Source organism: Coffea arabica, chromosome 2c (assembly GCF_036785885.1).
Source record: "Coffea arabica cultivar ET-39 chromosome 2c, Coffea Arabica ET-39 HiFi, whole genome shotgun sequence".
Lineage (NCBI taxonomy): Eukaryota > Viridiplantae > Streptophyta > Magnoliopsida > Gentianales > Rubiaceae > Coffea > Coffea arabica.
In genome coordinates, this window is record NC_092312.1 from 14574148 (window position 1) to 14718326 (window position 144179).

Consider the following 144179-nt stretch of genomic DNA (forward strand, 5'->3'; position numbering starts at 1 on the left):
TTATATGTGTTAACATTGCTTTCACTGTGCATCTGTTTTTTTGTGCCAACAAGGATTTTCAATGATCAAATTAAATTTAATAAAACAAGAAATCCTCGAATAAATCGTTCGTTTCTCTCTTAAGGCTAAGAATTGCATTAAGTGGTCAATCAACCCATCCTTTCCCACATATTATGCGTCTCACGATTCGACTCTTGCTTCGTCTATTGGATCCTTATCACAATAGTGACATTGTCTACTTTAGAAAAGAATAACAGAGAAGGAACAAATTAAGTTCTTCATAATTGCCTGATGGATAAATTATTTTTCTATCGAATAAATATTTCTCACTAGATTCCCAGTTTCACACAAAGGGCATAAAGGGCATTTAGGTGTAAAAATTTGCGTATAAATACAAGGAATACGGTTTTTCTTTCATGTGCTAAACCTAGCTTCTACAATCACAACCAGTTACAGCAATCTATTAGCATCCTCACTAGCTATCAGGTAGCTCCCTAAGGAAAAAATGACTGAAGTCACAGTCAACTACAACTTCAACATAACTGAAGTCGCAGCCAACAGTAATCTTCTATTCTCTAAACATTCTTGCATCAGTTTTATGTTTTGCATGCATGTGTACATATTTGTATTACAGCTTTTTCTTTTTCAAGGTCGCAAGTGGTGAGTATTTTATTTTCTTACAATTGAAATGGGTTCTTGCACCTTGGCGGAAATTAGTGGCCGTGGAGGGATTCCAGTCGGCTGAAGTGGAAGCTATAATGAAGACTGCTGGAGACGACATGATATGGAATGCAATTGAAGATACCAAGGACATGGACATGTGCGATGAGGACTTCTTTGTCACTGGTGGTGGAAAGGTGAATAATCATCATCTTCCCGTCAGACCCCTTTTTCCTTTCTTTCACTGGTCTCTGAGTTGTGACTCGGTTCTGTAATAACACTGCTAAATTGCACCAAATTAAAGCCCTTCAAAATATTTACAGATTCTTTTAATGCGCAAGTACTTGTCAGTGTTTAACTTGGATGAGACAAATTAAAGCTCTTCAATAGATTTACAGGTCTTTAAGTGTTTGTTTAAGAGCGGACAATTCAGTTCATAAAGTTAATTCCACAAATTAAAGGTATTTCATGCTTGCGAGTACCAAAAAGAACCACGTAAACTTTTTGAGTTTGGTAGGATTGGTTTTAGTAAACTAAATATAAGGTAAAAAGTACATTTACTAAAGGACTAACTCCACTTTGCATCTCTAAGCCAATATCTGGGGGCGGTCATGGACTGGATGATCAGTTCATTTGCAATTTCATTTATCCTAACTGCAAGTAGCAATTTAGCAAAAATTGTATTTCATACCCGAACTTTATTCATTCTGTTAACAATTGATTAGTTAATTTGTAGAATAGGATCGGGTATATAAGGCAACCTAACTCTCTTGTGCTTGTAGGAGAAAAAGAATAACCAAATTAGATTAACAAAAAAAATAATACAATAATTATTCAAATTAATAAGAGTGTTTAATCCCATAACCATTTATCTTGTTAATAATATAAGTTGAAAACAGTCAAAAACAGCCAATTAGAATACATCAACATATTGTTATCAATTTGTACCACCATTTATCTTGTTAATTTTGATGACATTGCTATTAATTGGACTTAAATGGAATAAATTTGAAAATTTAGGGTGTAAAATATCCAAAATTGAGAGTTTAAAATGCAAAGTGTTCTAAATTAAAGTTTAGGATACAAAATAAAAAAGTAGTATAAGTTCGTGGGTGCAAGGTGGAATTAGTCCACGACCAAAAATAAGATAAACGGTACGCTGCAGATTTCACAAAAGCCAGAATAATAAACTTTTATTGAAAACAGAATAAAAATAATAGAAAAATAAACTAGTAGAAATTCGAAGTCGTAATAGGTTTTTTATATAACTTAACAACTTGCGTAGAAACTTTTGAAAAAGAATAAGGAGTCGCAAATGAAAGTAACGTGCACAAACTTAAATTGTTTTAACTAACTAAACATTTTTTTGTCCTTCTCTACATTCTTGAATATTTTGATTATCCATCCCCTGAGTAATTTAGTTTCTTGTTAATAGCTTGGGTTGATTGAGTTTTTTTTTTTTTTCTTTTTTAAGGATTCTGATTAATTTTGAGAACTAAATTATTTGGGGCTTACAGGATACCAAATTAGTAGGCATAGCTGGTGTTCCTCTTCCAAAACCGGTGGACAAGACAAGCCCTCATGTGATAAAGATCGCACAATTTGCAGTGAAAAAGCACAACGAGAAGGCCGGGACCAAGCTGGTATTCATCAAAGTGGTTGGCGGCGTGAAGTGGAGCGCCATTGCTGGCACTTTCTATGCACTTCAGATTGAAACTCAGGACTCGAAGGGCACACACCGCGATAAAACGCTGGTTGTGGAAGCCATAACTGGTCACAAGAAACTCATCTGGTACAAGCATTAATCAAGTGCTGCTCTCCAACCGAGGATGATCAATGTATTGTACTAAGTACTTTAATTATCTGGTCTCTGTATGTGGTTAAGTACGTACTTGGTATGCTGAGATACTTCTCCGCCCTAGTACTGTATTGGATATTGAAGGTGCACTTGTATCAAGACTGCGCCATTATTAAATAAAATCTGCTGTCTATTTTTAAGTTCATATATCTATGTGTGTATTTTGATTCTGCATTTAATTAATTGCATGCAGGAATCAATCGGCTTTGTGTTTTGCATGTCAATTACTCTACTGATAATTGATTATCAAGTTATAATGTAGAATCTAAATTTAGGGTTCTAATAATGATAATAAGGATCAAAGGGATAAAATAATTGCTCAAAATATATGTGGACGAGAGGAAATAAATAACTCGCGATATTATATATTGATATTTCAAATAATAGAAAAGACGTCAGAACGAAATGCATGTTATAGACTCTTTTTGAATCTCTTGGATGAATACCTAGTAATTAATTAGTCTGCTTATAACTCAAAAAGACTTACAGAAGAAGAAATGGCCATATAAAAAATAAATAAATGAAAACTTCTAAGCTCGATTTGTTCGGCCAACACATGATAATCAGGGTCTTGCTGTGAAACCAGTCCCCGAAAAGCAAGGAAAGGTATATAAATTATACACTCCAAGAATGGCATCTAGCTAGAAAACCAAACTTCGAGGATGACAGCTTCTGCTCTTTGGGTCCATCTCAAAATAACGTGTATCTTACTACATGCTAATTAAGTTTAATTAGAAAGCGTATATATGAACCGCGATTGGTCCGTTATCATGAAAATGTGCTATGTAGAGTTGGAGTACAATATTTATGCCCTACATTTTATTCGTGATTCAATGGAGCTGAGATCATGACATTCAACACAAAAACTTTTTTTTTTTTTTTTTTGATAATTCAACACAGAAACATTTACGTTTCAAGCAGCCAAGAAGAAAACAGCATCGTACGGTCAACTATAGGAAAAGCATTTGTTGGATTTCGTTTGCCTTTTAATTTCCCAACCATCAATAGTTATCGAGAAGTCTTGAATTATTACATGTTGTATTCCTATGACTATCTTTTTCCGGTGTCAACTTGTTGAGGTTTCTGAAATCCAACGTATTTAGGCATGTACGATTATTAGTTCTCCACCACATGCAAGAGTATTAACCCCAAAGTGCCTGCCCCAATCCTGTTACGTACATGAGATTAGTTCTCGCCTGATCACCGGAATGGTCCGTTCTTGTTTTTCGTTGTTAATGATAAGAATTAAGGATAGAAGGTAATAAGAGGATGCAAAATGGATTGAGGTTAATGGTTTCATAATTACTTATGACTAACCATTGGAATTTGGAACCAAGAAGCTCCTCATAGCCGTTGGTTTTTTTTTTTTTTCCGGGTTACAAGATTTCTCAAACTCTAAGCTTGTAATTGGTGAAAATTTCACTATCAAAGATGAAATATACATCGTAACTAGTCAAGACGTGAAAAGGCATTTATTCATTGCAAACTCATTTTGTAAATGAACCATGCAAGTCAATCAAGAAGGCATTTGGAAATTGACAAGGAAACTTAGAATAAGTGGCAAACAAGAAAGAGTGGCCTGATGTTAAGTTCCACACACTTTGGGTTGTCAAGTGTGGGCAATAAATTTGCGTATTGAAGCATACTTCACACGTGTAAAAATGTTTGGGAGGAGATGATGACAAATACATAAAGCACGTCCAACTCTCGTATTGAAATCGATATAAATTTTATGTAGAATTACCTTTACAACAACCATAACTCTCTATAAATTTTTTCCTCGCTATTCTCAACTAAATACAATACTAAAATACCTTATATATAATATTGATAATTAGTAAACTACCAAGACGCAAAACTACCCAATAATTAATTTCTCTATATCTTAAACAAGTAAACTACTAAAACTGGACTATACTTGAACTTTTAATTTAGTTTAGAAATAGGAAACAGCGACTAATAGAAAGTGTGATTTAATTATGCCAACATATGGAAAATGTGAGACCAAATGAAAAACCCATTTAAGGTTCAAAAGAGTGCGCATGGGAAAATATACGGTGGAGGTATGTGTCCTCAGGTTCAAAAGAATATTCCTGAATGAAGCGGCTCTGCTGCAATCAATTCTGAAGACCTACCGTTTTCATATTAGGGATATGCATGGGAAGTATTCTGTGATTGGCTTAGAGAGGAAAACTTGCACGTGTAGAAGGATGGTGTTGACTAGAGTAACCTGTATTCATGCACCAACACGGAGTGGAATGTGAGTTGTATGCTCATCACATTAAAGTACATCCTATTGAGCCAAACTAGAAACAGACTCCTGCAAGTTGTGGTGGAACTTCCGAACAGGATCATCGTTGTGGTCGACATTCATGAAAGCAAAATATTGCAAAGGTCTTCACCCTTGTCAGGTTGAACTTAGGAAAACGGATTCGTCAATTTGGCGAAGGATGGTAAACGTGAGCCGACAAGTGGAGCTGTCGATGTTATGGGTGGCCAAACATGGGGCGTGTCATTTTTGGTACGATAACTGGTTGGGAAGTGGTGCTTTATTTTTACAAGTTCCGGTTATCCCACATTTATCATTCAGAAATTTCACACTCAATGGTCACTGGGATTTGAATCTTTTATACCAGACATTGCCAAGGGAGAATGTTTTTTCCATTTTAGAGCAAATGGTCCCGGAAGAAGGAAATGAAGTTGAAGTCATTTGGATGTCCACAACATCCGGAAAATTCTCCCTAAAGTCCGCTTTCGGGGATATTAGGCAGGCTCGCCCCACGTCTATGGTATTTGCCTCTATTTGGCATTCCCGCATTCCTGTAAAAGTTTCATTTTTCATGTTGAGATTACTTCTGGGAAGGATTCCGATACCAGATCAGTTATGCAAACTCCAAATGCTTTTGTTGTTCTGCGGCATCTGAGGAGTCTATTGAGCATTTATTTTCCAATGGCCACATAGCGACGGTAATATGGAATTATTTTGGAGGTCTATGTGGATTGAATTTTTCAGGATCTTACTTACGAGCTCGCATAGTAGGTTGGTGGTTGCGATCACATGACTATGAGCTACGACGGTTTATTGACCGCATTCTTCCAAGTGTAGTTTGCCGGCAGATTTGGAAGGCGAGGAATAAAGCAATGTTTGAGGGTATCCAGATGCGATCGTCGGCCATTTGCCAAGCCATCTTCGCAGAAATCCATACGATGGTGGGAATACAGTTCAAAAAAGTTATTCGACTGCAATCATTCAGTCAGTTGTATGATTGGAAGATTCCTTCTGGTGGCAGGGTTGCATATAAAGTTATCCGCTGGGAGACAAAGGAGACAGGAAGGTATATACTTAATACGGATGGCTGTGCTAAAGGTAATCCAGGAGTGGGTGGAGGTGGTGGGGTTCTTCGGGATTCAACTGGCTTACCACTGATTGCCTTCTCGGCCTACTTGGGAGAAACTACAAGTCTCCACGCAGAGGCTCGAGCTCTTCTAATTGACCTTCAAACGTGTATACAAAAGGGCTTCGAAGACATATGTGTACAATCAGATTCATTGGTTTTGATTGGGATCATTCAGCGTCGTACTCAGTATCCGTGGCAAATTCGAAGAGAAGTTAACCAGATTTGGAAGCTAGTAGAAGATCCTGCTAGATTCTCACATTGCTATCGGGAAGCTAATACAGTTGCTGATGCTTTGTCTAATGTGGGAATATCTCATCCACAGCAACAAATCAAGGTTTACGATACCTTTAGTATGTTCCCAAGACTGGCTCGTGGAGCAATCTGTTTGGACAGATTAGGAATGCCTTCACTTCGAAAAATCACAAATATGTAAGAGGAATATTTTTTTTTTGTATTCAATCCCATGAATAAATAAAAACATATTTCTAAAAAAAAAAAAAAAACTAGAAACAGAGAGTTAGGCACATTACAAAATTTTACCACTTCGGCATCTTCTATTGTCACAAATGAATGCCAGAAAGATGGAAAATATTCAACAGTCAACAGTTCTTCACGTGTTGGGCGCTTTCAATTTAATACTCTATGTTGATCTGCAGACATTATAATAATCTACGCACCAATTGGATTAATATCAAAAAAATCACGAATTAAAAAAAAAACCCTCTTCCCCTTTCCTCTAATTGAATATATATATATATATACATATATATATATATATATATATATATATATATATATATATATATTATTTCTTGACTGTGAGTTGAAGTTGTACAATTTTGATGATGGTTGAAGTTTTGGAATTCAAATGGTGGCGTCCAGAAGGTATACCATACACTTTTGTATATGAAAGATTTCGCACGCCATTGAAGAAGTTTGAAATTGCATATAGGACCCCAGGAGGAATGGGAAAAAATAAAGGAGATGAAGAGGAGTTCGAGGAACTAATAATGGTAAGGTACCAAAGATTAATTAGGCATATGACTCCCCACTGATTAAGAGAAATTAGATATACTTGTTAAAATAGATGCAGCGGAACGGAAGAACAAACAAAAACAAATTTGGGAGAAATCAGATTTTTATTAGGATTCGGAATGTATCATATATTTGTATACAGAATGGATATAAAGTACGAACAACTCAGCAGAGGTCGAAAATCTGATTCAATGCATTTCAACAATCCCTACCTATGTCACACAACATGCACATTTATAAGGGTATATGAACTTTTTCTTTTTCTTTTTTAATAGAGAAATGAGATTTAAGAAATAAAAATAAATAAGAAGGACTAAATTCTAGAACCTCTAAATCGTGAGATTTCAACACCAACCACTAAACACGTAAACTTGTTATATGCCCAATTAGTATACCTACTGCTTGGGAGAAGTATACATTGCTTCTTGTTCATCCAGCCATAAAAATTAAAAAAAAATTTAAAAATTAAGAGAGGGTGAGACTTGCTACGAGGCCTGCCTAACTAAGAAAGCTAGATGAAGAGCCTTGGTCAGGTGCATATCTTAATCTTAATCTTCACAATAATAAGCATGGGAATTTTAAACATGAACACTAAAATTTTGTCCCCATTAACACCTGTACTCGGTGGACAATTTGGTTCCGGTTGTTTTGGCGGCGAGCTCATGACAGTGTGTCCAGCTGCTTGTTGTTGACTAAACTTTCGTTGGAATTGTTGCACTAGCTGGAATCTGTAAGTTGCAATTGCTTTGTATTGTAACACTAACACATACATGAAGGAGTTCATTTGCATGGATGGCTGTTTATTAGTACAATTGTGGTCGTATTTCTTTTCTTCCTTTTTTGGAAAGAGGCTAGTACAATTGCATTTGGGATCCTCGGTGACATATTTTCTATATCAATTCAATGCCACCTATAATATTGTGTCAAATGTCATGTTATTATTTACACTTGTGTTAAACCAAATCAAGTTGAATTATTAGAAAATTAAAGTGTAAATAATAACAAGACACTTGACGCAATATTATAGGTGACATTGAATTGGCATAGAAAACATGTCATCGAGGATCCCAAGTGGTACAATTGTACGGTCTTTAATGGAAAATGTAATAAAAGATGCTGTCTAGAGAAAACTGGTAATATGTGACTGTGATATGACTATGCCATCGGATAATTCAGATGTTTTTTTCCTCAGTTGTCTATATCAATTTCATTTGGTGTATTCAATTAGAATGGCAAATTCATTCATCGCACCGTCACCAAAGCAATAAATTAATCAAAATCTGGGCAATAAAAAAAAATCGAAATCTGGGCACCCTCGTGAAGGATTCAGTTAATCCTTTTACGTGTAAATTGACCTGTCTCATTCCCTTGCACAATTAACTGGCTATGCGTTGCATGATTTAAACTAACATGGACTCAACTCATAAATCAAGACCGAGTTCCACAGATGGAGAAGAATATAATAGTAAAATACATACAATTCTTAAATACGACAAGGAAGAATTGGACTTATTCATGTTTGAAGGTTGTTGAGTAATAAATTGAAAAGCATAAGTAGATATTGTTAATTGACCACTAAGGGTAATTTTTTTTGATAAAACATAAGTCAATATTATTAATTATCTCGTTGGAAATCGTTCAGCACGATTTACTTAACAAAGTAATCTGCACTAATGGCAGAAAATATATTGAACATGTCACAGATATATTTGATCTAAGAAATTATAAGATTGAAACAATAAAATATAAAGGTAATTAAACAATCAAAAAGCAATACAAAACCTTCATTGAAAAATAAACAATTGAAACTGAATTTTATCGAAAAGCCAAATTTGTTGATTGCCATATATCTAACAACCAACACTCTTTGCTCTCTCTCAATTAAAATTTAACTAGCAAAACTTTTATCCACTTCACTTACATTAATACTTAATATCCTGAACGTTCAACAAACTGATATCATTCCTGTTGTTAGTTATCTCTCAAGTAGCATTGCAACAATGCACATTCAGTCAAGAATTGACGATCTTCAATTTTTACCTATAATTTTGTCCAATTTCGGATCACCCAATTTTAAAGAAAACAACGCATATTCAAATTTTAATTGGGTTTTTTTTTTGCCCTCAACATCATGAAATCTCTGCTTCAGTCTCTTTTCTTTTTGTTTCTTGTTGAAATTATTTTCCTTTGCTATTTCTTTTATGTCTTGATTATCTGAAAGTTCAATGGGTGTAATATCGCAACAGATCTTCTGTCCCACACCCTGTGTCATTCTCTGTCCCACTTTTTATTATATTGCTATTTTTCCTACATAAATATCATGTTTTAGTTCTTTTTTGTTTCCTTAAGATCCAATAACTATTAATTAAGTAAAAAATAAATACAGTAGCTTCAAAAAAAGTAATATATAATAAAAAATTAAAAAATACAGCAGAAAATTCATAAAAAATCTCATTTTTTATGCATTTTGATTTTTTGAGTATGTTAAATTTTGTGAATAACTTAATTAATAGTTATTGGATCTTAAGGAAACAAAAAAGAACTAAAACATGATATTTATGTAGGAGAAATAGCAATATAATAAAAAGTGGGACAGAGAATGGCACAGGGTGTGGGACAGAAGATCCGTTGCGGTGTAATATGCGCTCAGTTGATAAACCTTATAATATTTTGTGTGGCATAATCATAATGGATTATTTTTTTCCTTTTGATACATTTGGCTACGACTGGGGCTCAGACTCGAGGGGTCACAACCATGGAGATGACTTTAGTGCTATTCCTTTCCTTGTTTTGAGAAACCAAAAAATATATTAAAAAATGTAGAGTTTAATCCACCACATTAAATTGCATGTTTTTATCTCTAATAACTTATGGTGAATGTCCCATGCAGGAATGTGTTCTTAAACTCAACTTACTTAATAGGAATATTAGCCAAGTAACCATGTACGTTATTACTTTCGAAACCTTACAAATGGTATTAACTTTTATCTCTAATGTGAGCTTTTACATCAAGAAACTTTTTTATACAAGTTTTTGCTCCCCTTTTATGCATAAGAGGAGATCCCAAAGCACTAATTTGAACAGATTCTCTTTCACTTTCCTTATTTGTATTTTTTGACTCATTACAAAATTATTTTTTTAAGCCATTGTTAATCTTGCAAGAAATTTGAGCAGCACGCATGAACTTTAGAACAAAAAAATTAAAAAAAAAAAGGGCAGTGAAAGGGATGGCGTTTGCATTCATGGAATAATGAAGGTTTTTTTTAGAGTGATTTTTTTTTTGTTTTGTACCATAAGAGTTCTAAATTTTTGTTTACTCATTAATGACCATCCTTTACACCCTTGACAATTCCCTAGTTGAAGGAGATGATAAATCTCCACTTTCCAAGTATTGTTTTCTTATGTGAGACAAAAAACCAAAAAATAGTTATGGAAAAAGTTAAGAGACAGATAAAATTTGATCATTGCTATGCTGTAGACTCGGTTGGAAGGGCAAGAGGCTTGGCTTTTTTCTAGAAAGAAGAGGTGCAGGTGGATATTATCAGACATGGAAATTTCTTCATAGAGGCAAAAATAAAGGATCTGGAGACGAAGAGTGAATGTTGGTTGGTAGAGGTGTATGCTAGTACTGAGGAGAACACCAGGAAAGAGCAATGGAAGAAAATAGAACAAAAAAAACAGGAATGGGGGGATCACTGGATTTTAGTGGGTGACTTTAATGACATCAGATCAGGAATAGAAAAATGGGGGGGAGGGAAAGAACTGAGGGGAGTTTCAGAGAGTTTAACAAGTTTATCAAAGAAAATGAGTTAGTTGACATAGATTTTGAAGGGAAACCATGGACGTGGTGTAATCAATGGGAAGGGGATGGTGAGGTGAGAGAGAGAGGCTTGATAGATGTTTAGGATCAGTGGACTGGTACCAATTTTTTGTTAAAGTAATCTGTCATCATCAAGAAACTGAAGCCTCAGACCATAGCATTCTTATTCTCGATAATAACTCCAATCAAAGGAAGCTAAAAAAGAGATTCTATTTTGATCAAAGGCAGGCAAGAAATGAGGACAGTAAAGGAATCATAAAGACAGCATGGGGAATAGAACAGAAAGGATCTAGGATGTTCATAGTGATGAGGAAGATAAGGGAATGTAGAATGGCTCTGCTGGCATGGAACAGAAAGTTGAGGATGAACTCTGGGAAGAAGATTACACAGATAAAGGAGAAGCTGCTGGAAATAAAAGAGTCAAGTGGAGAAGGGATACGAGGCCAGATAGCAGAATTAAAGCTGAAGCTTAGCAAGGCATATAAGGAGGAGGAACTCTACTGGAGTTAGAAAGCTAGATGCAGGTGGCTGAAGGTGGGGGACAAGAACACAGCTTACTTCCATGCAAGTGTGATGGCTACGAGGAAGAGAAACAAAATCACAATACTGCAGCGAGATAATGGGAACTGGTGTAGTACAGATCAAGAAATGAAGGAGAAGATATGTAGCTATTACCAACAAATGCTCACAACCAAAAACACTGAGGAGATGGAAGTGCCACAAGATGTTCCTAATATTATCTCAAGACAGATGAATGAGCGACTGATACAACCAGTGGAGGAAGCTAAAATCAAAAAGCTCTCTTTTCTATGCATCCAAATAAATCTCCGGGCACTGATGGTATGTCTCCTTTGTTTTTTCAAAAGTATTGGAATATAATCAGGCTTGATGTGGTGAATGCTGTTACCAGTTTCTTCCATACTGATAATATACTGAGAGCTTTTAATGATACTCTTATTACTTTGATCCCTAAGATAGATAACCCTCTAAACTTGACTCAGTATAGGCCTATCAGTCTGTGCAACACTATGTATAAAATTATCTCTAAGGTTCTGGCTAACAGACTGAAAAGGGTTCTTAATAGGTGCATCAGTGAATGTCAATCTACTTTTGTCCCTGGCAGGCAGATTATAGATAATGTGCTTATTGCTCATGAAGTCATGCATTACCTTAAAAATAAGAGGAAAGGAAAATTAGGTTTTATGGCCCTGAAATTAGATATGTCGAAAGCTTATGATAGGGTTGAATGGCAGTTTGTAGGGAGGATGATGATGCGCATGGGTTTCTGTCCTATTTTTGTTCGTTGGATCATGTCCTGTGTTTCATCTGTATCTTATTCTTTTAACCTGAACAAAGAAAGGGTGGGATACATCAAAACCAGTAGAGGGCTAAGACAAGGAGACCCCCTTTCTCCTTACCTTTTTTTGATTTGTGCAGAGGGATTATCTCATATGATCAACAGGGAGATTAGCCAGGAGAATGTCACAGGAATCAAAACCAGCAAAGTCAGCCCCCAAATCTCGCATTTATTCTTTGCAGATGACTCATTAATATGCAGTAAAGCAATAGTCTAGGAGGCCAAGCAGGTGAAAGATATTCTACTGGAGTACGCCAAGATGTCTGGTCAAATGGTAAATTTTGAAAAATCAGCCGTGTATTTTAGTAGGAATACTCCATCACATGTCAGAGAAAAAGTGTGTCAAGAGCTAGGCAACATGAGGGAAGCAGGGAGTGGTAGATACTTAGGTCTACCAATAGCTATAGGAAGATAAAAAAATCAAGTATTTGGGTATATCAAGAGCTCAGTCATGAACAAAATGAGAGGCTTGAAGAACAAAATGAAAGGATGGGAAAACAAAATGTTGAGCTCAGCTGGAACGGAAGTGTTGATTAAGTCAGTGATCCAAGCGATGCCCAATTATGCTATGGCTTGCTTTAAATTGCCTAAGGGACTGTGTAGGGATATATGCAAGGGTATTGCGAACTTTTGGTGGGGAAACTCACAACAAGAGAGGAATATGCATTGGATAAGTTGGGAGAAATTATCAGAAGTAAAAGGAAAGGGGGGACTGGGGTTTAGAGATTTGGAAGCATTTAATGAAGCCTTACTTGCCAAGCAGCTTTGGAGAATTATTACCTCCCCAAATCTACTGATGAGTAAGGTGCTCAGAACTAAGTATTTATAGGCTCCAAATGCTCTAGATAGTAATCCCCTCCAATCTGCATCATGGACGTGGAAAAGCATTCATAGTGCATGGAAATTGGTACAAAGAGGTCTGTGGAAAAGAGTAGGAGATGGTTGTCAGATAAACATATGGAAGGATAGGTGGATTATGGGTTCAAGTACAGGCAAGGTATCCACAAGCTGTCCCCTAAATTGCCAGATTCAAACTGTAAATCAGTTAATTAAAGATGGAAGATGGAATGCAGAAATTCTACAACAAACTTTCAATCCAGAGGATATAGTTCAGATACTCAGCAAGCCACTTAGCTGCTTCAAAAGAAAGGACAGGCTATTCTAGAGCTTCTCAAAATCCGGGGTGTACACGGTGAAGACAGCCTATGCAAATGTACTGAAAGATAAGAAAGGAGATAAGAGGAGGAAAAGTGCAGGAGAAGAAACAAGTTGGGAAATCAGGAAGCATAGCATATGGAAGCATCTCTGGAAGCTGAACTTAAAGCACAAGCTAAAACTCTTCATTTGAAGGAGTCTACAGAATAGTTTAGCTACAAAAGAAACTGTCTTTAATAGAACAGGGAAGGGGGATAGAATTTGCAGTGTCTGTGAGGAGGGAGTTGAAACAATGGAGCACATGTTTTTCTACTGCCCAATAGCTCAATCTGTATGAAAAATAGCACCAGTGAGGTGGGAAGGACTGCATGATCTTCAAAATAATATGTGGAGATGGTGGGAAGCAGTGAATTAGGCAGAGGCAATGGCATATGGAAAAGAAAGAATCAACCTAACTGCCAACATATTTTGGCAGATATGGAAAGCAAGGAATAGGACCCATTTTGAACAAAAAAAAGGAGAGGCAAGAGAGATTATTGGGAAGGCGCAACAAGAATGGGCGGAATATGAAGAGGTTGCAGGACAACAAAGCAAGGAACATGTGATAGAAGAACGGGCTGTCCAGCAAGGAAGAATGAGAGATCCACCAAAGGAAGGAGTCATCAGAATCAATACAGATGTGGCAATAAATTCAACTTTGATTAGAACGGGAAAGGGGATAATAGCAAGGAAATGGACAGGGGAGATTTTGAGAGCTAAAGGAGTAAGGGAGTCAAAGCAGGGACAGGCATTAATGGAAGAAACACTAGCTATTAGAATGGCTCTTTAAATAGCAAGACAAGCGAAATGGGAAAAGATAGAAGTGTTGTCAAATTGTAAAGCAGCAGTTGACATGATTTTCAGCAACAATGTCCAGGACGATCATTTAGCAACCGTTCGGGAAGACATTGAGGACCTAATGAAAGGTTTTGAACAGTGTATAGTTTCATTTGTGTCTAGATCAGCTAATGTAGGAAGTCATAGGCTAGCAAAATTTGCAACACAACTAGTTAATGACATTCATTGGGAAAACAACTTCTCAACTTGGTTAGTAGAGGCAGCCAACAATGACCGGAAGGCTGAGACTTCTTTTTGTAATTTTGTAATTAAGTCCTTGTACTATCAAGTGAATATATATAATATGACATCTAACGTTTGAGGAAAAAAAAATTAATGACCATCCTTTACATTGCGTACGGACGGCCTAAATTTTTGTTTACTCACTGTTGACCGTCCTTTACATTTCGTACGGTCAGAATTGATTACTTTATATTTGCCCCACAAAATCTCAGTCCTGGCTCCGCCCCTGATATCTATGTTTTCAGAACCGGACCGGATAGTGACTCGGCCGAGATCAGGGATCAATAGGTTCGACCGGAGGTTGATAGGGGTCGAATCGAATGACGTCATAAATAAAAATTATTTAAAAATTAAAATATTATATATATAATATCTAATAATATATTGATATTAATAAAGGTATATTCATATATATTTGATGTTTCAAATATATTTAACAAGAAAATACAAAGAAATTAGAACAATCAAGTAGCAATTTATATTATTTAATAAATATTAACAAGTTTAGAATTAAAATTATGAATTTAATTGAAAAATAACATCAAATTTTAGGGCAATATTTATAAAGTATCAAATATTTGAGGTATATCAATAAGTTTTAACAATTTAGGGGGTCAAAACATAATATTAAAAAATTTGAATTTTTAAAAAAAAATTACTGTTGAACCGGAAAAATCGATTTTTTTCTGATCAAACCCGTTTTTTGATCGGATTTTAAATTTTCAGTTTTTTAATATGACTCGGACCGACTATCTAGCCGGTTTTCGGTTCGACCGGCCGGTCCGATCCGAGTTTTAAAACAAAGCCTGATATGCATGACCAGACTTGAATATGTCCTTCCTGCCCATTATTCTGTACCAAGTGACCTCATCATCAGAGTCACCTCTTCAAGAAAATGGGTCAAAAGTATTGAACTTTCTTCATCATCATCCTGGAGATTAAAATTGTTGTTTTTCCCTCAGTGCGGCAGCAAAGTATCAATAATAATGTTTTGAATACTTTAAACGAAAGGAATGTGCATTGTTAGCGGTTGTCATTGGAGAGAGAAGCTCAGGCTACAGTCTGTATTGGGAAAATAGGTGTGTAAAGCTTCGATGCTGCCTTTGCCAAAGATTAAATAACACCGACTTTGCTTTCAATGCCTTTCAAGTGAAAAGCATTGTCCTCAAATCTTCTGATGGCTACAAATTAATCCAAGTTTCAAAATCTGGCAGAGAAAGGCAAACTGGACTGTTGTAGTCAGCGCCATTCTCAGAATCTAGCTGTCTCTAGGCAGCCATCAATTTGCAGCCTTGAACATTATAGCAATAGTTTTTTACTTACATCGAGAAGCACTTGGCCCAAGGATTCTGACAGGTCACTCCCTGTTTTTCACTGACGAAATTACCTAAATACAGACATTGAATTTGTTTGGATAAGAGTTTATTTGAATGATTTATTTGAGATATTTACTATAATACTTTTTATGATCTGATGATGTATGTGAGATAAAAAAATGATTGGGAAAATAAAAAGATGATTGGGATTTGTGAGAATAAATTTTGCAAATCAAATTATCTTTGTCCAAACAAACTCATTATTTTTTATGTTACAAACTTCCCCTCGCATATTTTTGTCTTCCTATACAGTTTATTAAATGTGAAGAGTTTTTTTTTCTTGTTCATACATTAAAATCACACGCGACCTAACATGTGAATGTATATGTTAATAAGTATTATTCTTTCTTATAGTTATGCACATTCTCTAAGTAATTTTACTTTTCTAAAAATTTAATACCTAAATTACTAAGCATTTGTTAGATATACCTTTAAGTCTATTATTTTTTCTGGTCAAGGTACTAAGTTTAATTTTTTAAAGCAATATAAAAAAACAAAAAAATACTTTTGGGCAAAACAATAATCTTTTTATTTTGATTTAGGCAAAAAATTCGTTATAGTCTATGCATTTCAATGACTTTCAATTTTAAGGTATTTGATTTTTTCCCCTAATTTTATCACCTTTTTGTTCAAGATTATGTATGTGTTAAGGTGTGGTGTTCCTAGTTTTCGTGGGAGTAGATATTAAAGGTATCTTTGTTTAATCGGTCGGGTAGTCTGGAGGTAAGGTGTCGTTCCTTTCTATGTATTTTTTATTTTTTATAATAAAAGCTGGGTTGGCATCCCACCCCTGTGTATGGGGTTTGCCAAATATATATATATGTGTGTGTATGCGCGCGCGCGTGTGTTCTTAGCAAATATCCATGAAGTTTGTCATCTATAACTTTGGTTAGTTTTAAAACTCAAATTATTTAAGCATGGATGTTTCGGTAATTTCAATTGATGAAAATTCTGAATTGGTTACTCTACCCGCCTATAAGCCCCTCACCTTCCCTTAATTGGAGTCCAGGTCAGAAGAAGAGATATAAAGTGAGAGGCTATACTGGCCTAAACAAATTGCAGAGAGTGAAAATCATTGCCTGTGTGTTTCTGGGTACATTCGTTTACCATTTGAAGGACGCGGAAATGTGGCATTTTAATGGTAAAGATGAGTAGATGATGACGATGGAACTTTATAAATTTTTGTGAAGGAAGTATGACTTTGCATCTTACTGTACCCGAGTACACGTGAGAATATACTTGAAAAGACCATATAAATAGCAGACTTCCACTTCCAACATTTATGTCCGTCAAAAATTCACATAGTTAGAGTGAGACATTCCAATTTTGTATAGAGAAGTCCGCAATGGCAGACACATTAGAGACTAATCAAGACCATGATATTGTTGTGGAGGTAAAAGATGAGTATTTAGCTTCCAACAAATCTAACAACTCTTCAGGCAGTATGGTACCTACTCAATTTCTGCAACAGGTAATCCTTTACAGATTCTTGTGTTCTTCAACCAACATTAATTCAATCCAAGGAGATATTCAATTAGACTATTGCATTTAATATCTCAGTCTTGTTTACTGATGAAACATGCCTAAATCCAATATTGCAGTTAATGGCTGAGCTAATAGGTACTTACTTGCTGATGTTCACTGGATTTACTTCAATTGTGGTGAATTTGGGCATGGACAATATTGTCACTTTCCCAGGAGTAGCAATCCTGTGGGGATTGGATGTAATGGTGATGGTTTACGCAGTTGGACATGTCTCTGGAGCTCATTTTAATCCTGCTGTCACCATTGCTTTTGCCACATGCAAGAAGTTTGCATGGAAACGGGTAAAATAATTAATGTCAAGCATGCGTTTATTTATTTATTTTAGGTAAGCATCAAGCATGCATTTATGCAAAAACTTTTTCAGAGTTAAATTAATTATCATGCCGAATCTAAGTCTCTTTTTTGAGCGCCGAATCTAAGTCTAGAGTTTCAAATGAAATTTGTACATGTTTACTACAAAAGTTTATTTCTGTTTAGATAGTTCTTCTAGTTAAAAACATTTCAAGCACATATATAACATCATAGAGTCGGATAATTCTGCAGACTAGATTAATCTTTCTTTATCCTGATAGTATATATATTAATGGTTTGGATGCATGTTGTCCTGCTTGTATATATATATTTCTAGTGCATAAAAAATTAATCCGAATTCTATTATCTTTTATAGGTTCTATTGTTCTATATTCCCAATATAATATACTCTCTGTATAACCTAAATGAGTAGAAAATATGAAATTCTCAGATGTTAAGATCCATGTTTAGCTGGAAACTACTGAGATTTGTAAATCTAAGATCAACACGTTAGAATAGTGTTTTGCATATTGAACATAAACAGCCAACAACATTTGGATTTGACAACCCAAAACTTCATGAAAATTATGAATTTAGAAAAAAATATTTTTTTTTTTTGCCACCCAAATGTGTTTTCTTGCACCTCTTGCCCTTAAATCTCTTATTCCTGCCACTGAATCCACCTTTCACCATTGCAGGTACCTGCTTATATTTGTGCTCAACTCTTCGCATCAACTCTAGCAAGTGGAACCGTCTGGCTTGCTTTTGGCGAAGAACATTATCAATCTGTAGGCACCCTTCCGGTGGGGTCGAACATCCAATCTTTACTCTTGGAGTTTCTGATAACATTCTATCTCATGTTCGCTGTGTCCGGTGTTTCCACTGACGAACGAGCGGTCAGTGCAAGACCTCATCTCTTTTTTCTCTTTATATAGTTTCATCAAACGATGATTTCTTACTTATAAACTAGTCACCATAAGTGCCATAAAACTAGAATAAGAATAGTTACGTGAAAAATGAACGTTGGAAAAAGGTATTTAGGGTAACCGTTGATGCTCAGAATCGAGTGAGATGAGATTGGCTCGATCTGGGGTGTGAATAATGGATGCCTGCTATCGAGACAACCTTAATTTCCTCGATTCCAGGCGTCAATTATTTAGTACAGTTGCTCTATCTATTGAACCAAATCCCAACCATTTAATTAACTTTCTAGATCGAGCCAAGTTTACTTTTTTTTAATCCAGAGTGTCACTTGTTCAGTGCAGTTACTCTTAACTGTTACACCAAACTCCAACCCTTTTAGTTCATGCTCTAGATCAATCAAGTCAACCTTATTTTGCTTGATGCAAGATATCACCTTTTTACCCTTGAAAAAGTATTACTTTTTGACGCATCATTCTCTCTGTTTTTCAAGAGCTGTTCTATAGCTTATTTGTTGATTCTTGATTTTTCATCATATGCAGACACCAGAACTCGCTGGAATAGCTGTTGGAGCCACCGTCACAGTTAATTCTTTGCTTGCCGGGTACTAAATGGTCCCTTCAATAGCTGATTAGTACCTAAGATCGATCAACACCCGAATCACCCAACGAAGCAGGATAATATATATGTTGATGGTTTCATTGAGTTGAATTAATAAGTGGACGTGCTGTTGGATGATTAAAACGTTGCTTCCTTGTGCCTAATGAGAAAGAACTTGGCAGACAATTTTTTTTTTTTTTTTTTTTTTTTATGTTTCATACTTGTGTGATTGATAAATTACTTTTAAATGACAGGCCAATTTCAGGGGCATCAATGAATCCAGCAAGGAGTTTGGGGCCAGCAATCGTATCAAATTGCTATACTGGAATATGGGTGTACATTGTTGGTCCTATAGCCGGGGCGTTAGCTGGTTGCTGGGTTTACAACATTGTCAGGTTAAAAGACAAGCCGCCCAGTACTGAAACTGTCAATAGGAATTCACCATTCAGAATGCGAGCAAGAATGATCAGCAGCCTCTAACTGTATTTCACATTTTTTTTTGATTCATCGCTCAGAATGCGAGCAAGAACGATCAGCAACCTCTGATTGTTTTTCATTCTATTTTTTTTTTTTGTGTGTCTGCAATGGTGAAAATAAAGGACGTCTGATGGACTTTCGTACCCTTTTTGTTTGGCATGCAGACCACCAAAGACTTCAGAGTTGAATTATTCCGTATTCAAACTGACTTGCCTTTTAACCTTTACTTTTAATTGTTTCCATTCTTAATTTCAAAGGAACACAAAGTAGTATCGCCCACTAAGAAGTTCAGCTGAAATAAGAAAATCAAAGTAGCCATCATCTTATTAATGGAAACTTTAAACTAAGAGGTGATGAAATAGAAAGGACAATCTAACATACTTTGCTAATCGAATGGAGCCTTTTTGTTGTTGCTCTGTATGCCAGAAATACAAGCATAAAGGTGAAACTGCGATAATAGAATTGAAAACAGAGAATATTGGACTTCATGGTGCCTTTGTTTAGGATAATAAAACAAGGACATAGGCAAAAGGGTGCAACTAAAGTCCCATTTGTGCTGTAAGTTGTTCAAGACAATCATCTAACCACACATTCATATGCATATGCTGTTCGACATCAATGCTTCGCGTCTTCTTCCAAGCTCTTATTTACTCCCTCCGTCCCAACCAATTTATTTGACTGCACTTTAGGAGTCTTAACTTATTACGTATAGTGAAAGAATCGCACGTTGGTGGATCTTGTGTTTCATGTTTTGCCCATAATGATGGTGGTGCAAAAAAAAACAAGAATTAATCTTTCCTAACAGTGTATACACTATCAACATTGAATGAATGATAACTATGTAAAATTGGATGAAATTCAATTTTTACACACATGTTATGAATCCAACGATGATATTAATGAGTGTGTTTGGACAGCCAATTATTTGGCCAAATATATTTGCTGACATCACCATTACAATTTCCAATACACCTTTTTATCTTCCCAATTACCTTTTTATCTCACATACATCACATCACAAAAAGTGCTACAGTAAAAATATTTCAAATAACTTACAATCCAAACACACTAATTGTATACACCGTCAGTGTAGGAAAGATTTACTCAAAAAAAAAAATGCAAGAATTTGCTTGCTCAAGGACATCTGGGGTCTATGAGGTTGATGTTTTCCCAATACACAAAAATAAAAATTGAACAGGAGATATGTGGAGGCGCGCATGCTATCTCGCGACCGTGAATTAGGTTTTTTTAATAAGGCTGATGGGTCCACAAAGAAAGCGTACATAACCTTACAAACTAGGGTAAAAGGCAGAAAGTTGTGTATGAAAGTTAGAAAGTTGTGTGGTAAGATTGATTCATAATTGACACTTTTGGAAGTGACAAAACACTTTTGACAATCCAAATGGAAAGCGCACGACAAAGATGGATGGAGTAAAAGTTTCTTCTAAATGCCAAACAATGACCAGTGAACACTCGAGTTATACACACAATAGATGCCACCGTCAGCCAAAGACAGGAAAGAACAGACAGAAGATCATCTAAGAAATTACAGCTGGCTCCAAAGTCACCAACGCGCAAATTCCATGGACATAACTACACGAATAGCCATAAGTAGACTCCCCTCTTAACTTGAGTATTCCATAGCCCAAATCAGTATCATAACAAGAAGCTAACAGAAGAAAATCCCTAATCTAAACCAACATAATGCAATTTCATTCACGTTTCAGCCCATTTAACTTTCTCTGTTTCATCATCCAGTAAGAACAAGGACAAAGTTGAAGAGATCAACCAGGATAAAGAAGTGGTATTGGTTTGTTTGGATAGTAAACTTATCTCAAATAACATTTCGCTTGCATCATAAACACATTTTCCAACCCACCTTTTTATATTTCCAATCACATTTTTATCTCAAATACATCACATCACAAAAAGTGTTACAGTAATTATTCCAAATAATATTTCAAATAATACCCTATCCAACCAAACCCACATCTGGTTTTAAAGCAATTGACGCCCCTGAACAAAAATGCAAATTATGTTCAGACAATTTTTCCTTTTTCCCTCATTTTTCCTCTTCACACTCTTTCCAGGATTCTGCATCTATTGCAACACAAGTGGCAACTAGCCACTACTTACATAACTTCAGGCAGAAGAAAATAAAAATGCCAGGCCATGCAGATTTAGATCAAGCCAACACAGACATTGCGTTTTCATAGCAGTGACTGCAAGATGCATAATAATTCTAGCATTTGCATTGTTGCTTTCAACACTATAAAATATTTATCTCAGATTTAAAGGTTAGTCCTATAAACTGTCCAGAACAAGTTTTGAGAAGGGAAGTGGTTGTAATTTATTAAAGCTACCTTTTACTTGCCCGTTATCATATACAAACAGATTCGAACCTGTCAATCACAACAGTTAAAAAAAAAATTCTATCTTTAACAACATCGCCAAATTAGCCAAAATCATGCACCCAGCGAACTTTGAATTGAATCACTGTTTTGTGGTGGACCATTTCTAGTACGACCCAGATTTACTCTTGGGATGATTATAGAGTTGCAGCAGAGAAGAGTAAAGAGCAGCTCAACTGTAAATATTGTCATGCTAACCCAGATAAACAATGTTCTTCTCCAGTACCATACAATTCTTTTCAGTAGAGGTTGTTCTGATTCCAGTGTTAGAGATGCAGCATATATTTCAGGAACGCCTGCACCATGCGCAAATTGAGCCCGTTGTTCAATAGTCACCCTTAAGCAGGAAGTTGGTCTACCACCTTCAGTAAAACCTTTAAACCTTATGATCAAATCTTGGGACTCAGATGTATAGCCAGTAAGGAGCGGAGCAACTTTGAGAAAAGTTAATAAGAGGCGAATAGGCCTGCTTTTAAACGGCAGCATGCAGGGGTGCCTAGAGCTTGCAAGAGCTTTACCATCAGGATCAAGAAAATCCACTCTGACCTTCAGAGAAAGAGAAATAACTCAATCACTGGATCCCAAGTAAGCAATCACATAAAAACAACACGACACTCAAAAAAAAACAAGCTTTCAGGGTTTAATATCCTCCATACTTCAAGCAAAAAGAAATCCCAAAAAAAAAATTCTCAATGAGCTTCATGTTCTTGACTTGGTATCAGTTATCTGGTAAGCCAGAAGCACACTCCGTGGAACCAGAAATGGACGAGAAGAAGATTCAGATGAAAGAAAAATAAAGGAGTTATAACACCATCGTATGCATAAAAGTTAACTTCGCTGACAGTGGAGATAGAATAAGGACACTAAGTCTGTAATGCGGTGGTCTTGAAAATGTTACTCAAACATCAGAAGAGTGCTTTCAGTTCACATCCATAATGGGAAGAATCCACACAAGTTAATGTAACCAGACCAGTTGGTGTATCTGGCGAATGGACAAGTGAAATAAAAATGACATAAAACCAGACCAGTTGAAGCAAGTCAGCTGGAACAGGTTCTTCCTAAATAAGAACCAATAAAAACGCATTCTGAACCAGATTTGAGAATGACATTGATCTATTTATGCTGTGACAGATTCTTTGAAGCAGCAATTATCTTAACTCAAGAAAACATTACTACTCTGAACTTCAGCAAGAAAGGGATTCCCAATAATGAAGCTTCATAATATCTAATCTACATACCTGAAAGATCCCAAGATTCCGATTGTAGTCAGACTCGGGCAATGTCAGTGAAACAGTAACCTGCAACTTATGATCAAGAGGTATAACCCGCATTCCGTCAAACTTCAAAACATCAAAGTTTTCACTAGACTCTATCCCACAATCTGGACCAGGACACCCTATTATCGGCACATATGCTATTGGACTCTTCTGTGTATAATCAAAATTCAAACTTTCTTTTATTCTAACGGGTTCCTCCACCGCAGCATTCATCAATATACCTCCCACAACAAACGCGGATACCAACAATACGACCAAAACAACACATACATAAACCGACCACAACAGTCCCCATACAAACTTCAAACCCAACTCCAACAACGATTTATGCTGTCTAAACCATTCACTGACAAATGATGAAACATTCCCAAAGAAATTACCGAAAATTCTCAGTGCTTTTCGAATCAAATACTGTCTCCCTCGCTTCATATAACCAAAAGGATCCATTACGAACATGTATGAGGTATAAATAGCCCATACTGGAAAAGTAAAGAAACTAAACAACAAACTGAATTGAAACCCAATTGCTTTTATTACTAAACCAACTAGAACCATCAAAAAACTCGAATCCCCTCCGTGTGTTCTGCTTAACCCCGAATTTTCTTCAAAATACTCTTCATCTCTTTCATTATTCGTGTATGACATCATCGAATTAGCCTTACTTTCCCCGTCAAAACCCTCACTTTCACCATTTTCAACTTTTCCCGATCTCAAACTATGCTTAATTTCATCTATTTTCTCCAAATTTAAAGAAAAAATTCCATCTTTCTCCCCATTCTCCTTCAACTTCTCAGAAAATCTAAGCATAGCATCTCCAGAAGTAACATTATTCTTCTCAAAACTTACCGAGTCCTTCCGGGAAGTGAATCTCCTGCGGCGGAGACTCGCCGGAGACGATTTCTCCGGCGAGGGCTTGGTGTCAAGAGTAACACCTGAAACAGATGATGATGACACCTTAGCATCGGACTCAATCCGTCCGGGAAGAGATTCTACGCAATCGTAGAATGGGAATTCATCACAAGCATCAAGAAATTCTTCTTCTTTTCCGTTCTCTACGTAGCCGTTTTCATTGCAGGATTTCCCCTCCTCCATTGCAATAGGCATTCGTACAAGAAAAGAAATGTATCTATCAACCTACGTATTTATCTCGGCGAATATACCAATTTTGAGATTTTCCTTTCCTTTTCTTTTCTTTTCCCCCAGTGGAATTATTAGGGTTTGGCACAGGAATGGGGAAGGAGAAGATGAAATGTCCAGAAAAAATAACAAAAGAAAGGAAGGGGAAATTTTTTTTTTTTTTCTTGGAAAAGGGGGAAGTTTCTGTTTGTACGTTTTGTTTTGTAAGTTGTACTCCAGAATTCTTAGCGGAGTAGCTAAAAAACGTGGAGTTGTATACGTTTTCGGTTGCCAGCAAGTTCATCCTTATCACTTGCGCACGTATGGCTCTACGGAAGCGCAATTATTTATCTGGCTTAATTTCACTTAACTCCCTGTAATCAGCGTAAAGTTGTACTCTGCTCCCTCAAAATTATTTTATCAACGGTTTACCCCTTAAAGCTAATTATTAACTCAAGCAAACCACCCTTTCTTTATTGCAACGTAGAGGCAGAAGGAAGAAGGCAGTGAAGGTGGCCTTCTTGTCCACATCTCCGGTTGGATGAATGGAGCGTTGTGAAAATGGTGTAAGTGTAACCCGTAAACATATTTTTTTAATTATTTTTTATTTTATATATATTAAATCGCTATCTTACATTTTTTTTTTTGCAAAAATTTTTAAAAATAGCGATCCATACAAAAGCTTTTCAAAAAGCTAAACCAAATTGAGGACAGTAAGGATGAAGGGAACAACCTAGGTTACGAAGAAAAAACATATAACCTGAACATGGGTATGTCCAATGCCTTTAAAAGGAATTTTTTTTTTAGAAGGCTAGTAGCTCGCCACAATAGCGCAATCATCGAGCTCGCCTCTCTGCATTCACATTTACGTTCACATATGGGGATGTGCATCGAATTCGAATTTGTTAATTCAAAAATTTGAATTCGGAATTTTTTGAAATTTTCGTATAAGAATTATTGATCAATTTTGATTTTGAATTCACCAGTTCCGATTTCGATTTTGATTTTGAATTCAATTCAAAATTCGTAAATTCCGAGTTCGGAAACTTTTTTCCTTTTTTTTTCATTTTGGTTATATGTATTGTTATATAATATAAATTTTATATTACATATATTTTAAAAAATATCATTATATACATATATATATCAGTATACATATTATAAAATGAAATTGAAATAAAAAATATTATTATATATATAAATAAATAAATATTAATATATATATATATATATATATATATATATATATATATATATTATGAAACGAAATTGAAATTGAAAATTCTGATTTCAAAAACTCTATTATCGAATTCGAACCAAATTTGCCTAATTCGAAATCGAAAATTTCGATTTCAGTGTCGAATTCCGAATTATCGATTGTGAAAATTTTAAATTCAATTCAAATTCAATCGATAAATCGAAATTTTTCGATTTTGCACACCACGTTCACAGAGGTTCTTTGCTTTTAGCGTATCATCTTTTCAATCCAAATTCAAAGAGTATAGCTAACCTATGATTGCCTAATATCATATTTGGTACTCTCCCATCTGAAATATTAAACTTCTGGACTTCTATCTAAATCAAGCATTCCAGGACATGAAATGCGATGAATATGTACGTCTCTCCCATAATACATGATACATGGGACCTCTTTTTTTGTTTCAAATGGTACCCAATAAAAAATGTTTGTAACCACTAATGACACTTAATGAAAAAGACCGATCGAATAAAAATTGAAAATTCTCAAAATAAGACCAATACAGGCCATCTATCATTGGCCGATGACAAATCATAAGATAAACCGTCCATGTTACCAACCAACCATTTCAAAGAATGCCTTTGGCTTGCCCACGTAGAAAGCCTGAACTCTCGGACAAAACTGCCATAGTTTATTTTGGATTGTTATTTTAAGAAGGTTTTGTAAAAATATATATATATATATACTGTAGTGATTTGATATATGTAAGATAAAAAAAATAATTAAAAAATATATTCATGAAAATCGTAAAAAAAAAAATTTGTGTTAGTAATCACAATCTAAGTCCAGACTACATAAGTCCATGCATCGGAAAAGCTATCTTCTTTATATTCAAGTTCACCGTAGAACCAATTGGGGAAAAGGAGAAAAGAAATAGAAGAAATGAAAAATTTTAGAGAACAGAGACAAGACAAGAAAGGATTTAGCAAACGGAGATGTCAACTCTTTCGAGAACCAGTGCTCTTCAGAGATGGGTGGCTCCACGCATAAATCAATGTTCAAATAGAGCTGACAAATAAACTCAAAATCCAACAATTCATCCGGTCCGTCTATTAATTTTAAAGGATGAATTGGATCAGTTGGGTAATGGATTTTGTTGAGTTGAATAAGAACAATCCAACTTATTTATTGGATGGATTAAATTTTTTATTTGGACACCCAATATCTAACCTATTTAAAAATAATTCAAAATAATAAATATAAGATTCAATACACATATGTCCAACCACTTGCATTTCGACATGTGTTAACAATTTATTGGCCAATTTGTACTCACAATTCTCATATATATGTTTTCAATCAATTTTTTTAATTTTTATTTGGGAATTTCGCCAATTCGGTCCCTAAACATTTTCACTTAAATCAATTTCGTCCTTAATGAAATATTTTAACCAATTTAGTCCTTGAACTAGTTTTTTACTTCCAATGTAGGACTTTTCACTGCATTTTACTCAATTCTCGTGGACCAGCAGGGTATAATTGTCACATTGATTTAATCTTCTGCAATTAGCTGACAAAACAGATTAGAGATCATTACGAGGAAGAGATCACTAGCTGACAAAACAAAGAAAAGAGCCTGATGTCAACTAGCGCCTGCACCCTTACTCTTTTCCGGTTCCTTGGTCTTGTGAGGAAGAGATGGCACAAGCCGTCGGAGCAAATGGGATCAGTGGGTTCAAAAGAACAGTTTGAACAAGTAGGTGAATTGAGGTAGTTGCAAAGAGGAGAAGTGCAGGGAAGTGGGTGGCAGCGGTATGTGCAGGAAGAGGGGTTGCTGCAGGTGCATTCCTCCTAATTGAAAAAGGCAGTGAGGTCAACGAGTAGTTTTGTGGGCTGCTGGTAAGGGGTTCTCAAGTAAAGTGACAAAAAGTGAAGTCGAGTGGAAGGATCCTGGAGAATGGGAGCTAAAACAGCTGAAGAAGAAAGGTGAATGCATAGAAATGGAACATAAAGGTCTGTACTCTATACATTGATAAATCCAGTACCTCAACTTTTGAGACTTGAGAGTGTACAATAAAAACATGCATAAAAAGTCTTTGAAAGTCAACCAGCTACGCTAGGCGACAAAGTTTGTTGAGAGGCTCTTCCACCTCCTCCTTTAAAACGCAGGCCCCGTTTGAAAACTCATTTTTCTACAAAAAAAATTTCAGAAAAGAGCAATTAGAACGGCAGCTGAGCATCTCTAATCTGATCTGAAACCTGAAGAATAATGGGAAGAGCCCCTTGCTGTGAGAAAGTGGGGATAAAGAGAGGGAGGTGGACGGCTGAAGAGATGAAATCTTGACCAAGTACATTCAAGCCAACGGAGAAGGTTCCTGGAGGTCACTACCAAAGAACGCAGGTACCCCTGTGTACATGATACTGCTATCTTCGTTCACAAACAATTTCACCAAGTTATAGTTATTTGAGTTCTCCATTATTATCATATCAGCAACAAGGCCTGCCCTTGAGTATGGAATTAATACCTTTTTTGTGTCCATTTTGATCGCTTGAAGGACTACTTAAATGTGGGAAGAGTTGCAGATTGAGATGGATCAACTACTTGAGGTCTGACTTGAAGCCACACCCTTGGATCAACTAATTTATTTATAATCTGTATAATCTCAATATAGTAGTTTATATGCAAGAGAGCATGAAAAGAAATTATACTGATTACCCGATGTGGCTCGTTTGTGTTTAGATTTGGACTTCTTGTCTTTAACATCTCCAACTAGCAAATTAGCAATTGGATTGCCCATTCCTGGATGATATATGAAGCTGCCATGAGGTCCTTGGCCGTTGTAGTCTTTGTATATTCATTGTTGCTTTGAATTGGCTGGGAGTGGGGTCTGGAATATGTTCTTTGCTTCCGTTCATCTTTTGGCGATGCCGTTGTGTGTGGTGGCTGACTATTCCCCCTTGTATGATGAGAAAAAGACAGAGACAGACAGGATTATGTGATGTCCTCTTCGGAGTTGGGAAGGAGGAATAAATGAAAAAAGAAAAGGGTGTGGCTCCGGTGATAAATATACCTTTATGTGATGATCTCTAATCTGTTTTGTCAGCTAATTGCAGAAGATTAAATCAATATGACAATTATACCCTGTTGATCCACGGAAATTGAGTAAAATGCAGTGAAAAGTTCTACATTGGAAGTAAAAAACTAGTTCAAGGACTAAATTGGTTAAAATATTTTATTAGGGACGAAATTGATTTAAGTGAAAATGTTTAAGGATCGAATTGGCGAAATTCCCTTTTTATTTAAAAGAAAAAAAATTGAAATAAAGACTCATGCATATTTTACTTTTATAGCAGTAATTAAACTTGCCCAACTTATATAATGATTTATTATGTCTTTTAAGAGTATGCTTTTTTCCTCCTTTTTTCATTTTTTATTTTTTGTCGTTGCTCTCAAGTTGCTACTTGATTCTGTTTGTTAATATTTCGTGTATGTAGAATAGAGTTTTAAATTTGTTCTAATTGCATTTTTTTTTATTTTTCTCTAACTTGTTTTATTTCATTGTTAATAATTCCTCATCAATATTATAATACAACAAATTATACGTCTTAGTTACATTTTTTTTTTATACAAAGGAGAGACAAAGGCCTCTTAACACAATACTAAGCGCGGGATTGTTACCCAATTACATTAGCTCCTAATAGTTCACTGAGTCCTGTCAGTGGTTCTTCTATCAGTCTATTTCGTTGTTATAACAGGATTGCTTCCTTTGCTAGCCAATCTGCACATCTATTCCCTCCCCTCTAGGTGTGTTGCAGTTTGCATGACCATTCTCTATTCTTCACGTCTTATCTGCTTGACCAAGTTATGATAAGGCGATGTGGCCGTTGCTTCTACTATCAGCTCCAATCCCACTTTCGAATCCGACTCTATGATTACATCCTTGTACTAGTGTTTTGACCCGTGCTATGCACGGGTTATATTTCAAATCAAAATAATATTTTATATATTTATATATTGTGTTACAAAATAATAAATATATATAATAAAATTTTTAAAGAAATGCATGCTTAATATCTTGAAAAAAATTGTAATTTATAATGATTTACATGATAAAAGAATTGTTAACGCATTTAAGGAGAGAGTTAGGTTGGGTGGTAAGGTGAGAAGAGTTTTCTAAAAAAAAGTCAATTTATCAATATCCAACAAAACATATTACTATGTTATACCCATATATCAAAACTTGTAATACAAAAAAATAAATTATAACCAATTTATTTTCTTCCATTTTTAGAAAAAAAAAAAAGATCTTTCTCCTATCTTGTGCCCCTAAATTTGTTGAATGTATTTCGATTAACATTTTTCATAAACTTTAACGTATATTTTAAAGAAAATTCTCCGTACTATGTGTTTTTAGTGTTCTTAAAATTATTAAAAATCACTATCATTTCTCTCTTTTCTTATACGCCAGTTAGTCATCAGATGCCTCCTACGACTTTTATACCTTCTACCATGGTACCACCCTTTCTATTATTATTATTTTTTTGTCATCTCTGTCATATCCCTGCAATCCCTGTAATCCATATTTCTTCTTCAACCTTTCCTGCTACTTTTTAACACCTCACCATTTTCTTCCCTCTCGCTCCTCCCCCTATACCTAACATATAAATTCATATTCCTACGATTCAATATATTTAACTTTACCTATCATAATAAAAATATAAAATTAAAAATTAATTACAATGGTTGCAATTATTAGTATCTAAAAATGGAAACGAAAAACTGACAATATCTATAATATCCTCAAGTACTACAATCAATTCATATATATATATATATATATATATATATATATATATATATATATATATATATATATATATATATATATATTTTAACATAGCAAATACATATTTATATATGAAGACAGTAATAAGAATACATAAAATAACTAATGATATCATTAGTGTTTGGGTTTTACACTCTTATTCAAATCTAATGTTAAATTACAAATTAAGTAGTATTTTAAGGTTGAATGTTCTACATCTTTCTCTTAAACTATAATATTACTTTTTTAAAATTTTTTGGTAGAACTGGTGTTGTTATTATCATTATTTTTTATCAAAAATGAATATTTCAAAAGGCCAGTGGTACTTTGTTTTTTATTTAGTGATTTCATGAATGGTACCATTCTTGATTTTTTAAATCCACGACATTATTTCCTTTTTGTTTTCTATTTAATTTTGCCCTTTTACTTAGGAATGCTAAGTTTAAAGAAAAAATATTATCATTTACTTTTTTACTTTTACTAAGTTTGGCAATATTTTATTTTTATTTACCCTCCCACTAATAAACTTCAAACCAAATTCCTATATAAGCGGAGCTACTACTTTTTTAAATTAGAAAGGCATGGGAGCCACTTCTTACTTAAGAAAATGTTATTTGCACTCAATTTTTTATTATTTGCAATTCCATCATTTATTTTATCATATAGTCTAATTATTGAAACTTATATGATCAAAATGATTATTGGAGTGTGAATAACAAAAATTGAGTGTAAATAATCTTACTTATTTAAATTAATAAGAAAGCATGAATGGATGTTATATTTGTTATCTTTTCTTATGGTCTTATGGAAGTTTTAATTGTTGTAAAATTATAAATAACACAAGGCAATCGAAAACGTGATGGGTTGAAGTTCAACACCCCCTTAACTTTATATTTAGCTGCACTTTACCCTTCAACTTTACATTTAGTTGTACATTTGTGATTTTTTTGAAACGTGATTGTAATTTGCAAAACTCATTTGTAGGGGTGGTTATAGGGTTAGTTTGGGGATAAATATTTTTTAATTATAAAAATGTAATATTGTATTAAAATAGCATACGAATAAGCATTTGTCTTTAATTATGGAGTAAAAAGGATTTAAAGTATAAATAACAAAGTATAAACAGTTTATGAAGTAGATAGTGGAAATGTTTTAAATTTTAAATTTGATTGGTGATAGGGTTAGTTATAACCCACTACTTTTTATGTATTAAAATAAATACAAAAATCTAGAAAAAAGAATAAGAAGTTTAGAAGCCATTTAGAGGGTCTCTGATAAAAACCCCTTCCTCAATACATATAGATATAGATCCTTTCCCCCATGGCAGTTGCATTCCTTTAAGAATTCCCCAAAGCTCTACTACTATGTTGGTTGCCAACCCTATACTCTCTGCAAAACCTTCGAACCATATCCCTTTCTCATCCCTAATGAGCCCTCCTACTCCTACTCTTTCAGGGTTTTTTTTCTGAGGCGCCATCTACATTTACTTTAATAACTCCTTCAATTGGCGGAATCCATCTTATAAAACACTCCTATTTTGGTGATCTGCCTCTCCCATTGATAAGTATCTTTTTTGCTTGTTCTGCCATTTGCCTCAAAGCTGATAGAGAAATCTTGAGGAAGCATTCCTCTCCTTCAATAGCAAATTTGTTTCTAACTTTCCAAGCATGGTATACAATTAGTTGGAAAATCAACTGCCACGTCACTCTCTCCCCAGCTCCTTTACCATTTTGCTTCTGGTTCCAGTCTAACCAATCAATTGTACTTTTGTTGAAGAAATCCTCCCAATAATGTGGGAACACCAAACTCCTCCAAATTGATTTAATCTTGGTATGGTCCCTGAGTGCATGGAGTGTGGTTTCAGCATTCTCAATGCACATTGGACATTTATCTTTCGGTATCAAATGTCTTCTTTTTTTTCTCTCTTTGTGTAAGTAATTTGCCATGTCGAATCAATCACATTAGGAATTGCCACCTCTCGGGGCCTTCTGTTTCCGGATCCTCTCCTACCCATTCTTTCTTGGATCCAAATCTTCTTCTTCCAATGTGAGCTCATGTGCTGAAGCTGATGTGAAATTTCCTCTTAATTACATTTTCAAGCATAATATAATATAGCATACAATAATTTAAGTACATAGAATATTACAACTTACAATAAAGTAGATATAAATAGTAAAAGTATTAAATAAGTTGTGTTAAAATAAGTTTCAATCAATTAGTAGTATTAAAAAGTGTCAAGTCAGCAAATTTTTTTAGCTAATCTATTTAAATGTACAATTTATTATCTAAAATTTACAATACAAATAATATAAAAATTTATTATATTTATGATGTGTTTTCAAGGAGTTTAAGAAGTGAGTGTGTGTTTGTGTGTCTGAAAGTGTGTTAGTATGTGAAAATATATTTATACATGTGAAAATGTGGTTATGTGTGTGAAAAAAAAATCTTTTTGTATGTTAAAATATATGTGAGAAATGTTATAAAACTAATAAAATGAAATACTATAATCGGAATTGAAATATGAGGGAAATGAGTAGAGGAATGGAGAGTGATATTCTTATATTCTAATAAGATACAAAAGTCCTTCCAAAGGGTGTCAATGTACCTCTATATATAGGTACTACAAGATCAAAGGTACATAAATCCTATTAAACATCCACAACTACAATAATATGAAGAAACTTATGAAACGGTTTCTCCACTACATGAATAGATTTATGGATTGTAACTTCTATACATAATGTAGCCATAAATCATGAATTAATCTCTTGGGAATACAAAGGGACATCCATACTTTTAATTGTTTCATAACAAGAAAGTTTATGTATCAAAATATATTAATTAATATGCATTATGGGTTTAAGATGATCCAATATGACCCAATTCAAAATCAACCCAATCTAAAGTTAGGTGAGATAAATATAACCCATTTAAGTGAAAAACCAATATCAACTCGTCCAACCCATCCAATTGTGAGGTATACATTCAAAGTACCTTTAAACCCACATATAGTAGCAAAATTGGTGACTTTTCTTCTTTTACTTCTTTGAAAAAAAAATGCTAGTTGCTTTGCTATCCAAGAACATAACAAAAAAGTCTTTTATCCCTTTTATGTTTTATTGAGTGCATAAGCGAACCTGCAATTCCTTTGCCTTTTTCTTCTCTTTTTTGTCTTTCCTTCTTCGTGTGGACATGCTACTAATTTTTTTCTTCCCTTTTTATATAATTTATTTTTCAAAGAAGGATCAAGAGCAATTTACCACTTACCTCTTTGATGACTAGATTCCATGACATGTCACTACTTTATTCTATTTTGTTCCAAATATTTATATAAGCATTTTTTTTTTGTTTTCTGTACCTTAAATAATAGTTGGGGATCCATGAAAAAGGTTTAAATTTATAATGCTCAAGTAAACGTAATTCAGAATGTGGGGATGAGATCAAAATTTTATAATGGCTCCCACCTCTAATTTTTAATGTACTTATCCTCTGTCCAGAATAGCGAAAGCCTTTATATGAATCTACTTTTAATGAATTGATTCATCATCACTATGGATCTATATATAGTTTAAGTACTTGATTGAATGTGCTTTGAATCAAAACTTCAGTATTTTCACTGTTTTGGAAGAGATCTTCTCCCTCCATCTTTTGGATGGCAGTAAATCTAGGAAGCCAAATGAATCTTTCTCAACGCAGGCATCGCAAAAGCGGAATGTATGTTTTGACGGTTTTGGTAAGGCTTCTGGGGTGGTTGAGAACAAGTAATGCGGCAAAGAAAAGCCGAAAAGGGGTTTGTAAAATATAATGGAAACAATAATGTAATAAACCAGTACTATGTTGGACTAATTTTAGCAAGTTTCTCTTGCTTCAAGGCTTTTGAATATGATAGAAAATATTTCTCCTGATTGCTAGCGAAATGGAAGACCAAATGTTGAATATCCTGCAATAGAATTCCCATTTACTTGTGTAATGGTATAGACCAAATGTAGGAAATTCAACAATATATGCTTCAGAAAATATGAATAGCAGAGAGATTTGGAAGAGATTTTTCTGGAAAAAATGGTTGAATCGGATATAAAAGAACAAAAAAAAAAAAAAATCACCAAATCCATGAGTTTGGGGCAATTAGTAAACGAGTTGCTAATGCTAATAGAACGTGGTAAGTTCTATTGACTTTATGATCGAAACAAATGTTGCAACCAATCTTGTATGAGTCCGGTGATGATACGTTAAAATCCCCCTAGAATTTTGGAATTAGATGCCAATAATGCGGCTAGTCCTACTTCTAGGACTTTTCTACTTCAGCCAGGAAAACAATCAATCCAACACATGGGAAAAAAAAAAAAAACTTTCATTCTACTGCATCATCGCTGTCACACAATTGGGTTCTTGAAATTTTGCACTAGACTCGGTCTCAATATTCACTTCAATCGTTTCACATTTTTTGTCAAGTTCAAGGGAAACCCTACGAGGAGGAAAGGAAAAAAGAAAGACTTGAAAACTGAACTAAAAACGTCGACATAGCAATAATCTAACTAACGTTCTGCTTCAATAAAGTGGAATCTTGGTCATCGGACTTCATTTTTGTTGAACTTTCTACTCTTATCATTTCATTGCTTTTGTTTGGTTGAAAGGGCTTCAAACCTAGGTAGGTCTATGCAAATTCTGTCCCCATACTTGGAACCTAGGTTTGGTAAAAGCTCAAAGCAAGTTCTTAGGGCAAAGCCTGTGGTTTGGCACAAAAATGGTTACAGGTCATACAAGAACAACGAGAAAGTCATTTTAATCTCAGCTTCTTAAATTTAAACACGTTTTTCTGTTTTTGCGGGAGCCTACTAATTAGGGCTTAGCCGGCCTAATTAGTTGGATGTCTTATTGTCAAGAAGGCTTTAGGAGTGTTTGGATACAAAATTTTTCCTAAATAATATTTCGCTTGCATCATAAACACATTTTCCAACCTACCTTTTTATATTCCCAACCATCTTTTTATCTCACATACATCATATCACAAAAAGTGCTACAGTAATTATTCCAAATAATATTTCGTAAGATTTTTTTTTTCTCCTCTTGACATGTTTTATTGGATATGTTTGCAACAAATGGTAAACTAGTACACTCCTGTCAATTTTTACTGAAAGATTAATATCCAACAATTAGATGCATGCCTTGTATATCTTCTTGACGAATTAAATGTTCACAAAAAAACAATGATTAATTCAAGTGATAAAATGGCCTTTTTTTTTTTTTTTTTAAATCACCCGGGTGTCCATCACTACTTTTACATCATCTAACCCTCTGCCCACTAGATATTTGATGCAATGCACCAAAAAAAATCTTACCTCACCTCACTACTATCTTAGGTCCAGCAACTAGGCTAAGGTAGGTCTCATGTATTATGTGTCCACTGCTTGAGCAGCCTAGACAATCCCTTACCCCACTCCACGACCTTTTTGTCTTTGATTTTAGACATAATCCGAATCATGATATTTCTTGCTTAAAATTTCGAGGGGGGAAAAATACAGAATATGATTGATCAAATGTCCTATGAGACATTTTACCTTCAATTATCTTTTCTAGTTAGCCAATGACTATATATTTTAGACCAGTCTTAATGATAATGAAAGGCCAAGACGAGGGATCGAGTATTTCATGAATAAGATTGTAAAGTAAAATTAGTTCAAATTTATTGTTTTTGTTCATAATTACGATACTTGTTTCTGTTTTTTTTAATACTTAAGTTAATTTCCAATAGTTAGAGAAGACTCTTAGAATTTTTTTTTATTATTGCTTCCAATTTCATATTTTACGATTGATTGCGGGATGATAGGGTATAAAAAGATGTGAGAGAAAAAAGAAAAAATAACGACATTTACTCGCGATAGCACATCGATTTTGTTGACATAAAATAAAGCAAGAGTAGTGGTGTCGAATTAGCCCATCTAATATGCTTTTTAGCGGACGTAGACCGGTGTGATTAAGTTGCCTTTAATTGTAATCTTTAGCTTTTGAATTTTGGGCGTCTAACTCATGATTCAAAGACGTGAGGCACTTTTTGTATTGGTGGCAAAGAACCGGTTTTCTACATATCGTCCAATCCAAGAATGTCCCAGGTGTACAAACAAAACAGCACCATTTATCCTTTAGTTTCGTAATTCTATTAAAATTGGTTACAATAGAATCCTCATTTCTTAAGAATAAGGGTATTTTTTTAAATTTAATTTTATAGAATACACTGATCTTTTCTATTTCATTTCAAAAGTTAAATATCAGAAAGAATAAAATTCCAGCAATTTTTTTTTAAATTTAAAGTTTCATTAGGCTACAATATTATTGTTAGACAATAAAATGTTGTGCTAAAAACATATTATTGTCAGAATCACACCATTGATCCCCTAAAAGCATAGGCTGAATTTTACGTCGTTTGCCCCTAGGCCCCACAACTAATGGGCAATTAGAATTACACGTTTTTCCCATTTGATAATACAAACGGAAAAAGTCTTATATGCCCTTCAATTATGAGTATCACAATTTTTTTTTTTTTTTTGGTTTTCTTTTCTCTCTTATTGCATTTTTAGTATGATTCTACTTTCTCCCTTGTCTTATTAGTTTTCACACTTTAAAGAAATCTTATTTACTTAATATATAATTTTCATTGCAACTATTCATGTTATTATTTTTCACTTGATTATTGCTTCATCATATATCTTCCTATGCCCTAGCAATAAACAGGTTTCGTCAATGATGCCTACATATAATTAGTTCATATAATCAGAAACTGATTGTGTCTAAAAAACGTAGGAGTATTAGTTTTAATTTAAGCAACTAAATTAATAAAAAGATCCAAGTAAGCAATTTGTTGGTGGCAGGGGTATATGGTTTACTCGGCCTATTAACAAGTTAATAAATAGCACAAAAAAATACCAACAAAGTTAAATAACACAAAAAAAAAGAAAAAAAAAGAGAGAAAATAATGAATATCCTTTAGCATGCCGGTCAAAACCTGTTCGAGTATAAACAATTTTTAGTTGACCAGTGCCGTTCTCCCAAGTTCCAACTGGTTTTCAGTTTTTCAGAATTAGATCCTTACTAATAACGGAATCCCACGTGCTTTTTCCCATCCATTTTCATATCATATTATCATCTGTTCCTCTCTTTAATGCCTGCCAACGTTTCATCCACAGTTTTAGACCCCACTTGGAAGTATTGGGATCCCAACAGAACTCACACTTGAGCATCATTTAGAAAGTTTTCCAAACTAATTCTCGCTCAATATATCTTTATGAGTTAATCCATGTAATATTAGTGTATTATGAACTTAGTTTTGTAGCTTGAAGATGGATTCAAGAATGGCTGCTACTTCATGGACTCCTCTTCTTGCTTTCAGCCTTTTCATGTTGTTGGGTTTTTCTCAATCCAAAGTCCCCCAAGAAGAAGGTGATTTTTTAACTTCAGTTTTAATTTTTTAATAGTTTCAATAGTTTTTTAACTTCTGCCTTTTCATCCCTAAAGTTTTATTTTTGATACGTTACTTAATACAATTTGATAAGTCTGCATTCCTGAAGATGAATGAAAAGATTTAAGATCAAAGAAAAAGTAGAGGCTTAATTTTCTTGGAAATTTGGAGTTCAGTGTTTCAATGTATGGCATGTTTGTTCTGAACTTTGTGCTGCTATGCAGAGTCAAGGTTGGACTGCCATATATCGTACATCTCTATTGCCCCTTTTTTCTTTTTTTCTTTTTTTCTGTTGAAACATACACTGAAGGAAGGAAATATGTGAGGGAAGACAGAGGCTATGCGTAAATTACAGTATTGCATATGGCATTTTTCAGATGAGAGGAAAGGTGGAAATTTGTAATGGTAGGTACTTTGGCTCTGTATTGCCAGAAACCCCTAGTAAATTTGGAACTGGATTTTACCATCTTTGATGTGGATCATCAATTATTTGACAATTGTGACGTCCAAAATTTGGTACTAAATTAAGCAAGTATATATTTGCTCTATCTATTGTTTGTTTAAGTGGTTGCACAAAAGTCATAGCATTGAGAAAGATTATTTATCTGCTTCCTCATAATTGAAGAGTTTATATATGATAATTTAGGAAAGGACTATTTTTTTCTCCATATTACTGAGTAACGCCAAGAATTGTTTTACATTTTGGGTGAGGTTTCCTATTGTTGCACATTCTGTGATAGGTAGCTTTCTACATTATTGAATTGGTTCCTCATTTTTTTTCTTTAATATAGTAACCTTAGTCTGGCTTTTTGGTTCATTTGCTAATCTTGTTTGAATCCTTTTTTATTTGTTAGGTAGCTGCAATGATTTTGTATACATACCTTTGGCTAATTTGCAAAGACAGATTTCTTGTAAAGTAGTCGATTACCCCATGTTCTGATTTGTTGGCAAGCAAGGAATACTTGTGTTCAACTTCAACATACTTTGATATTCTAAATGACATAACTCAAACTTCTACATGCTAAAATGTAGAATATCATTATCTTTCTTCATTGACTGGGCTAATGTGTAATTGTTTTCCAGGAAGTGTGTTTATGATATGATGTCATTATGCATACCACATAAAACTGCTCTTTTCAAAATATTTTGTCGATCGAGCGGCTCCCCCTCATTCCAATCGTCTAGCCCTCTTCATGAACTTATGAAAGATTATTTCAGGTGTATATTCAATCTCTGGAAGATGTTTCTATACTTTCCAGTTAATGACATGATGCACTTAAATATGCCTGAAGGGTGGCAATAGAAGAAAACTAGCTCGGGTGTCTAAAAGCCTTAATTATGAATTTCACTGAGATGGAATATAGGAAGTAAGATTTGGAGGACTCAGAAACAACCTAGAGATTATGAGCCCGGTAGTAGAGTTCACGGGAAACTTTAGTATGCAACTGGCTACACTTGAATGTCATAGGGAGATTTTAGTTTTTTTTTTTCAATTTTTTCTTCCTTCTGAATTTGAATCTTACAGAAGCATTAAATGATTGAGAATTTCATTTTGTAAAGTGAGAGCTTGCACTAGTGCAAGTTGCATAGTAATCCTAGTTGGAAGTTTACTACATGTAAAGTTCACTACATATATATCCATAGAATGAACAATCCTGTACATTGAATACAGGCAAATAAAAGTTCTTTTGAATTCAATTGCATCCAAATTTCATAATTTTTTCTTTTCCATGTATCATACAGAAATTGTTCACAACCTATTCAATTATCTTCTCTTCAAAAAATTGTTATCAAGTTGGTTTTATGTACTAATTATGCATGGATAACTTAGCTATCTAAATGCAGCTCATTACACCTGTTTGGAAATAAGTGTTCAAGATATGCATCTAAGCAAACAAAAATCTACTTTGTTCAGGTGTGAGGTCAACCAGCGCGGAAAGTGGTATTGTGTAGACAGGATGGTGGATAGATTGTCATTTGATGATGGAAACTATTCTTTCGGGGTTTTATTTGAAACCTTTCTTCTTCTTTTGTTGACCTTGGAACTAAAGAATACTATTATTGAAAAGATCAGTTGTCACTTTCAAGATAGATTTTCCACAGACAAACCTTAATCTTTCCTGAGTCGCAACATTGATTATCTACTTATTAGCTGCTTGTATAAGTTTAATTGCGCATATTGTCTGGTTAGATCTGCTAGAAGTTGCTTTCATTTGTTTGTGTACAACAAGGTCAATTTATTAGTTGAGACATTCCGTGATCGATTTTGTTGCAGAGGATGCTCTCCAGAAAATTGTTACAACAATGGGTGCTACATATTGGAAGTTCAATGCTGATAACTGCAGCATTGAAATGGTTGGAATAACACCAGAGGCACCAAGGGGTTCTGAGAATGATGTTGAATGTGAATGCGATTCCAGTAACAACACTGTCTGCCACGTCACAAAGCTGTAATCTTTGTCCATTTCTTTAAACAATTTTCTCCCGTTTATGTATCTTTGTTGCATCGTAACCTAACTTCTGTTTCATATTTCAATAAGATTGTTATTTTTTACCCCAAATGCCTTATTCTCAGAGCATGCTTAGACGGACTTTTAATCTAAACCTTCTCTGGGGGATTGGGAATTGTGGATGATTAATCATTAGTCTCTTGCGAGGGCTATTGGCTTGCAGCAGCTTTGCTTGTGAGCGAAAGCTCACTTTGACAGAGTCTTAAAAGGTTTTAGTTTGCAATCAGTATAAATCACAAGGATTTTCTAAAGTTCCATTTGGGATATAACTTCCTCTTCACTGTGGCTGAGTTTCGTTCTGCCCTCAGTCAAATTTGTATTAAACATTCAAAATTGTAGCTTTTCATAGCAGCATAAGAGAAAATATTAGCAGCAACGGGCCTTGCTAAATACTTGTGTGTTCTAGTTTGATGCTAATAGTTTCTCAATGATGCAGTATCCTGAAACGTTACAATCTTCCTGGAGTTCTGCCATCTGAGCTTGTAAATCTTCCTTACATCAGGAACATGTGAGATCTTTCTGAAATTCTAGTATAATGCCACTATTTTGTAAATTCTTTCTTACAAGCACATCTGTCTGCCATATGAATTAATGAATGATTGTGTATTTTCAGTGATTTTGCTTACAATTACCTTCATGGTACAATACCTTCAGAGTGGTCCTCAACACAGTTGACTTCCATGTAATCTTCTATCTCTCTCTCTCTCCCTTCCTTGCTCCCTCCCTCCCTCCCTCTACCTGACTGGATCTTGCAACTCCTTTTGAATTAACTTTATAGTTTCGATCCAGCTCAGTAATTGCAAACCGGTTATCAGGGGAAATTCCAAAAGAGCTGGGGAACGTTACCACTCTTACATCCCTGTATGTTTTCATTTGTTACTCATTGATTTATATTTTGTGATTTAGTTGTGGACCTTGTGTTCATTAACCTTGGCAAAAAGTAAAGTAAACTTAATGGCTGGAGCTTACCTAAGAGCACCTTGTATCTTAGTGTGAAATATTAAAAGTACCACTTCTGAGATGTATCACTGCTGTTTATATGCTAAGATATTATCTTGTCAAATAGTCCAACTAAATGCAGCAAATTTGGTGATCTATTACTACATAGGATAGACTAACACAAATGCAAAATTTTTTTTGGGGGGGGGGGGGGTGTTACATAAGTCTCAGTGGGGATATTTTGGCGAACCAGTTATGAATTAATCTTGTATCTGCTTGCTTACCAGTTTGGAAGAAGAATTCTTTGCCATCCATGAATCTGGTGGACTAAGACTTCTATTTTGGGTTTTTCTTTTCCCCATGTATCTTCTGAAATCATGGCCATTTTCACTTAGCTGAATGTAATGAGCTCTTGGAGGTCTTAACCAGGAACCTAGAGGCAAACAATTTTTCTGGAGCTGTCCCTTCTGAGCTTGGGAAATTGACAAACTTGCAAACTCTGTAAGACATCTCTTCTCGTTCTCAAACTCAGTTCTCTTGTTCAATGAGATTTTCGAATAACACATTGATTCCCCACTAACAATCTGAATCATGTTGCTGAAATGACAGATTCTTGTCTTCCAATGGATTTACCGGGAAGCTGCCAACTTCTTTCTCCAGATTAATGAATCTAACGGATTTGTGAGCTCCTGTGATGTCTTTTCTTTTACAATATAAATATGTTTACTAGGGAATGTTGCTAAGCAACGCTTCCATTTACAATGCAGTAGGATAAATGACAACAACTTCACCGGACCAATTCCTGAATTTCTGCAGAACTGGCAAAAACTTGCAAGATTGTATGGTTCATTCACCATCCAGAGTGAAATGCACTTATTGTCTGAAAAAAGAATTTTGGTTGTTGACTTTTATCTTTTTGCTCATATGCAGAGAGATGCATGCAACTGGTCTTCAAGGGCCCATTCCAGCAAATATTTCACTCCTGAATAATCTATCTGAGTTGTGAGTATACACAAACAACATCATACATGGCTTGCTTGTTTAGTTATATTCTTTATTTTTGTTCTCCTCCTGTATTGTAATGTCTTGAGGTTTCTACTGCCCTACATTCTTTATGCAGGAGGATTAGTGACATTGCTGGGCCAACTCAAGGATTTCCGCTGATCAGTAATCTTACAGGCATAGTAAGACTGTATGTGGAATCATTGTCATAAGCTACTCTTGCTGAGATGGCTGTGATGCTCTGACATACTATAATTCAAGTAACTCTTATTTTCAGAGTATTCAGAAACTGTAACATTTCTGGAGAAATACCTGTCTATATCTGGAGAATGAGAAACTTGGAGATGTTGTAAGTAATGAATTCTTGGTTGTAATTAAATTCTTCTTGTTGTAGTCCAATAACTGATGTTGACTTTTTATTCGATGGCATAATAAACATTTTATTGCAACATTCGAAGTTATTAGCCTTGTATAGGAGCAGAAAGTTATTAGGCTGTGTAGGAAACAAAGCAATTTGTGCATCATAACATCCTTCTCCTTGTCTTTCTTGGACATCAATACCTTGGTCCAGAGAAAATTAGTTGTGTACTCTCATGTATTGAAAAACTTTACTGGTAATTTGATCTTCTTTCAAATATGATGGAAGATTAATTGGGACTTCGTAGACGAATATGACAAATTTAATCTGAATGAGAATTAGTGCTTTAAAATGTGGTACTTGATTTCTTTTTTGTTTTGGCCACAGTTTCAGAGTACGAAGTACAAACGCACAAATGGACATGGACTAACTTATGTTTGATGAATAACTTGCGTAATTGTAGGACTCTAATCTTGGACCTTTTCCTCTGGTCGTGGTGTCAATTTTGGTTAATCGTGCCACTTGAACAAGGGCATGTTGGTTATACTCTATAGGCAGGATGTCACCAGTTGATACTAATGTTTTGGGGATGACAGTGGTTTGACGATCTATTGGGACATAAAAGTCTTTTATTGTTCTGGACATGTGGCTAGAGTTGAAGGTAGCTGCTGCATAGGCAAGTCTTTCTTTTGGATGAAAGACTGCAACTGGGATAAACCATCATATTATTCTCTGATTCTTTTGATCTCTGTGTGTGTTAGATGTGTTTTAGTTTTTCTCTTTCACGTCAAACTTGAGTATGACACATTTAATCTTCCATTTCTCTCAAGAGGGGCAAAGTAGAATGTCATAAAGTACAATTTGACCATCTTGTTAATCTGTTCTTGTGAAATACCCAGGAAAAGGGGTTTCTATTATCAGCTAATGTCTTTGCCTTGATCATTTCACCAGGGATGTCAGTTTCAATAACTTAACAGGGGAAATTCCAAACAATATCGACCCCAGAATTTCTTTGAAATTTTTGTAAGAATGAGCTTTAAGTCTCGAACGATGTGCTAACAACATTTTTACACCTATATAAGATGCTTGTTCATCTTACAATATGTAATTTTTTGAACAGATTTTTGACAGGCAACCGTCTAAGTGGAAATGTACCTGACTCAATCTTGAAGGATGGAAGCAATATGTATGTGTAACATCTGCAAGCTTACTCACTTATATACTATTTTAATATTATGTATGGCTTGAGAATCTAAGTTTTGTATGACAAGGTTGTTTTACTGCTCAGTCCGCTAGTTGTGGATTTCTTTTATGCTATTTTTATCATTTAGAGTGAATTGGTTCTTTTTTTGGGATCTCTTAAATTATGGAGATGATATTAATGTCAGTTGTTTGGTGCAGTGATCTTTCATACAACAATTTTACCTGGCAAGACCCGGAGCGAGCTACTTGTCGACCAAACATGTACTGAGATTCCCTCACCTTTCCTCTTTAATTTATTTAGTCAGATAATAATTTCTGGTGTTGATGACTTTTATGATTTCTTTCTTTCCTATAGGAATTTATACATAAATTTATTCAGGAGTTCTTCAACAACAAACACCTTGTAAGAAGCTTTGCAATTTCATGTACAACTATTATTTCTTTCATAGCTATAGGCATCATAGGGTCAGGGAAGTTCCAAACTCATAAATAGTGGAACTTCTGTTATGCTTAAATTTAATGTACAACTTTCTACACATCTGATGGTTACATCTGTTATGCTTAAATCTGCTGTAGGAGGAACATTCTTCCATGCGCAAGGGATGTCACGTGTCCTACATGTGAGTATATCCTACTTTTAATCCCTTTTCTTTTTGATGATAAATTTCTTTGATTTTTTGGAACTGGTAAAGTAGTTGTGTGAAATCCTTTCTGTGAATTAGTCACTATGTTATGAGAGTTATGCATTTGGAAGTTATGATTTAATCACCTGTAGGCATTGATTCAATTGAGTTGCAGTTGGACTTTCATTAAGTCTCCAGGAGCACAGCAAAATTGCTGATATTTGTGAGTAAAGAAAGCAAGATTCTATATTTGTAATGCTTTTTCTTTGTGGGGTGATTGAATTAGCACTATAAGAAAGAAACAGTAATCTGTGTAAATGATGATATAGCTCCAAACTTGGCAAGAGATAATTTGATAACAAAAATATAACAGGTGCATAGTCGAATTCGAGTTTTTTTTCTCTCAAGACTATAATTGTTTGAGAAAGTCCAAAAAGTTTTTCCGTACAAGAACTTTAGTCATTGCTTTGCAATCTGCAATGCCAATAAAATTCTATGCAGGAATGGGGATCAAATATGAACTGTCAGTTGACATGATTGAAATTGACAGAATCTATGGTGAGATGAATTTCAGACAGTTAATGTTATGTAAATCTAAATCATGTGTCAGCTCGTAGAGTTAAGATTTTTAACTGAGAATCTTAAATTAGTCGATTGAAATTAAAAACCCATCTTTGCCATGAAGGGCAGAAAAGTCAACTGCAAGAGTAGCATTGCCCCATAGCATGGGTCCCTTGACAGTTGACAGGCTGGTGCCTGAGCCTTATGTCATCTCTACTGATCTTCTTGGGTATCATTTGTTAAACATGCACTCGCTGCTGCACATTTGTAGCTCTCGCTTACTGCTGCTTATTTATAGCAATGGCTTATTGCTTCTAATTTATCTTCAGAATGCTTCTCACTGATATTTGTCCATTTAATCATGCAGACAGGTGTTCATTACATGTTAATTGTGGAGGAAATGATTTTAATGCAAATGAAGGTAAGAGGAAAGTTCTATATGAAGGAGATGCTGGAGTTGATGGTGGTTCTGCTCGGTATTTTAGTAGCAGTAACTATTGGGGATTTAGTAGCACTGGTGACTTCATGGATGATGATAACTATCAAAATACAAGATTTATTGCAACTGTCCAGTCAACTAACCTATCTGAGATGTATAGTACAGCCCGCCTTTCTCCTCTTTCGCTTACCTATTTCCATTATTGCTTGGAGAACGGGGTTTACACTGTCCATTTGCACCTTGCTGAGATACTATTTACCAATGACAATACATATAGCAGTCTTGGAAGGCGAATCTTTGATATTTATATACAGGTAATTGCCACATTAGAGTGCATGTCTCAGGGTATTCGTGAAGTATATTAAAGTCCTCTTTTCATCTCAGGATAAGTTAGTGCAGAAGGATTTTAATATTGAAGACGAGGCTCTGGGAGCTCAAAAGCCTTTGATAAAACAATTTAACGCAACTGTGAAGAATAATATTCTGGAAATCCGATTTTATTGGGCTGGCAAAGGAACCACAAGGATACCAAACAGAGGTGTTTATGGTCCCCTTGTATCAGCTATTTCTGTCAATCCTAGTAAGTATATGAAGTGGAATTTTTGCATTATTGCAACGTGTTCCTATAAAAGAAGGGGACGGATTTCAACATCTCGGTCCATAACTTTGTGAAACATGCTTTATTTAGTAATTTAAATTGATTTGATATAACTAAATCACACATTTTTATCCACAATTTTGTAGAGGACTTAATTTTGCTTCTGGAAGTATAGATAAGATCTTTTTTTTCAAGTTATATGCACTGATGCAGTTTAGTAGTAGATAATGAACCTTATATCGTCAAGCTTTGCTTTTAGTTGATACCTGATTTCATTGATTTATGCGTCCCAGTGACTGATAGATCTTTCAAAGTGAAGGCAAAATTTAAATACTTTCAGTAATCAGTTACCTATCAGAAGATAGACTAATAAACAAATTTATGGTGATCCATTATAACTTAGATGTCTCATAGCATAATAATCTTTAGCTTCTAAAAGTACAGAGTCATTTTTGTAAAAAGGTTCAGAATTTATACCGTTAAGCAACCATAAACACCATAATGTCTGATAAACTACAAAATCTCTCAAGGAAGTTAATTTAACTCAAAAGCAAGATTGGTGTTATTGACATGGGAATGGTGCAATGGAGTACTTCTCTGTAGCTAGTTAGAAGGTAAAGGGAAAGTGATTTTTATGTATTGAAGAACAACCTCCCCCTATTCAACCCCAAGCAGGGATAAACTACAACATAGCTTCTTTTGGCATATAAACAGATGTACAGCACAAAAGCATCTTTTGCTTCCCATCAGACTATTTATGACATTCTAAGTTAGGAGATGTCCCACTTCCAAAATTCAACTTGCTGGTTGTGGCTACAATCTGCTTAAACCTGGATGGCTGAAATGAAAGCACCAAGAACTCAAGCTATTTAAAAAGTTAATGAATCCAGATGTGAATGCTTAGACAATTATTGCTGCTAGTTATCTTTTTTTATTTACTATATTTTGCAGTGCAAATGTGTGAGGTAGATCTCAGTAATATGCTTGATCTTCCAAATCTTTGGAGCTTGACAAAATATTTGGTTATTTCATATCTCTTCTTTTCCTTTTCATCACCAGTAAAATATTTTTCATTGCCCTGCAGATTTTAAATCTTGCTCAGATGGGAACAAGAAAAATTTAACTGTTTATGTTAGCGTTGGAGTAGTGGTAGCAGTCTTGGTCATTGTCTCAACACTTGGTATTCTTTGGTGGAAAGGTTATTTGAATGGATGGAAGAGGAAAGAAAAAGGTAATCACTCATCTATATTTTGTTTCAAAAAATCTTTTTTGTTCATTTGACTTGCAAATTATTCTGAGTAATACATTCATCTCTGCCACTATTGCAAGCTTGTGACCAAAGTGGAAGAAGACTGCAACACTTGCATAGAATCATGCTTAGATTGATGAAGCTATGCATCTAAAGGACTGATGAATTAAAATTACTGGCTATTTTTGTTTTTAATTGTAACTTGATATGTATAAAGGTCTTCTTTCTGGCATCTACTTTGCATCTACTGAAAGATAGACAGCTTTTCATTTGCAATGTTGCAGCTTGCGCATAGCCATCTTCTGTGAATATGGTATCCTTAGATAAATGGGGCTTTTATGTTCTTCCCACACTATATTATTTTACTTGCTGTTTCCCAAATCAATAACTTGCTAGTGAAGGGTAATGCAAAATATTGTTCTTTTAACAGATTTTGATGGACTAGAGCTGCAAATGATTTGTTTTACTCTCAAACAACTTAAAGTTGCTACTAAAAACTTCGATACAATGAACAAGATTGGAGAAGGTGGTTTTGGTCCAGTTTACAAGGTATAGGAGAAACTAATCATCTTTTATTAGTTTGCTTCTTTGTGGACACTAAAAACATGAGCTTGTGCAGGGTTTGTTACCTGATGGAACTGTAATCGCTGTCAAGCAACTATCATCTAAATCAAAACAAGGAAATCGAGAATTCTTGAATGAGATTGGCATGATTTCTTGTTTGCAGCACCCAAATCTTGTAAAACTTCATGGTTGTTGCATTGAGGGAGTTCAGTTAATGCTGGTCTATGAGTACATGGAAAACAACAATCTTGCCCGTGCTTTGTTTGGTTAGTCTTTGTTTCTGCTATGTAATCTTTGCATTTGGCTTGTGTACAATTTCTCCATGCGGATCTCATTGGGTGATTAATTTTTTGAATTAAGAATCTGACTACAGTCAGATATTACTGGATTGGCCGACAAGGTTCAATATTGCTGTGGGGATTGCTAAAGGTTTATCTTTTCTCCATGAAGAATCAAGTGTAAAAATTGTTCACAGAGATATCAAAGCAACTAATGTGCTGCTTGATAGAGACTTGAATCCGAAGATATCAGACTTTGGGTTGGCTAGGCTGAATGAAGATGAGAAGACTCATATCAGCACAAGAATCGCCGGAACAATGTGAGTTGACCTTGTACTTGTGGGCATCCTTGAAATTATTTTACCTGTTTACCTTGGCTCATGAATGAGGCAGCATAATTGGTTAAGCTTTTTGAAAGCTGAAGGCTGAAAATTGTATTGCTACTCTGTCTACCATTCTTGCAGAGGTTATATGGCACCTGAATATGCTTTATGGGGTTACTTGACATATAAGGCAGATGTTTATAGCTATGGAGTAGTGGCATTGGAAATTGTTAGTGGCAAGAACAACAACAATTACATGCCAAGTAACAACTTCATGTGTCTACTGGATTGGGTATGTTTATAATGTAACAACCTGCTAGTTTGTTTTGATACTGAAGTATTTCAGTCCTCAAAACTTGGTTGATCAGTGAACGTTTGAACTTTATCTTGTAGGCCTGTCACTTGCAACATAGTAAAAAGTACGAGGAGCTTCTGGATAGGAGGTTAGGGTCGCAAGTAAACGAAGAAGAAGTCGATAGATTGGTGAAAATTGCACTCTTGTGTACAAATGCATCTGCTTCACTTAGGCCTACAATGTCAGAGGTGGTGAGCATGCTGGAAGGGCAGATGACTATTCCGGATGCAATCCCAGAAACAAGTCCATATACCGAAGATCTGAGGTTCAAAGCCATGAGAGATTTTCACCGAGAAAAGCAAACTCAGAGTCTCACTGAAAGCCAAACTCAGAACTCAACGACAATACAAACTGATTTGGGTTCGTCTTCTACTTCAAATGCTGAGTTGTTTGAAATCAATCCAGACAAATTATGACACCAAATCTTTTTTGACATTTTTGCCATGCGCCTTCTGGCCTAGCCTCTGCAGCTGTACCGAATGGTTGTCACTTGTCACGCTCAGAAGTCAGAACCCAATAAATAAAACCTCAGGCTGGTGGAGATTCATTACATGGATCCTTAAAAGCCAATCCATGAAAAAGATTCAACCTAGAGAGCTTCCTTCCATATTCCTTAAGTGCTGCTAGTATTGTTAATTGGTGTACATTATCTTAAAAGTGTGCCTCCTTAAAGGGCAATCAGAAGTTGTCCTTTATTTTTGTCGGATTGCTTTTGCTGTGACTGCAGCACCAACATCATGTATATTTCCTGTTCATACTTAAGGGATCAGAGCAGTGCTATCACTTTCTGGATGACAATTTGTTGTGCAATCTGTAAATTTGTGTGCGGCACTAAACATGTAAGATTATCATCTCCAATTAAAATTTGGAATATTTAAGTATTTATTTGAACAGTCTGTTCTTTGTGTTACATCAGTAGTGTTCTTTCATTGATCTAGTTTTCAAGCTCCGTTTCCCGTTTCTGAATAGAATTACTGAGCAGTATTATAGATTTGTGACTTTTTTTTTTTCCTTAATTGCTTGGCAAATAAAGTTTCTCACCAATATTGCTAAATTTCTTTTTTGTTTCTGGTGACTTTTAAATGTTTTCATGACCTTGTGTCAACTCTTTGCTCGTTCTTTTATTTTTCTTCTTTTCCTTTCTTTTTTTTTTTTTTTGGCAAATTAAATGGCAAACGAATTACAAATGAAAATATGACAATTTTGTTTTAACTTACTCTGACATCGCCGAGAGAGGAGGGGCATATCATTTCTCTACCTTTACATGTACTTTTGGTATTTTCTTTTTCTTGTTTTCTGAAAAGAGTACACATTTCTTTTAGAATTATATATCTTTTTTCTTTTGCAAGGAGTTGTGGCTTTGAATGAAGAAAGATTTCTTCAGATTTGGCATCATGTGGTCTGAACGAATGTTCAAGATGGAATGTAAAGCCGGACAAGTAGTAGTGTAACATAATATAGTTTTGCCTCTGAAAATGGGAATTCGAAAATTAAAAAGCATATTATGTGGTTGGGTTTTGTAGGCTTGTTTTTGACAATTCATAATAAGATAAAATTGGTTTTTCCTTCTTTCTGAAATTGGAAAAAAGGGTTTTGGAAACTTAAGCCTGGGTTGCTTTTGAAAATAACTTATAATTTATTATAAGAAAATTAAAAACATGTTCTAAATTTTTTTTTTTGTGTAAAAATTCAGAAAAATCAACTTACTTTTAGATTTCAACAGAATTTGCATGTAACTTTTTATAAGTAGTTGAGAACAAGTCCACAACTACCATGAGGCATAAACTAGGAACCTTGGTCATAGGGTGTTAACTTCAGCTACTACTTACTGTCTATCTCTAATCTTCAATCACTAATTTACCATTTCCTTGTCTAGAAGTACTTGTTTATTCAAAACACACATTCTTTGACAAGTACTCACATCACTTATACATTATAATCTTGATTTTAGAAAACTTCCCATTGAATTGACAATATTTTGGAGAATTTTTCACTACTTATCACTAGATTAAATCAATTTTTCCTGGGACTCTCATCAATGTCAATACTTAAGTAATGAGTTCAGATCTTAATATATTCAGACGTGTTTGAAAACAAAAAATGGAATATTTTAATTAATTAAGTGATTCTAAATTATTTAAGCAAAGTTTACTCTAAAAAATATGCTATAAATTGTTTACTTATCACTAATACAGAATACACTCAAATGTTAAGATTTTAGTAGTTAATAATTCAGTAATTAACACATTCAAATTTTAGATTTTAATTTTATCAAATGCACCCTTAGACTAATTGAAAATAAGTAAACATCAATATTGGACTCAGGAATGCTAACATTTAATACAAGCCGCTGACTGAGTCCATTTTCTTGAAACATGCTTTCTCTTCAAAAAGATGCACCAACTTTGGGGTCAGTCTTGTCACTTACGATTTAATGAAATATCTGTGTATATTTTAGCCCTTCACCTTGGCCTCAACAAATTATCTCTATACTACAAAAGCGAAAAAAATAAGAAATAAATTGTCTCTATTTTCTTGTATTATCTCCTCATTATTGCATGCAGGAAACACCACCATCTTTCACCACCAATCAATGTCCAATATCGATACCATCTTTCTTTAGGCATTTTCTCGTGTAAAATTGATAAAAAAAAAAAGCCAAAACACTTTCTAATTTTGGTCACTAGTGGAAAAGCAAACAATTTCATCTAAAGCATTTTCCCATTTACTAATGAATGTGCACACCTACTTATGGCTGCAATTTCTTCTTTGGATTCTTGGTTTAATAGCTTTTTTTTTTTTTTTTTTGTGTGTGTGTGTGTGCATTGATGTGTACCAAAGTAGTCATTTGGTATCTTCAACTTTTAACCTGCTTGTGAAGTGCAATACAACTCAAATCTGGTCGACAATTTGCAATTAAACTTGTTCATGTAAAGAGTAAAACCAAAAGCATGCACAATTCAACAAAATTAATGGTCATCGTCAAAAGAATTTTGGCCTACTATTTTAGACTTGCATGAGAACTCAATAAAGACGATTTTGCTGCAAATAGTCAAATCCTACCTGCTTGATGTACATATCATAGCCAGCAAAATTTGTTGACCAGCCGACAAGGTTCTGAACCCTTATGGGCCATTGCCGTCTGGAATTTCAGCATTTATTCGTTGTAGTGCAGTTTTTGTTATTACAAGGCATTTTTGTTATATTTTCTCGAACGTCCAACTCTTCTTTTTTGCATAGCAATTAGTAAAAAAAATTTCTAATGCAAAAAATCAGAATAATTTCATGAGTTAAATATCGCTGCCCCTTTGCCACTTCTTAAGTTTTACCCTTCCCTTGCTGGAAAAAATTAAAAAAAAAAAAAAGATGATAAAAAAATTGTAAATCTAGACATTGGGTCTTAGTTTTTTTTTTTTTTTTTTTTGGGTTAAAAAGGATATTCGGACTTAGACCATATCACCTACATTTTTGTGGTCACTTCTTCCAATATGCAATCTTTGTCGTCTTAATTTTGAATGGTCTATCGTATTGACAAACCCTGAGAGAATTTTTTCCCACGTACAAGTTCGGTTTTTAAGCTTCCTCATCCCGTAGCTGTAATGCATAGCCTCTTTTCACATTTCCCTTGTCCTTGAGCTTTCAAGTTTCAACACATGTTGGATAAGGGGATTTTTCAACTTCACATGGGAGCAAGACTTCTATCGCATTGACTACAGACTTTGTGCACACATGGGATTGTATGTAAATTGAGTTTCTTATCACTCCCTTTCACAATATTGTCCGAAAGATACTCAACAGAGAAAAAGCAGTTTTTGTCTTTTGAAAAACCCTCAGAGTGTAGTTAGAGGAGAGATTGTCTAAATATAAGCGGGGGACAATAGGTTTCAACGTCTACGTCTGGATACCAAGTTTGGCGAATAAACCCATATGCATTGTTCATCTATTGGAACAACACTTAACTATTTAAAGAGAAATTCTAAATTTGTACATTTAAAAATGGTATCAATGTTATGATAAATAGGCACTTGTTAATATGTAGTTTAGGTATTAATTTTTTTTTTTTAAAAAAGTAAAGTTAATTAGGAAAAATGAATAAATTCAAGAGAGGGTAATAATTATTATCATTTGTATTTACATGATAGTTTGGGTGGTGATTTTGGTGTTTTAACAAACTTCCATTTAGCACATGTGAAAAGAAAGCCCTATTATATATGATACAGACAGTAACGCCATTAACAATTTGCATTAGTGTCAAAGAACTAAATCCAGACTTATGATATATATATCAGAAACGGATTGTAATAGTATCTTGACATTTATATTCAAGAAATCCTCTCAGAACATCACATAGAGAAGTAATATATATATATATATATGTATGTATCGCATACATATATACATGTATGTGTTTAAAATGTACATTACCCTCTTGTATGAAAATCAAAGCAGCATATTCACCCCTCTGTAATTTTAAATCTAGCGAAATGATCCTTGAAACATAAACTTAATACAAAGAATTAGAAACAACTTTTTTAGGGTCAAAATGCGTGATTTTGTAGTTGCATGATGCAGAACTAAATATTGGGAAGAAAATTGCAAATTTTTTTTTCAATTAATTTCAAAATTATGGAGGGTCTTACATGCTGGTTTATTTTCTACATGGGCTATTTTTTTTGGCACAAAATTACAGTGCGACTAATACATTGATTTATTGTTTACCAGAAGGCAATCAACACATTCAAGTTTCACATAGCTATAATATCCAATTTACCAAATCATTTAGATTAAAAAAAGGAAAATAATAAACATACTGACAACTGACAAGGTTTGCATGACTAAAATATATCAAATCGCTACAATATATTTTTCTACAAAAATTTCAGAAAATTGCAATCCAAACCAGCGCAAAGAAAGTGATCTCACTCCTTACCAGAACTGTAGATTATCATAAAGAAATTACTAGCAAATTTTTACTCCTATTCTTTAGCAAAAAAAAAAAAAAGTTAACTGATTTTTGTGTAGAGAGTTGCGCAGATCTATTGAAATTAATTGATATCACCATGGGACTATCTTTATTATTTTTAGTACGATTCATATATAAAATCGTCTACATTTGCAGATGTCTCCATCTTCCCTACTATTACGTCTACCATGATATTTCGATGCAATTGTTGAGGTAAACTGCACGGTGGTTGATGATAGCAATAACAATTAATTGTAAAGGCAATGGAGAATTACCATATGACACACACAAGAATCAGAACTAGACATTTGTCGGAGTTGATTAGTCTATTATAACGTTTGAATGTTCAATGGCGGCATAAGATAAAAGGGAAGTCTGATTCGAAATGAAACTCTAGAGCCATTGGATAATACTGGGATTACTTAATTAGTTTAGTCAGATAAATTTTCAAATCAGTGATAGCAATTTCAAGTTCTTATGAGTGGGAGGTCTCAAAGACCTCTCACTTATTTTTTTTTCCTCCTGTAACACCTAATCTATAGTTCTCTCCATTGTCAAGTTCAGCTACCTTTTATTCCAAGAGACAAATCAACCAGATAAAATGGTCTAAAGTGCTTTTTTTTTTCTCAAGATTTGATAAATGAACCGTCGGTGTCATGTATGATCAATAGACAATGTTAATTGGAATGAGTGGCAATATACAATTTGAATTCCGAAAAATCGATTGAGCAAGTGTTTTGAATTGATGTTTAAGTGACTAAAGAATAAAGAGTTAAATGGCTAGTCTAGTGATTAAGAAAGAACTCTTAAAATCTTCTCCAAATCTCCAGTACTATATTCAAAATTCGAATTCTATTCCTGATAGTTGAGCATGGAGAGGGATGAGAGGGCTAAAAAAAAAGAAGTAAAGGGTTAGGTTAAAATCTTGATTTTCTCCTATTTTTCAAGATTTTATATACACATTAATTCATCTTAATTTAAAATCAAATTTCAGACCGTGTATTATACTCTTATCAAAATTGCTGATTGCGGCCCACACAACTACTATTGTGGTTTGTGGAAAATTTTGATAAAGTTTGGTACAACATTTTCTACAAATACCCACAAGTGGAGATATACAAACAGGAGCCCTGTTTGTACAGCTTTAGCAAAATTTGTCCATTTCCTACACTTAGCAAAATACTACTGTACATTACATTTGATTGCCAGATTTCAGTAATTGTAAATCATGGGAATGATTTGGTAGCTAAAATTGCCAACAAAGTTGGTTCAATTAATCAAATACATTTGCCTTATCTAAAAATATTTTAGATTTGAGTCTCATTGCCGACAACTTGGCACTTATAGGCAATTTATAAGAATCATCGTTGAAAATGAGCCCACCTAGCTTGGTCTTGAAATGCAGTAACCTCCTCCTCCTCCTCCTATTTTTTGATTTTTTTTAAAAAAAGGCTAAGGTTGACAATTATGTAAAACTGGTATTGGATAGGGACTTATTTGAAATAATTACTATATTACTTTTTGCGATATAATGTATGTGAAATAAAAAAGTGAGTGAAAAATATAAAATAGTATATTAAAAAATACACTTATTATGCAAATAAATAATTTTTTGACAAATAATTTCTCTCCAAACAAATATTTTCCTTGTGAATATGCATAGATGAACACCAAGAGAATGTCGACTGTGGCATATTATACGCTACGCCGTTGACCGATCAATTACAAGGGCGAACTCCTGCCTCCTCTGCAGGCCTCTTGACGTAAACGTGTATATACATAGTCAAGCAACACATCAATATAGAGTACCCGTAACTGAGATCACATGACAAATTCTAATTCAGCCAAAAACTTTGAAAAAATAAAGGCCAATGATTAAATATATAGGAAATGAAGGTTACAAACGAACCTTCAAATCTTTGTAATGTCTCAATCTCAGGCATCTTTTATTTCAATTTTAGTTGCGATAAATATATTGAATTTATGTCCCAAAACACTCAATATACAGAAGACACTACGTCCAAATTTATGTAACTACAAACTTTTACGACACCAAATTTAGAGCCTTTGAAATGAGTGCATTACCTTATTACAAAAATGTATAATAAACCTCTGAAACCGTCCAAGGAAACTTGACTCAGATGTCCCTTTCAATTTTCAACGCTTTTAATTGTCAAACCTACTAAAACTCAAATATCAAAATCACCTCTCTTCCTCTGTAGTTTCGACTATACATATATCTCTCTATATATATATAGTCGGATCACATAATTTGCATGCTTTGGTTAGAGTAATGACTTAGTTGAAGTGAGAGGAGATGGCAGAAAGAACGATATCTCACTCTTCATCACAAATCATCTTAGTTTTCTTGCTCATTTTCTCCATCGTGTTGCTCTTCCAGGCAAGTTGCAGTGAAGCTCAGAGTGGATTTCTTCCTGAACAGGAAGGTAAGAAGTACCATTCTTTCTCCTTCAATTCACAACACTTGTTTCTTTTCCCAAGTTCAGTCTGTTGGAAGGCTTAAATTAATTTGTTGAACATTGATGCCACTTTTGACACTGTGAATTCACTTGGTGGAAATATGATTGGAATGGTGGATTCTTGTCTTCCATCATTTTTTATATTAGCCATTTGCAGCTGAGAAATTGTTCACCAGAACATGAAGTTTCTTGCTTGAATCTTGATTTCAGCTTGGAGTTACTTACAACTAGTGCAATGGATTTTTTCTTTTCCTTTTTTGTTGGGGTGTTCTGGGCTGATTTCTGCTCAACTGCTTGTTCATGTATATTCATGACTCGAAGTAGTTGATTTATTTCTCTCGAGGTTCTAGATATGAAGCCAAGCCTTTAATAAGAAAATTCTGGGGTCAGAAGATGCTGCATCTGTTTTGCCTGTATAATCAAATAAAATAATGCAGAACAACATCCCTTTCTAAGTATAGAACACGCATATGTAATTTTAAATTAAAAACTTTTAGATTCTTAGATAGTTGTAAGAGTCAAACAAATGACTTGGCCCAATATTTTACATGTACGAGTCAATAATTGCACCAAATAGGTACACCACCAGGTGCAATCTCCAACTATTACAAAGTTGTGCCTCGCATTAGATATTTAATTAATCTTCTAGCATTTCCACTTTTGTTTCTTGCTGATTAACATATGGGGGATCTCGTAACAATTGCGACTTAGAGTCCCGAGAACATATCTGACTCGTGGTGTTGATCGAAATCCGATCCATCTAAATTTTTTATTATAAAAGTTGCACTGCATCCTTCATTTCATTTTTAGCTGTCAAATAATTCACTTCAAAAAACCGCACGTAACACTATAAAAGTATTCCTGCCATAGTACCAAATCTACAACGCCAAATATGAATCACTATCTATGGAAATATTTACCATTAAAAAATATCAGTATTACCCTTGATCATACTTTTGATTACTCAATTCTTGGTTTTGGGTACTAGTGGCCACATGCCAAAATGTATGTCGGCACTAGAGAATTTGCCTTGTAGAAAAAGAAAAAAAAAAAAAGAATTTGCCTTATAAAAAAACCTGCGTGCAGAGTGAAAGTTTCGTTTCTCGAAAGAGCAAGTGAAATATTCCTGTTCCCCTTCCAATTCCATGCATGCAAATGATTTATGCAAAATCAAGTGTAATTAATTTGAGTTCACTGATTTAAAATGACAAGATTTTTGTAACGGGTGCCTAGTGAGAACTCGCCAGTTTTTCTAAAATTTATTTAACCTGTCATGTATATACATATATTGATAATTATTATCTTTGTTTGTACTTATATATTTTTCCTATTTAATCTTATCTTACAATGTTGTTCCCTTGTCCTTTTTTTTTTTCCTCCGTTAACAAGAACTTGGTTTTGCACAGTTGATGCTCTCAAGGAAATTGCTAGTCAACTGGGCAAAAAGGATTGGAATTTCAGTCTAAACCCTTGTGATGGGAACTCAAACTGGAATACTTCAAGAAGGATTGATATGCCACTGTATAACAATTCTGTCATCTGCAATTGTTCTTTTCCAGGTGGTGTATGTCACGTAACAAAAATGTAAGCTTCTCTTTTGCACAAATTTCTAATCATTGACTTTTCCAGTAGAATTCTTTAGTTTTTCCAAACAACTGAAATGATGCATGTTTTTCCTCTGTCACTAATAATGAAGATTGAGAACTTCTTATTATACAGCAATATGCTGGTGATGTTAGATTGAACCCTCAGCAGCAATTCTTGTGCCTTTGTGTATGTAATTTAGTTTGTTCCATGAATAATATTAGTTGATAACTTACATTCATTTAAAAGATGGGAGGGGGGGGGGGAAGGTGGAGGATTACGAAGGAAGAAGCGAGTGGGGAAGGGGAAAAGAGATGTTGAGAATGGAACTCTGATTCTTAGACGAGTAACATATACGCTTGTCTACTGAATAATGTTTGATTCTCTTATCTCAACTAAGAAGTAGCTAATACAATGGCTAATCTGATGAAGTTTAATAATGTGTTAGACCATTTGATTGCTTATGTCTGTGTTATGTTTGTTTATACTCTTCTTTGACTTCTGCTATGCAAATTTTTTCTCTTTTAAAACAAGAATCAAATTACCGATATACTGTTTTGGAACCTTTGTTTTGGGGCTCGAGTTGGATAGCTGGAAAACGGATAGTAGTTCATCTCATTTGCGCAACTTTAGATTGCACTGTTCAAATTCTCATTCTTAGACAAGGATTATACACCATTTGCTGCTGCATTATCTGATTCCCAACTAAGTGGTAGCTTATATAGCCTAATACCATGATTAATCTAATGAAGTTTAATGACATGTTAGAATATTAATATGAACCTTCACGTTTGCAATATGTTAGGTTGTCCTCTGATTTGACTTTTGTGAGTATCTGTTCCTCTTTTAATGCAAGAAAAGTCCTGATGTGTTCTTTTGATAATTTCATTTTAGAGCTCTACTTGCCAGAGCAAGAAAATGGATTGATTCGCATCTCATTATTGTAGTTTTAGATTTCAATCTTTGTCCTGCTATCTAATTCTCTGTCACAGATTCCTCAAAGGACAGAATTTACAAGGAGTCCTTCCACCGTCATTAGCAAAGTTACCATATCTCAACACAATGTACTGACACCATCCCCGATTTTCTTTTGTTTGTATGAGAAGAAATCAGCCTGCTGCTTTGTGTAACTAAGTTTGATGTTTTATCTACAGTGATCTCACAAGGAACTATCTCAGTGGTACAATTCCCCTTGAATGGGCATCTACACAGTTAGAATACCTGTGAGCGTTACTTACGACTGATGCTTCAACTTTTAATATATACAACACCTGTTTGTATCTGAACCTATTGAAACTATTGCAGGTCTGTTATTGTAAATCGCTTATCTGGGCCGATCCCAGGCTACTTGGGAAATCTGAAAACACTTGTATATATGTATGCTTCTCCCTCCCCCTCCCCTCCCAAAGACACAATGCATTTTGTAGCTGGAAATGAAGATCACCTCGATGCAGTCTTTGTACTTCAGATCAATGTGCTATGAAAGATATCTAATCTTTTGAAGCTTCAAAATTTCAGGAGCTTGGAGAACAATATGTTTAATGGGACGGTGCCAGCAGAGCTAGGGAAGCTGGTCAATTTGGAGAATCTGTTAGCCCTTCCATTTAATTACTTCTCACTTGTTAACTGAATCTATCTGCGACAGTTCATTCTTGCGCTTATTATGGTCTCATAAGCTTTTTCCCTGATTATTGCAGCATACTTAATGCAAACAATCTCACTGGTCAGTTGCCAAAGGAACTCAATAACCTGACAAAATTGACAGAACTGTACGTTAACTTGAGCGCCTATAGAGTAAAATACATGTTGTGATGAACTGTTGTTATCTTTTCATCTTCCTATATGTTTACTCTTCTTGGCTTCTGGCCAGTGCAGTAGGCTAAGCAGTAACAACTTCACAGGAAACTTACCTGATTTTTCAAGTTGGAAAAATCTAACAAAATTGTAAGCCTATATCTCAATACATTTTGAACATCTAATTCTTGCTGCAACACCGGATTTGATTCCCATCCACTGTCAACAGAGAGCTTCAAGCTAGTGGTTTTCAAGGACCTATACCTCCTAGCATTTCTGTCTTAAAAAACTTGACGGAACTGTGAGTTAAATCTTCTCACCCTCCTCCTCCCTAACATCATGTTTTTAGACAGAGAAATGGAGTTGCTGTAAATTATTAACCCTAGCGGCTTTTTCTGCAGAAGGATCAGTGATTTAGGGGGAGGTGCTTCAGATTTTCCACTGCTGAGAGACATGACAAGCATGCAGAAGTTGTGAGTCTCATACAGTTCTACAATCATTTATTGAATCTATTTTAATCAATATCTTTTGGATGATAGTAGTTATTGTTTACAGGATGCTAAGGAGCTGCAATTTGGTTGGGAAAATTCCATATTACATCATTAATATGATGACATTACAGACTCTGTATATCTCTTTTCTTATCTTGTTTACATAGATGTTACTCTCCTTTCAGTTCATGTTCAGAATTTCAGGAGATTGCATCATGAGATAGGGAAGTTATTTTGATGTTCAGTTATACACGTGAAAAGAGTTCTCCACTAATTGTTGTTTTTGCTTTCATATATGCCTTGAAAGTGTTCCATCTGATATAGTACATGGTTCTGTTGACTACTTAAAAGAAGAAATAAGAAATGAACCACAGATTTAAACTATTAAAACCAATTGAAATGGCAGTTTAGCAAATTTTTAAATCCAATTGAATCGTCCTTTTGCCATCTTGTAGCTTTAAGTGATGGAGTGATTCTCTTTATTATTTCATCTGTCATTTGTACTTTCTGCTTTGTCTATTGTCAGTGACTTTTCTTTGATGGACTATGCGTATCATGCTTTAATTCTAGGGATCTAAGTTTCAACAAACTTGAAGGAGAGGTTCCCAATCTTGAAGGTCTGGAAGGTCTGCAGTTCATGTAAGCAATAACATACTAACGTCTTCACAAACAAAGCTGGTAAAACCTAGTATATATCTTCTGTTCTGTATGCAGAAATAAATGTCTGATGAAATTAACGTAAGTAGTCTATATTTTGAGAAAGTTTCTTTTGCATGCTTGCTGAATCATTTTTGTCATTCAAAAGAAGAAAATATAATAATCTGCTCCAATGTACATTGGTATCAAGTTATGTAATTCTGGTGTTTAGTTTACATATCTTTGGTGAAATCAGATATATGGAGAGCTGTTTCATCTTATATTATATATTCTTGCTGGGACGCTAGCATTCTATCGTAAAAGAGTTATACAAAATTTGCCTCCAATTTATGTACTGTTAGTTGAACTTCAATTTAATTTTTACTAACGACACAATACTCTGTAACTAACTAGGTATTTGACAAGAAACTCTCTTTCTGGGACGATTCCAGACTGGATCACGGGTAGAGATACACAGCAGTAAGTTTCATTCTGCACCTTTTTGATTAATCTAATAATAGGAAGAGGTTCTTTACTTTAATTGCCGGCAACTAATTTAGATGTGAAAGAGACAGCACATGGTATTGCATAGTTTTGTTTCTGATGAGATGTGATGGATTTCATTCTCATCTAAAAACCTTGTGCTCTACTGCTCTGTTTGGAATCTTGCAGAAATCTTAATAACTGCTGTTTTCCTATAATGCCTATTATTTGTGGTTATTCTGTACATTAGTAAATTTTTACTTTAACCTGGCTGCTGTTGGAACTTGGAAAGAGCTGGAGTTATAGTTTGAATACATTTGATCCATGAGAAATGTATGAAATCAAACAATTATAGTATTGATATTTGTCCACGGGCAGAACTCGTTTCTGAAGAATTGGCAGGGAGTTGTACCACACATGACATTTGGCAAACTAGTATCTAATGGGACATGAATATGGGGCTACGTATGATTATTACAGAAATGTATATTAAACGAAAAAAGAAAGAAAAGATTTACTTGCATAAAGAAGCTAATGAAGTTCTTCTTCTTTAAGATGCTTTTTAAAGTGTCAACAATATTACAAGTCTATAGAAATTTGAATGAGTTCTGCAAGTTATCAGTTGCAATGAGGGAGTCTTTTGGTTTGCAGAAAAAGACAACATAGCACATAAGCAAAACTAAGAAACACAAGAACTAAGGCCTGGGTTATAGTATATCCTTCATCAGAATGGTATACTTAAATGAAAATGTAATGATGACTTGTAGTCTGTGGATAATGTGTGAATAATAGGTTGGGTTAGAATAACTCCTGAAAAATGTAGAAGACTAGTTGGATATTTGTAGCCATAGTCTTTATGTGCTTTAGATGCTAATGTTATTAATCCAATAAATCAAATTGTGCATCTTACTGATTGAATAACATAACTTCTACGATATCTGCAGATACAAAGTAGATCTTTAGAGTGCTTAATAGCATAAATTGAAAGACAATTTTCCACATAAAGATGTAATGACATCAGTAAAGGAAACTATGAAAGTATTTAGCCAAAATGGACTCTTTTTTTTAATAAATTTTGTATTGCTTCATTAGACGTCTGAAATACACTTTCTCCTATATGACAATTAACAACATAAGTACCCATATCGATTCTAAACATGCTGCATTGATGCCCCTATCCTGGATAGATCCGTACTTTATAATCTAAGAAAGTTCAGTGAAGCTGAGATGTGTACAGCCAAAGGCAGAGATAAGGGAATGACAGCTGAAAAGTTCAAATTTTTGGTTCATTTCGACAAAGAAGAGAGCTTGAACAATAAAGACATATCGTACTTCCTTTTTCTAGACAAGAATAGGAAAGAATTGAAAGGCCATATTAGAGGCTGGGTTGTGGCTCTTAGCTTGTTATATTCTTCATTCTAACTAACTACACATATGTATAAATTTTTAGTAAGAGTTATGCTTCACAGTACAATGAAGTGGATAGGTTAGGTCTACCAAAATGCTCCTGTCCCTAATCTCATGAATTGGTGGATTCCTTCTTACTGATTCCATTTCCTTGCCATACATAAATAAACTAGATAATCTATCCAATAGTAGCTTGTTTTCCAATTTGTGATTTTGTAGATCACAGAGAAGACATTGTTAAAATGTGGTAGGGAAACTAAAAGGGGACAACAAAGATGGGAACACTAAAATATAAGACATTACACTCTTAATCCCGCTTAGAAAATTTGAAAACCTTCCACTCATTACTTGTTTGGGATCATGATAAGATGAGATTACCTTCCTGGATTGTCATATTCAAGATCAAAAGCATAACCTGAAAAAAAATTGGATGGACATCCGTACTGACGGGTACATTGGTCAAGAATATGGCTATAAGATTGCTGTTGACCTTATGATCCAATAGAAAGTTCAACTTACTTTTTGTTCAGATTGTTTTTGTTACTAACTGACATTGATTAAAAAATAGACTATTTATCTCTATGAACTTTTTTAATGATCGCTGATCATTCTGCACTTAATGACGCTTCCTACAACTTTAAGCATTGGACTTTCTCTTACATCGGTTCATAGGATTGCAAGAAATGCTAATGGTCTATGCTTGTTTCCAGCCAGATAGATCTTTCTTACAATAACTTCTCTGAGAGCTCTGAGCCATCAACTTGTCGGGAAACCCTGTATGCCTCTAATCTTTGCCATGTATTCTTCCTTTCCACATTTTGCTTCTCCTAGGACTTGAAGTTTCTTTCTGATGTTTGTCAGAAACTTGTTCAAAAGCTTTACTGGGGGAAAAACATCGTAAGTTTTGACACTTCCATACAAATAAGTTGTGTTTATGCTTTTAATATTCTATGCCTCAATATCAACAATTTGCATCTTTCACCCAACAATGACCTACTGCAGAGAGCTGGGTAAATGTCTGCTGCAGAGTTTCCCCTGTTCGAAAGGTAACTGATTATGTCCTTTAGGAAAGTTAGAGTTGATTTTCTTAACCTAGTCAAGGTGTTGAACTTCTCCTGATACTTCTTAGGAAGTTTCTCCTTTCTTGTTGACAACTATATGGTGAAGTAGCATATACTATGTCTAATAGACAAGTCATGTTAGAAGACATCAGTCTGCAATTTTTGAATGAATATGTTCAAGGATTATACCTATGATAGTTCATTTGTTTTTGGCTTTTGTAGATTACTACTCATTGCATGTAAACTGTGGTGGAAAGAGTACTGTAATTGGAAATAAAGTTTTTGAGGCAGATGAAGATTCAGCTGGTGCTGCAAAATTCGTTCCCTCGAAAGAGAACTGGGGAACCAGTAGTACTGGTGACTTCTGGGATGTCACCACTTCTATAGCTAATTACACAGCAAATAATGTCTCTGTTCTACGAGTAAATGACTCTGATTTGTACACGACAGCTAGACTATCTCCTTTATCTCTCACTTACTATGGTCGGTGTTTAGCAAATGGAAACTATACTGTGACACTTTACTTTGCGGAGATAATTCTTAGAGATGATCAATCATTTCAAAGTCTTGGAAGACGGATGTTTGATGTCTACGTCCAGGTAGAATAACCACAACTTTGGACATCTTATGTTGAAGGCTATAGCTTCTGAGTTTTGTTGTTTCGTTTGTCACAGGATGAACGGAAATTAAAAGATTTTAATATTGAAAAGGAAGCACAAGGAGTTGATAGAGTTGCAAAGGAAGAGTATACTGGAGTGGTTGTAAAGGATGGAATTCTGGAGATACGCTTTCATTATTCTGGAAAAGGATCTACAGCTGTTCCAACTAGAGGAACATATGGTCCTCTGATATCTGCTATTTCAGTGGTGTCTGGTAATTCTTATTCGACATTCAAATTTGTCTGCATGAGCTACCCATTTTGGTCACGGCTCTTAGTTTTAGTGTGTTCATGCATATTTTTACGTGGACTTACATGTTATATATTCAAAATATTTATTGCAGGTAAGAGCATGAATTGTCCAATAGATTGTCATGTGCTGACTTAGATCCTATTTGTAGATTGGAAAGATATCTGGATCTCAACATGTTATTTTTGCAATTTAATTCTCAAATTAAATTCATTACTCATATGCTGTTATATTATGTTGGTAGAAGGTAGCCACTACTGTTGTCTAACAACTATATTTGCTAAATTGATGCATAGAATTTAACCCTCCTTCCAAAGGGAAAAAGAAGATTTTCATAGCAGTGGGAACAGTGGCTTCTACATTGTTAATTGTACTCAGCATTCTTGGTTTTGCTTGGAGGAGATGGCATTCAAGACAAAAGATCTCCAGGGAAGAAGGTTCTGTAAATCTGCAGCCAAACTTTTTGACTATTTGATGCATGACTTACAATCAAGTCCTTTCTGATATAGCATAGTTGGATCATGGACAACATGCTAGAGTTACCCAATTTCTGAACATTATCAATTTGACATGTTTTACATGTTTTAAGTGAATTACCCACGGCACCATGTTCATCACTGTTGTCCAGTGAGGATTTACTACTTAGGAGCTGATAAACAAAATCAATTATTTCTGGCTTATCCTACTACAAATAACATCCTACTCTTAAGCGAAAGAAATTCATTCCTGGTCAGTCTCAGAATGTATTTTTGCTATTCTTTTGGACATATAGGACTGTAACTGTTTTCTGGAAAACAGTGATGGATTAACAACATCAACTGCCTTTTTTGTTAGTGTCTTGGATTACCTGATTCTTTAGTGGTTCCAATAGTTGGATTAACATCGATTCTTAAATTATTGGAGAGGGACCTAATTCATCTCTTATGCAATCTAATCTTTGTTTTAATCTGTGGGTTGGATAGAGGAGCCAATTTGTCCAGCATGTGATAATTTGTAAAATGTGGCAGTTAAGATTTGATCTAAGATCTTCACTTTCTATGAAGTCTGAACATCATATTGACATATCCTATCATCTTATAGTTTAAGCTACAAGAGATGAGAATAATTTGTTTCTGTTACACTAACACAAACTTTTAAAGTTAATCCATGAATTTTTGTGCTTCAATATATAGTTTTGCTTCTTGCTGTTGTAATTTATAATTTTAAAATTATTCTTCTGAAAGATGGGAACATGCAGGAAAAAGAAAGAAACAAAAAAAAAAAAAAAAGAAACAAAAGTTTATCAGATGTAAAACCAATGATCTTGAAGCTTTTCCGCTAGGATTTTTGTTTAGGTGCTTTGAGGTTTCTTGAACTTCTCCCAACATTATTCGTTGTTGTGCCTTTTGAACCTACAATTATGAAAATTAAATGTTTTTAATCATTGCAAGATTGAGGTTGGAAGCATTAAGAGACTCCTAACTACTTAGCAATAAAAGTATAATGTAATAAAACTCTTCCTTCTATATACTAATAGATCCAGAACTATAATTATGTGTATTCTCATCATTCTCCTATTTTCCAGAACTCAATACGAAAATTTCTACACCGAAGAGAGAGAGAGAGAGAGAGAGGACATGAAAGATGTGTTTAATTTCTTTATCTTGTTCTTATCCAGAATTGAGAGGGTTAGACTTGCGGACTGGTTTATTTACCTACCGACAAATTAAAGCTGCAACTGACAACTTTAGTGCCACAAATAAGATTGGAGAAGGTGGTTTTGGAGCAGTGTACAAGGTATATATTGGAAAATATGTATTCTCTAATGATTTATTTTTGTTGGCATGTTTTCTCACATTGTGGATGCTAAGTTGTCATAAAAATTTAAACATGAAAGTTCAATATTTAGATATTAATAATCTACTTGTGCTCCTAAATTTATTTGGCACTGCAGGGTATGCTATTGGATGGTACAGTAATTGCTGTTAAGCAACTTTCTCCAAAATCAAAGCAAGGGAACCGTGAATTTGTGAATGAAATAGGAATGATCTCTGGTCTACTTCATCCGAATGTTGTCAGATTGTATGGATGTTGCATTGAAGGAGACCAACTATTATTGGTTTATGAGTACTTGGAAAACAATAACCTTGCACGAGCTCTGTTTGGTAGGTTGATTTCTTTTACAATATTGAGCAAAACATCCAAGTGAAGGTTCAGAAGAAACTAACTTTATGAACTGAAGTATTTCATTCTTTGTGAATATAGAAGAACAAATGTAGCAGTTGAGATTTAAGATGTCCATGCAAGCATGTCATTTGTTATTTCCCCGCATGTTACAGGTCCACAGGACTTGCAGCTCGAATTGGACTGGTCAACCAGGCAAAAAATATGTATTGGAATAGCCAAAGGTTTATCTTTCCTACATGACGAGTCAGCTCTAAAAATTGTTCATCGAGACATCAAAACCAACAATATTCTCCTTGATAAAGAACTCAATCCAAAAATTTCTGACTTTGGTTTAGCCAAACTTGTTGAGGAGGAGAACACACACATTAGCACCAGAGTCGCAGGAACGATGTGAGTTCCAATTTTCTTCCTTAATCTGCAAATACTGTTGCTTATTGTTGGATGATGTAGTATCATGTGATTGGACTCGAAACTAGGTCAATTTGTGATTCTTCTGCAAGTCAACATCACTTGGTCGGAACTCAACTTATTGCAGAAAGTGGAAACAATTAGAAATGTGAAAAAGAATCCACCAAATTATTAGAAACTGACATGATTAATTTCACTTCACAATTTCATGTCCATGAATTCTCAATATTTTGTTCTTCATATAAACATCTGATGAAGGATTTAAAAAACAAGTTTTTGAGCTTCAATGGCAATATGCACCTTTCAAATTTATTCTAGGGAAGAGGCTTTTCAAGTGTCAATGAGACTTGGCATAACAATGTCCCTGATTAGGAGTTGATAGGACTAAAGTTAGCATATTTTGTAAATTTTCTGTGCGCACCTCATGCTGCCTCACTTTTTCTTTATAGAGATTCACAGATAATATTGTAGGCTACCATGTTTAATGTAACCGAAAATATGGAACTTTAGTTTCTTGATTTTATGCTCAGAAAATATACATGCTTCAGACATAATTAAGAGGAATATTTCATTCTACAGAGGGTATATGGCACCTGAATATGCACTATGGGGCTACTTAACGTACAAAGCAGATGTGTACAGCTTCGGGATAGTCGCATTGGAAATTGTAGCTGGAAAGAGCAACATGTCGTACCGCCCAAGCGAGGATTATGTTTGTCTTCTTGATTGGGTAAGAAACCAATTCTTCTTTCTTAAACAACCAGAAAATACCAATAAGGTGGATGAGCTGAGGGGGTCTATATTCTTTCCATTAAATTGGGGTAGTGGAAGGGGTATCAGGCAGGGATGGTTAAACCATACGCATCTTTGGCCCCCCAACGCTCCTCTTAGTTATGAAAATTATAAGTTTTTTTATGAAATCCAGTATTCAGAAAGCTGTTATTAAGATTGAAATGATCAATCTCTTTCTTTCTTGCTCTAGTTTATATAGCCGTATTCTCACAATCTGTATCCTCTGGTCGTGCCAGGCCCTTGTTCTGCAGCAAAGAGGAAGTTTGGTGGAGCTAGTGGATCCGCGGTTAGGTTCCAATATTAGCGAGGGAGAGGCTATAAGAATGATCAAAGTGGCTCTTCTATGCACTAATCCATCTCCTGCACTTAGGCCTACCATGTCTGCGGCGCTTGGCATGCTTGAAGGTCGTATCAGTACTCAGGAGTTCAGCTCAGATCCAAGTGTCTATAATGATGGATTAAATCTTCAAGGACTGCGAGACAAGTATGATGAGTTGCAATTCAGTTCAATTGATCCACAGTCATTTTCCACTTCATCTGACACAAAAGAAAGTAGCGCCTTGACTTCCAGTACTGACAGATAGATAGACAAGTAGTATAGTTGTAAATCAACTTAATTTCATTTGATGCAAGAGAAAGTAATGCACCGTCAACATCTTCTGAGGATATCGATACTGTAAACCTTACTTCTCAATTATAAAGTTCAGGAAAGTGTGATTCAAATCCGTAAGATTTTAGAGGCAGCATTTCTCTGCAGAGGTCCTACTTTAGGCTGCAAAAATCTTGCTCTGAATTCTTTTTGCGAATCAGTTTATCTCCTTACTGAGATTTAACATGTCCTGCTTTTCTACTTGAAGAAAAGAACATTTGGCCTTCTTAAACCACCATAAAATGAGGAAGAGAAATATATATATATATTTTTTTTTAAAAAGGAAAGGAAAAGAAGAACAAAAGTTGTTGGATGCTCATTTAAAAGTACCGGTAATAACTCACGTGCGTTGCATGTGAATATATTTTTCCAAGATCTAAAGCCTTTAATATGCTAAATTTCTATGTAAAACTTTGATTATTGGCATAATAATATAATCTAAGAAACTATATAATAAAAAAATTAAGCAATTGGTAGTTGTACAAAACGTTTATTGTATACAAAGCAATTAAAAATTTATTGTGCATTTAGTAAAACTCTGAAGATAGAAGATTATCATATTTAAGCTAAGTTGTTGGTATAATATTGATTAAGGAACCATATAATAAGTAAAATTAGATAATTGCTAGTTGTACGAAACATTTATTATATACAAAGCGATTAAAAGTTTAATAAGCATTCTACAATCACAAGACTCTGAAAATGGAAGATTATTGTTCCGTATCTTACTTGGATTGTGACATTAAGAAGATGAAAATTTCTATAATGTGTCAAACTAGTGCATCCAATAAAACCTGAGCAAATTCTCATTTGAATACAACACATTTTTATCAATTTTAGTAGTTGTAAACCTTTTTTGTTATATTTTTTTATAATAATCGATAATTTTTTTTTGGAGTTTTCTTAATCAATATGACATAAAATAGTGAATTTAATCATCAATTTAACCATTTGTCTTCTCATTAACTATTTATAACCTTTTGTCTTCTTATTAATTGTGATTTTTTTAAACCAATATGTATACAAAAATATATAGTTAACTTTAATTCTCACACATAACAATATAATAATTGGAGAAAATTTGGGAAAAGCAGGAGAGCTGAAGGAGGGAGCCCAGAAAATAAGAAGGATGAGAGGAATAAAAGTGATTACAGCAGCAATGGAGGAGCGGCAAAGGCTTCCAAATTGATTGAGCCATGTCCTTGTGAACTTGGTACTGGCTATGCTCAGCCTTGTTTGTCTACGAAATTCGCACGGCGCAGCCCATACCATTTACAGCCATTGGATTTGAGCCAATTTACAGAAAGAAACCCTATATTTTCACTTTTAACATGCGTAAATGAAAGTAGATGTTCAATGATGGGTGACAGGTTATTGAAACCTATGCAACAATAAAAACCTGCTTAATTAAAATTAATTTCTGTAGATAGTGGTAAGCATGGTCGAATCCACAGGAACTTGGTGTAACTGTTTCTTTTCAAATTCACAGTAGCAAAGGGGGTGTTTTTATGCAGAAGGTGACAATCAAAGTAAGTCAATTAAAATCTAAAAAGCTACTAAAAATTAAATAACAAATTACTAAAATCAAATGGTGATAATTAAGGATCTAGTCAAGAAATAACTTCAGCAATGGTGCACCTAATTGATCATCGAAACAAACGCAATTCCAATTATTTATCAATAAATAGGTTATAACTACCAAACAAGCGATGTCAGTCAACTCCTCCTTACTGTGTTGGTGATTAAGGTACGCCCGTTAATCACTGCTCTAATTGAGAAATAATCCTAAGTACGCACGTAAGATTTAATTTCCCAATTGCCTTGCGTATTAGAGGAGCCCTATTCTAACTAAATAACGCACTACCAGGGTTATTGTAGATTAGCCCGCGTATTCTCCTGACACAAATCTAATCATGCCAGTTGTCACTATTTTGAGGTAATTAAACAATTACGGATTTAATACCTCAATTGACAATAGATTATTAAATTAACTAATTATCCGGATCCAAGACAATCAATTAATTAAACAATCATAAGCACTGTAACCAGGAAATATGCGAATACCAATAAATAAAAAGAAATGACAGAATTAAATCGATCTCACAATTTTTAGGCGAACCAAAACCTCCGTTGTCCCTCGGCTAGATTGAGAAAATTAGCTCATGTTCGATGCGAAAACCCACAAGAAATTGTAAAGAGAGCCGCGGCCGTTGTCCCTTGAAATTGGGGAAATTCAATTCAGTTCCAATGTTTGAAAAGATAGCAAAGCTACAGCAATTGATTCTATGGTTTCTACTTGTCCAATCATACGAGAAGGAAAAGGAAAAGCTACTTGAGCCCACAAGGAAAAGTCAAAAGACTAAGCTAAAAAGTTGTCTGCCATTGTTTGCTCTATTCCTATCTAATGTCCTCAAGGCTGTGCGGTGGCTCTCCTTCCAGAGAGGAAGAAGCCTCTCGACCTCCCTAGGTTTGCTTTCTTTTCCCTTTTTTAGTTGCTGTCTTCGGTCAAAATTACCAAAAAGGTCGTGGCTTGATATTCCAAAAATATCCCTGAATGCCTGCTACTTGAATTCTGTCTTGATAATTGTCAAATGGGCACTTGTTACGATATTTTCGTTCTACTCCCTGAAATAAATGCAAAATACTAAAAGTGAGTAAAATTCAACAATTAATTCACGTCAAGTCAGGTAATAGGGGAAATTAATTATAAAATAAATGATAAAATTACAACCTATCAATTCCCCCCACATCTAAACCATGCTTGTCCTCAAGTATGATAACAACAAACAAACACCAATATTTGACAATGGTCATTGCTCCGTCTAGCATATTGTCAAGATACCAAGAAAAACATATATCAAGTATGGGTGATCAAGATCCAAGAAACATCACTTCGGTTAGCTTTTAAACCACAAACTCCTTTAATTTCATATTAACTAATCTAAGAAAAAGGAATGACGGGCAACATTTATCAGCAAATGGTCCAACTATTAACCAAAATTTCAACATTAAATCCATAAATCGGCAAGCTGACTTTTATTATATACTAATACAACTTTCACTTTTTATTACATTTTTCTACTTTTCTCTTTTTTTTTTTCTTTTTTTTTTGTTTTTCTCAATAGTAACAAAGGACTTGGTCATTAGCCATTGGAGCCTTTTGACGCGAACTCTGACATTTGTTAGATGAAAGAGCCCGGTTACTCAGCTTCTATCGCCACGTGACCTCGCACTCATAGCAATTACTATTTTTTAACGCGAGAATCGACACTTTTGGTGAAAATCTCCGGTTATTCGGTAGTAAATACTAGCGGAGTATAGTCAACTCTTATTCACAGCCAAATAACACCAAAAATTCAAAATAACACAAAAATCAAAAGGAAATTTGCAGCCGCTAGCCTCATTTTCAAATATGGAGAACTAAGATTAATAACCGGACCAATTTACATGAAAATGCCAATAGTCATTCCCTATGCCTTAGGAAAGTTAACCAAAAATTATAAAAGTCACACAGTCATCGATATTTACCACAGAGATATTCTTAGACTCAACCACATCCACTTGATACACTTCCATTACTAAAACTTGGCAATAGCAGAAATAGAGGCAATAACCCAACATCAAACTTGGCATTACATACGAGCTAATCACTAAAAAGAAAAAAAGAAAATGAACGAAAGATGGACAAATAACAAACTAAAAAGAAAGAAAAAAAAATCTGAAAGCTCAAAACTAAACACACTAGCACCATAACTGCTCCCTCCACACCTAAGTCCTACATTGTTCTCAATGGAGGAAACAAAGCAATTTAGAAGACAACGAAACTTCCCTCAAATCGGGTCAAAGTGGTGGTCTAAAAGGGAGAGGAGAAGCTGGCGGTGTCAGCTGTGGGAGAACTTTCCCGTGAACGTGACGCGGGCGCGTCAAAAGGGCAAGAACCCTTTTGATCATGAGCTCTCCATACAACATGACGCGGGCACGTCATGAGGGCAAGAACCCCTTCTGACGATTCTGACCATGTGCTCTTCATACATCATGGCGCGGGCATGTTATGAAGACAATAATCCCTTCTGACGATTCTGACCGTGAGCTCTCCATACGTCATGACGCGGGCGCGTTATGACAGAAGGACACTTACAAATCATTAAAAACGAAAATTGAAACCAGAAATCAGTCAAACTCAAGAAAAACATATTTAAACTAACAAACAAAATTGAACAAATAACTAAAAGAAATTGGGTTGCCTCCCAATGAGCGCCTTTCTTTAATATTTTTGGCTAGACATTTTCATGTTTTGTTCATGGAGGATAAAATCTTGTGACTCGTCTTAATGTTTTATCCTCTATATAGTCCTGATAGCCCTCGTAAATAGAGTAATCCTTGGGCACACGAGTCACGGTCTTCCATGGACTAGTTGATGGCGCCAAATAATTAATCAGTGATCTCCATTCTTCATCCATTCCTCCATCAAGAGCATTCAACGGTTCAAGATATTTGACCATAACTACTCTTAACTCATTTCTGCAATGAGACTCAAACACTTCCGGTATAACAAAATCAATCTCATTAACAAAAGTTATAGAGTAAGAGTCAGGGGAATATAGATTAAGGGATGGAGTGGGTGTCATCGCATTTAGTAATTGCTCACTGAATTCGTTCAGTAGGGTAATTTGATGTTGGAATCTCATGTCTTCCACTTCAACTTCCTTTTCAACTGCATCTTTGAATCCTCCTTCTTGAGACTCTTGCAGTTCCATATCACTTGTCAGGATAATTGCACTCTCACCTTCCTTAGAGTCATTGATGGTCTGTGAGGGCAATTCTGACATGAATGACGATTGTTGAGACTCTTGCTGTTGAAAACTCATTGACCCCTTTTCATAATTAACACTGGAGTTATCTCACCATCCTTGATCATACCGGTTTGAATAAGGGTCATACCACATTTGAGATCGAGGTGAAAAATCTCCAAATTTTTTTTTGAGATAGTCACTCAGGTAGTCTTGATATTCGGGGCACATACCGGCCAAATGATCCCTGGCATAACAAATTTCATAGGTTGCAGCAGCCATTCTTTCTCTAAGAGAGTTTAATGCCTATGAATATGCAAACTTAGAAAAAAAATAAGCTTTATTGCCTTCCCTGGAAACAAAATCCAGTCTATCACCAAAATACGGAGTGTTAGAAACCATAAACTATATATAAAAAAATAAGAGAAAAATAAATTAAAAAAAATAAATAAAAATAAAAACAAGATGAACTTAAAAAAAAAACAAATTAATCTGGTACCAGTCCCCAGCAACGGCGCCAAAAATTGACAGGTTATCGAAACCTGTGCAATAATAAAACCTGCTCAAATTGAAAGTAATTTCTGTAGATAGCGGTGAGCAGGGTCGAATCCACAGGAATTGGGAGTAATTGTTTCTTTTCAAATTCACAGTGACAAGGGGGCGTTTTCGAGCAGAATGTAACAATCAAAGAAATTAAAAAAAAATCTAAAAAACTACTAAAAATTAAATAACAAATTACTAAAATCAAATGAGTGATAATTAAGGATCTAGCCAAGGAATAACTTCAGCAATGGTTCACCTAATTGATCATCGATGCAAAGCCAATTCCAATTATTTACTAGTAAATAAGTTATAACTGCCAAACAAGCGATGACAGTCAACCCCTCCTTACTGTGTTGGTGATTAAGGTACGTCCGTTAATCACTACTCTAATTGAGAAATAATCTCAGGTACGCCCGTAAGATTTAATTTCCCAATTGCCTTACGTATTAGAGGAACCCTATTCTAACCAAATAACGCACTACCAGGATTATTTTAGATTAGCCCGCGTATCCCCCTGACACAAATCTAATCATGCCAGTTGTCACTATTTTGAGACAATTAAACAATTACGGATTTAACGTCCCAATTGACAATAGATTATCAAATTAACTAATTATCCGGATTGACAGGTCGTCAACCTGTGCAATAATAATAATAATAATAACCTAAATACCACTAAAAAGCTGTCAATAATTAATCCTAGGTACTGGAGCAGGGACTCTAGGTGTGCAATGGGTTACTTGATTCACCCTGTTCTCGAAGAGTTTGCTGAATCCGATATACCAGAATTAATTAGTTGGCAAAAATCACTGAATAGTAGACAGTGGCAAGTAGAGTCGTCTCCTCAGGGACTGGGGATAGTTGTCTCTCTTAAATTCCAATTGGTAAGGGGGGATTTCACCGGAATGAAACTAAAATCAATTAAACAATTCAACTAAAAATAAATAATTAACTAGCACGAATATAGCAGGAATTAAATCAAGAATAAATAAATTCTAGCCAAGGATGCAACTACTCAGGCACAGTCCATTTATCTGATCATTGATGCAAGTGAGGTTCACTTAATTTATTAATAGGCTAGTTAAAGTCATCGATAAACTCTAATGACCAATTTTTCCTTAATTTATAGGTGACCAAGGTACGACCATTAATCACCCCTAACCAGAAAAGTACTCCTAGGTACGACCGTAGGAGTTAATTTTCCAATTGCATTAACAACCAGAAAAACTTAGCCCTAATCAATAACACACTACGAGGGTTATTTAAATTAGATTGCACGTTCCCCTAATGTGTAAACACACCAGTTGCCACTAATATTAATCAATCAAACAATTACGGATTTAATTGACTAAATTGGCACGAGATTAATCAATCACATTGAACATCGGGCCCTTGACATCCAATTAATAAAACAATCCCATGAAAATACAAGCAGGCAACGTGCAAATATTAATTAATTAAGGAACGCGTGAAAACTAATTAGATCTCACAGATTTTCGAGACTGCGCCGTCGAGTTGACCCTTGACTAGGTGGAAGGATTAGCCACGCCGCATAATTAAATCAGCACACGAATTGATAGATTGCATAAACATTGCGATTTTTAATAAAAAGCAAAGGATGACAGATGTTTTTTCCGTTGGGATATATTGTCAAACACCTGGCGTGTGTCAGAGGCCAGTCCGGAGAGGGAAAAACTAAAGCTCAACTACAAAGACTAAGACTAGAGATTGATTAGAAGCCGCATCTTTTCTGTACGTGTGTTCCCTTTTTAAGCCAAAAGAAAGATCACTCCAAGGCTCATCCAGTGGTCCCCACCAAATGGCACAAGTCTGCCGAATTCTTCTCCTTATTGTAAGCCTCTGCGCGGTCCCCACCAATTGGCACAAGACTCCAAATTTCTACTTAGTTTCCTTTGGCTTTCTACGTTGCTTTCCTCTTAAGAGCCAAAGGACCAAAGCCCTTTTCTTTCCTCCGTGGTCCCTGCCGAATTGAGAAGATGAATTACCAAGGATAGGCCCTGCCGAATTGACTCGTCTCCTATTGCTAGTAGGATCATTTGGTAATTTTCTGCTTTTCTCCTGAAATTGATTCCAAATACCAAATATAAGTAAATATCAGCAATTAACACAATATTTGTCAGGGATAAAAGGGAAAATTAATAATAAAATTACTAACAAATTATACCCTATCACGGATCCAAGACAATCAATTAATTAAATAACCATAAGTACTGGAATCAAAGAATATGCGAATACCAATAAATAAAAAAAAAAGATAAAATTAAATCGACCTCACAATTTTTAGGCGAATCAAAGCCTCCGTTGTTCCTTGATTAGAATGAAGAAATTAGTTCATATCTGATACGAGAAACCTACGCAAAATTGAAACAACAACCGCGGCCATTGTCCTTGCCTGCGAGGCTCCCCTTTTGACCGAATGAATAGCGGAAATAAATACTAAAGAGGATAACTCATTTGTTTCCCTGTGTCCCATTGTGACCTCAAGCTACTCAAAAAGCTAATGACTGAAAAGTCCACAAAAGTCACTCAAAGGTAGTGCTCCTCTGCGGCGGCCCACATCAGGAAAAGGAAGCCCTATTTCCTGCTATTTTCTTTTGAAATTACCAAAATGGGCAAAAGTCTTCCTTTGCCAATAATGCCCCTGGGATAAGCTCTATTATTTGGACTCTTGCCCGATGACTATCAAATTGGCCTTGATTGTGGTATTTTTGTTCTACTCTCTGAAATAAATGTAAATTACGAAAAGTGAGTAGAATTTAATAATTAATCCACATTGGATCAGGTAATAGGGGAAATTAATAATAAAATAAATGATAAAATCGCAGCCTATTACTGGAAAAAGGCAGAGGAGGAAGATGAGTAAGAGGAGAGACAAGGCGTCAACGATGGAAGTATAGGTGGAGGCAGAGGAGGAAGTATGGGAGGAGGCCGAGAAGGACGATGTGGAGAGAGCTGCAAAAGAAACGGTGGTTGGTCTGTGACAAGAGAGAGCGAGAGGACTTTCATTTTCAATTTTGTTTTTGTTGATTACTTATATGGAGACCCGTTTTATTGATTTAATCCACCTAAGATCTGTGTACTAACCCGAATAGGAGGTGAAATTATGGAATTGGAATTGCAATTCTTAGGTCTTACCGAAGAATTGAGAATTTGTGGAATTGATGGCCCATAGAATTCGAATTGAATTCTAATTCTCTCGCATTGACAGCGTCCAAACCGAAGATTTGGAATTGGTGCTCCAATTCTAATTCTGTGGGAACCAAACACACCCTCAGGGTCAAGGTAATTTATCTCAATTTTATGATATATCCCCAATTATTTCAAAGTAATTATTTCTTTGACAGCTATTAAAAGTGATCGAACTAAAGTTGGACTTGGAAGTCGCCTCCCCGCAATGGGTCTCGTGAAAAATTGTTCCAAGTATACAATACAATACCACTAAGTTGGTGGAAGGGTCTCAGTTGGTGAGACAGATTTTTTGAGACTAAAAACACATTTACACGATTGACAGATTTTTTTTTTTTTTTTTTTTTTGTAAAATCATCATCGTTTACTGTTCTAGTTAGAGGACATATCAGAGCTCAGTCGCGCATCTCTAGCTAGTGCAAATTAATCACTGTACAGTTTATTTGATTTAGCACAGTGGTAATTCAAAGTTCTGAAAGGCAACTTGATCACACGCTCAAGTACTCAAAACTTACTCATATTGATGATCTCGATGCAGCAAGCAAACTCCAGATACCGCGATCATCTTCCAATCAAGGCATTTGTCTGCAGGGGACATATGGCACCTGAGCAGATGCAAGGCATCCCCTTAACACCTAAAGCGGATGTTTATAGCTTTGGAATCATCACGCTTGAAATTGTCACTTCCGTCTTGCAATTACATACTCACATATATAAAGGCGCATTTGTAAATAAAATATCCACCAAATAGTGAAAAGACAGTACAATATCCAATCTCAATGGATTTAATTAATCCCGGAATATTAGTTAGCGGAGGTGGTAGCATCATCAATTTCTTTGCTGGCAGCTGGAGAAATAGTTGAATTTGAACCGTCCACGTTAGAGAACGTAGCTACGGGCTCAGAAATTACCGGCCTTCAAGAACTGTAACAACACCAGACGTGGTAGGCCTGAGATCCAAGCTTGAGCTCACTCACTGCATCGTTAAATGTAGCATGGTAAGTGCTTCGTTGTGCTTACCTAAACTTAGTGGGGCAAGATTGTACACTTATTCCAATGAGATGCTTGAAAAAAAGAAATTGATTGTTTGGAGATGACTATTTTTTAAATTATAGGAGGACAATGTCAACGGTATTTTTTAAAATGGTGGGGCAGGAAGCAATTGTGAGAGGAACCTAAAATTTTTTAAAATTTTCAAGTCTATTTTGTGATTTTCGCAAAGTTGAGGCGGGCAATTTCACTCCCTCATATCAGGGTGCCCTGATCGTAGACAATGTTGATATTTTAATAGATTTGAAAATATTAGTTTAGCTTGTGCCTTGAATCTTGTAGGTTTGACACAAGGGTACGACGGTGTTCTGTCTCGGATTTGGAGCGTGACAATTACAACCATAAAATGTGCCGTTAACTATAATTTTTAATGATTTTAAGCTTATTCTAGTGGCCAATAATTTTTATTATTAAATCTACGAAAAAAGGAATAAAAGTACTTCAACAGAAAGACATCGAAATTGTTCACTCTTCTACGAACATGAAGTAATACAAATACACACTTCAATTCTCCGTGTGTAGTTGATAATTTGGTTGATACTAGATCCCAAATGAGGAGAGGGGTGGGAAAGGTCCACATTTTTTAATTTGACTTACAAGAATCACTTGTTTACAGAGACCAAACATATTTTTGCATGTGTTGCTTTGCTGTATGGAGAGGAAATCTAAATCATGGTTCAATAAAATAAAAAATACGTCTGAAACAAGCAATAGTGACACAGATTCTGCTGTAATAGAGGACCTGATGAATCCAAGTAAATACTGCAAAAATTTGTTGACCGTGAGCACTTGAATTGGTTTAACAGAAGACTTATTATGGCATGCGACTGGATACTGAAATTTGAGTGATCCCATTTTCTTTCTAGTTGATAAAACATCTCTCTGATCAATCTCCATTTAAAGTATTAGTCGACGCAACAACTACGCCTAAGTCAAAGTCAGGAATAGAATGCATTTGACTGCGAGCAAACTCTGAGCAAAAGTGATCCATTGAAGGAAGGATTGCGACTCACAATTGGGTATTGTTCATCTACAAATTATCACTATATAAACAATTGGATCTGTTGGGTCAGACACTATCATAAAACAAAAGCATTTTTACATGATTGAAAACTTCTGCTGTTGTCAACTGTGGACTTGCACACGTGCAACTGAAAGTTGGTCCGGTTGTATCTGCTCATTTCGGATTTGGTGTATAACAACGTATTATTCTTGTTCTATTACAAGAGTTAATTTACATGATCAAAATGTTTCATGTACTCAGAAATGCAACAATATGGTGTAATTATATGTTATGCCTGTTTCTTACTTACCCATATATGTTAAGCCTGTAAGAGAACCAAGAGCACCTCATCGTGCTGTTAACAATCGTACCTTCCCTAGTTCCTATGCATCTAAAAATCAGATTCACATCATGCATATATATATATATATATATATATATATATATATATATATATATTTTACCAAAATACTACATTTGATTTCATATCATGCAAAAGTTTAACTGTTCTCCTTTTTCATCTTGTTGACTACAATGGAATCAAAAAGGAAACGCTAAATCCATTATATTTTGCAATTGCACTTTCCAAAGCAAGCATGTCATGGAAAAAGATATTATGTTTTCTTGAAATTTGGAACTCATTGAAATTTGAAATAGCAGTTGATACACCATACATAAACCAAAAATATGTTTTTGCAGAATACATATTCACACACAGAAAGGGGCATCTGTAAGCATCCACAAAATAGTGAAAGAACAATACCATATTCCATCTCAATGGTTTCTGATCCCAAAACATTAATCAGTGACGTTGAGAATCATCAATTTCATTGCCGGTAGATGGAGAAATAGTTGTATTTGAAGTTTCCCCATGAGAAGTACTCCCAGAATGAGTAGACCGAGGTTTTGAGGCAGAGCTGATGTCAAATTTCTCATTGCCTTCAAGAATTTTAACCACAGATGACATGGTAGGCCTGAGATCGAAGCTTTGGTTCACACATTTCATTGCTAAACATAGCATTCTAAGTGCTTCATCGGGTTTATAGTTTGATTTCAGATCTGGATCAACTAAAGCTATAAGATTCCCCTCCTCCTGGTGTTTATAAGCCTGCACTTGTAAAGAACAGTCTGTTTTAACAATCTACAAAAGCAAAAAAAAAAAAAAAAAAAAAAAAAAACACTTCTTCTCTTCCTCTCTTGTTTTACTTTTCTATTATCTCACCTTATTCAGGAGGTAGTCATTTGAATCCTTTGACCTCAATGTGCAAAATTCCTGTCCGCTAACAACTTCAAGTGTGATGATTCCAAAGCTATAAACATCCGCTTTAGGTGTTAAGGGGATGCCTTGTATCTGCTCAGGTGCCATATGCCCCCTGCAAACAAAGCTCTGTGATGAGAAAGTATAATGTCTACAACAAGATAAACTAAATTGAAAGAAATGTGATTCATTACGTTATTTTTGGTTTTGGCAAACTACCAAGAGCAGTTTTGTCTTTAACAAGCGGGGCATCAACATGCTGAGAATCATGACTACCAAGGGCAGTTTTGCCTTTATTGGGCTGGGCATCAACATGCCGAGAATCATGAAATTGGGAGTATCCGAAGTCGGATATCTTCACGGTAAAATCCTTGTCAAGAAGTATGTTTGTTGGTTTGATGTTGCAATGTATGACTTGTAGTTTGGACTCGTGAAGACAAGCCAAACCTTTTGCCACCCCAAGGCAAATCTTAGCCCTTGTTTCCCAGTTTAGTTCTAATTTGGCTTCTGCTGGACCTGCAATAAGCCCATTTGAACAAAATCACATAATGCAATTTATTTGGCTTCGTATTCTAAAGGAATTGCCTGACAAAAAGTCTCCTGTTTTACCAAATAAAGCATGTTGAAGGGAGACTTTTTCCATGTACTTGTAGACAAGTAGGAGTTGGTTTTGCTCGGTACAGGATCCCATTAGCGTTGCAAGATTTGGATGTTTTAGTGCAGAAATTGTACCAATTGCGGTTACAAATTCGTGGGCCCCTTCTTCTGACTTCGCTGAAAGCTGCTTGACTGCTATTTGAATCCCATCGAGTTCACCCTGATTCAGTCAAGTTCTCAAAATCGATCATTTAGAACAAGAACAATGCTGATATTAGTGAATCTGAGCAGGCTGAAAAAAGGTCGCTTTTCAGCATAAGCCGTGAGGGTAGGGATTACCTATGTAATACAAGTAATCTATCAATGATAAAGTTAACAGAATTCAAATGCGCAAGTGAGTTTAGTGTAAACATAAAACATGCCTTGTAGACATTTCCGACTCCATCTATCTTGTTATCAGGAGCAAAACCATTGGTGGCAGCCTTTAATTTTTTGTAGTCGAAGACCACTCCGGGATGTAGCTCCAAGCCTTTCATAAATAAAACAACATATGAGTAATAACAAGGAAGAAAATTTTTTGAAGCGAGGGAAACCATTGTGGATATCAATGCATCAAACTGAGTATACCTTTGAGCTTTCTATGACGAATCCTGACTAATGCCCAGGATAGAGCCAAGATTAATATGCCAAAAACCAGCGCAGATCCAACTATCCCGGCAATAGCAGAGCGAGGAAATTTGTTTTTCCCTGGAGGTGGAGGTGGAACTGGAACTGGTTCTGGCCTAGGTACTACCAAAACAACAATACTGTTTGTTAGAAACGTTAGATCTTGCATCAGAAAGAAGAAATGAACACAAAATACTGTTATGTTGTATCTATAGCTAGAAAAGATACAAAAATTTAGGAGAGAGTTAATATGAACACAAAATAGTGTGCAACCAAAAGTTCTAGGTGTATACGCTCGTGGGAAAAAAATTCAGGACTGTTGCAACAATCTATAACAGAAAGTATATACGCTATATATAACATGACTTACTGGTTAGTCAATGAACAAGAACTATACCAGGATACACGGAAATAGCTGATATTGAGGGACCATAGTATTTTGTTGGGTTGTAAGTTGAACCTTTCCCAGTCCAATATAAATGAATCTCCAGTCTTGAGTTAGTTACAGATACATTGTACTCCTTGGTTATCACCTTATTGACATCTCCTGCCTCTTTTTGTATATCAAAATCTCTCAGGTAATACTGGCCGCCCTGTAGTCATAATTGATCCAGTTAACATCTCTGATTTCTCCTTAAAAAGTTCTTTATCTAGATCAAATTAGTAATTTACCTGAACATCCACATCAAAAACCCTCTTCCCGATTGTAGAAGATCCATTTGTATCCCATCCTATTTCAGCAAAGTGAAGTTGAACCGTATAGCTGCCATTTTTCAAACAAAATCCATAATATTTCAACGATATTGGAGCTATGCGCGCATTTGAGTACAAAGATACATCAGTGTTGGATATATTGCATGTTTTATCTAGAATGAATTCATCTTCATCTGCATCCAGGAACGTTCCCATACTACTATAAGCCCAAGTCTTATTTGTACTCAGAAAGAAAGTTGATCCACCATCTGATTGCGTATCAGCTTCAAAATCATGGCCATCTACTGATGTTGCATTTCCCCCACAATTAATGTACAAATGATCATCTGTAATACACATAACAGTTAATATCATCGTTTCAAAGAATCTGATGAAGAGAACAAGAAGATTATGCCAACATGGGAAGATAGACTTCTCGTTACCACTCTCATAAAATGAACTCTCAACAAAATGAATCCATTGTCATAAAATGAATTCTCAACAAATCACTAGCATGTGATGGTTTTGCAGACAAATGACCATGTAGGTAGGAAAAATCAGTCACAGCAAAATCACGGGAAACAACAGGAAGTACAGAAAGTACCAATCTAGTTTTTTAGTAAATAAAATATCTTACAAATTTGTGTGTCATTGTCACAGTGGTAGCCAGCTTGTTGCCATTTCGATCTCGTATCACTATACTGAAAGAAATAAGGTTGCTTCCTAAGACTTGCTTCAGCAGAAAAACAAGCATGCTAGAATTTAAACAGTACTTACTTGAGAGCGGCATTCGAACAAGTTCCTGGAAGAAAGAAATCATGACAAAATCAGCATATGTCATTAGTGAAAGGTACAGAACAGCATAACCATAAACAAAAAAAAGGAATATAGGTAGGTATACGTCTGAATGCATGTTTACACTGAATAACTACACTTGCATGTACAGATTTGTAGTAAATCAAAATGCTACAAGTTAGTTTTCCTCACAGATTTGAAGATATATTGCCGTTAGTCAAGTTCACATTTGTAAAGGAATTTTCAGAAACATCCCTGCAAAATGTCGAATGAAACTGTTACAACTAAGTATAAATTGGACAATTATATATGGAAACTGAAAGCAATCAACATTCATTTTAATTGTAAGGAATATACATTGTTGAAACAAAATCACATTTGAAAGTAAATCAGTGAATTCTGTGGAAAAGGAATAAGCAATAGTATAACATGAGTTATGCAGTCATGAACAACTTGATGATCTCCTTATTGCCGAAACTGTTGCATCTTATAATAAATCATAAATTTATGCTCATTTTTCTGGAAAAGGTACTGTGTTTCCGATCATGCAATTCTCCAACCGAAATATATATTTACACTACTTAACTATGTCGTGGATTAAACATCGAACAATCAGCATTCCATCTACTATAGGTAAGGGCTTCTGTAAGAAACCTTAACAAAATGTGAGCTGATCTTTAAAAGAAAAAAAAAGATAAATAAATAAATAAACAATGAGTGCATTTCCATATGTGCATAAGCCATGAAATCAACGAAATATCACAAACCAGACCTGTCTAGTTAGGATGCCTCATTCCTGTTTGTTTCAGCCTATACTTCAATACAAGGACAATGGGATTTGTCCCATCATCATAGAAAGCATCTACTGCATGACTTGTTTGTTATTTGACTACTAACAATTTAGTTCTACAAACAGAACTAAATGCAACATTTAATCAGAGTCGGTGCGATGGGAGAAAGGAGCATTGAACAGAAGGAATCACCAGGGAAAATGCAACAACTAATCAGGAGTCAGTGCGAGAAAACTAAAGGGAGTTGGGGCGATGGGAAAAAGGAACATTGAACATTTAATCTGGATTCAGTTTCGCTCGACTGGTTGACGCTGATATGTTATCTTGTTGCCCAGGAGTGGGGAGGGAAGCCAAAGCATTATATCTTCTTAAACAGTATTGTGCTTCTACACACATTTATCCATTGGAAAATAAGTATTTTAAAAATTCTAGGTTCCTGAATACGGCACTCAGGAAAGCAATTCAAAATCAATATGTAAATCTACAGTGAAATTTTTTTTACTTTAGCTTCATTAAGGCATTCTAATGTTTGCAAGTGATCAAAGATAACAGAAAAACGATTAACAAAGGAAGAAATAAGGCAAAAATGATCTGTTCTAATTTGTAAACATGTCAACCAAAAAGACAGCTAGCATTAATCTTCTTCACGCAAGTTGCTAATGTGAAAACAACCCTTATGAAGACATTTGAACTTAAAAGAAATTTCGGTTTGTGTATAACACCTCCCTCAAATGAATGCCATCCTCTTAATGTTTAATTAGGTGAAAAATCTGAATTCACCAAATGAACACTTACACATATGAGCCAGAGTTACTCAAACTCGTCAGCCATCCTGGTACTGTGCCATTGAGTTTGTTACTTCTGAGAAAGCTGCAAAACACAGCCAAATGCCAAAAAATTCTCAAAACTTACTATGATAGCCAAGGAAACCCTGAACTCGTGAATAAGAGGAGTAAGGTGATAAGTAGTACAATCTATCATTCAAAACAAGTCTGAAATTCAATGAATGCATGGTCAAGTTGTGTCTAGATATACCAAAACAAGAAGTACAGTTACCTATGTGCCAAGGCAAGTGCAAAGCAAGAAAGACACGAATTCAATCTTGCCTCTAATGAAAAACCAACCCAATTTGGGGATGACAATTAACATATATGACAATTAGAAAATGACAATTAACATACGAACTGTAAGATGTTTTCAGGTGATACATGGATGAGTTGGCCTTCAAACAAGTCTTCACACCGCCTGGATAATCTATCAACTCCACATGCTATGGCATTAATTTGACATTAAGAACCAGAGAAGAATATTGGGTTTGTAACTCAAGTATTTTTTTTTTCCCTTCCAGCTAAAGGGCAAACAGAGTCAACTACTGTATTCCACCTCCTATAGACGAGCTCTTGGGTTTACAAATAGTCATGCACCATGCTGCAAATTCAGTAGAAAGATTAAAATGTGGGGAGTAAATGGAACATCCGAGTAGACAATGTAACTAAAGTTGTGTCCATTGGATCACATCTGATGTGATCCAATGGATTATCCATGGAAATGAACAAAGAACTGTAAGACGTAGAACAAAATGAGTTAAAGGTATGGAAAAAATATAACATTATAGTTGTGCCTCTATTAATAGAAAGATGGACATAGGAAGGATCAAGGTGGGGAAGGAAAGATGACAAGAAATCTCTTACACGAACTGTGGCTGGGACTGGTTCAAGTCTGGCGGAATTTTCCCCGTCAAATTATTGAAACTCAAGTCCCTATCATGATAAAATCCAATATGAGAATATAAATATCTTTTATCAAAACCAGCACACCTACAGAAGCGTTTACTGGAAAACAAAAGGCAGATTAGAAAGTAGTATTTGATGATAAAATTAGCCAAACTTGAGTATAGCCTTTAAATTTTAATCCTAGCACCACTTTTCTTTGTCAAAAAATTCAAAACGAATTGAAGGGAAAAAAAATATGGTCCATGATCAACAGTATTATAAACATAAACTAAGTAAGAGAGTAGGGCATATGTACATAAGGGGAGCAAACTAGACTTCTAAGACCTGCAGAATTCCCAGCATCTTAGGATGCCAAAAAAAATAATAAATATTTTTTTTTAAGAAAAAAAGCCATCTACACAAGCTTGGAATCACATGCGCACATATGTATACTCACATAGCATCGGACATGAAAACAGAAAGCAAGATTACTTACAGGTAAAACAGGTTTGTGAACCGCCAGATATAATCCGGAATTGGACCAGTGAGTGAACAATTCCTCAATGTCCTGAACAAATGAATGAAAATCTGTAAGAAATGAATTACATTCACCAATACTAATTGACATTTCAAAACTTACAAGAAATACAGAGACACCATATTGTGAATATCGGGAAACGAAACATCTGTCTTTCCTCCAGGTAAGTTATTTATGGCCCTATACATAAATAAATTTAGAAAACAAACATCGTCGTCTTGTTACAATATCCAATAAAAGGTATCAAGAATGAGTACGTTTAATGGGCCTTAATACTTACAGGTAAGCCATCTTTGGCAATCCTAATATTTTATTTGGTAAATGCCCTTCAAAATTGTTTCCCATCAGTATCCTGTCCAAAAAAAAAAAGTCAATTTTGAATTACAATAAATAAATAACTCAATTGTAGGCCAAAAATTTAGTTCATGCAGTTCACTTAAGCTTACAATTTTTCAAGTTCGGGCCACTCGAAAATATATCCGGGGATGCTCTTGTTGAAAGCATTTCCTAAAATATTGCTACAGAGAGAGACAATGGCCAAGGTGAGCCTCTTGTACAGAAGTGTTTTTTTTTTTTTTTTTTTTGCATTAAGTGAAAGATGGGACTACATATGCCATGGAATTTCACTTACAAATACTCCAACTTTTTCAAGTACCGAAAGCTTTGAGGCAACTGATCATCAAAAAGATTGTTCATCACAGACCTGAAATTATATGTCATTTAATATCCAAACAAAAAGAATTAAATTCAAGATCTTAAGTTGCGGCTGAATTTTTCTTTGGCGCCCACATTTCTAATATAGGATGTTCGGGCTGTCATATTTCATCTCTGAGAATATGTTTTATCTAGACTACTATTTTCATGTGTACTGTATCCCCAAGATTCCTGTTAACTCCGGTGGCTTGGACTCTAAGGCAAAACAATGAAATGGCTTGGCTGATGTTTTCCAAAGCTATAAAAATCAACAGACGTTCCACTCTCTCACATAAATACCCTATTCATTTTTATTCTTTCTGAAAATTCCAATCTGAGGGTTGCAAGGTACATATATAAATACTGTTTCTTGTGAATGAGTTAACACAAGATAAGCTAAAAATAGATGTTACTTGTTTTCATAAATATTTGGGCATACATCTAATTTGTCATTCTAGACAAAGTAGTTTCTCCAAAACAAAGTCCCAAATCCTGACTTGCCATCGGCAATCTCAAGCATTAACTACCTCATGAGATTATCATATCAGATACATAATACATAATACATAATGATGGAAGTACTCCTATTTCCATTATCACTCTTAAATCATACAAATCACCAGAAGGGTTGATTTGTAAAACCTTTTAATACTCATTGGGCATACATCTATTGTGGTCTATGATTCTGAATAAAAAATGCTGATTTGTAAAACATTTTAATACTCATTGCCCTCAGTATGGATGACATTGCCCTTTTTTGGCCAATGTGTCACAAAAGGGTACATTTAATCAAACCATAAATCCAACTGCACTGGATGTGGCAAACCTGATGTCCCAGCCACAAGCGGAAGGGTTGCCTTCCCACATTAGCTAGCAAGAAAAATGCGAAAAGGATGAACATGAAACTTAGTCATTGTAATTCAAGTTCATCTCAACTATTGTGCGCTATGGTAGATGATGAAGTGTGTTTGAAGAGCACCATTATGCATTTCATGAATATCTGAAAATCCTAGTAGACAGTTTACTGCCTGCAGATCATAGGTGAAAATAATTTGTGAATACAATTTTAAAGATAACACCACACATTTCATGCACATGTTCTCAAACTAGTATCGTTCGACAAGCAAGTTATTTTTTTTGGCCTAAAAGCAGCCGCAAAATTGCTTACTTGTCAAAAAAAATTTTCTAATTGTAATCCACAATTTACTATTATGTTACTAAAAGGTATTAAATGTGTAAAACTAATGATAGTTCAAAGTAGAATTTCAGCAAATGAAAATAGCTGTGTATAATATGCAGCTTTTCCTCATAGGATTCTATTCTTCTCCTGTTACTGACCTTGAAAAACTCATCATCTTCATGGTTTCTTAACACTTATTATACTGTGATCAATGGTATAGACTCTAGAAAATGGCAAAACCCCCTTTGGGATTTACATTTCGTTTCTCAAGAAACCTATTGACATTATGCTCTTCAGATATGCATTTCCGTCCTCTTCCCCCCTTTCTATGTTTTGTACTCGTCCAAGCTCTATTTATTGTTTAAGATGCTTTCACTTCAACTCTGGAGGTCAGATATGAATGCCTCTTATTCGGAAGAAAGAAAAATGTCTAGAGCAGCTAGCAGTTGTAAATACAATTTCCAAAAATAAAATAAAAAGATGGAATTAAGCACCATTGATGATGCCAAGGCAAAAGTTAGAGCCTTGGTTTCCATGATTTTTTTTTTATTTTCCATTTTGTACTTTGCTCTTGAATTTCTTTTCCTTCACACTTCAATTGCTTCCAAACTCTAGGATCTACAGGAGCGAATAAGGGATGAAATTTCAAGATTGCAAGAAATTGAAGGGATATTAAACCTAAAATGAACTAGCGCATCTGGTCTTCCTAAATACAAGAAATAGACAAAAAAAAATAAAGGTGGACAGAACACAATTATACCTAGACTAGAAAAGCTATTAATCAAAGTCTATTTTGTAGTAAATTATGTTTATCAAGTCCATTTATTAACTGCTTTTAGCTTTTCTAGCTAAGCTGAGAGATTAATTTTTCTCTTTCTTGATGAGTAGCAACAGTATGTTAAATTTATCCTGTTCTTGTCAACTCCCTTAATCAAAATCTAACTGTTCTCGTTGAGTTTCACTTCCTTCAATCGGTTACTTTTCATCCACATGCTAAAATAAATAGTGTAATTAATAAAATAAAATCATTTAGGATCTTACATCTCTTCAAGATGAGCTAGGCTTCCCAGTGATTCAGGAAGCCGACCCCAAAATTGATTATCAGCCAAATACCTACAACTCCATAAGACACTCAGAATAAACCAACAAAATAAAGCATATATGACAACAAGAAAATCTAAACGGATGCCTTACAGTCCTCGAAGTGTTGAAACATGCCCCAACTCATCTGGCAATTTCCCCGACAAAGAATTATTAGATAAAGACCTGCATGGAAAAAAAAAAGAATTTAAAAATAAAAATTGCACAAATTAGATGACAAGTGAAGCAAGAACACAAATTCCGACACTTGTTTGGGTCCTAGGAAATTTTTTTTTGTAAAGAAATGTGCAAGTTCTTAATCAATTATAATGATCATGCATACATTGTTTATTTATGCACTTTTTTTTTCGTATTAATCAGATCCAGGACCAAAAAATCAGTCAGCTAGATCCATTCCATTCCACGCATACCTTAACTGCGCCAAATTAAGTAGATTGATCTATTCTTAAACTCTTGTGGGAAAAAATAGATGGAAGCCAATCTAGATCAGCACCCAGAATCAGTCCAATTGCCCAAGTGACCCAGATTTCAAACAAAGAACAAGATACTTACAGGTATTCAAGCTTTGGACAACCTCCGATTTCCGGCGGAATTGATTCATTAAACAAATTATTGCACAAATATCTGTGATTGCACGAGAAATTACATAGATCATCATCTTCAAGAATATATTAAGATGCACAAATTGAGAAGATATTCTTATATGCTAAACATTCCCAAACGAAACAAATGGCCAAAATTTTTTTTTTTTTGATACTTGGATATGCTAAGTAGCATCACTAGGTGGTGCTTATTCTAATTTATATTGTTGTTAACCAAAAATAGTTACATTTGGAAACAAATCTTGATAGTAAACTCTTCACTAGTCTTAACATTTGATAGTAAACAAATCGATGTTGACATTCCATTTAGTCTATTAACTTATCAGCTTGATTGAAGAGAGTTGTTGTATATTATTATTATTATTATTATTCAAAATGCATTCTCCTCATTATTAGCTACCAGAAGTTAATTATCATCTACTTGATTAAGAGGTATGCCCCTTAGCTTGTCTGCACCTTCTTGAAAACTAATAGAAATTAAAAAAAGGATTAATACAGGAACGAGTATGCAATTTTTTGCTATTTTCCCATTAAAAGAATAATCATGCCAAGTGTTACTTATTTCCATCATCATTGACGCTTTTCCTTCTTTCTTTATGCAAAACTACAAAATCTTACCAACAAGTCACATGATCAGATAACAATATACAGTACACAGTGATCTGCAGACTTACAAGCTTCGTAATGACTTCAGTTCAGGAAGGAACTTCGGCAGCGCTCCTCCCAACTTGTTATCACATAAGTTGCTGTCCACCAAAACAGCCCATTAGAATTTTCCAACATTTCAGTGGCAATGTGAGGGAACATTGTACAGATTACTTTTGTTGTATCGTAACTTTTTGGGAATTAAGAGTCAGTTAAAATTAACTAACTGTTCTCTTGCTTCATATCAGCTTTAGCCACAGAAAATGATAGGGATTGTAATTTTGACGATCAAAGAATTCCAAACAGAGTAGTTTTAACAGAAATGAAGTTCATATAGTTACTTACAGTACCGAAAGCTGAGACAACTTCACAAGAGTGTTGGGAATTGACCCATTAAGACTATTTGAACTCAAGTCTCTGCAAATGCCAAAATAACAAATGGATTTCACTGCTGTAGGAACATTCGACAAAATCACTCTGTATACATCACTCAAATTCCAATCAAGCTGCTTTCTATAAATAGATCCATTCCAATAAAACAAATAACATGAGAAGAATGACAATAAGAAGAGCCCAGATTTAGGAACAACAGAAGATAACAAAAATTAAAACATAAGAGAAAGACAAAAAAAAAGATATTATACACCTAGAGATCAACAAAACTCGACCATCATGGTATTTTACTCAAGTTTCTGTAGATTTTATCATAATGGGACAATGTCATAATCTTTAACCGAACTAAAAAGTCTGATTGTTAAAAGCTTTCCTGTTGATTCTTATAGAAAAATCCTGAAGCTGAACATATACTGTAATGACTTGACCATCATGGTATTTTGCTCAAGGTTTTTATAGTACATTTTATCATAAAGGGACAATGCCATAATGTGTAACTGAACTTAAAAATCTATCATTTAAAGGTTTTCTTGTTGATTCTTATAAAGGATTCCAAGTTCCATACATGGCTTGAGCATTTGAGTGTCAAGAGCATATATTGACCTGCAAGTTAAAGCTTAACTCCACAAAGAGTTGGGAATTAACATTGTTAACATGATGTATATGATTGCTCACAAAGGAGCCATAACACTTCCGGAGGGTGCAATAGACAGTCTGTGAATCTATTGTATACAGGACTCGTGTGACTGATAATTAAGATCTCAACATATTACGTTTCTACCATTGATCACGTAACTAATTTATCCAACCAAAGGCATAATATAGTTAGAGATATCCAACAACCTCGTTAGTCCACCAGTTTTTATACCCAATTACTGCATAATTCATTTACTAGTACTGAAAATATATAGCTTTCCAAGGGATACCAAAGTGCAGCATTTGCAATTCCAAAACACAGACAAGGTAGTATTTTAAAGTCCGAATTTTAAATGAATAGGAAAATTGTTTTCTATTAACCGAGAGTAATTAGCCCAGTGTTCCAGCCACAACTAGATTTGCTAGTCGGTGAAGTAACTTTAAAGCCAATTGAACAAGAAAAGACTTGGTGTTTCATAGTCAAAACCAATGTTTCAAAAGCTGCGCTATCGGAACATGACTGCACCGTCTCCATCCACAAACTTAAGAAGAATTTTGTTTGGATCAAATCCTTCCCCACCCTACATCATAGAAGATACATTATCACCACATTATCACCATTTTGCTGAATCTGTATTTTTTCCTCTATCCAAACAAATCTAAGGTCCGAAAAATCCACTTAGATCCAATTGCTGCAAAAGGAAGAACACCTGTGTCTCACCAAGACAAGCACTTGGAGAACTACGTTTGGAACCTGGATATTGGAATTTCACTTTTCTGCTAATTTGAAGGCAAGAAAAGTCAGAGCATTTGCTCCTTGGTAGGATTTACATGTTAAGGTGAGCAGGATATCACTAGGACTCCTAGATTCCATCTGTTTGTTTCCCTTACTGGAAAAGTTACTACCCCTGGATTAGAAAGTTACTTTTGAAAAGGCATTGAAACACATGTCAATAGGATAAGTATAAATAAATAAACATACCATGTACACACCTATATTACATGTATTTTTGTGCCTAAGCTGTTGAAAACTTGTCAGAGGAATGTAGTTGAAACTACATAGGATGGAGGACACCATGAAGTTACTCTCCAGAGTGCAACTGCTATGGTATGTGAATCGTTTTACAGTTCACTGTATTCTGGTAATTTTCAAAGAAAGTGTTGTTATTAGACAGATAATTGATTGTTATGCTATATTCAGATTAACGATTTGCCTATAATGGAAATTTTAATGGATGAAAAATAGATACATAACACAGATCGAGAACACGAGTACTAGCAAATATAGATTCATTGAACATTACATCTAGAGTATGAAAATGGTGATCATTATCAGTCGTCAGGTAACAGATTTCAATCAACATGATTAAATGACAAAGAAAGCTGAAAAAATCTTCTGCACTTGCTTACAGTGATTCCAAATGAGATAGGTTTCCAATTTCTGGTGGTATAGAACCTGTTAAATCCTGACCTGAGAGATCACTGAAATCCAAAATGTTGGTATAATGCAAACGAAATCCCCTTGATAAAGAAATCCCTAAAATCCAAGAGTCTAAAAGCAATGATAGCATATCAATATTAATTGAAATAGCCTGTTCTCCTATTTGAGTGCATCATGCTAAGGCTATATACAGCAGCTCGGTTCTTACATATCCACTCAAGGCATATCAGTTGTCTTTTGCAGTGAATAAAATTTTAAAAGTCATTTAACCTTTTAGTTCAACTTACAAATGTATTATAAGGATAAGCCGCATAACTTAAGAGTAACAAAATGCCAATAATTACATGAAAAAAAAAAAAAACTAAAACATGCAGTTGGAGAAAACGTACATCTCAACCACTCTGCAAGTTTTGTCCTCCAACGCGCAATTGCATGTAATCACAGCACTAGTAATCACATGCAATTGCACGAGTATATAACATAATGTATTAAGAGAATGACAGTTGAAATGGCAAAAGATTTAGGAAAGATAGCATCCGTTCAAAAAATATTCACTTTCCTTTTTAAAAAAATTTACAATCTTGGTAGGATAAAAGGCAAACACAATAGTTTTTTTTGAAGCAAATAATAAGAATTTTATTTCATTACTACATTCAAACTTGTACACATGGGCAATTATCCCTCATCATACTACTATAGCTACCATACTACTATAGCTATAGTATTCAACCAAATACGTGTCAACCAAAATTAGATACCATTTGAATACCAAGAACAGTCTTCCAATATTTGTGTGATTTCTAAGCGTTCTTTCAAGAAGGCCAACTGGCCAAGAGATGGAAATATAACTCACAAGCTACCAAAACATAGACTCCACGACAAGATTTTAAGTCAAAATTCAAGTCATCCCTCACGTCAGTACAAAGCATGCAATGATCACCACTAATATAAAGGTCTTTGAGTGTGAGACATAAATTCAGCTAGGTGACATCCTAAATAGAGTTTCAGAATGCAACATGCAGTAGTGTGTCCCCTTCCATTTGTCTGCTCATTTCGAAGTTTTTCAGTAAAACTGGTAGAAAAAAGTGCTTTTTCAACACAAAGTATTCATTTTGTTGATAGAAGTTCCCCAATTCATTTCTTCTTTAAGCCTTCCAATGGAAACCACTTTACGTCATTTTAATCTACTACTATATTATTTTCCAATTCATTTCCTCTATGAGCCTTCCAATGAGCAATTCATATGTTATTTTCTCAGTTTTTTAATTGCATTTATGCCAAACTAGATTTGATGATGTTGTCTAATTGGTTACTTCTTAGTTTCATTCAAATGTCTAAACTGCTAGATTTTAGGTAAAGAAAATAGTTTAGTTAAACTAACTTATCAAAACTGTGTGTAATTTAATTTGCTTCTTGGATACAAATAATTTATCAAATGTTAAATATTTTCAAGTTAATCAAACATTGGTTTAAATAGTAGTTTTGTGACCTTCGTCTTCATTGTAGTGCAATACATTTTAAAGATTAATTGGTTTGAAAAGAATGTTTAAATATTTAGAAGATTAAATTTTTTGTTAATCATTAACTCTTACATTACTACTTCTACTCTAATCAATCTGGGGGAGCACTCAACTGAGCCAACGAGGGTTAGAGGCAGTAGTCCCACCTCTAAACCAAAGAGGTGCGTTACTACATACTCTTTAGATTTTACTGTAGATTCAAATATTTGAAATCTTGACCTGCAGTTGGATCTACACCTTATGCTTCAAGAAGATTAAAACCATAAGGTGAAAATTAATAGTTATACATTCATACTAAGATCTCAAATTGCGCTTCCTTAAATGACATTTCATTGTAAGGATTTCAAAAGATTTTCTACTAATTTAATTTTAAATAACATAATCACAGTTTTAGATTGATTGAAAAAAATTGTGATGCCGTGCAATGCACGGGGCCAAAAGCCAGTTAGCACTAAATACTACGCGAATAGAAGAGTCAGCAGAAGTTAGTCACCAACTGTCGACACTTAATTTCTTTGTTATGCGAGTACCTTTATGACTAAATATCTCATACTGGTTTTGCCAAAAAGAAAAAAAAAAACCAACAAGAATTAAAAAAAAAAAAATCCATAGATGTGACTTACAAGAGGTTCACAATATTTGATATTGACAAGAAGGTTTACATATGCTTCACCTTTTGCTAAAATAAATGCCTACTACTTAGTATAGGTTCATGGAGGAGTATAACAATTCTATGTAAATAAGCCATAGCAATTACCAATTACGTACCAAGTAGTAGGTGAATAATAATTGAATCAATCATATATTAACCAACAAATAATGCTCAATTGAAAGTGATTTACACTTGCTTACAGTGATTTCAAATAAGCAAGATTTCCAATTTCCTTAGGTATTGGACCGCTTAACTGGTAATCATGGAGATCACTGCAAAACAGTGGTTGATACATTATTTATTAGAATCTCACTGATTACGAAGGTCAAAATAAAATAACTAGAACTAATAAGAAGGATAATAACTTGCAACCTCACCATGTGTGTTATCGTGATTGTGAATTTCTTTGGTCGAACTAGTGTGGGAGTACGTGCATGCACGTCACATGTTACTTTATGAAATAATTGTCAATAAATTACTTTATGAAGATTAATTAACAAGGCAAAAGGATGATTGGGAGGGCTAATATTAACACTTCTCTACCTTAATTCCATATATTTTACAAGTTCTAATATTAATAGTACAGGTAATCAATACTAATGCTACCTATTATAATTTTTTATATTGCACTCGAATGGTTATAACATGCTAATGACTAACTTTTACCATTTGATATAAGTAAACAAGGGTAACTTTTCCCATTTGGAAATTAACTCATAACTAGTCGATATAGTAACAATCAATTAAGGGAGATCACTAGTAAGAGTAATTAGAAATTTCATAATCCTAAAAACTTCATATTATAGTTTTTACTACATTTTATTACATGTTTGTAGTTTGGATTTACTTTTTCAGACTTGTAATAGTCCAAATAATAAAGAACTTCAAATAGTGTCAGTAATTGATCAATATTCTATGAGGGATCAACCTAATGCCATATACATGCTTACAACTCATATACTTGCAGACACGCGTATACACACACCCATATATATATATGTATATGTATATGTATGTGTGTATATATATGTATATGTGTGTGTATATATATACATACATACATTCTCATGCACACATATATATATTGAAACAACTTCTTAAAGCATTGCACCATATAACTCTATGTTCGGCCTAGCCTTAGGATATTGACGAAAGATAAGAATAAGGCTTTTGGCAACTCAATAAAGACAATAACAAAACAAATAAATCAAACAGATAAATACTAAAATTTACGTAATGCCATTGAATTGATTTAAATCCACGGGTAGAAGAATAGCATAATATCACTCTAAAAAAAGAGTATAAAAACATAGAAAAGTATTCATAAGCCCAAAAACACAAATACTTAAAGGATTAATTTTTCCTATTCTAACAGTGTATACACTGTCAGCACTGGATAAATGGCAACTATGTAAAATTTGAATTTGAAATTCAATATATATGTATATATATATTATGGATCTAGTGGTAATCGTATATACACTATTAGTGTATATAAAATTTAATCATACTTAAAATCGCAAGAGAAGTCAAAATATTAGAAAAGGCTCAACGACTCAAAGATCCAAAATAGCCTACTAAAATTGATTCTCTTAATTTAAAGCCTTTTTCAAATTAGGGCCTAGGCCCCTCCAAACCTCTTTCTTGTTGGTACCTTAGCATTTTTGAATTTACTTAAACCTATCATATTTATAATCACTAAGAGGAAAACTTTTTGTAACAGTCCGGATTTTGGATACACAGACAAACTTTAACACTCTTCTCCGACCTTGTTTGAAGGAAACAATATATTTTTAACCAAATCTTCAGTGTTGACGTTACATAACTAGCCTCAGCAATAGTAAGAAAAGGTATTCATGTTAGGAAGCACAATGATGTCATTAGAATCTATAGTAAGGGCAGTATTGCAGAAAAAAAAAAATCTAAAACGCAGAGATAGACGACGCATAGAATTTACTCTATAACTCAGCGTGCAACGCACTTGAATAGATATATTCACCAATTACCTCTGACATGCCGTACCTGAACCGGATCATGAGCCTCACAATTAAACTGGTTCGTGTAATTTTTGATAAATTTATGTAAATTCATACAATTTTGGCATAATTATGAATTTTATATTAGCTAAGTTATATGAATTGAAAATTTCAAATTTATACTCGATTTGTATAATTTTATGCCAAAGTGTGTAAAAATTATATCAACCAGTTTGAACTGAATAATCCCCCAACTTGCTAGGCCAGTGATCCTATCCGAACCCATACATGGCCTTTTTCTGGTTAATCATGCATTCATGCCAGATTCCAGCATCAATTTTGACAAAAATTGAATAGAAAGTGGTAAAACAGGGCAAGAATAGTGCGACGTGAAAAGTGAGAGAAGGAGAGGGTATGAAAGGAGGGCAGGGTTATCTATCTGAGCAAAGGGCTGCGGTGATGGAGCTAGACGGGAAAGGGGCTACTACGTTGGGAGGACTGGAGGGTGGCAATAAGGGAGGAAGATCCCATGGGATGGGAGAGCTGCCGGGATTTTTGTGGGGTTGATAGGGCGGGGACTGTGGGCGGTGCTAATTTTCCTGTAACTTTTATTTTAGTCAAACTTCTATGAATGAAAAAAAAAAGAAAAAATAAAACTACAGCGCTGCCTTGCAAAAAGAAAATTTTCCAAAAACCCTATAATATTTGTTATGAAATATCAAAGCTCAGATCAAAGAATAAAAGAGATATGAGTAAGAGAAAACATACATTTTAGTCACCCAGCACGTATTCGTACTGCTCTTGCATTTGCATTCCATAAACGTCCTTGAATAGCAGTGAGTACCCGAAATGTTCTTGTTTGGTGGGTAAGTTTTTTGCCCAGTTTGTCCGCTACAAGTTTTTTAAAAGTTTTAGATACAATAATTTCAAAAAAACTCTTCAAAGTTTTTAAACTATACACTTCAAAGTATTAAAAAATTTACATATTTTAAAAATTTTTTTAAAAACTTTTACAGTAAAATTTTAGACAAACACTCGAAAAATTCACTTGTCAAACGGAGTAGTTATTCACAAACCTCGGACTTGTAGTCACAAGATGAAGCAGAGTGTTTACAGCATCCACTGGCGAAAGAGTGAACTAATCAAATGGACACTTTGTAACGTTTTTAAGAAACAGTGGAATAAGCAATTGTTGCTTATATTTGACCTCAACATGGTTTAGAACCTTACCTTTAACTCCCTGTAGCTTTGGACTAAAATGTAAGTTTAGAAGTCGTCAACTTAATAAATAACAAATCTTCGCTTATTAAGTATGCAAACCCAAATTTGCATTATACAAAGGGGATCAAAACTATTAAAAGTGAACTAAAATCAACAGTGTCAATCTTTAGCGCTGTAAAATAGAGTTTAAAGGATAAAAGGGTTTTTAGTCTTGATTAGTATGCACTTCAATGTCTACATCACTGTAGAAAACCAACATTTATTTCTTTATTAGCCCTAAGCAACTTGCAATAGCCATTTGTAGTGGTATTTTCACCCTTAATTATTTTTTCCCCCAAACTGTTGATGTTACGTGCATAAGACTATTGGAAATTTACCTGATCGTCTTTAAATGCCAGTATCTGAAGCTGTATCTTCGCAAACTACTGATGCTACATGCACAAGACTATATTCAAGTAGTAATCGTATAGCCATCATGCAATTAATTTGAAAAGCAAAGGGAAGAGCGCTTTTTATTATATATTGAATGCTATTGCACAAGCAGGAAGCAAATTTCCATATGCCATATATTTAGTGTGTATAAAAGTTACAAAATTACTAACAGATTTCACTACATCACTTAAAAGTGAATACAATTTAAATTTTGCCCTCCAAATTTAGCTGGGAAGATAAAATTTGTAGGGCAATTCAAATTAGCAATTTCACTTATCAAATTCTCGATAAAATGAGGAAATTTAAACAAATTTTCATTCTTGGATTGACGTGAATAAATTTCTTGTTTGGAGTCAAATTTTAAGTTTTTCGTTTTGAGGGATTGAACTGAAATTCTTTTGTTAATTTTAGGGCCAAAATGAAGTTAACCCTTCTTGCAAGGTGTGTGCTTAATTCAATTAACGCTCATTTATACAACAAATAGCTGTTATCTTAGTATTAAACTTAAAATCTGCTTAATTTTTTAGGAAAAGAGCATTCAACTATTTTTATTTTTAGGTGAAGGACATTCTACTTAAGTTCACTTAATTTTGAATTCTTACACATGCATTATAATAAATTGACTTTGAAAAAGTAAAAAAGAACATTTGTCAATCAACAAATTCCAAGAACTTTGTTTAGCACTCTTCCACACATTACCCTCTTGTTGGGGGAGTCGTGGCAACCAGGACGGAGGAGTTGGAGGAGGGCCAGCTGCGGTTGTCCCATTACACGATCTCTGAGGACAATTACTGTCCAATTCTTCCACGGTTGTTCTGCAGTAGAGTACCAGAAACAGCAGCAAAGAAGCTAAAACCTTGAACATGTTTCTTCTAGTACTTCTCCAATGGGCATTGATATGGCTTGGCTGTAAAGTGTTCATCGGGGTTTGTTTCTATTCTCACAGTCTGATATATAGTTGTTAGGGGTATACGAATACATGTTGACTCATCTTATGATAAGTATCAACTGCTTTCTCAGAAAAGATAGTATGTTCAAAATTTACTGTCAATATGAATTGATGGGCATTTTGACAAAGTGTAATTATAAGTAACTTATGGTCCCAAGGTATATCCTGATTTGTGATAGTGACTAGAGATTAAATCACCAAAACAAAATATTGCCATGGGTGTTGATCACACCGGATTCATGAGGACACAAAATAAAACCATAATTGGAGTATTTCAATCTTGAATTTACAGTTACATATACTATCTCAAGTTTGTTTGAGGAAAAAAAATGAACGAAAAGCTCTTTTACATTCACAGTTGCAAATCTGAAGCTTTTGCAATTGCCAATTTCAATTGTAGCATACAATGTGCATATTAACACAACAAACATAAAGTCTAAATTTCTAACGTATTAAAACATAAAAAATATTATATAACTCATTCAAAGTTCTGTCTCACAAATAATCGCATTGATACAAATTCAAATTAAATATATTTGAACCATCAACGTTTAACACATTTAAAGTGACACCCTATCTTTTACATAATTATGGCGTGGTGCCAAATTGTTTTGTCATCAAAACCCAAAGCACTTTTTGTGATGAAGAATTTGCATCAAAAGGTCACATCCAAGCTTAGCCAACTCTCTTTCCAAAAAGAATGCACTATACTTAATTATTGATGCTGCTTTTTCTTTAATTGTTGAAAAGTTGTCCAATTCAACTTAATTCCTGAATGTTCCACATACTCTACGATGTCCATTAAGCAAAAACAGCAGTTAATAACTGAATCATTCACAAGGAAGCCTCTTTTTTTTTGGTTTTTTTTTTCTTAGTTAGTAATATTTGTTGGAGCAGCTAAGAGTGTATTGAGCCGATATCTATTTTACTATGTTATTTGTGTTGCATACTTATCTGCAGAATAAATTTTCTACTGTAAACTGTCAATTTACCTTTGATTATGCTGCTATGTGCTTTCAATTGCATAATGCCACATGCAAGGAACAATTTGTCCGATTGCAACTCCTCAGCCCGCTCACGTAATGTGTACATTATTGGATAAAAGCTGTTGTCTGACAATATCAATATTTCTTTCAATGGTATCTATCTTTTACATACTGAACTTTACAGTAACCAATGAGTTTGGCTATAGGTGCATGTACCCAATCTAAGTTGAGACACTTTAGCAGACAACTTAAAGATTCTTGCTACTTTTGGGAAAATTTGCTGTTTAAATGCCAATCAATCAATCTATCATGTTGTCGTTTCTGCAAACTCGAACGGAAGGATATCCAGACTATCTCATTAACATGGTGTTCTACCAGGTTTCTTTTTGAGCCATTCTTTTTTTTTTTTTTTTTTTTTTGTCAAATATCAACTTCAATATATAGTCTTTTTGAGCCATTCAATTGAAGTTTATCGGCAAACTTCACCTCTCAGGCTTCAAATAAAAAATAAAATTTTTCCCAAACAAAAAAAAAAAAAAAGGTGTCTTTTCCGTAAGAGGTAGGGTGAGTAATGAATTAATTAATATGAAAATAAAGACAACACATTCTGTTACCAGAATGTGATAATTTTTGTAGATTGGCGGGGGGCTTTACTGCCACTTTCTCAAGATGTTCCAGTAAGAAAACTAAAATGACCTAATACCGCATTGTAATTATAGTGTGGCTGCCCATTCTGGGCCTTTCCTTCCAGTAGTGACGCATCAAGCGGATAATGCCTGTGGCCTCTGGCGGACTTCTATTAATTTAGGGACAGTGTGACGGGTGCCGGTAGGGTATCACTAATATATTGTTCGGGTGTTAAAATTTAGAAAAAGTAAAGTTGATTAGGACAAGTGTATACATGCAAGAAAAGATAATAATTATAATTAAAAAAAAATTGAATAACTGTAGGAGTTGGTAATAATTATGAATATGGGCATTTATATGCTAGATTTGATGTGATTTAAGTATGTTCACGAGTGTTCATTGAATACTTATTAGAAAAATCCATTAATTTATTAGATCTGATTTGCTTTTTGATTGGCTTCTAGATCAGTAAATGAGTCGAATCGAGTTGAATATCTCATATTTGAAATCTGTTCATTAAGTTATTCAAACAAGACTCGTGTTCATTCAATAATACTCGAGTTCCATATTTGTGTTCGTGTTTGACTTGTTAAACAAAATCCTAATTTAAGTCAAGTTCAAACTCAACTCGTTTAACATAAACAAACTATTCATGAACAAGTTAGAGACGTTCGAATCAAGGCTTTTTCTCTCACATAATTGATACAATCTGCCTATCGATTTTATTAATTATTAAGGAACAATCGCAGGAATACAATACTAAGCCTAAATTTTGTGAAATAACAATTAGACCCATGTTCGCGAATGATCGTTTAAATTTACGTACTCCTGTCAGGAGTACTTAAATATGGAGTACTTAAATCTGTCTCGATTTATATACACAGAAGATTATTTTTACAGGTTTTATTTTCCATTTTTTTTTCTACAACAGAGGGTAGGGTCGCCAGCCCCTTATTATATTACATAGAAAAGAAAATACATATGGAGTATACACACCAGTCCATGGGAAAACAATGCCTAAATGAGGAGTAATTACTCCCTTCTAAAGATAATCCTAGACAGTGTGATAAATCCTTTGCAAAACAGAAAATTTCACAAACTTTTAAATGAAATTAACATGCTCTACATTCATAGTACCGTGAAGGTGCTTGAGTTTTTGACTTGAAATCTTGTCGTGTTTGCATTGTTTTGCCAGTTTTTGAATACTTCTTTTGTTTCTTGGGATGAATTGATTTTCATCAATGTCTTGATCTCTGTCGATATCTTCTTCACTAATATCATCTAGTTGCCAAGGTGGGATATAACTGACTCTGCTGCGCAACTTTTCCCATTTAATTTCATCAAAAACATCTCTAAAATGCGGTCTTTCAATTTCTTTATTTTTGTTGAGATTTCATTGGTTCAGATACCTTTGTCACTCCATCAATTCGAGTTTGAGAAACTACTTGCTCATCCTTGTGATTTTGAGTGAGACTTCCTGTGCTTGATTTTGTGGACTTGTTGAGACGTCCAGACCATCTGCCTGCAAAACACTTGCTTTTTGCTGAACTGCATTAATCATTTGTTGATGTGAGTTCATTTCAACACTCGCCATATACTGATCATTGAGTTGAGTTTGAGTAACTCTTCCACCAGTATCCTCAGTTAAAACCATTTCCAAATCCTCAGCATTATCACAAGAGTTTGGCACAATTATCACAGCTCCTTGATCAGCACTTGTTTTGATTATCGATCATTGCCTACACATTACAGGTTTTATTTTCCTGATTAGCTGGATGGTAAAAATTGAGGGATTGGTACTGTCCTTTCATCTACTCGTGGACCAACTACTCCACGTAGAAAAACAAAATATTCACGGGAAAATAACGATAAAATTTTTAAGAATCTCGGGAATAACATCTTATTGGACAATTTTTGTTATCAATGTGGGCTCTTAATAAACTCCAATACAATACTTTTACGTGCTTTTCTGTGTATATAGTGGTAGAAATAGAATCTTTTCCTAGAATTGCCCGAGACAAGATCCTAAACCTTAAGATCATTATTTGTGTTATAACAGATGCAGCGGAACAGAAGAACAAACAAGAATGGATAAGAACAACTTGGGGGAAATCAGATTTTATTAGGGTTGTAATCGGAATAATTTACAAACTAATATAAGCGAGACCCCCGTACAGCTCAGCGGGGGTTGAAGATCTAATTCAAGGCATCTCAACAATCTCCACCTTGACTTGAATCTTCCCCGAAAAATGTAACAGACGCACTAATGAAGTGCCAAAAGTACTCAGAGGATTATCTTCAAGTACCATCAGAATGCCCATAAGGGCCATCAGAAACTTAGGACATTTAGCAAATCCAAACAATGTTTGAATTTGCTATGAGGGACCGGCTTGGTGAACATATCAGCAGGATTGTCAGCAGTGCCAATTTTCTTCACCTTGATCCTTGTCTCAGATCTCAAGAAGTGATATCGAACATCAATGTGTTTAGTCCTCTCATGATGAACTTGATCCTTGGCTAGACATATTGCACTGAGACTATCACAATATATATTAGCCTGATCCTGATGTAGGCCAAGATCTCCAACTAGCCCCTTTAACCAAATTCCCTCTTTAGCAGCCTCCGTCAGTGCCATATACTCTGCCTCAGTAGTGGACAGAGTCACTGTAGGTTGTAGAGTTGCTTTCCAACTAACTACAGAATGCCCAAGAGTGAAAACATAACCAGTCATCGACCTCCTACTATCAACATCTCCAGCATAATCAGAATCTGAATAGCCTGTAACCAAACACTCTGTATCACCTCCATAGATGAGACCAACATCAGATGTACCCCTCAAGTACCGAAAAATTCGCTTCACGGCCAGCCAGTGCTCCTTCCCAGGATTAGCCATAAATCTGCTAACAACACTGACTGCATGTGCCAGATCAGGTCTAGTGCAGACCATGGCATACATCAAACTACCCACTGCACTAGAATAGGGAACCTTAGCCATATACTCCATCTCAGCTTCTGACTGTGGTGCAAGTGTAACTGATAGTTGAGCATTCGCTGCACTCGGAGTATTCAAGGGTTTTGCTGTAGACATGCCAAATCTGGATAGTACCTTCTCAATATAGCTCTTCTGCGATAAGAAAAGCTTTTTCTGACTTCTATCCCTGAAAATCTCCATTCCCAAAATTTTCTGTGCTGCACCCAAGTCTTTCATCTCAAACTCTGCACTGAGAAGACTTTTCAACTTCTGTATATCAGCTTTGTTCCTCGCAGCTATGAGCATATCATCTACATACAGAATCAAATAGATCATCGAACCATCTTCAAGTTTGTTGTGATATACACAACAATCATACTGACTTCTGTTGTAGCCTAGCTCAATCATGTAGCCATCAAATTTTTTGTACCACTGCCTTGGGGACTGCTTTAATCCATACAAAGATTTCTTCAACTTGCATACATAATCTTCTTTTCCCGAAACATGAAATCCATCTGGCTGAGTCATATAAATCTCTTCATCTAACTCTCCATGTAGGAAAGCTGTCTTCACGTCTAGCTGCTCAAGTTCTAAGTCCTGATGTGCAACCATTGCTAGTAGCACCCTGATAGAAGTGTGTCTGACCACTGGTGAGAAAATCTCATTGTAGTCTACTCCTTCTCTTTGAGTGAACCCTCTTGCAACAACACGTGCTTTATACTTGATGCCCTCAGCTGGAGAAATTCCTTCCTTCCTTTTAAAGACCCATTTGCAAGTCACAACCTTTCTCTCTGCTGGCCGTTTGACCAATTCCCAAGTGCCATTCTTGTGTAACGACTCCATTTCATCACCCATTGCAGCAAGCCATTGAACTGACTCACTGCCTGAAATAGCTTCTCTATAGGTAGAGGGCTCGGGAGAATCCACCTCCTCAGCAACCTGAAATGCATAACCTACAAAATCTCGATACCTGCTGGGAACTTGTACTCCCACTCTCCTTGCACGATCATAAGCAATACCATGCTGCTGAGTTTCTGACGTAGTATGAGATATAGGTGCCAACCTTTCTGCTGATGTAGATTCTGGAGACTCTACTTCTGCAGGAGGTTCAGTTTCACAGGATAGCTGTTGATAATCACTAAATTGCTGCTGTGATTCAAAACCATTTTGAATGATTTTTAGCTCCACCTGTTTATCAACACCTGCACTTTCTTCAACAACAGCCTTCACAGGGGGGTTAAGTATAGAGTTTTCATCAAAAATTACACTTCTACTAAGTATAACTTTCCTTTCTGAGGGTGACCAGATTCTATACCCTTTAACCCCATCTCCATATCCCAGAAACACTCCCTTTTTAGCCCTTGGTTCTAGTTTACCCTCACTGACATGATAATACGCAGTACAACCAAAAGCCTTCAAATTTGAGTAAGTAGGGGACATACCAGACCACACTTCATAAGGTATCTTGCAGTCTATACCTGTATGAGGTGCACGATTGATCAAGAAGCAGGCCGTGCTCACTGCTTCCGCCCAGAACCTCCTTGGCAAACCAGCATTGAAGAGCATACACCGTGCTCTCTCTAGAAGTGTCTGATTCATGCGTTCTGCTACACCATTTTGTTGTGGTGTGTGTCGAACTGTGTGATGCCGGGCAATTCCTTCATCTTTGCAGAACTCATCGAACTCCTTTGAACAGAATTCCAGACCATTATCAGTTCTCAGCCTTTTGATCTTCTTTCCAGTTTGATTCTCCACTAAGGCCTTCCACTGCTTGAAATTCTTGAAAGCTTCACCTTTTTCCTTCATAACGATTACCCAAGTCATCCTTGAATAATCATCAATCATAGATAAAAAATATCGACAGCCTCCCAAGGACTCAACTCGTGAAGGACCCCAACAGTCAGAATGGATGTAATCCAGTGTGCCTTTTGTCCTGTGAATTGCCTTCCCAAACTTTCTGCGATGTAATTTACCGAAAGTACAATGTTCACAGAATCCAAGATCAGTGACCTTGTGGCCTTCTAGAAGATCACGTTTAGACAGAATCTGCATCCCTCTTTCGCTCATATGACCAAGCCTAATGTGCCACAGCTTGGTCATATCAGACCTGCGATTTTCAGAAGATGCAACAGCAGCAGCAGCAGAACCTGTTAGCGTAGAACCTTGTAAGATGTACAGGGTGCCATGCTTAACTCCTTTGAGAACCACTAATGAACCTTTACTGATGCACAACTCTCCACTTCCTCCGCTGAACCTGAAACCCTTACTGTCAAGAGTACTAAGTGATATCAGATTCTTCGTCATTTTGGGGACGTGCCTGACTTCGTTCAGTGTGGCAATTTTTCCAGTATGTGTCCTGATCTTAATCGAACCGATTCCAACAGCCTTGCAGACAGCGCTATTAGCCATCACGACATTTCCGCCATCTATCTGCTCATATGTTGTAAACCATTCCCTATTTGGACATATGTGATAGGACGCCCCAGAATCAAGAACCCACACATCAGAGTGATGTGTTGGTTCGTTTGCAATTAGGGCCAGGTCTTCTTCTGAATTTTCCGCTTCCTTTTCTGCAACTGAAGCTGAAGCGTGTTGTTTTTCCTGCTGTTTCTTCTTCTTGGGACAATCAGATTTCCAATGACCCTTTTCCTTGCAATAGTTACAGACATCATCCGGCTTGGGACCTTTAGAGAACTGCTTCTTATTTCCGGACTTCTTTTTCCCCAATTTTCCTTTATCACTACTGACAACTAATCCAGCAGCCTGATTATCTGTAACATTACCAGCCGCCTTATGGCGCAATTCTCTACTATGCAGTGCTGATCTTACTTCTTCTAAAGTTACTGTATCTTTACCGCCAATAAAAGACTGAACAAAATTCTCATACGATAACGGTAGAGACACTAACAAAATCAACGCGGCATCCTCATCCTCAATTTTAACATCAATATTACGCAATTCAAGAAGAATTGTATTTAATTGATCTAAATGTTCTCGAAGAGGAGTACCTTCCTGCATACGCAGACCGAACAGACGTTGCTTTAGGAGCAACTTGTTGGTTAAAGACTTCGTCATATAGAGACTTTCAAGTTTAACCCACAAACCCGCAGCAGTTTCTTCACCGGCGACCTCAGTGATGACATCATCTGCCAGACACAGCATGATTGTCGAGTGAGCCTTTTCCTCCAGACTCATCGACTCTTCATCAACGGAATCCGATTTCTTTTTCGTCAGCGGACTCCACAGGCCCTGCTGCTTTAACAGAGCCCGCATCTTGATCTGCCATAAACTGAAACTATTTCTCCCGGTGAACTTGTCGATCTTGATGTTCAAAGCAGACATGTTGTTGCGTGATCCGAGCCCTAGGACAAACCTAGAGCTCTGATACCAGTTTGTTATAACAGATGCAGCGGAACAGAAGAACAAACAAGAATGGACAAGAACAACTTGGGGGAAATCAGATTTTATTAGGGTTGTAATCGGAATAGTTTACAAACTAATATAAGGTGTATATATATACAACCAAACAGACTGGACCCAAAATAGGCCCAAAACAAGACCCGAAATAAAACAGACACGGTAACTGATATATACCGTAAGCTTCGGGGGCGTTGCCCCCGAACCCCCACCGGGGGCAACGCTGCCCCCCGGGCCCCCCAGCCGGGGCGCGTCGCCCCCTGGACCCTCGACTCGCTGACCGGGCAGCGAGACCCCCGTACAGCTCAGCGGGGGTTGAAGATCTAATTCAAGGCATCTCAACAATTTGTGAGTGCAAATGACTTGCTGTGTTATTTTTGTGAAGATAGACTAAAAAATGATTGTTCTTGTAATTTAGAAGTGATCCAGTAAGCATTAATTACTAAGCATTTTCACATAACTCACAGATTAGAAAAAAACAAAGAACATAGTTTGAAAAAATTTATCGGAATCTCCCAGAGCAAATGTAAACTTTCCAAAACAAAAGAAAGAGCAAACCAAAGCATTCAAAGAAAAGATAGGCCAGATGTACTCAGAAAAGGAAATGTACCTACTCAGAAAGAGCAAAACCAAGGCATCCAAAATCTGTGGTACGTTCTAAATTTTTGTCTTAACATATCTTACAATAATCGCAAACAAATTTCCTATTTTTACCAGTGAATGTACCCACTTATTTGAAAACCTCAGTTGTGTGCCATTTATAGTTTGAAAGCACCACAACACAGGAAGTAGTAGTAGATGTTATATGCTAAATGAGAATAGGCAATGATACGAAACTATCTATCCAATAGGACATTAAGTGTGAGAGTTGGAAGGTTTTCAGATTTTTTTTCTTCAACACTTTCCTTACTAAAGATGTTAATTCTTACGAACATGAATATTTTTTTAAAGGGTAAAAAACTAAAAAGCTCCATATGGTAAATCTAATATACAGAAAAATCACTCGTGGTTTCAAAACATAAAAAATTTGTTTTTAAGATTCCATTAATTTTAATGGATTCCGTCATTTTTACATTTTATTTCAAAGCATAAAGTGTCGTTTTGTACGTTTTGAAATAATATGAGCTTTTCTGTATATTAAATTTATCACAGGAGACTTTTTTATTTTTTTTACCCTTTTTTAAATTTCGTTGAGGCAACTTATGCAATACTGACATTGAGATTTTAAATTAGAAACATTTTATTGGAGCAAATTTCCTTAATTTTCTTCAGCAATCAAATTTTAAAATGGAAGGGAACTGGTTGGGAGAAAACTTCTTATTACACATGAATGAATCTAACGAAAGATTTTGGAAAATGAATATCTCATTTCTATACTATATTAGTGCCGATGAAAGTTTTTCTGCATTTTTTCCTTTTTGTTTTCTTTTTTGTATACTATATAAGTGTGTGAGTTGGGAGATTATTTTTCTTGAGCAATCAAACTTTAAAACGAAGGGACATTGTCTGGGGGATGAGATAGAAGGTTAATTTTCTAGGGGCCGGGGTGGGCTGTAGAGGACGATAAACGGCAGCAGTCAGTTCCATTGATGCCGATCACTTGTTCCAAGTTTATTTTGCAATCAAGAATTAGAAACAGCAATAAAAAAAAAAAAGCTGCTAAAACCAGTTTGTCCATGTTCTCTTCGTATTTCTGAAAGCAAATTTCTTTTGTCTATCGTTTTGCTCATATATATTATGTTGGAATAATGCAACTTCTGCTGCAAATTTATATCTTTAAGATAGGTCAATTTGGTTAATAAGTTAAGTTGTTGGTTAGTTGTTAGGAGTAGTTCCAAGCTTATAAGTGCTGTTTAGTAGTTTATACTCTAAATTCCAACATATTTGCTAGCATGAATTTGTAAGTGGAAAGTGTTTTTTCTGTCGGGCTCTAAAGTATGCAATAATCAGTACTTGGCAAATTTGGTTAGGAAATATCTGGTCCTGGCCACCCTGAAATGGCGTGAAAAGTTTGGTGAGCTTGTTTAAAGTGGTTTGATGATATTTAGAAGTGGATAATATCATGGTAAATTTTGTTGGATAACTAGCAGATTTTGTTTACTCTAAATAGTAAGATTTGATTGTTGACAAAAACATCCTCTTGCTCCAATCAAATCTTACTATTTAGAGTAAACAAAATCTGCTAGTTATCCAACAAAATCTACCATGATATTATCCACTTTTAAATATCATCTAACCACTTTAAACAAGGTCACCAAACTTTTCATGCCATTTCATGGACACTTTAGGTTTCCCTAATTTTCGTAGAAAATTACTAGAGCTTAGCTAAAAATTTGTATTAAATAACTATCATGTGGATATTTTCTTGAGATTGGGTTTGTTGGCAGGGAGTTTTTGTCCATTTATAAGGGGAAACTCTGTCAAAATTTTTAATAAAAAAGATACTTACACTCAAAAAAAAAAAAAGATTTGATTGTTGATGGTAATCAAACATGTGTTGTTGAAGAATTTCAAACCAATAGGGATTTGCCCTATGTCAGTAGTTATTTTTGTCAAATCGGTGGTGCTCTTGTAACTCTTCATTTTATCCTGTAAATAATTGTAAAACAAAAAAAAATAATAATAATGGTAGAGACATAAATAACACACACTCTTTTAAAATGATAGTTGGAGAATTTTTTAAGCTAAGACTTGCAATTATACATATTTGTTATGGATAATTATGTTGTCTATTCACAAAAAGTCATGGACGAGTGCATATATATAGGTATGTCTCATTATAAGGTATAGACACGAATGTCTGTATAAATAGTAAACTAGTACCAATAATATAACTATGGTAGAAGGATTAATGATCATAAAATCATCATTACAATGTAATTTTTTTTTTGTTTCTCTTACAAAATAAGACATATAAATCTGTATTGGATTGATTTCGTTCATACAAAATAGAGCCAATCTTAATTAATAAAATTGTATTCTGGCAGAAACAAGGAAAGTATCATATACCCAAGCATGTATTCTCCGGATGGCATGTAAGAAAAGGCTTACCACTAAGGATAGGATAAGGTTGAGCGACAAGTATGATGAGTGATTAGAACCTGAGTCATTTTCCATTACAGCTAATGCAAAAGAAAGGAATCCCAATTCAGCTTTAGTAAGCTCAATAACTGTCAAATCATCTGATTATTCATACTAGAGAAAGTGATGCCCTGTCAACATCTTCCTGGGATTCCGATGCTGTCAACTTTAATTACTTTTCAGTATGATGTTCAGAAATTATATGTAATTCGAATCCGTAAGATTTTAGGTGGTGTATCATTCCTATGCAGAAATCCCCTTCAACTGGCAAAAACAATCCAGCTTCAAATTCTTTTAGTTAGCCACGTATGTCAACTCAACATGAAGCCACATATCCTGTTTCTCCAAGATGAATAAAAGTAAATCTGGCCTATGTTTATTATTCTTAAAGATGGAAGGAAAAGGAAAAATAAAGACGTTTAATAATCGTACGTTTTGAGTATTAGAAAATGCAGCTGAACATTTTTTCCCATCAAGATGAATTGTTTTGAATGCTCAAATTTGTGTAACTTTCTGAGTAGCTTTGAGTGAAGTCCTATGCAAAAGGATCTAGTTTCTAGTAGCAATGTTCTTCATTTACCATAACTATTTGCAAAACTGAAAATTAGTCCCAATAAAAATAAATCTACATAAATATTGACTGTACTGATATACCATACATTAATTAAATGAGCCAATATCTTTTGTGAAGGCTTGTGTAGTAGCTTGAATTCTATAATCTGCTAACTGCAGAAACACGTCAATGCAATAATGCATGATGAATGCTGTCATTCACAAAAATTAGAATTATCAAAGCTCAAGGAAAGACTACCGTAGTAGCAATTCGTGGTTAATTTGCAGCCTTGGCATGCTAATCGTCCAAGTCGCTGGAGTCATCAATTTCTTTGCTGGTTGAAGGACAAATGATTGTATCCGAAGCACCTTCCTGGGATGTACTCCCAGCTGATTGAGTAGAACGAGAGAAGAGACTGGGCACTTGCGAATCATCACCTGAAGAAGGTTTTCCAATAGAGGAAGTCTTAGATTTCCATTTTGCTTGTACATCTTTTACAATTCCTTCAAGAATTTTCACAACTTCAGACATTGGAGGCCTAAGCTTGGGACTTGGGTTCACGCACTTCATGGCTAAATCCAACAAATTGAGCGCTTCCTTGTGGGTATAATCAGATCCTAGGCTTGGATCGACAAGAGCTATAAGATTGCCCTGCTGCTGGTAATCATAAGCCTGAAAAGTGTAGATAAGTCCCAGCAATTTGTATCAATATATGTGGAGAAAAATCAATTTATCTGCATCTGTCCAAGATAATTTGTATTTTGAGCTGCCTTACTATATCCAAAAGGTAAATATTCTGATCCTTTGCCCTAAAAGTTGAAATTTGCTTCCCGCTAACAATTTCTAGTGTGACAAGACCAAAGCTGTAGACATCTGCTTTAGGAGTCAAGAAGCCTTGCAAATACTCAGGTGACATGTATCCCCTGCAGGTGTCTTCCATGTTCAGAGAAGATCATAACAAGAATTTAAAAAAATGGAGAAATAATTTCTTATCTCAGATTTTACTGGAGAAATTATTGGATTACCTTGATCCTGCTATCCGTGTGGTAATGTGAGGATTCTCGTCTTCACTGTGTTTGGCAAATCCAAAGTCTGATATCTTGGCAGTAAAATCCTTGTCAAGAAGTATGTTAGTTGGTTTTATGTCTCTATGAACAATTTTAAGTCTTGATTCTTCATGAATATAAGCCAACCCCTTTGCAACATCATGGCAAATTTTAACTCTTATCAGCCAGTTTAGTCTGGATTTGACTTCTGCTGAACCTGCAGATTCCAACCAATAAGTTAGGAGACTTCATTCGCTGCAATTTGTCTTGGATCTAAAGGTGCTGGTATAGAAACAAACTGTCTTATTTACCAAACAATGCCTGTTCAAGAGAATTATTTTCCATGTACTCATAGACAATTAGAAGTTGACTTTGTTCAGCACAAGATCCCAATACCCTCACCAGATTCGGGTGTTGCAAAGCAAAATTAGTACCAATTTCATTTATAAATTCCTCAGCTCCTTGTTTGGCTTTTTTTGAAAGCCTTTTTACAGCTACTCTAGTCCCACTTTCTAGCACACCCTGAATAAACAGACCACAAAAAAAGAGTGAAATATCAATGATAAAGTGGAATGGGAAGCTGACTGTTTTGATGATTTTGATTAATGTATCATACCTTGTAGACCTCTCCAAATCCTCCTTCACCTATCTTGTTCTTAGGATCAAAATTCTTAGTAGCTGCTTTTATTTGTTGGAAGTTGAAAACCCCTCCAGGGAATAGCTCGATACTTTTTTGATCTTGCTCGATCATAAAAAAAAAGAATATTGATTTTCAGCCCAAAAGATATCCCCACAAATTACAGTCTATTCTATTAAATTTCAGCTCTGTGGCAAAACGACACTTTTACCTACCTCCATTTTTAGTAGTCTTTCCACCAAGCCAGCCCAACTTCCAGAAGAGAGCTAAGATCAATAAAACAGCAAGTACCGAAGATCCCACAATTCCAACAATAGTCGCAGAAGAAAGTTTCTGATGCTTTTTAAGAACTATTCCAGTAAATAGCACCAAAAGATCAATCAGAATTCAGAAAAGTAAGAAATTGCACATCCTTTGAAACAGAAATAGTTAAATGTAAAACAGAAGAAGGAATTAACATGTACCAGGAGATACAGAAATAGCTGATATTAGGGGACCGTAGTAAACTGTTCGCACCCATGTTGAACCTTTTCCAGACCAATACAAATGAATCACCAACCGATTGTCATGAACAAGAATGTTGTTATATTCCAAGGTCACGTTCCGATCCACACCCCCTGCAGCTATTTCAATATTGAAATCTGTTGCTTTTTTCTCGCCCTGCAGTGCAATTAATGTTTGTTACTAAAATCTCCGTTCGTAGATTTATACCTCTTCTAAAGTATGAATACACTATATACCTGGATTTCTATATCAAAAACTCTATTTCTCTTCAGACTAGGATCTCTAGTTGTATTCCAGCCTATTTCAGCAAAGTCAAGCCTCACCTTGTAAGGATTGTTTTTTAAACAAAATGCATAGTATTTCAAGGACATTGGAGAAACACGCGCATTCATGTATAGAGTTGTATCCTCGACTACAGAAGTATTGCATGTTTTCTTGAGTATGTACTGCTGGTCTTTTGCATCTTCGAAGACTCCCATACTACTGAAACCCCAAGCTTGATTACGACTTAGGTAGAAAGTTGATCCCCCATTTGGTTCAAGATCAGCTTCATAGTTTCTTCCATTTATTGTTGTTGCATCTCCACCACAGTTGATGTACAAATGTTCATCTGTAGTATATATATATGATAATTAACTCTGACATTTTAATCAATTTTCTTCGAAAGAACAAGAAATTTTATGTGAACTTGGCAAGCTCAAGTATTGATGTTAACCATAGGAGACATTGTTGTTTCAGCTTGTTTATGATCAAATCCCCCTTCCCCCTCCTTGCCTTATAAATCCTATCCCTCCTTACTTTAAAAAAAAAAAAATTCATTTTAGATGTTAGACCATTTAAGGTCAAACACTTGTAAATTTATCTCATGAAATGTTTATATCAACAAACAAAAATCATGAACGAGCGCTTATGTATGGGACAAAGTTTAAGAAATCGTCTACAATGTCAGTATTAAAAAAAGCAATGCATTGTCTTTTCAAATTTAGAGTTTCCATTAGTTGCACTACGTACTTAGCTTCTTGCAAGAGTCATTACTGTAAGTGTTAAATTTGCAATGGCATATTTCTGCTTGTATTTTAGATTATACCATCAAAAATTAACCGAAAGTTACATAAACTTACATTTGAGTGAGTTACTGGCACATGAGTAATTAGCATCTAGCCATTTCATATCCCTGTATAGGAAGAGACATGAAAGTTTAGCATCGTCGGCCTTACCTTATTTAGCCAAAAAGAAATGAAATGAGGAGGCAAAAAATTTACTCATTGTTTATCTCAGAACAGCAAGCAAAAAAGTTCCTGAAAATCGGAAAGATAAAAAAGAAAACCAATTAAATAAATAAGCAAAGAACCTTACATAAACATGTAAGCCATTCTATGCAAATAGTACTCCTCATTGCATCACATGGAAGTGTTGATAAGTGGAAAAGAAAATTCATATTAATTAGTTTCTCTCACTTTTTTGGAGAAATGGCACCCTTGGGGATGCTCACGTTTGTAAAAGAATTTTCAGAAATATCCCTGCAAAAGTTGGATGATCACTGTAAGAACACGTTAAACAATTGCTGTACTATTTGTGATCCTACAAAGGTGTGAAACTTTAATAAACACACGAGAAAAAAAAATTTTTTTTTGTCACTTTCTTGCGTGCAAATAAGACTAGCAAAAGATAATAGAGATACTAAATTACACAACCAATAAATATGAGGGATCTTTTCAAGATACTTGGTGCTTTAGGTTTAATGTTGCAATTAATTTTTTAGCTCCATGAAGAAAATTAAATATATTCCTCTACATCTAATAGGTTTTTTTTTAATTTTTTTAACCCTCCCATTCCACCTCACACCCTTTCTATCGTCAATTATTAGGTACAGAATTCGAGTCTTGAATTTGACAGTGAAGAGAACTTTACACTTAATAGCTTAAAGATGAGTAACAAATAAAAATATTATTCCATGTATCTGGTGATCGACCAGAGCCTAAGGTCTCCATGACTTCGTTGGTCGACTAAAAAAATATTTTGCTATCGTGTGAGAATGATAGTATGTATATTTAACGTGACTATTAGGTGAAAATTAATAGACAAGTATGACAATAACTTACAAACTTCTTTCTTTTTTCTTTTTTAGTACTCTGTGTAAAATAATTTGGACCCTTTCGTGTTTAGAAAAGAGAAGAATTTGACTTCAGGGAAAGAATACATACACATATGATTCCTTCAATTCTGTGACCCATACAGGAATCGACCCATTGAGATTATTTCTACTAAGAAACCTGTAAAAAAAAAAAAAACCATAATGAGAAACCTACAATTAGTAGCAATTAATACCATAACCACCTAAATGCGAACTAAATAATTATAATGGTAACCCATGCATTGACAATTGCATATTAGAGATTAGTTGATCGAATAAATTATTCATGCTACGAAACAGAATAATTTAGGTCACAATAAAAGAAGCATTTAGGTTGAACACATTAACAATAATAAGTATTATGTATTTGCAAGAAAGATATGCGGATAGGAAACTGTAATTAAGGAGGGAACGAGGGAGTGAAAGCGTTAAAAATGGTGATTCTTCAAAAAAAAAAAAAAAACTTAAAAAATGTAAATTAATAAATATAAATAAAAAGGAAAAAGAAATGCTTACATGGCTTGTAAGGAAACATTCATCACAGGTGGAATTCCTCCAACCAAACTGTTGAAACTCAAGTCCCTATAAAATTAAAACACGAACTAATCAAAATATGGAAGCAGAGTAATTCTAGTCGGACCTGTGGTTGTTACTACTGCAATTAAGAGAGCAATGACTCACTCTCAATGCATCTAGAAATTTAATCCTACATTACTCTGGCGAGCTTTCTTACTAGACTTAAAAAAAAAAGGTGGTTGATTAACTCTTTAACCCACTACCAATGTCTTGCTATCTCTGAAGTGTCTGTCACGTTTTGCAAACAATTTTTGCATTGCTTGGTACAAATCAACACTTGTCCATTTGACGGGCTTAATTGAAACTTTGGGTGCTTTAATGCTCGTGAGCAGTTTTGTCAAGAATTTGTTCAAACTTGATTTGAGCTTGAGGGCTCGTAAAATTAACCAGGCAAACTCAAGAATGCTCGAGAATTTATAAATATACATTAATTTTGTTATATATTCATGTAGGATTATTGAAATGTCTCTTTTTTTTTTTCCGCTAATGCGCATGTTTTACCTATTCTATTAATGAGTGCTAGGTGAATATATTTGTCTACTTAATCAAAACACGTAGACTTAATTTGACTTAAACAACAAAAACTTAGCTAAAAAGTTAGCCCACAAAACACTTAATTATCATTTTTAAACAAGCTCGAGTTTGAGTTTGACCTCATCACATTTGTCTGGATCTCAAACAGGGTATTGTTAGTGATCGAGACAGCTCGTTTAAACCTCTACTTTAGTAGAGGACCAAATGAAATTTCATTGTTTGAGGTTTGCAATCTTAAAGTCTCTTACAGGTACTTCATGGATTTGAACTGCCATATGTAGTCAGGAATTGGACCAGCGAGTGAGCAGTTCCTCAAAGACCTGTAAAAGAATTGAATTTTCACAAAAGAGCTTAAAAAGAGAAATCATAAGTCGTTGAAAAACGCAAGGAAGAGAGCTTACAAGTGCCGCATCGAAACCATAGTTCCAATTTCAGGAAACGAATGTTGCTTATCTGCTCCAACTAAGTTATTTATGAAACTGAACAAAAACCCATGAAATGATATAAAACCATAAGGTTGGAGCAAACATATGTTAGTGTTTCCTTTAGATTAAATACTAAAAAATGAATGAAAACGTTGAGTACGGTAAACATTTACAGGTAAAGCAATTCTGTCAAGTTTGAGATTGCATTTGGTATAGGCCCTTCAAAATTATTTCCGCGTAGATCCCTGTGACAATAAAAAAAAGTTGAAGATTTCAATTGTGGGAAAAAGTGTACTTTTAGTCCTCAAAGTTTAGCATTTGAACCAAATTAGTCTTCACAATATCAAGCCAAAACAAATGTAGTTTCCAAAGCATTCAATTTCAAACCAAATTGGTTTTCAATATATCAATCTAAACAAATTTAGTCCTTATGGTACACTAATTTATAAAATTGGTCCCTAACATTTTCTTAGAACCCTAAGAAAATATATTATTGATAAAAAAAATACATGAAATGCTATAAAATTTTTAGAAAAAATATTGAAAAATCACAAAAATTTATTAGCTCCATAAAATGTAAATGTAAGTTAATCACTTTTGACATGATAAAGATACAATAGGTAAATATGCCAATTCTATAAGTTATGTATAAAGAAAATACAAAAATAAAAATATACAAGAGCACATATACAAAATATAATTCCTAATCTAATTTTGTGTCTTAATAGAATTTTCTGTAATTTTTATAGACATTTTGCGACTTGGAAAGCTCCAAAAACTAAGTGCAATGTATAATACAAAATTCAATTTAAACCCCGAATAAAGTGTCTATTGTTCATGTGCTCAATCTGTTTATTTTGTGTGCTTTATTTTAGTAAAAATAGGTTTAGCAGTAAAGTTGTACATGCACTTACTTTTGTGTACGAATTATGTATTGACATATCTATCACTTATATTCATTTCACTAAAAGTGGATTCCTTACAATTATTGTTATATATTCTAGAATTTTAAATTTTTGCGATTTTATTGTAATTTTTCTATTCCATTTCATCTGCCAGGTAAACCACCGATCTTGCATTCTTTAACTGAATTTACCATAGATCCTAGCAATATAATTACTTATGTGATTTTATATCATATTAATAAATTTTTGTAGATTTCATTAAACAATATCAATTTGACCCGTTAATGTACTACAGGAACTACATTTCTTTCAAGTAAAACATTAGAGATTAATTTAGTCAAATTGAATATTTTAAGGACTACATTTGTTTTGATTGAAACATTAAAGACCAATTTGGTCTAATCTCTAAACTTTGAGGATTAAAACTGCATTTTATCCCTTTGAGTTGTTGCACGCGAACCAAGTTATAGGCTTACAAGTATTGGTGGTTTCGCCACTTTGAGATGAAGTCCGGAATCCTTCCACTGAAGCTATTTCCTTGAACAGTGCTAAAAAAAAAGCCAAAAAAAACTTCGTGGTAAAATGGTATTCTACTTCCTATTAAATATTTACGATATTCTACTTTAGTCTTATGTGAGAGAATCAAGTACAAATGCATGAATAAATAGATACATTTGTAGCTGCATGGATTTCAATACTGGCATTTTTAGCTGTAGCCTTCCTGTTCCACTATATAAAACGGTTCTTAAGTGAATCGTTATCGAATATTAGTACTCCTTTCGTTCCATTTATTTAGTCATATTTGGAGAATTCGACTTTTTAAAAATAGTGATTTGATTGTGATATTTGTACTTTTTTTTTTCAATTTTATTCCCACAAAATTAAAATTTAAATTTGAATGGTAACATGGATATGATTAAAAAAAAGGATTATATTGAAAAGAGAGACTAAAAGGTGTTTTGACTTTTCTAATATGACAATGTTTTGGGACATCCCAAAATAGAAAGTATGACACTTTCAATGGGACGGAGGTCACGGAGGAAGTACATGACCTAAACCAAAATCTAAACAATGTCTAATATACATGGATGAGGGCTCTCGGGATTTGAGTTCTGTCCTGTTTAAATCGGTTTTATAATTATTCTTGCAATTTTTAGTGTAAATTCATATAATTTGGGTGTAAACTGGAATTGGTTATTCATATAACTTGGTTGGCAATTACACCAAAATTGTATGAATTTACACTAAATTTATTAAAGATTACATGAACTGGATTAAATTGAACAAAAATCAACTTGTGAAGCCCCTCATCCATCTAATTTTACTTGCATGTAAAACCTGCATACTTTCTACAAAAGTTACTGGATTTATGTTAGAATCTACAGGTTAGGTCTATCGACATGCATATCACATAAGAATCAACTTACAAGGCTTCTAAGTTTTCCAGTGCGTCCAAGCTTGGAGGCAATTTACCACTCAACAAATTGTTGCTTAGGTACCTGAAAAAGGAAAGTTTTCGAAATTAAGATCGGACATTTAATAGACTGTCAAATAAACACAAGGATGTGCTACAACCTTGGTTCCCAAATTGTTGGACATGTAGTCTTTAAAGTTGCATTTTAAAATAAAGGAAGGATTGCAACTTTGATCCTCAATGTTCGGGCATTTTAATAGAGAAGTCCCCAAAGTTTAGATAAAAGACAAATATGGTCCTAATATTTTTCCATTTTGGCGAAAATGAACCTCAAAATTCTCATTGTCCAAACTTTGAGGGCCAAGAAATCCTGTCCATGGTATCTCCAATTTGGACTGATAAGAAGTAAAATTTTTTGGCAAGCACTGAAGTAAAATTAGCACAATTCTTCTAATAATGAGTAACAGCAAGAGGTACAGGAATGCGTGTTTTTGCAAGAATTCTCTCGTCACTACATGCTCTTTGACGCGTTTTTTTCTTAATCCTCTCAACAGTAGGGTTGATCTAGTAATCAAGGGAGGGTTTTTAGAGTCTTTATCGCTGTCAGATTTAGGGTTTGAATCGTACACTTTTTGACAAGTTAAAAAATCAACAATAAAAAATCTGATTTTACAATGTCAATTTTTAGTTTAGTTACTTGTCGAGGATATGCTGAAATAATGTAATATGGGACATTATGCGGTGAAACAGCATATATTAATCTTACAGCTCTTCGAGTTTTGTGAGGTTTCCAAATTGTTGTGGAAGCTGACCCGAAAGTTCATTTTCATTCAAAGACCTATAATAATTTAAAGTAGAAAAAGACTTTAGGAAACCCAATCACATCAATAATTCAATCCCAAATAATAAATATAGAAAAATAGAGCTCAAGGTCATACAGTTCTAAAAGGCTTGATATATTTCCTAATTCATCAGGGATCCCCATAGATAAAAAGTTACCATCCAGATACCTAGAAAACAACAAGAGAAATTACATGGGAACTATTATGCAAGATCAATATTGTGGTACATTTACCAAAGAAAAAATGAATACAACATTAAAAAAAAATAACTTAGTTATTGAGTAAAAACGGGATACTCACAAGTATTTAAGGGCTGGAAAGGTACCAAACTCACGCGGAATTGACCCATCAAACCAATTCTCACTTATCCTTCTGCACTACCAAGTTGACTAACTAAACAAATTAGCACACAGATTTATATCTATACATAAGTACGTGCATATATACATAAATACATACATACACACTTGCATACAAACATACCTACCTGTATATGTATGTGTCTGTGTGTGTACACACATACACAGACATAATTCTGTATACATTTAGGCATATAAATCTGTTTTTCTTCATCCTGATTCCAAGAATTTGTTTCGTTTTATGAAAACAATGTAAAATTCTAAGAAGCTCTTTAAATGTGTTACTGCAATGCTAACTCACAGGATTTTCAAGGACTTCATCTCCGAAAGAAAATATGGTATGGGTCCTTCCAAGTTGTTACGTTTGAGATTACTGATTCAGAACATAACAAGATGTACATTTCTTGTAAGCATCCCGATAAATAGCCTGAGAAGTTAAACCCAAAAAAAAAAAAAAACCTTGATTGAATGCAGTAACTTTATCATTGAGGTACTTACATTTCAGTCATCTGCGACAAATTTCGGAAGGACTTAGGAATTGATCCGGTAAGATGGTTATCAGAAAGGTTTCTGAAAAATCAAAATAAGGCATGCTTGTCATCTCTAAAACTAAAACATGTGTGCTATTGTGCATCCCCAAATCTTAAACAATATTTGTAACTTACATAACAGATATGCGCGATAAATTTTGAAAAGATTCAGGAATTGGTCCGCTGATATAGTTCCCGACAAGGCGTCTGAAAATTCAAAATAAGACAAACATTGGATCATCTCTAAAACTAAAAACAAATATTTACCTCAGCATCAATGTGACTAATGTCTGTGTTGAGCAATGTTCAATTTTTTTTTTTAAAGGGTTATATACAATTTTCACTCCTGAACTAGCACAGATTAGCAATTCACATCCTAAACTATCAATTTTAGCATTTAAGTACTTTACACTATTGATAATTTGATATATAGCACATTACTCAAATTGTTTGGAAACCAATGAAATTTATTAGCAATTTTTGAATAAAAGTTTAATGGCTTCTCAATAAATACAGAAATTGAATGAACGAATGCATATTAGAGGTACCAAAGTCTTTTTATTAAAAAGTAAGAGAAAATTTAAATTTTTCAAACTGATTTGAATAATGTACCACAAATTGGTGGTACTATGATAGTTGAAGGTGCAAATCACAAATTAATAATAGTTGAGGGGCGCAAATTAAATTGAGTGTAAAAAATTTTGGAGTCATTTGAACATTCTTACATAAAGTCTCTCAAGAAAATAAAGAAGAAAAACTTTGCACCGACCAAAAACATGATATATCAAGCAAGTGACAATTAAAATTGCCAAATATTTAGACAGACGAGTACCTCTACAATTCACTATCTTACAAGAAGTTCACATTATTTAGTATTAACGAAAAGGTCTAGACATGCTTCACCATTTGCTAAATAGTTACTCTCCACACAAATGCAAGTACATGCCTACTACATAATGTGGGTTCATGGAAAATTACAACAATTCATTACAGCTATAGCAGTTATCATGTACCAAGTATTAGGGGGCTCGTAACTGAATGGAATGTATATAATAATTAACATACAAATAATGCTGAAAGAAGTAATTTTCACTTGCTTACAGTTCTTCCAGATAATCAAGGTTTCCAATTTCCGCAGGAAGTTGACCGCTTAAAGCATGTCCACTGAGATTACTGCAATTCATCATTTATTAGAATTTGAAGGATCAAAAAGACCAAATGCTGAAGGGTTTACCCAATAGATAAGCTTTTGTGTATTCAATTTATGCTCTTATTTTATTCTAAGCATTATGGTTATAGAAGATTGAAGATTCCTTTGCTGCATGTGTTAATTGTACTATAAAACTGTTCAATGCCTTTGTATATGTCGTGGATTATTCTACTTCAATTAGCTAGAGTAGTACGAATATGATGAGGTAATTTTAGAATGGAAAAGGGGAAAACAGACTAAATTCACCCATATTCTTTCATGCAGTCATAGACATTGATTCCAACAGACCAAGATAAATATCCTATATTCTTTTCATTTTATATGTATTCTTCTTCTCGCAATTAAACTTTTTGGTATATTCAAGAAATATCTAAGTTTCTACTTATGGTACAAGGCAATACATGTATTAGCAATAGAGAGAATACTCTGCCTCATGGAAGAATGTGAGAAGGACAAAGGAAAACTATGAATTAGCCATTGAGGAGTGAAAAAAACCATTGGGCTAACGGCCAAGAAGAGGCTCTTAGATCTCTCTGTTGGAAACTTTTCAAAATTTGTATGATGTACATACATGTAATTAATGTATATTCATTAATTTTTGGTACATGTATAGTATTGTGAATGATTCTAAAATGTACATTCATTTATGAATGTATTCATGTATATGGGAATTATTGAATTAAAGGATAGATTCATGTTTTGATCTAATGATCATGAGATGCATGAATTAAAGTGCATGAATGTGTACACAATACTTTGAATCTATTCATACACAATACTTTGAATCTATTCATACAAGTGTTTAATGAGGTCTTTTGTTTCCCAAACAATCTTCCTATATAAAGAGGTCAAGTAGAGAGTGGTTTTGCTGCAGAAAATCACTTTCCTACTATCCTTACTCTCTCAAAAGCACTCCTTAGTTCACAAAGGGTTTGTCTTGCTTTGTGCAAGAGTTTAAGACAAACAAAACTTCATCTTATCCTAAAGGATATTTGTCCAAGGTTATTGCATTTTATATCGGACAAATAAAGCCTAAAGGAAAGTGATTTCTATCACGATTTGAAGCCAACTCTTGTCACAATATTTGCCAATTCTTTGCTTTTTACCCAACAATCTTTAGGCTTTATCTGTACTCTACAATGGCTGGTACCTTGAAAGATTTGGCATCCAATATTGTCAAGCTCGAGAGGTTTGATGGAGGGAATTTCATTCGTTGGCAAAAACGTGTTCGTTTCCTTCTCACTGCACTCAAAGTGGTCTATATTTTGACCACACCTAAACCATTGATCAATCCCGATGAAGAAACTCTTGAAGACATCCGAAACCGTCAGAAATGGGAGAACGACGATGAAATATGCCGTGGTCACATCCTCAATACCATGAGTGACAACCTGTTCGATGTCTACCATTCAATTGCTACCGCCAAGGAACTTTGGGATCGATTGGAGTCCAAGTACATGCAAGAAGATGCTACAAGTAAGAAATTTCTTGTCTCGTCTTTTAATAATTATAAAATGGTAGATAATAAGTCTGTTATGGAGCAATTTAGTGAGATTGAAAGGTTTCTTAATCACTTCACACAACACAATCTACACATGGATGAAGCCATTATTGTTTGCTCTATAATAGATAAGCTACCACCTTCTTGGAAAGATTTCAAAAGAGACCTCAAACATAAGAAAGAGGATATCTCTCTTGAGATTCTTGCTAAATCTCTTCGAGTAGAAGAGGAAATTCGCATGCAAGAAAAGAAGGATAGTCAAATCCTTGAAGAGAACAAAGATTCTACTTCAAAAGTGCATGTGATTGAAGAGAGGCAAACTGAAAAGTCTCAAGGAAGCAAGAAGGGCCAACAACCCAAGAATCAATCCAAGAAAAGAAAGAAGGGACAATGCTTCTATTGCAAGAAAGAGGGACACTACAAGTCCGAGTGCAAGATTCTTCAAAACAAGAAGAAGAAGCAAGAGTCTTCCCAAAATACAAGCAAAAATCTTGTAGCAATGATATCTGAAATCAATATGATTGAAGATGATTTTGCTTGGTGGGTTGATTCTGGAGCTACGCGACACGTGTGCAACAATAGAACGTTCTTCAAGTCCATGAAACCGGTGGATGAAAGCACCGTTGTTTACATGGAAAATTCTGCTACAATTCCGGTTCAAGGCATTGGAGAAGTAGAATTAAAATTTACTTCCGGAAATGTTATAACCTTGACAAATGTGTTTTATGTACCGGAAGTTAGGAAGAACTTGGTGTCGGATGGGTTGTTAAATAAATTTGGTTTTAAACTTGTGTTTGAGTCTGACAAATTTATTTTGTCTAAAGGTGGTATGTTTGTAGGCAAGAGTTATCTTTGCAATGGGATGTTTAAGTTGAATGTACTTGCTATTAGAAATAATAAGAGTGATATTATTTCTGCGTATTTGGTTGAGTCTTCTTTTGAATTGTGGCATAATAGGGTTGGTCATGTTAATTACAAAAGATTGCATGAAATGATGAGACTTGATTTGCTGCCATATTGTGATAAGATTGAAGGAAAATGCAATACATGCATGCTAACGAAAATCACAAGAAATTCGTTTCCTAAAGTTGAAAGATCATCTAAAATCTTGGATCTTATTCATAGTGATGTATGTGATTTGCATGGTACTCCTACTTTGGGTGGTAAAAAGTACTTTGTGACTTTTATTGATGATTATAGTAGATACTGTCATGTTTTCTTGTTACACTCAAAAGGTGAAGCTTTGCAAAAATTTAAGGCATACAAATCAGAAGTTGAACTTCATTGTGAATCCTTTATCAAATGTCTAAGAACAGATAGAGGTGGGGAATATTATGATATTACCTATTTTGAGTCTGTTGGGATAAAACATGAGATGACTGCTCCTTACACACCACAACAAAATGGTGTAGCCGAAAGGAAAAATCGTGTATTGACAGAAATGGTTAATGCACTTTTGTCAAAATCTGGTTTAAGTCAAGGATTTTGGGGTGAAGCCTTGTTAACGGCTTGTCATATCCTAAATAGAGTTCCTAATAAAAGGAGTTCTATAACCCCTTATGAATTTTGGAATAAAAGGAAGCCCAACCTAAACTATTTGAAAGTTTGGGGTTGTAGAGCTGTTGTAAAACTCCCAGAACCTCAAAAAAGGAAATTGGGAGAAAGAGGTGTGGAGTGTATATTCTTAGGATATGCACAAAATAGCAAAGCATATAGGTTCATGGTAATTGAACCTAATGATTCAATTTCGGTTAATACCATAATTGAGTCTAGAGATGCTATTTTTGAAGAGAATAGGTTCACCTCTATAAAAGATGTTATTCCAAAATCAAGTGAATTGACAAAAGATGGTGAAAATGAAACCATTGAATTGAGAAGGAGCAAAAGAGCTAGAAAGTCAAAAGACTTCGGTTCGGACTTTTATATGTATCTAGTTGAAGGAACTAGAGATACAGTGAGCAACCAGAGCTCATATTGCTTCAATATTGAGGCTGATCCCAAGACCTATGAAGAAGCAATGAACTCACAAGATGCTCCCTTTTGGAAGGAAGCTATTAATGATGAGATGGACTCAATCATGGGTAATAAAACCTGAAAATTAGTAGACTTACCACCTGGTTCAAAACCAATTGGTTGTAAGTGGATCTTCAAGAAGAAAATGAAGATCGACGGAACTATTGATAAGTTCAAGGCCAGGTTGGTTGCCAAAGGGTTCACACAAAAGTATGGTGTGGACTATTTTGACACATATTCACCGGTAGCTAGAATTGCTACAATTAGAGTGCTACTTGCTATAGCTTCGATCCAAAATCTAGTCATTCACCAAATGGATGTTAAAACAGCATTCTTGAATGGTGATTTGGATGAAGAAGTATATATGGAGCAACCCGAAGGATTTGTGATGCCTGGCCAAGGGCATAAGGTGTGTAAACTTGTAAAGTCTTTATATGGACTAAAACAAGCACCGAAGCAATGGTATCAGAAATTTGACCAAGTTATTCTTACTAGTGGGTTCAAAATAAATGAATCTGATAAATGTATTTATAGCAAGTTTGATGATGGCAAAGGTGTCATAATTTGTTTATATGTTGATGACATGTTGATTTTTGGGACTGACTTGGAACAAGTTGAAGTCACAAAAACTTTGCTTTCAAGCAAATTTGACATGAAAGACATGGGTGAGGCAGATGTCATTCTTGGTATGAGAATCTTCAAACATGATAACAATATAATGTTGTCTCAAACACATTATATTGAAAAGATTCTTAACAAATTCAATCAAAGTGATTGTATTCCAGCCTCAACACCATTGGATCCCAAAATAAATTTTGTGAAAAATGAGGGGGATCCAAAATCTCAAATGGAATATGCCAAGGTTGTAGGGTGTTTAATGTATGCAATGACTTGTACGAGACCTGATATTGCATATGCAGTTGGTATATTGAGCAGATATACAACCAACCCTAGCAGGTTACATTGGCAAGGTGTAACCAGAATTTTAAAGTATTTAAAGGCCACTAAGGACTATGGTATATGTTATACCGGTTATCCTTCAGTTTTAGAAGGATTTTCAGATGCTAGTTGGATCACCAATAAGGATGATCACTCGTCGACAAGTGGTTGGATCTTTATGCTTGGTGGAGGTGCAATTTCTTGGGGTTCTAAGAAACAAACTTGTATCACCGATTCAACAATGGCAGCTGAGTTTGTAGCACTTGCTTCGGCCTGTAAAGAAGCTGAATGGCTACGTAATTTACTTTGTGATATACCATTGTGGCCAACACCTTTGTCGCCTATCTCAATCCATTGTGATAGTGCAGCTACACTTGCTAAAGCTTATAGTCAAGTGTATAATGGTAAATCAAGACATATCGGTTTAAGACATAGTTATGTCAAAGATTTGATTACAAATGGAGTCATATCAATTGACTTTGTGAGATCAAATGAAAATTTGAGTGATCCTTTGACAAAAGGATTATCAAGAAATTTGGTGTCAAAGACATCAAGGGGGATGGGTTTAAAGTCCAAAATTCTTGATCACTAATGGTGGAACCTCAATTCAACGCTAGATACGACGTCTAGTCTTGAATTCAATGAGTGAAAGTACACCGTTCTAGTGGTTGGTGCACTATGTGAAGTTTAGACATCCCAATGTTGAATAGTGCATGTTATTCTCGCCAGTGCAAATGTAAGGATGAGTCATTGGACTCTTAACGAATCTTAAAAGTGCTATCTATGGCGGGGGCACTAAGATGTCGCCTATATGATTGTTGGTTTTCGGCAAACCACAAAGTTAAGGACTTTACTTTGTAAACATTCATGAAAGGATAGTGATACAAGGCCGTAAAATGTATTGTTGAAGAACTTATGGTTGTGCATTGCTCAGTGTGTGATGTGTTTATGAGGTTGGTCCAATGTCCAAGTGGTTCAAAGCTTGTCTACCATCTTGAAGGATTGATTTCAAAGAACCTTCACTAAGATAGTGGTTCAATCGAAAGACACCATTATTTATGCATATGAGTGTCAGATTACTTGGTGACCTTTTAGAAATCCATTTTCTAATTTTGAAAATGGCGGGGGATTGTTGGAAACTTTTCAAAATTTGTATGATGTACATACATGTAATTAATGTATATTCATTAATTTTTGGTACATGTATAGTATTGTGAATGATTCTAAAATGTACATTCATTTATGAATGTATTCATGTATATGGGAATTATTGAATTAAAGGATAGATTCATGTTTTGATCTAATGATCATGAGATGCATGAATTAAAGTGCATGAATGTGTACACAATACTTTGAATCTATTCATACACAATACTTTGAATCTATTCATACAAGTGTTTAATGAGGTCTTTTGTTTCCCAAACAATCTTCCTATATAAAGAGGTCAAGTAGAGAGTGGTTTTGCTGCAGAAAATCACTTTCCTACTATCCTTACTCTCTCAAAAGCACTCCTTAGTTCACAAAGGGTTTGTCTTGCTTTGTGCAAGAGTTTAAGACAAACAAAACTTCATCTTATCCTAAAGGATATTTGTCCAAGGTTATTGCACTTTATATCGGACAAATAAAGCCTAAAGGAAAGTGATTTCTATCACGATTTGAAGCCAACTCTTGTCACAATATTTGCCAATTCTTTGCTTTTTACCCAACACTCTCTCCACTCTTAGTGTCGAGGAAAGCTTATGCTTGTGCTTCCCAATGTGTCATCAAGTAGAGTGGGTGCATTAGTATGCTTGTCTGGTTCGAATGTGGTGTTCTCCCCATCTAATTATCATTTGATCCAGTTGAGCCCTATTCCATCCCTTATTGTAGGAGTATGTACTATGCTGTAGGAGTATGTACTATGCTGGTACAGTTGCAGTTTGAGGGAAAAAAAAATATACATATGAAAGCATGAAAGGGAATTAGTGAGAAAAAGCATACATTGCAGTCACCCTACATATATTCGTACTGTTGTCGCAATTGCATTTCATGAATGGTCTATGCTTTGTTGGAGGGCAATCGGTTGCTGTGATGGAAATCAAAAAGTTCCGAGGCGTCACAAGTTCAAGCAGAGCATTTACAGCATCCACTGGCAAAAGAAGTATAGATTAAGCATAGAAACACATTTCACGACAATTACCAAATTGAGATCAATAATTGACGTAATAATAGAGCCCATTTGAAATTATAGTGTTTTTATTAAGAAAAAAATTCCAGATGATCAAAGTTCATTGAGGCTGCTTGGTAATTATGGTTTTAGAATTTTACTTGCAGTGTCAAATTTCACAAGCTCAAAGTTAGTGATTTTGTAATTTTTTTTAACAGATTAAAAGTAAAGTCTGACTATTTTATATTAAAATTAAATGTAGTTAAAGATAGTAGTATAATAAAAACATTCGAAATCATACATTACCTAGTAGAAAAAGGTAATTGTGAAAATATGTTCCCAAAAATAGAAATTAAGAATTCATTAGGCACTTTTTCAAAAGCTATAATAATTAGTAAACAAATTGTTTTAGGATAAGTGACCGCAATCTCAAACAGGCTCTCTTTATTTATTTATTGGTAGAAAACAGGCTCTCTTTATGATAATTTACCACTATTCTTTTGTGGTTTATGTGTCCTATCTTTAACTCCCACAAGGTTTAGAAGCCTACTATTTGCTCCCCTGTGTTTGGACTAAAGGTTAATTTTAGTAGTAAACTATAAGAATAGCAATTTTTTAGTGTTAATTTTTTGCTAAATTGCAATTGAATTTAGACTTCTAAAGGGTTTTAATCAACGTCTACATTTGTGTAAAATAACCAACAATTCCTTTTTCAATTATTGTCAATTAGTCCCTAAGCAACTTGTTATAACCATTTGTAACACGTATAATAATATAATTATTGTATTATTATTGATGTTGTTATTATTGGTTGTTTACCTTAAATAACAATGCGGAGAAGAAAAAATACAAGGAAATAATATCCCTGGCTGTCCTCCCTCTAGGTATTGAGAAACTGACTCATTGAATTAGCTTTGGAATAAACTTGCAGCATAGAGGAGTAAATATTAAGTAGTTTGGCATGAATTAAATTTCATCTGTAGATCATTAGTGCAATAATTTCAGGGAAAATTTAGCTAAGCATCTAAAAATGCCCTTGAACTTTTCTAACTAGTACTTCTGATGTCACATAATTTTTATTCAAGTAGTCATCCTCTTGAAATCTATGTTTACTTAATTTGAGAAAATAAATATGGCAAAGAATTTTTTACAATGTATGGGAGAATATGAACTGAAACAGTATGCAAATTTTATATCCCGTATATTCTTTTTGCGCCTAACGTATTTTGGCACTCCAAAGTTACAGCAAAATTTTAATAGATCGTTAAAAGTAAATGGAATTTCTATTTTACCCTCCAAAAGTAGTTGGAAAAATTGCAGAGTACTTCAGTTAGTAATTTCACCTACTATATTTCTGCAATGGTGGCACTAATTATAGAAATTTTTAACAGCTAGGCTGTACGTATCTCATATTTTTGTCGTTGTCAAATACATGTGGTAAAATCATGATTAAATGATATAAATATGCGCTCAGCTTGTGACAGATTACTTTTAACTTCGTGAGCCATGGACTTCATGAAGATTATAATGCCAGGCATAAATGCTCAACTAGACATTTGATACTGAATGAAATTAACGCTGATGAAAAATTTGAGCCAAATTTTCTTGAATGGAATGTGAACAAATTTTCTTGTTTGCAGCCCAACTGCGATTTTTTTTCAATTTGAAGGACTTAACTGAAACTTGTTGTTACTTAAATTTTGGGGCCAAAATGGAATGAACCCTTCTTGCTATGTGTTTACTTGATTCAATTAATAGTTGTTTATACAACATTTGGTGGTTATGTTTAGTACACAAAGAGGATTAGCCTACTACGAGGCTTTACACGCAATTTTTGGGCCTGCTTTTGACTTTTTCCTTCCCCAAAAACAAACTAATTTTTCTCTGTTATTGAACACGGATGTTTGTCAAATATATATATTTTCCAATTATTTGAATTGATTTACCATTTAAACACTCTTTTATAGAATCCTTATCTTCTTCTATATATATAGACCCTTATGTGATCTAATAATATAACTTTTCCAAATCACTAACAATTCAAGCTCCTCTTGACTATTACATTTTTTGGGTTTGAACAATTACCCATCGGGGCATTGATTAGACAAATCCTTCATAAAATCAACGTTAATATGTTCTCCAACACAGAATATCCACTTAATTATTATAGGGGAAAAACAATTCTGACAATGTATAGTTTCAATCCTTCACAGATGCATGATAAGTAATATTATTAAAAGGAAAATGTAAAGAGAACATTATCGAATTAACAAAATCCAAGAACATCTTACCGTCTCGTTGGAGAAGCTGTGGCGGCTCTCGGGATGGAGAAGGAAAAGAAGAAGCAGCACCGCTCGTCCCATTACACGTTCCCCGATAACAATGATTGCCCGATTCTTCCAAGCTTGTTCTGCAGCAGAGTACCAGAAACAGCAGCAAAGAAGCTAAAACCTTGAACATGTTTCTTTGAGTACTTCTCCAATGAGCATTCATGTGGCTTTGCTCTAAAGAGTTCTTGGCATTCTTATATATATATATTGGCGATACTTCCACAGCAGCTATTTGGACTACTCAGCTAATTTCTGTTAAAATGACAAGTATGCCATTCACCAATTGCCAAGGATTGAATTCATTTTCAAAAAGATGAATTTGTCATTTTTTTTAGAAAATATTTGCTACGGAATTACTTAGAATAGTGACATTATCACTAGCCACGTGATTCACCAGGCGTATCGATCACACCGAATTTATAAAGACATGCCATGGAGTTATAATTGGAAGATTTTGATCTCGAGTTTATATGTAAGTACGCTAGTATTTTGACTTTGTTTGAGAAAATTGAACAAAAAGGTCCTTTACATTCTCACGTTTCTCTTTTCCACTTAGACACATTTAAAGTGACACAACCAACATTTTTTTTCCCTAATGTATCAAAATATTGATGGGGTGGTTCCAAATAAAACTTTAGCACCAAAGCCTAAAGCTCTCTCTCTCTCCCCTTTTTTTTTTTTTTTTTTTTTTTGATGAGGAATCTGCCTGAAAATGTAACATCTAAACCTACACCACTTTTTTTCGAAAAAGAAAGCAATGTGCCAATGGCATGCACCGTCTAAAGACCTTGACCATTCATGTTGCTTTTTTCTTTAAACGGTGGAAAGGCATTTAATTCAACTTACTTCCTCACTGTTCCACAATGTTCTACGCTATCAATGACAAACTCTTGACAGCGAAACTCGATCCGTTTCTTTCTTTGGCAAAATGAACAGACCTTACCAAGCTCAATCTCATTGCCCATGATGCCATTTATGCTCCTGTATGTTTCCAATTCTACATTGGCTTCTGAAACAATTCTTCCGAAAAGCGATCTAACATTGGATCGATGGAGACTTTTCTGAACTCAGAATCGATCTCGTTTCAAGTAAAAAGTTACCATTAAATAAAGCTATTGTCTGGTGGTAGCAATGGAATTTTTCACATGACTGACAAGAACATTTCCTTTAACTACATCTTCCAATTATTTTTTTCTTTTCAATGACCAATGACCTTCGCTTCAGGTGCAGCCAACTTTGCTGTTATTGCTAATTTGGGAATAGATACAGTTTGACTACCGATCAATCTATATATCGTGTTGTCATTTGTGCGCATAAAATGGTAAGGAAGAATAGACACTGAGCATCTAATTATCATAGTGTCCTACATCGGTGTGGTTGAGGCATTGGATTGAAATTTATGAGCGAACAAGTCTGGGTATAGCGACAGGGATTTGTTTAAATTATCTGTAAAACTTCACCTTCAAGGCTTCAAGAAAGCGTAGATTTTTCCAAAAAGAAAAGTTCCGGAATCATGTGTCTTTTCCGTAGGACTGAGAGAAACGAATCAATACGAAATACAGAGAAAAGTAATCTTTAAAGCCAATCCATGAAAAATATTCAGCCTAGAGAGCTTCTGTACTCTTTGAGTGCTGCATGTATTTTTAATTGGAGTACATAATCATTAAGTGTTCCTCCTCCTTAAAGGGCATTCAAGTTTTCCTTTATTTAAGTCATAAATTACTGACTGATGTTCGAGGTCGAATGTAAAGCAGGACGAATAGTATAACATAGTATTGCTTCTGAAAATGGGAATTAGAAAATTCAATAGCATATTGTGTGTTAGGGTTTTATTGGGCTTGTTTTCGACAATCCATCATAACCTAAAATTGAATCTTCTTGTTTTTGAAATTGGAACATTAAGCCGGGGTCGCTTCTGAAAATAACTTCTACTTTATTTCAAGAAGATTATTAAAACACGTTCTCAAAAGTTTCTAAAAATTCACAAAAATCAACCTACTTTTTTTTTTATTTCAACTAAACTTGCTTGTAAGTTCTTGAAGTAGTTGAGAACAAGTTCATAACTACCATAAACTATATTCCAACTCTTCAATTAGTAATTACCATTTCCTTGTCTAAAAGTAATTGTTACGTTCAAAATACACATGTTTTTGACAAGTACTCACATCATTTATACTTTATAATCTTGATTTTAGAAAACTGACGATTGAATTGATGACATATATGTTTTCAGCAATTCATAATAAGCCAGAATTTCTTCTTTTTGTAATTGAAAAAAAAGTTTGAAAAATTAAACTTGGGTCTCTTTTGAAAATAAAATTCCAAAAAAAGAAACGCGATTTCAATTTTTTCTAACAAACTCACAAAAATCGATTTATTTTTTTTTATTTCAGCAGAATTAATTTGCTTGTAACTTTCCATAAGCAGTTGAGCACAAATCCATACCTACCATAAGGCATAAACTAGAAACCTTGGCGTATTAATTCAGATTTCTTACGATCTAATACCACTAATCTTCAGTTACTAATTACCATTTCCTTGTCTAGAAATACTTGTTTATTCAAAACACACATTCTTTGGCAAGTACTCACGGGCAATTATACTTTACAATCTTGATTTTAGAAAATTGACACCAGATTCATTGCTTTGACAACATACTTTTGAGAATTTTGTACTGCTTATCTCCAACTTTAATACTTAGACAATAATTGAGAATACGTAAACACCAATGGACTCAGGAGTGCTAACATTTAATGCAAACCGCTGAAAGAGACCAATTTTCCAGAAACATGCTTTCTCTTCAATATTGTGTAACCAAACATGGTGTCAATGTTCTTATCAATGACTTAATGTAATATCTGTGTATATTCAGCCCTCCACCTTAGCCTCAACAATTGTCTCTATATTACTAAAAGAAAAGGATAAATTGTCTCTATCGTCTTGTACTATTTCCTCGTTATTGCATGAAGAGAAACTGCAAGATTTTCTATGAAGAATTTTAGTAACAAATCCTAAAATCAGAGAAGGGATAAGACAACGGTTGATTAATCAGACTAGAACATCAGATTATACCTACTTATGGCTGCAATTTCTTCTTGGATTCTTTAATTGGTGAAAAGGTGTTTAATTCAACTTAATTCCTCACTGTTCCACAATATTCTCTGCTTCCATTAAGCAAAACAGTAGTTAATAACTGAAGCAAAAATGAATAATTTCAGAAACATCCACTAAGGATTTTGATTATTTCACTAGCCTCCCTTTAACTTTCAAAAATTACACTAATCTCTCTTGAGATTTCCTTATACTATATAAGATTGAGTTTTGGTCAAAGATAGGTTAAATTTCAACCGCATAGGTGGGGGTTTTCTGGGAATGTGAAATGTTGTGTATTAGTTTAAAAGCTTTAGGTACAAGTTAAGGAAACAAGTATTTGGGTATGTTTACTGAAATGACCCCATTTTAATACATTTAAAGTTATCATTAATGAGCCATATGAGTATTGATGGAATGTGTAATTAGTGTGCAACCATTTTTGCATTTTGTACAACCCATATATGCTTGTGTGTTGGTGTAAATACCAAAATATCCCTTGATTACCAATAATTTCCCTTTTCAGCCGCAGATAACCATTTGAGATGTTGCTTTGTCTGAAACATTTGAATGCAATCAGATTTAGGAAATGAGCCAACGATTTCTCTATCAATGGTAGGAACCATTTATCTATCATTTATAATTTGCATTTATGAGTCACAAACGTTGGTCAGTTTATCCCCTTTCAATTTCAGGAGTTAAGTTTTCCCTTTTTGCCTTTATCTATAATGATTTGTCTCATCGTTTTCTCTTCCATCTAGGGATGGGCAAAATTATCCGCTAACCAAAAATCCATCATATCCGAACCGAAAATTAGGATATCCAATTTTTATTATTTGATTGGGTCAAAAGAAGGTCGGGTACCCGCTAAGATGCAGGGCGGGTTAGGATCACATAATTAAAAACTTGCAGGTACCCGATCCGCCCCGTATATATATATATATATATATATATATTTATTTATTTATTTATTTATTTATTTATTTTATTTTATTTTTATTTTTATACACACACTATAAAATAATAAGAACTAAATAAGTAATTTTATTGAATAAATTGCATTACAAATATGAGAGACTATAGTTTATTTACAAGATTCATTTATAGAGGTCATGATCTTATATTTTATAGAAAAAAGTTTAATTAATGTGGAACATATATATTAAAAATTGTGCTACTTTTTTCAAACTTTTATTGATTTCGAATTTTTTAATTCTTTTTCCTTTATCTTATATTTTCTTCACATGCTTGTTTCTTGGTGGGAAACCTTTTTTTAGAAAAAAATTTATTAAATATTAGATGAATGTGTAAAATATAAAATTAAATTGGTATAAATCCTTTTTTAAAAATTAAATGATAAATGGGACGGGGTGGGTACCAGTTGACCTGACCCTATTTCAGCGGGTACCCGATTATAGGGTACCCGTTGATATGCGATGCGGGTAAGAGTCAAAAAATGGCTGACCTGTAAGGTGTGGGTCAGGTCAGCCAAATGATGAATGGGGCGGGTACCCGATTCTCGCCCACCCCTACTTCCATCCTCGCTCAACTCTGAAATTACCTATTATTTCGTCATTAATTACACCAAATTCAATTGCCCAATTGTTGGTATGTTAATGTCTAAACGGTTGATTATCAGTTTCTCCCTGTTTGTATTCTAGGATTGAGATAATTCTACTTGGCTTCATACTAATCAGTTCAGAATGCTCTTCAGTCCCAGCTACTTCTGGTGGTTCAGCGTGAGATTAAATTTCACCCCTCCAAAATTTTCAGTTCCTTCCTTAATTTTGTTGATGTGTTCTTAGTATTTACAATTAGTGACTCTTATTGCGTTACCTAACCCCAATTGGCCTGGGTTGGTTATAAGTTTATAGGTGTGGAGCAACAGCAAGTAAGAGCTTTCGGTGGGAATTCTGGAATAAGGTTAACTTTCTGTGTCGCTTTGCCTTTCTGCATTATCAACGACTTTCAATTTGACACATTTTTATTGTAACACTGTGTGAATTGATTTATTATATCGTTTATCTTTTCATACTAAGTTTTATTTCTTCTCACAATGAACTATTGTTTGTTCAACAAAAAAATCTTATTCTCCATAGGCACAAAACACCTGCGCGATGCGCGGGCACTCTCCCCTAGTATTATCTTATAACATCTACATCCAACCAACAATTGGCTGTTGTATGCTTTTGTGCACATTAAGTTTTAAACTGTCATTTGATCTTTGTGATAATATTTGGATGCCTACATTGCTAAACTTAGGAAAAATCATTCAAAGTGTCTCTCACATTTTACCAAATGAATTTTTTTCTTTCACTTTTAAAATATTAATTTTACATCCCTTACAAATTTAACTTTTTAACCTAAAATCACCATGTAACCCACATATAGTCATTTTTTATGTAAAAAAAGGTTAAATGCCACATTTTAGTAGTAAAAATGAATATGGATTGGCTTAGATCCAAATTTTTTAGCAAAAAAAATGAATATGATTTCGATCAATTCTTAATTTTTTAGGGATAAAAATGAATATGGATTGGATCATTTATTTAACTATAAATGGGATTTAACCATTTTGCTCCTAAAAAAAATAATGATGTGTGGGCTACGTAATAAATTCAGGGCAAGAAGTAGTAGAAAATCTAAGACAGAACTAAATTTTATCAACTTGGATATATAAAGAATGTAAAATTACTATTTCAAAAGTAAAGGATGAACAAGTTTATCTGATAAAATATGAGAAATATTTTGAACGACTTTTTTTCTAAATTTATATAGGTGGCTAAGGTCAAGACATACTGTCGGTGCTTACTTATCAATGAGAGTGAGACACCGCAAAGCGAAACTCGATTTATGTTTTCTTTGGCCGAATGAACCTTACCAATGAAGCTAAATCTCAATGCCCGTGACGCCATTTATGCTCCTGTATGTTTTCAATTCTACAGTGGCTTCCAAAACAATTCTTACGAAAAGTGATCTAGAGTTGGATCGATAACGACTTCTCAGAACTCAGAATTGAGCTGGTTCACGTAAAAAGTTACCATTAAATAAAGCTATTGTCTGACGGCAATAGGATGCTTCATACTTTTATAGGACTTCCAAAAATATTTCCTTTAATTTCATCTTCCATTTTTTTTTTCAGTTTTCTATAGCCAATGGCCTGCGCTTTAGGTGCTGACAACTTTATTATACTGGCTAATTTGGGAATAAATACTTCTGCGAATGTGAAATTGGAATAATATGATAGGATTGAAATTATATGGACAAACAAATCAGGGTACAGCAACATTAGGGATTGTTCAATTTATCCGTAAAACTTCACCTTCAAGGCTTCAGGAATATGTAGAATTTTCCGAAAAGAAAAATACCACATTCATATTGCTTCTTCAGATCCAGACCTCTCTAGTTCAGGTTCTGTTCAATTCAATCAATTGTCTAAACTGACACAATTTTAGGATCAACTAATGTATTTTTGGTGTAATTGTGAGTTATATACTAACTCAATTATATTTCACATTTATACCAAAGGCTCTGCATGGATATCTTTTTTTTTGGACAAATTGTACTTTACCCCCTGTGATTTAGTATTCTTTTACATAACTCTCCTATGATTTCAAAAGTTATACATAATCCTCTCATAGTTTGGATTAAAGTATCAAAGTGACAAAAATAATCATTCGTAACGGAACCTTTGAAAATGTCAAAATTACCCTTATAAATACATATGACACACTAATCTCATATGATTTTATATTTTACCATATAACCCCCTTATGATTTAATGTTTTACCATATAACCCCCTTATAATTTTCAAAATATATACAAAACCCTTGTTGGTTAACAAATAATTTTCAACTTTACATAAGGGTGTTTTTAACATTTTAGATGATTCCGTTACGAATGATCATTTATGTTACTTTGACACTTTAATCCAAATCATGAGGAGATTATGTATAGTTTTTGAAATCATAGAGGGGTTATGTAAAAAAATATTAAACCACAGGGGAGTAAAATGTAGTTTGCCCCTTTTTTTTTTGAAAAACAGTTTTTATTTTTGGAGTCTACCGTAACACTCCAAAAACAATTCCAAATATATCTAATAAATTGATAAATTCATTATTTGCATATATTTACCTTATAATTTTCTTAACTTTTATTATGGATTTGTCAAATTATGAGTATATTTTCTACGATTTGCAAATCATGTTGGAATTTGAATTGAGAAGATATGGAGAAAAATCAAGGATATTGTGCTGGAAGAGATATCTTTGAAACAATTATCAAGAAAAGACATTTGAATTTTGGAAATCTTACCAAGTGATTACACATTGGCCAATCAAAAGGGATATTAGATACAATCCAATTTTTGAAAGAGAAGTTTAGTAGGAATAGATTTTTCAAATGCCTTAATCTCTTATCTTTTAACCTTGATAAGGGAAGTTTTTTTACTATAAATAGCGACAAATAGAAGACACTAAGGGATCCCTATTCACTCCTTTGTTATTTTCTTTTTCTTTGCTCTGCATTTTCTCTAGAAGATGAGTAGCTAGGGAGAAAACTTCAATCTCCATCATTGGGTTGTGAGAAGACACGTTCGATATTTGTAATTTCTTTATATTCTAGTACTTGTTTCCCTTTCATTTAATTTTTTATGTAATTGATTACTATTTCTCGTTTGTTGAAGTAGTTTTAACGATAACATACATGCTTTCTGGTCCTTTCAATTCGCAATTGTTGTTATGAATTAGAACAAAAAGCAAGGCAAGTTAATTTGATTGTCTATCCTTTTCATGTTAATTTGCTAAGGAGAAATAGGACAAGATTAAATCATTTCAACTTTCTAATGGTTGCTTGGAATAAATTTACATTCTCTACTTTAATGCTATTATTGGGTGAATGATAATTGCTTTTCAATGTTGAATTCACACTTGACTAAAGACCAGATGTATCATGAGAGAACAAAGCACATTGATATAAAATATCACTTTATCCGAGATATCATTGCTAAGAGAAAGTCCTTGTTCGAAAGATCAATACCAAGGAGAATCCTGCTGACATGTTTACGAAGTCTCTTCCAGTTTACAAGTTCAAGCAGTGCTTGGACTTAGTTGGTGATTTAGGCCCGTTGGGGCTTATATGGAGAAGGTGGAGCAAGTTTATAATCACTCGATTTTGGGGACTCATCAAGGTGGAAATTTGTTGACCGATGCTTCGCCCCACATCGAAGCAAACAGCAGGAAAGGTTCCTTCGGTGAGCCTATAAATATAGGAGGCTTATGAAGGTTTCAAATGCACCACTCAAGAGAGCATTATATGGGCTATTAGATTCTTGGGTCATCTAACTCATTTGTAGTCAAATATTTTAGGCTCTCTTGTTTTGAGTTTAGGAATATTTCCTAAACCCTTTTGTAAGTGCCATTTTAGCCTAGGAACCACTTTCCTACAGCTTTTGTATTTTCTTCTTCATAGTTAAAGATTTGCTCCTCCTCCGGCCGTGAACGTAGGTCAATTTAACCGAACCACGTAAATTTCTGTGTCTTTTATTTGCTTTGTTATTTGTCTTTATTGGGTTGCCACAACCCTTTTATATGGTCGGTTTTACCGCCTAAGTATTATATGGCTGGTGTCTACCGCCTAACCTTTATATGGTCGGTTATACCGCCTATTTTGTTCTAATTTTAATTTGTTTATTCCTGGGCCAGTCCTAACAAAAAATAGTTCGAAGTATACAATATCACTAAGTTGTTGTATGGGGTCTCAGTAAGGCAGATTTTTGAGACTAAAACGCATTTACACGATTGACAGATTTTTTTTTTTAAATCATCATCGTTTACTGTTCTAGTTAGAGGGCATATTAGAGCTCATTCACGATTCTCTAGCTAATGCAAATTAATCACAATTTATTTGATTTACCAAAGTGGTAATTCACACTACAACAAAAATGGCCTTTTCTGACATATCTATAAGGACACTTGTTGGTTTGTGTCGTTATACCAAACGTATCATGACACTTATTAACCAACTCAATAATATGTACTATAATTTTTTTATTTTATCATGATATAAAATAATAATGTGTCTTTAGGCTACCTATCATGACACTTGGGAAAATGTGAGAAAAAAAAGACAGAAAACGACATCGTTTTAATTTGGCTCCAGACACTTGGTAAAGTACTCTGAAATTTCATTTTGCCGGCAAAAGGACTTGGTGAAAATTTTCTTCTTCTCATCTCTCTCATCTCTCCGCATACAATCTATCTCAGCCAATCCAGAATGTTGGTCAAGCTATCTCCGCAAACAACCATCTTCATCTTTTCTAACCTCAACTTTAAATCCTTCAGCTAAGACATCTGGAAGGGCAGGTAGGGAGTAAAATTAGAAGATCGGAGCTGTAGACACCAAATTTTGAATAATTTTATGTAGCATCTATTTCATGATTTTCATTTTAGATTGCTTGCATTTTAGTTCGTTATTGTGTGTTTTGCACTATTAGTTGTTATGATATTTTAGTTTTATTCATTTTCGCCCTTTTAGTTGACCTATTTCATTTGCTATTCATTCTTATTTACTTTTAGTTTTAGTTTTTAGTTTTTAGCTTTAAGATTAGTATAGAGTTCTTTAGAAAAGAAAAGGAAAACATCAAAAATATGTTTTAGTCATTTTTATTCAATGCTTTCTTGGGGAAAAAGGAGAAAAAAGGAAAATCATAAAAAAAGGAAAAAAAGAAGAAAATTGTTCACAAAAATACGTTCAAATTCAATCTTTGGGCACTTTAGTTATTTTTATCAAGTTATTTTGAGAAAAAGAAAATGATAAAAAATTAAAAATTAAAAATTAAAAATGGCCATTTTTGTTTATTTTTTTGTTTAAAATTATTTTTGTTTTGTTATTATTATTATTACCTGGTTTTTGTCAATTTGTTTTTATTTATATTTTTATCATTTCTATATTTATTAAGTTGGAAGTTGAAAAAAAAAAAAAAAAAAAGGGAATACCCGGCAGGCAAGCTGCATTTTTCGCAGCTTGCAAGTAAGGGCTCAGGAGCCCTTTGGCTGCAAATATAGAAGGAGATTGCTGAGGTTTTAGGGTAGAGGAGTCCGATATAAATAGAAAAGAGAGCATCAGCCGCAAGGGGGATGGAGTTAGGTAACGGCTGAAGAGAAAGCCACGGGGAGAGAGGTTACGGGGGACGGCAAAAAGAAAGAAAAAAGAAACGGTGGAGAAATTGGAAAAGAGAGGTGAGGAAGAAGAGGTTTCAGCCGTGAGGTTTTGGGTCTGATGCCGGCTAGTTTCTTTACACAAAAAGCAACAAAGAAAAATAAAAAGGGGGGGCGGAAATCAGAGAGAGAAAAGAGAGAGCACGGTTGAAAATTGGGATCGGCTAGAAAACTACGCTAAAGAAGTCGTGAGTTTGAGAGAAAAAAAGATTGCTGGGGTTTTGGTGTAAGGGTGAGGAAAGGCTTTGGGCCGAGCGAGAAGCCAGGAGAATCAGGAGTTTGTCTCAGTCGGCAGAGCAAGGAGAGCCACTGGAATTGCCAACCTTCACGCCACCAGCAGTTGCGGATCTCCATCAAGAAAGCACGAGCACTGTAAGTTGTTTTCCTTCTTGAAATTCCAGTATTTCTTCAAAGACATGGATATCTTTCGGAGCATGTGTTTCAGGGCATCTTTCCAGTACTGTTTTGTTCTTTGCTCCTACGCCCTTTTTGCCTCATGTTCTACGAGATTTTGGGTTTTTGATTGTGAGTGAAAAATTAAGTCTTGTGGCTGTGCGTGAGTTGCGTTTTGGTTCCTTGTGGATGTTTGAATCCTAGTTGCTATGTTGAGAATTGAAAACAATACTTGTTGATATCATGGTTTGAGCTTAGAGTGCCTTGGGCTGACATTTAAGTGTAGAGTAATTTTTGTTTTAACAATCTTGTAGTTTTCGGGTTCATCATAGTAACTTAGATGAAACACAATCTTTTCGGTTGTCAAAAATTTTCCAGAATGGTTTAAGCTACCTCTTGGGTTTTGCTTGTTGCTCCCTGGTATCCTATGTATATGTTTGCCGTCCTTTCGAGTCCGTTAAATGGTAACAAGTGGCTGGATGGTAACAAGTAGCTGAAACCTGTGGCAGCCATGATTTTCTTTCTTTTCTTTGTTGGTTCGAGTTTTGGTTTTACATCTTATGTTATCTTTGGTGTTCGGTTGATATCGATATTTTGTTGGGCTGGGATTTTAACTATGTTTGGGGTGAAAAATTGTGTTTTGAATGAATACCACAATTGAAAAACAAGCTACGGCTGGAATAGTGTAGGAAGCCGCACATTATCCTCACACTCTGCTGTTTCCTTTTGCAACTCACGAAACTGATTTCAGCCATCTTTTGTTAGTTTAATCTAATGTTAAAGGGAAGGAAATGAGAGGTTTGGTGTTGAGTTTGTATGATTGGAGTTTGGAATATTTGAATCATGTCCAAACATTGCTGGAAAATGCACATCAACCTGCCGAACCTTATGTTTTACAATTTCAGTTTTGTTTACTCTTTCATTTCGGTTCCAAAGCTAGTATTCTATCTAGATGACAATTCAATCATATTTCTTCTGGGTTTGTTTGCATGAATACGTCTAAGTGCATGAATAAATTGCATGAGAATGGTTGTGGAAGGAAAGATCTTTCCTAAAGCTGTGAAGTTGTTATTGCAGAATTTCTCTTCCTGGCATTTGCATGATTTTTCTTTTATGCTTTGGTTTGATTGAATGTTGAAGTTGTTGACATGTTTTTTTGGATGTTTGGTTGGAAGAATTTTAATCAAGTTTGTGTTGAAGTTCACACATGTTTGTGAAAAATGAAAGTAGCAATATGTCTTGGACTGCAGAAAGCTTTCGGAAAGAAAAATGAATGATTGTTGCTGAATGAGTTCTTACGTCTTTTGCATGAAAGTTGCATGAAACTATTTTCTAAAATTTCAATTTGGTTCCCTAAGTCTCCTTGGGTTACATTGTGCCCAATTATATTTCAATTTCTTGCAACTAAGTCCTAAATATTTGCATTTGAACCATTACGTGATCTTTCCTTGGCTCTTGGGACCTTTGAAGTTCTTAAATGTTTTGATTGAATTCGAATGGTTAACGTTTGCAATTTGGTCCTTGGTAGTTTTAATTTTTGCAACTTCATTGTTTGTTTGATTCCAATTAGCCACCTTGCTTCGTTTAAATTGCACTTCATGCATGAATTTAAGAGCTTTATGACCATGTGAGCCCGTGTTTGCATATTTTCTTTAATTTCTTCAAATAAATTGGTACCTTGACCATTTCTTTTATTTTGGAGGATAAATAAGTTGATTTCACTCCATTAGAGCTTCATTTCAAGGGCGGTATATCTTCTTTTATCTTTTGTTTCTCTCCTATGTGGACTAATGTGCTAATTGAAATTTGCATGTCTACTTGCTTTCCTAGCCTCTCCTTATTTCCTTTCAGTTATTTCATTTACTTTTGATTTTTATTAATGGGGTATGTGTACACCTCTTGGCTTGTAATAGATAGGGCGTAGCAAGTAATTTGGTCCATTTTCCCTTTCCCTTTTGTTTTAGTTAGCAAATGTAATGGTTGTATGCCTATGTGTT

General features: G+C 34.6%; 7 protein-coding genes and 1 long non-coding RNA gene across 11 annotated transcripts; 5 read left to right on the top strand and 3 right to left on the bottom strand.

The window, feature by feature from the left end:
• The first annotated feature begins 403 nt into the window (after positions 1 to 403).
• LOC113726224 (cysteine proteinase inhibitor 4) lies at positions 404 to 2663 on the top strand. Its single transcript, XM_027249820.2, has 3 exons — positions 404 to 560; positions 718 to 857; positions 2178 to 2663. Exons 1-3 carry the CDS (start codon positions 506 to 508, stop codon positions 2463 to 2465), a joined length of 483 nt encoding a protein of 160 aa, XP_027105621.1. The 5' UTR covers positions 404 to 505; the 3' UTR covers positions 2466 to 2663.
• A 2530-nt stretch (positions 2664 to 5193) lies between these two features.
• Positions 5194 to 6349, top strand: LOC113723967 (uncharacterized). Its single transcript, XM_027246923.1, has 2 exons — positions 5194 to 5434; positions 5532 to 6349. Exons 1-2 carry the CDS (start codon positions 5194 to 5196, stop codon positions 6347 to 6349), a joined length of 1059 nt encoding a protein of 352 aa, XP_027102724.1.
• Positions 6350 to 17076: 10727 nt separating this feature from the next.
• Positions 17077 to 19755, top strand: LOC113723968 (aquaporin NIP1-1-like). The gene is made up of 5 exons (XM_027246925.2): positions 17077 to 17249; positions 17380 to 17604; positions 18313 to 18510; positions 19078 to 19139; positions 19390 to 19755. Exons 1-5 carry the CDS (start codon positions 17124 to 17126, stop codon positions 19613 to 19615), a joined length of 837 nt encoding a protein of 278 aa, XP_027102726.1. The 5' UTR covers positions 17077 to 17123; the 3' UTR covers positions 19616 to 19755.
• A 2182-nt stretch (positions 19756 to 21937) lies between these two features.
• Positions 21938 to 24674, bottom strand: LOC113726225 (seipin-2). Its single transcript, XM_027249821.2, has 2 exons — positions 23262 to 24674; positions 21938 to 22569 (listed from the first exon to the last, which is right to left on the bottom strand). Exons 1-2 carry the CDS (start codon positions 24402 to 24404, stop codon positions 22078 to 22080), a joined length of 1635 nt encoding a protein of 544 aa, XP_027105622.1. The 5' UTR covers positions 24405 to 24674; the 3' UTR covers positions 21938 to 22077.
• A 3007-nt stretch (positions 24675 to 27681) lies between these two features.
• Positions 27682 to 28635, top strand: LOC140035060 (uncharacterized). The gene is made up of 2 exons (XR_011839029.1): positions 27682 to 28015; positions 28170 to 28635. It is a non-coding gene; the product is annotated as an uncharacterized lncRNA (long non-coding RNA).
• Positions 28636 to 37456: 8821 nt separating this feature from the next.
• Positions 37457 to 68798, top strand: LOC113726226 (uncharacterized). The gene is made up of 49 exons (XM_027249822.2): positions 37457 to 37874; positions 39809 to 39835; positions 40169 to 40343; positions 40840 to 40911; positions 41017 to 41085; positions 41193 to 41264; positions 41772 to 41843; positions 41952 to 42023; positions 42110 to 42181; positions 42273 to 42344; positions 42463 to 42534; positions 42622 to 42693; positions 43654 to 43725; positions 43823 to 43888; positions 44104 to 44166; positions 44261 to 44308; positions 44482 to 44525; positions 45457 to 45842; positions 45913 to 46108; positions 47211 to 47357; positions 47806 to 47924; positions 47995 to 48205; positions 48300 to 48537; positions 48682 to 48832; positions 48934 to 49308; positions 56176 to 56305; positions 57745 to 57922; positions 58915 to 58986; positions 59077 to 59145; positions 59228 to 59299; positions 59441 to 59512; positions 59620 to 59691; positions 59798 to 59866; positions 59946 to 60017; positions 60118 to 60189; positions 60272 to 60343; positions 60778 to 60846; positions 61258 to 61323; positions 63444 to 63509; positions 63595 to 63630; positions 63736 to 63779; positions 64017 to 64393; positions 64469 to 64667; positions 64999 to 65139; positions 66360 to 66478; positions 66636 to 66846; positions 67021 to 67258; positions 67856 to 68006; positions 68305 to 68798. The coding sequence occupies exons 1-49, from the start codon at positions 37775 to 37777 to the stop codon at positions 68650 to 68652; spliced, it is 6078 nt and encodes a 2025-aa protein (XP_027105623.2). The 5' UTR covers positions 37457 to 37774; the 3' UTR covers positions 68653 to 68798.
• Positions 68799 to 79909: 11111 nt separating this feature from the next.
• LOC113726229 (probable LRR receptor-like serine/threonine-protein kinase At1g53430) lies at positions 79910 to 99794 on the bottom strand. 3 transcript variants are annotated; one of them, XM_027249826.2, is made up of 28 exons: positions 99552 to 99789; positions 98276 to 98321; positions 97968 to 98090; positions 95424 to 95495; positions 93021 to 93092; positions 90927 to 90998; positions 90611 to 90682; positions 89887 to 89958; positions 89428 to 89499; positions 89275 to 89346; positions 86992 to 87063; positions 86807 to 86878; positions 86641 to 86712; positions 86463 to 86540; positions 86319 to 86390; positions 85802 to 85870; positions 84906 to 84980; positions 83512 to 83574; positions 83302 to 83326; positions 83162 to 83225; positions 82504 to 82871; positions 82229 to 82424; positions 81793 to 81954; positions 81588 to 81694; positions 81178 to 81385; positions 80763 to 81084; positions 80533 to 80683; positions 79910 to 80418 (listed from the first exon to the last, which is right to left on the bottom strand). In XM_027249826.2, the coding sequence occupies exons 1-28, from the start codon at positions 99772 to 99774 to the stop codon at positions 80113 to 80115; spliced, it is 3378 nt and encodes a 1125-aa protein (XP_027105627.2). In that variant the 5' UTR covers positions 99775 to 99789; the 3' UTR covers positions 79910 to 80112. The 3 variants fall into 3 exon arrangements, with proteins under 3 accessions (XP_027105627.2, XP_027105630.2, XP_027105631.2); XM_027249829.2 differs by lacking the exon at positions 98276 to 98321 and having other exon boundaries at positions 99552 to 99690; XM_027249830.2 differs by lacking the exons at positions 79910 to 80418; positions 80533 to 80683; positions 80763 to 81084 and having other exon boundaries at positions 81384 to 81504; positions 99552 to 99794.
• Positions 99795 to 111487: 11693 nt separating this feature from the next.
• LOC113726230 (probable LRR receptor-like serine/threonine-protein kinase At1g53430) lies at positions 111488 to 131759 on the bottom strand. 2 transcript variants are annotated; one of them, XM_027249831.2, is made up of 27 exons: positions 131443 to 131759; positions 128986 to 129133; positions 122444 to 122515; positions 121478 to 121549; positions 121311 to 121382; positions 121114 to 121185; positions 120754 to 120825; positions 120550 to 120621; positions 120378 to 120449; positions 119625 to 119696; positions 118674 to 118745; positions 117466 to 117537; positions 117269 to 117346; positions 117116 to 117187; positions 116274 to 116339; positions 115828 to 115896; positions 115081 to 115143; positions 114886 to 114921; positions 114745 to 114797; positions 113860 to 114233; positions 113584 to 113779; positions 113335 to 113469; positions 113099 to 113220; positions 112794 to 113004; positions 112462 to 112699; positions 112212 to 112359; positions 111488 to 112108 (listed from the first exon to the last, which is right to left on the bottom strand). In XM_027249831.2, the coding sequence occupies exons 1-27, from the start codon at positions 131642 to 131644 to the stop codon at positions 111734 to 111736; spliced, it is 3306 nt and encodes a 1101-aa protein (XP_027105632.1). In that variant the 5' UTR covers positions 131645 to 131759; the 3' UTR covers positions 111488 to 111733. The 2 variants fall into 2 exon arrangements, with proteins under 2 accessions (XP_027105632.1, XP_071930607.1); XM_072074506.1 differs by having other exon boundaries at positions 129002 to 129133; positions 131443 to 131584.
• Positions 131760 to 144179: the final 12420 nt, after the last annotated feature.

What these genes read in the sequence shown, in the direction of transcription:
- LOC113726224 (XM_027249820.2), top strand. Translation starts at nt 506, where the DNA reads ATGACTGAAGTCACAGTCAACTACAACTTCAACATAACTGAAGTCGCA. An exon ending in AACTGAAGTCGCAGCCAACA is followed by an intron (nt 561 to 717) that starts GTAATCTTCTAT and finishes GGCGGAAATTAG; the next exon opens with TGGCCGTGGAGGGATTCCAG. An exon ending in TTGTCACTGGTGGTGGAAAG is followed by an intron (nt 858 to 2,177) that starts GTGAATAATCAT and finishes TGGGGCTTACAG; the next exon opens with GATACCAAATTAGTAGGCAT.
- LOC113723967 (XM_027246923.1), top strand. Translation starts at nt 5,194, where the DNA reads ATGGTCCCGGAAGAAGGAAATGAAGTTGAAGTCATTTGGATGTCCACA. An exon ending in AATGCTTTTGTTGTTCTGCG is followed by an intron (nt 5,435 to 5,531) that starts GCATCTGAGGAG and finishes TGAATTTTTCAG; the next exon opens with GATCTTACTTACGAGCTCGC.
- LOC113723968 (XM_027246925.2), top strand. Translation starts at nt 17,124, where the DNA reads ATGGCAGACACATTAGAGACTAATCAAGACCATGATATTGTTGTGGAG. An exon ending in CTACTCAATTTCTGCAACAG is followed by an intron (nt 17,250 to 17,379) that starts GTAATCCTTTAC and finishes CCAATATTGCAG; the next exon opens with TTAATGGCTGAGCTAATAGG. An exon ending in TTTCCACTGACGAACGAGCG is followed by an intron (nt 18,511 to 19,077) that starts GTCAGTGCAAGA and finishes CATCATATGCAG; the next exon opens with ACACCAGAACTCGCTGGAAT.
- LOC113726225 (XM_027249821.2), bottom strand. Translation starts at nt 24,404, where the DNA reads ATGCCTATTGCAATGGAGGAGGGGAAATCCTGCAATGAAAACGGCTAC. An exon ending in GGAATCTTGGGATCTTTCAG is followed by an intron (nt 22,570 to 23,261) that starts GTATGTAGATTA and finishes CTTTCTCTGAAG; the next exon opens with GTCAGAGTGGATTTTCTTGA.
- LOC113726226 (XM_027249822.2), top strand. Translation starts at nt 37,775, where the DNA reads ATGGATTCAAGAATGGCTGCTACTTCATGGACTCCTCTTCTTGCTTTC. An exon ending in CTGAATAATCTATCTGAGTT is followed by an intron (nt 42,345 to 42,462) that starts GTGAGTATACAC and finishes TTCTTTATGCAG; the next exon opens with GAGGATTAGTGACATTGCTG. An exon ending in TTAAAAAACTTGACGGAACT is followed by an intron (nt 60,018 to 60,117) that starts GTGAGTTAAATC and finishes CTTTTTCTGCAG; the next exon opens with AAGGATCAGTGATTTAGGGG.
- LOC113726229 (XM_027249826.2), bottom strand. Translation starts at nt 99,774, where the DNA reads ATGAACACTTTACAGCCAAGCCATATCAATGCCCATTGGAGAAGTACT. An exon ending in ACGACTCCCCCAACAAGAGG is followed by an intron (nt 98,322 to 99,551) that starts GTAATGTGTGGA and finishes CTCTTTCGCCAG; the next exon opens with TGGATGCTGTAAACACTCTG. An exon ending in TCGTCATAGAAAGCTCAAAG is followed by an intron (nt 81,695 to 81,792) that starts GTATACTCAGTT and finishes TATTTATGAAAG; the next exon opens with GCTTGGAGCTACATCCCGGA.
- LOC113726230 (XM_027249831.2), bottom strand. Translation starts at nt 131,644, where the DNA reads ATGAATGCTCATTGGAGAAGTACTCAAAGAAACATGTTCAAGGTTTTA. An exon ending in TTTCCAGCCCTTAAATACTT is followed by an intron (nt 120,622 to 120,753) that starts GTGAGTATCCCG and finishes GTTGTTTTCTAG; the next exon opens with GTATCTGGATGGTAACTTTT. An exon ending in TTTTTGATATAGAAATCCAG is followed by an intron (nt 113,780 to 113,859) that starts GTATATAGTGTA and finishes ATTGCACTGCAG; the next exon opens with GGCGAGAAAAAAGCAACAGA.